At 41.2% G+C, this 122,808-nt stretch overlaps 9 protein-coding genes across 10 annotated transcripts in view; 3 read left to right on the forward strand and 6 right to left on the reverse strand.

Moving 5' to 3' along the window:
- LOC311497756 (uncharacterized protein) overlaps nt 1-418 on the reverse strand; it is a gene marked incomplete at its 3' end in the record, with an annotated part of 8,948 nt that extends 8,530 nt beyond the window's left edge. Inside the window, exons 1-2 of the mRNA XM_084558128.1 lie at nt 174-418; nt 1-56 (exon numbers count right to left, since the gene is read on the reverse strand). The exon at nt 1-56 is cut by the window's left edge and continues 114 nt beyond it. Coding sequence (XP_084414254.1) covers nt 1-56; nt 174-346 — 229 coding nt within the window. The 5' untranslated portion in view covers nt 347-418. The remainder of the gene's footprint in view (nt 57-173) is intronic.
- Nucleotides 419-1,536: 1,118 nt separating this feature from the next.
- Nucleotides 1,537-7,735, reverse strand: LOC311498041 (matrix metalloproteinase-20-like). Its single transcript, XM_084558475.1, has 10 exons — nt 7,384-7,735; nt 6,485-6,723; nt 4,519-4,667; nt 4,127-4,252; nt 3,879-4,037; nt 3,654-3,789; nt 3,429-3,562; nt 3,002-3,158; nt 2,357-2,460; nt 1,537-1,843 (listed from the first exon to the last, which is right to left on the reverse strand). The coding sequence occupies exons 1-10, from the start codon at nt 7,516-7,518 to the stop codon at nt 1,743-1,745; spliced, it is 1,440 nt and encodes a 479-aa protein (XP_084414601.1). The 5' UTR covers nt 7,519-7,735; the 3' UTR covers nt 1,537-1,742.
- Nucleotides 7,736-17,776: 10,041 nt separating this feature from the next.
- On the forward strand, nt 17,777-22,762 carry mmp13b (matrix metallopeptidase 13b). Its single transcript, XM_084559008.1, has 11 exons — nt 17,777-19,123; nt 19,255-19,365; nt 19,597-19,724; nt 19,813-19,961; nt 20,064-20,189; nt 20,341-20,496; nt 20,606-20,726; nt 21,314-21,447; nt 21,531-21,690; nt 21,778-21,881; nt 21,973-22,762. Exons 1-11 carry the CDS (start codon nt 18,929-18,931, stop codon nt 22,071-22,073), a joined length of 1,485 nt encoding a protein of 494 aa, XP_084415134.1. The 5' UTR covers nt 17,777-18,928; the 3' UTR covers nt 22,074-22,762.
- An 8,211-nt stretch (nt 22,763-30,973) lies between these two features.
- tsku (tsukushi small leucine rich proteoglycan homolog) lies at nt 30,974-39,043 on the reverse strand. The gene is made up of 3 exons (XM_084558771.1): nt 38,779-39,043; nt 34,225-34,536; nt 30,974-33,627 (listed from the first exon to the last, which is right to left on the reverse strand). The coding sequence occupies exons 1-3, from the start codon at nt 38,791-38,793 to the stop codon at nt 32,887-32,889; spliced, it is 1,068 nt and encodes a 355-aa protein (XP_084414897.1). The 5' UTR covers nt 38,794-39,043; the 3' UTR covers nt 30,974-32,886.
- Nucleotides 39,044-44,958: 5,915 nt separating this feature from the next.
- Nucleotides 44,959-53,419, forward strand: gucy2f (guanylate cyclase 2F, retinal; the record flags this gene model as incomplete). The annotated part of the gene is made up of 18 exons (XM_084559506.1): nt 44,959-46,001; nt 46,581-46,882; nt 47,452-47,806; nt 47,956-48,040; nt 48,666-48,762; nt 48,885-49,010; nt 49,386-49,466; nt 49,762-49,938; nt 50,073-50,229; nt 50,532-50,681; nt 50,865-51,013; nt 51,097-51,260; nt 51,345-51,537; nt 51,661-51,835; nt 52,194-52,292; nt 52,388-52,482; nt 52,565-52,650; nt 53,338-53,419. Exons 1-18 carry the CDS (start codon nt 45,260-45,262, stop codon nt 53,417-53,419), a joined length of 3,315 nt encoding a protein of 1,104 aa, XP_084415632.1. The 5' UTR covers nt 44,959-45,259.
- A 3,110-nt stretch (nt 53,420-56,529) lies between these two features.
- serpinh1b (serpin peptidase inhibitor, clade H (heat shock protein 47), member 1b) lies at nt 56,530-60,378 on the reverse strand. Its single transcript, XM_084558328.1, has 8 exons — nt 60,284-60,378; nt 59,594-59,625; nt 58,782-58,931; nt 58,497-58,689; nt 58,108-58,378; nt 57,903-58,001; nt 57,544-57,776; nt 56,530-57,448 (listed from the first exon to the last, which is right to left on the reverse strand). Exons 3-8 carry the CDS (start codon nt 58,898-58,900, stop codon nt 57,146-57,148), a joined length of 1,218 nt encoding a protein of 405 aa, XP_084414454.1. The 5' UTR covers nt 58,901-58,931; nt 59,594-59,625; nt 60,284-60,378; the 3' UTR covers nt 56,530-57,145.
- Nucleotides 60,379-67,263: 6,885 nt separating this feature from the next.
- On the forward strand, nt 67,264-107,658 carry gdpd5b (glycerophosphodiester phosphodiesterase domain containing 5b). 2 transcript variants are annotated; one of them, XR_014699418.1, is made up of 17 exons: nt 67,264-67,579; nt 80,702-80,875; nt 92,937-93,040; nt 95,265-95,358; nt 95,560-95,619; nt 96,004-96,102; nt 96,845-96,938; nt 98,091-98,236; nt 99,309-99,391; nt 100,768-100,918; nt 101,490-101,711; nt 101,847-102,004; nt 102,092-102,239; nt 103,609-103,691; nt 105,579-105,691; nt 105,948-106,230; nt 106,357-107,658. XR_014699418.1 is itself a non-coding variant. In XM_084559313.1 (16 exons), exons 2-16 carry the CDS (start codon nt 80,759-80,761, stop codon nt 106,440-106,442), a joined length of 1,758 nt encoding a protein of 585 aa, XP_084415439.1. In that variant the 5' UTR covers nt 67,264-67,579; nt 80,702-80,758; the 3' UTR covers nt 106,443-107,658. The 2 variants fall into 2 exon arrangements, 1 of the variants encoding a protein (XP_084415439.1); XM_084559313.1 differs by lacking the exon at nt 105,948-106,230.
- A 310-nt stretch (nt 107,659-107,968) lies between these two features.
- hspa13 (heat shock protein 70 family, member 13) lies at nt 107,969-113,309 on the reverse strand. The gene is made up of 5 exons (XM_084559230.1): nt 112,905-113,309; nt 112,472-112,812; nt 112,061-112,274; nt 111,739-111,906; nt 107,969-110,814 (listed from the first exon to the last, which is right to left on the reverse strand). Exons 1-5 carry the CDS (start codon nt 112,927-112,929, stop codon nt 110,231-110,233), a joined length of 1,332 nt encoding a protein of 443 aa, XP_084415356.1. The 5' UTR covers nt 112,930-113,309; the 3' UTR covers nt 107,969-110,230.
- Nucleotides 113,310-114,513: 1,204 nt separating this feature from the next.
- Nucleotides 114,514-120,970, reverse strand: samsn1a (SAM domain, SH3 domain and nuclear localisation signals 1a). The gene is made up of 8 exons (XM_084559535.1): nt 120,277-120,970; nt 119,201-119,281; nt 118,734-118,862; nt 118,114-118,225; nt 117,817-117,968; nt 117,449-117,661; nt 117,082-117,226; nt 114,514-115,291 (listed from the first exon to the last, which is right to left on the reverse strand). Exons 1-8 carry the CDS (start codon nt 120,331-120,333, stop codon nt 115,137-115,139), a joined length of 1,044 nt encoding a protein of 347 aa, XP_084415661.1. The 5' UTR covers nt 120,334-120,970; the 3' UTR covers nt 114,514-115,136.
- Between the last annotated feature and the right edge of the window lie 1,838 nt (nt 120,971-122,808).

Below are 122,808 nucleotides of genomic sequence, written 5' to 3' on the forward strand. Positions count from 1 at the left end.
CCACTCTATTCATGTCCGGAGTATATCTGGCTATCCTGCATGTCGGTGACCCACACATGAGGCGTCAGGATCAACAAATCTGCAGTTGGCTAAAGAATCCAGCAAAAAACTATCTACAGGAAAATAATCATTTCAGATTATTACAGTATTAACTGTATAAAATGAGGTCTCACGTGTATGTGATGGTGTAGTTGTTCCACTTAGGCTCATTAGGGTAGAAACTGAAGTTGTCCACATCTGGAACACCACACCTTGGCTCCCTCATCACGTCCAGAGTGTGAGAGTCCAGCTTTCCTGTTTCTCTCAGGCCAAAGAAGTTCTGCATTTCTCTGATTTTCTCCTCCATGGCTGGCACAGACCTGGTCCTTCTCGCTGGAGCTCTGTGGTTCAGACTGTAGAATCTCCTGAGGTAGTCCTGTTGGTATGAGGAGTTAAGGCTTTGAAGCTTGGGGCACAACAACTAGAATGTAACTAAAAGTTGTGTTTTTTGTTGTTTTTTCTAAAGTACTGAGGTATTGGAGTATAATGTGGTATTTGTTTAATGTAGGGTTAAAGCTGGATGGGCATTATTCATAGCAATCATTTATTGGTCATCATGCATTATCAGTCATTTATTAACATACACCAATGTGGCTATTTTTAGTTAAGTCCCTGAAGAACACAGACAGGGTCATCCCTGACAATCCTGCTCATTATTGTAATAGTATATAGTAGATTTACACCAGTGACAGTCTGATCAGAAAGACATTATGTTAGTATGTGTTCTGATTCCTGTTTTGGTGCTTGTAGCTCTAAAATATTAGACTTACACTTAAAAACATGAAAATATTGTGTGCAGGATTGCATTGTATCTATCCATGTTTATGCAATTTAAATCCACACAATGCTACTGTTTTAATTAAAGGCACCATTACATCTTGTAAAGTTTTTACATTCCATTTCCTGCACGAAAAAAACGTCACAAATACATTGGATAATTTGTATCAGCAACTGTCCTAATGGGCTATTTGGTTCTAATTTAGCCGGTTGTTATATAAACTCTACAAGACATTCATCCACCCACAAACCTCAGCCAGCTCCACATCCTCAGGCCGCAGCCGCTGATCCTCATCAATGGGTAGAGTCCACAAGATTTCCACTAACATCAGAGAGCCCAGAACACGCGTCCACATCCACAACAACTCCATGTTTTAAATGCACATTCCCACCAGGCTTCACATTTTTTATATGGGAGTATTCTTGAAGTTGTTGGGCAATCACATGGCCTGCAAGCGCTCAATCCTGGTAGTTACAGCCGGGCATATATGCCCCAATTTTCTGGAGGGTTTTGCGGTTAAAAACCTCCCCATGAAACGTCTACATATGTCTGGGCTTTCTGTCTGTAGCGCTGATAGTCATGTGCGTGTGCTGTGTTTCATAGTATGTACACATGTCAAAACCTGCTGCTGTTTGTGAGGTGAACTTAATTTACACAGCCTCATCTGTGTGTATCTGACTGCACCACATGCATATCTCATAAAATGATTTAAACAAAACAACCCACCGAAAGAAATGCTTTGAACTTTGCACAAAAACACAAACGTCTGGTTTTAGTTGTAATTCTTTATTTAGTTCAGATATGACTAGTGATAAATAAAAGTCCAGTCAAAGTCAAAACTGAGAAGTGCAATGCGTTTCCCTTCTTGGTGTTTAAGTGCAGGTTTTCAGGTAATGTCCTTGCTGTGTGCGGTTCCTACAGCATTTCAGCAGCCCAGCCAGGAATTTGCTTTCTCAACTCCGACAACATGTTTCTGGGTGTAGTTGTACTTGTAGACTTGTGGTCCCACAAAGAAGTAGATGAAATCTAAGATGAGGGAGGTGAAAACAAACAGAGCCAGGTCTTCATGAGACAAACGAAACGGTTCACATTCTTTTTTTTTCTCTCGGTTGATAATGATAATGATGATGATTGCAATGATGAGTATCTTTCTTTTAACTCAAACATTCACCTTTGCTTGCATTTGTTAAAATTACAGTATATCATACGAAGGATTTTAAGTGGTAAATTATACAGTTTGAATCCCAGAGGGGAACCACATGTTCTGTAAAACCTTTACACAACTGATGTTGCATGTAAATTAGCATTCCTGTGCTACTAATAACAATGTAGCGTGCAGAAGCCCCTTAAGCTACAGACAGAAATATACTACATTCTAAATCTAGACAAGATTATCACCCAGTTGGAGCCCTGTTGATATATATATGCTGCATATTTTGTGGTTTGTTGTGGAATATTTTTGTGTTTCAGATTCACAGATTTCAGTACAGTAGTAGCTTACACTGCAAACATACCACACTATGTGTAATATCTACTCACCGTCTTTATAAAAAGCTGCATTTATCATGGTGTTCACTCCAGGAAAGTCCTCGCTGATATACTTAGGGTAACCAAAATCCATGACCTTCCGGTTTTCATTGAAACTGAAAAGACACACCACCCTTTCATCAGAAGCCGTGACTCATGATCATCTGCTCGTCGTTCGAAGCTCAGACAAAACATTTTGTTTACTGCTGCAACTTTATGATCACGTCATCAAAAACCTCAGACACCAGGCTGAACCCTGTGCTCGCCGTGTGGGGTCCTAGTAAGATCTGAGTCAACTTGTTCGACACATGCTCTCGGATTTGGCTCTGCTCTGTCTTTATACTTGGGTTTCATACTGCACAAATTTTAAACGGCGCTTCAATTAGACTAAAATAAGAGGACAGGGTGAGTATAATGTGATTTAATACAATCTGCCGTCTTTGTAATGCCTCCACTTCCCAGAGCTCATAAATGAAAAAATATTGCCCAGAGCGAAATGTTTTAATCTGATGCAAAACTAGGGTGAACCGTTGGTTCAAATTAATTACTCAAAATCTGAAAATGTAAAATGCCTTGATGTGTGAACACATGTAGCTGCATTAGTATTACTATCAAACTGATTGTTACTGAGTACATGTTGTGTATTTGCCGCCTTACCTCCAGTAAACATCCTGCATAAAGAAGAGGGTGCGTCCTGTTTTCACAATGTGCACTGCAGCATCAACGTCCTGAACCCAGGCTGGAAATCCAAAGTGGCTGAGTGGCCTGGGCTTCCCCTTCACAACAGATCCTTTCACTGTCCAGAACATGGATTCTACAAAAGAAAAAATATCACATATTTTTCTAGTCTAACTGGACAGTACAACGTAAGAATGTGGATGAAAATTCATGTTCTCCAACAAGTAGCTATTGATAATTTAATTTAGTGAAGACACTTGTATTTTCTTATATTGTATTTAGTCCTCAAAATTATTATTATTATTTTTTTAGGAATAATGGAATAATTGCATAATTATGCACTGGAATATGACAATCATAATTATAAAAAGCAATATTTAAAGCCTGTAATGCAACCAATAGTTACCATGAATAAGGTAGGCTGTGGATCTGCGCGGTATCCAGAAGGCAGCATCGATACTGGTTTCAATCCTGGGCATGAAGTTGGCGATGGGGCCCTCTTTGATGTCATTCTGCTTATTATGTTTAATCCAGAGATATCTGGTGGGAGAAATAAATTAATTATTACATTCACTAATTTCCACTATTTAAGGAGTATATGCTTTTCTTTGTGAGCTTATTTTCCACTTGCCTTCCTTTAAAAAAGAAGGTGGCATCCCCAAGAGTGGACAGCGCGTCAAAGGTCAGGTCTGGAGCACATCTGTCATTCATGCGTCCAGGGAATAGTGATCCCCTCAAAACGTGATTGAGATTAACTCTGACAGGACCTAAAACACATCAGTACAAGTGTATCTATCAGGTTTACTTAAAGGTGGATATATAAAATAAAATGCGAAGATTAATCAAAACTGTTTACTGTAAAGTGCGTTAATATTGGCTACATCTTCCATGGATAATAAGTTTGCTGGGCGGGAGGATTTGTAGGTTGGATACATCAGTGACTCTGGGTTTCTGGAGTGCTTCAGGCCCAAGGCATGGCCAAACTCATGAGCAGCTACCACAAAGAGACTGAAACCTACAGAAATACAAAGAAAAGTATGTTTACACAAACGTTGTCTTTGTGTTTTTCTATCCTACACCCTCTATTGTGATTGGGTTCAGCACCTGTTCCTCCTGCCGTCCAGCGCTCGTCGTCATCAAAGTGCGTGTCTCCTCCGACGCCCAAACCGGGGCCAAAAGCATGAGCCAGTGTTCCTCTCGGTCCGTCAAAGGGATACAAGTCTCCGTGTGCTACATGATATAATTCAGGCCAAACATGAAATAGAAACCGCAGAGAAAACCATTTTCTCTCATGCCACAATGAAATTACAGGGTTCTGTTCACCTCATCTAAACGAGTCCGTCTAGATCAGCAGCCAGTGAATGATGACGCTACCTTGGTTACCAGTTAAATTGCTACTGAAGTTCCCCATGTGTATACACACGCACTGACAGATCTGCTTAGGACTCTTTTTTTTTATGTGTCAGAGTATTGTGTGAAACCAAAGACAAACTCACCATTGGTCACAAACTCCACTATGATGTCAGCGCTACCAGTGTGTGACCTGACGAATGTCAGACCGCTGGCTCTGGCCCAAACGCTGAAAGCTGAGTCAATCAGAGAGTCTACAGTGGAGCGGGGTAAATCTCTCGTGTACCTGCCAATGCTGCAACAGCAGCAAATTCATGTTGCTGATTAATATCATAGTCAACACAAAATACTATTTTGCATAACAAGAGAAACAAATCATTGACAGCACCTTATGTCAATGTTTGATCCTTTTTAAATCATGGGCCATATGCTGTATCTTATTATGCAACCATGTCTAAATTATATCAAAAATTAGCAAATTTAAAAAATCTATCTTTTGTTACACCGACTATGGGATTTAAAATACCTTTAAGAGGATGTTGGCTTGGTATTCTAAAATACAAGGGTTGATAAGGGTTCCCAAAGATGCAAGGGATAGTAAGTCATATCAGCTGTCTTGCTCTGCATGTTTTGTTTTGTTGCACTTACTTGACAATTTGCTGTGTTTGCACAGTTGTGCATTCACTAGTTTAACTTAGTCCATATCTACAGAGATTTAGCGTCTGCTTCACTCTACTTATGAGAAAACATCTCAGGGCCCTGACACGCCATACCAGTGGCCCTAGCCTTTGGAGAGTGTCCCACAGCGTTGGCGCTAGCCGTCCCCCTCTCTACAGCTTTTCAGCTGATTCAGCATGTTTTTTTGTATATATATTTTACATCTTCGTCTCATCTGAACGTTCAAATACAAAAATAATTTCATAAAGTCATGATCATCTAGAATGAATACACTATTGACCAACTCATCATGATGATTCAGGAGAGGCAAGCTCTCTATGACTGTAGCTCTTACAGGCTTTCCAGGTCCACAGATAACCCTATGTTTCCTTTTCCCTTGTTTAAATTATGCATACTGCCACCTGCTGGTTATGTCTTCTCACGTAGCTACAGAATCGATGCGCCAGTTGGCTGTTGGCTATTTTGTTTGTGGTGTGTTCAAGGACAACATTTTGGTCCAGACACGGGCAATGTGTCGTTGCCGCTAATTGCTTGAGGTTGCGTTGGTTTGTCTGGGCCTTGGGACTGACTCTGACTACATACTGCTAAACTGCGTTGAATGGGCAGATGAGTTTAGTAATTACATGTGTCTGTCATTGCTGTTTATGGCCTAGATTCAAATTAGGAAGGAACAGGAAGGTGAGCAGTTAGTAAACTAGAATTGTGTAAAGTTTCCCTCAGCTGAAACACACATAACACTAAACTGCTGTTGTGAAGAGGACAGTATCATTTCTGGTTTGTACTGAGGTAATGATTTTGTGATTTTTGTGCACTTGTTAGGATGTTCGCCACTTGCCCTTAGTGCCCAGAACAATTTAATGCATTATAATCCTGTAATTACCATGTGAGGCCAAAGTGGCCACTGTTGCAGTTTCTGAGCAAAAGTTACATATTTAACTTCAAGCTTCAACTCTCACATTTTAAAACAGTGACAATAACTGCCTTTCTTGGTTCCTCTTTAATTACACATCTTGTCTGTAAGTAATCCAGCAAGCATGCCTCAAACCGGGTTTGCATATAAATGGATAAGGACCAGACAGTGTTACATAAGTTGAAACATGCATGGTCAACTTGGCACACTAACAAACCCACAGTAACTCTCAAAGGCAAGATTTGCTAACCTCAAAATCTGTTAACTACGATGATTTGTGACAGCTGCTATTCCCTGTTTCTGCCAAAAGGTTTTATTGCTTGCTGGCAAAACTGTTTCTCACATAGTGGTGGGGTTTGCATAGTAGTCACAACCAGACAGTTTTATTTTTTGCAAGTTCATTCTAGGTCAGATATGCCAGATATCTTTTTTTCATTTACAAACTACAATTCTACAGATTTTTCAAAGTAAGAGGAGTGACTGCAGCTTGATCATTAAACACGGTTAAAGACGACAGTCAGTACCTGTAGGTGATGACATTCTTATTCCACCTCGTCCCTTGGATGTGACTGTACTCCTCCATGTCTGGAACGCCACAACGAGGGCTCCCCATCACCTCCAGGGTGTCCGAATTTAACTCGCCTGTTGCATTGAGCCCAAAGAAAATCTGCATGTCTTTCACTTTGGAGGTGAAGGAGGGCTCACTCCTTTTCATGCGTCCCAAGGGATCTATTTGCAGGTTGTAGTACTGCTGAAGGTAGTCCTGTGAGTAGATTTAAGATCCACATTAAATATTATTTTGCACTAAAAAGCCAGGTAAATCAATCAGCCCTTTACAACTTAGTTAAGACAGAGTTCATTCCTCTATCACAACATGCATTACAGATTATACACCACAATAAATCTCTGCAGAATCCATTTCATGAATAATATGATTTCTGTGAAACAAAAACGTCTGTATAAACGTCTTAATTTCCAGCACTCGAACGATCAGATTTGCAGCATTAACTATCAATTAAACAACTAAACTAAACAACTAAAATCTATTCACAACAATGAACTCGATAAAGACTTAGCAGGCAGCTGCTTCAAAGACAAGCAGGAATAGTTTTATGAAAGGAAATTGGCACGAGGAAAGAGAAAACGAGGATGCTGAAAGAATCTGGAAAAGCATGTAATATAGCAGCAACAAGGACACAGAGGGCAGTGCAGTTTCTGACCGCTGCCTCCCACACACACACAAAAACAAATGTAATAAAAAACATTTCTCAACCTAAATGTAGGCAATAACGGATAATTTGCAGTGCACTTAACCCCCGGGGCATAAACACTTACAAATTGGTCTAATTTTTGCATTGTACAAGAGATAAAGTCACATGCAGTCCAGTGTCAAACATTCGTAATGCTGCAATTATGCACTTACTGTGGCCAGCTTCAAGTCAACCTGTGGTTCTGGTGAAGGAGTGCTATCTTCCTCCGGAATAAATGTGGGTGCCGTAAAACATGGACCGGGCATAAGCAGGACCAGGAAACAGCAGGAGAGCAGCATGACATGCATTTCACAGACTAAACGCCACGTGAATTGTAATGGCCTAGGTTAAACACATAGAGATGGAAGATCTGGTTAATGAGAAAGCCTTTTAAATGGTTATTGTGACTCATGCCACATGCAAATCCTAGGGAAGCCTCAGACAGTACTATGGAATTAGGGAGGGGTTTGCAGAGAACCAAGGACAGCCGAAAAAAAAGAGACAGAAATGACATTTGAACAGTTTTTGTCATGTGACAAGTCTGCGCCAATGATGATTTAAATAGATGGAATATTCAGTGCCTGGTTCCAATTTCAAAATCTTATTTAAATTCAATGCAAATGGAAGACTGTAATCAGACTGAGACACAGCAATTTGTGGGAGATTTTAAGGTGCAACAAGCTTTACAGATAATCCTAAATTAGGGCTGAAACTACAACATTGGGCAACACAGAAAACAGGATATGCTCAGGACTGACACTGTGAATGAGGGTGGCACAAATGTGTTGACATTTTCATTTAAGAAGCTCTGATATTGAATAAATATCTTCCTCTACAGCTTCTGTTTGGCAATCTCAAGAAAACTGCCTCCAGGCAGATGCAACACAATGAGCTGGGTAACACTGCCGCTCAGTCCCACGCATTCTGCAAGGACTCCCAAAATAACGCCATCAAAGCTCGTTCTTGTCCCGTTTTAGCAAATGCATGTAAGACCTTCCAATGAGAGAGCTCACAGAAAGGGAGCCGAAATTGCAGGGGGGGAATTTAAGGCCTTCGCAAAATAAAAATGGCTGCCAGCCAGGACGCCTAAACTGGCAAGGGTGGTGCTGCGGTCAGTCCAGGCTACAATTACAGTTGATTGGTCATTGTGGAGCTTTGTGGGCCCAACGGCATTCCTCTGCAGGGTAAGTTGACTTTTCTGGCCTCTTTCATAGAAAGACCTGAGAATCTCTGTTGCTCGGGTTTTATGACAGGAGTGCAGACGGGGTAATGAAGTCATTTTAAGCAGGGGTGACGACTGCAAGGTTATAACCTGGAAGAAACCATTCTGACTACTGTGGTAATTAAACCCATAGAAACACCTCTGTTATGACCAAAACACACACTTTGACACTCACAAGGTGCCAGAGATATTACATATCAGATGTTTTTATTCTAGTCTTAAATAACAAGTATTTGGGTCGAGATTATATATACTACAATTCTGCAAACAATTAGACCAATAATCCATAATTAATAATTAATAATAGCTCAATTAGACCAAAAAGGCCTCATGTAACCACCTCAGATGGACAGACTGGGCCAATTGGAAGAAATGTTCAGTCAGATTGCGAGGTGCTAACAACCATGTGACATGTGATCCTACTGTATCTCTGTGGTTGAAATAAATCCTTTCTTTCTGCACATGTTTGCCACATGTTGGTGTCAACATTAGGTGGTGCGTGTTGTGGGAGGGAGATGGACATGGTATTAGAAGAACAACAAGTTGTTGTAAAAATACACATAAACATAGCCAGTGATTGCAAATTTCAATCAGTCATTCATTGTCAGTGTGATACCCACTTCACTCATTTCATCACTTTCCTTCACTTTGGAAAAGGTCAGGCCTGACTCATCAACTCAAATGCTCCAAACGTATTTTTATTTTTCAACTATTCAAATGGGGTTTTGACTCAAAATGGCATGACCACAATGTGCAGTAGACATTCCAACACACGATCAGTTAAACCGGATTAAAACAAATGCTTGCTTGTTTGAATTTAATGCACAACATGTTGAACTTGATGTGATCTTGATCTGACTTTGGTGCTACACATACGTAACGGATGGTATGAGATGAGTGGGGCACAGTGCTGTCCGGTTCGTTACTGGAGGGGGTCTCATTTTTCCGCAAGCATAAACACTGACATGATTATTTGTCTCAAAATAACAAAATGTACATTGTTATATTTTGGATATAAGAATGCACTTTTGTCAGTGACATCAGTGACGTCTGAATGATAATGTCTGGTTCCTCTGAGAGTTTCCACAGACTGTATATGGAAGACAGAGAGTCAAAGTTAGTATTATTGCACGTACTGTGCATGTACAGCTGAAAAAAAAATAAAATAAATCAAATCAGATTCTGCTGAATCACAAAAAAAGCCACAAAATGCACAAAATGGTGGTTAAACCAGAGACATTTACAGACTCTGAGTCCAATTCATTATGTACACTATATACACATGTGAAGGAATGCATTCTAATATAACAGTCCGGCACTAAATCTTCATGAAGGTTATGCTTTTCAGCGTTTGTTTCAAATAACTGCGAGAGCTGCGGGTTCAACTCTGTTTTCATTTTGTGGTTTGACATATTTGACAACCCTGTTTCATGCAGTGGACTAGATTAAATAACAGAAACACTTTTTAATTCAATCCAGTTTAACAACACCACAATCTCCAGCCTCCAAAATGATCTTACAGCTAAGTTACCACCTTTCTGACACTGTTTCAACATAAACTGAACATTATAACAGTCAAGAAGCTAAGATTTAGTGCAGGACTGTAACATTAGAATGCATTCATCAGAACTGACTGAAACTCCAAAACTCTTGCTTTGAGTCTCTGCTGCCCTCCTGTGGTGTCCGTTAAGAAAAATCTAATTTCAAAGATGCTGCTGAGTATGAGTGACCTGACACCACAGCTGCCACTGTGGTTTGAATTCCAGCATTTCCTCTGGATTTGCTGTTGCTCAGCAAGCCAAGACCTTGTTGGGTTGTTTATTTGTGGAACTGCGGTGTGCACAGATTGACTGACAGTTTATAATCATTTCTAAATGTTGCTGTCGTCCGTGTAATCTAAGCGGTCCCCTTACTGCAGGATGGAGCTGATTCAGACTGTGGCTTTGCTGAAAATGTCCATTATCGTTATATTAAATTACATTTAGTGGGGAGATGCTTTTGTCCGAAGAGACAATATGAGTTCCATAAATCTACTGTGGTTGATGAATCTTGTGGTACATTTTTTATGATTTTTTTTGTGGCCTATTTTATGATGCCTGTGTTATAAAGTACACAATAAACATATATTTTGCAGAGACAGCTTGCACAACAAAAGCATTTAATGTAATTTCGCACATTAAGGGTGATTCTTTGCATGGTTCAAAAGGGGAAAGGCTTAATTGCATTTAAAACTATAGCTCCTAACACGATCATTCTGATGAAACAATATCTGAATGCATGTGGTCAAACCATGGAAACCTCAATGTGAACCTTTACCTTCTGTAAAAAGGATTTTTTATTTGAACGCTGGTTCCATGTGCTACTGTTGGCACCCTGCTTCAGGTCCCCCATGCCCCAGCAGGGAAGTGGTTGATTTCATTCTGTCTCATATCATCCTTCTACAGTCTCGTTCCAAAAGGTAATGACCAACAGTGACAGAGCATGTTAAAATAAGTGCTGTACTGTGAAGGAGCAAACAGAGTTCACAGAAGGGAATAACCCAATAAGTAGCACAGTCATGCATCCACAGCCAGGCCAGGCCTCTCTGCTGTGGCAGAGAAAGTTTGACGAAAAATGATGATGAGGGAACTTCAATTTTTGCTTTTTAGCAGTTCTGTATATGTAGCAGGACTAGTAGCCTACCGATTAGTCGACTAGTTGACTTTACTGCTGTGCCATGACGCTTTAAGCAGGAAGTTGACTACAACAACACGGGCGCCTTCGAGAAGACAGGTCAAGATCCCAGTCGGTCATTCCAGCAAACTAGCAGCGGTTTATCAAGTGTGTGGAAATACTTCACTAAAGATGAAGCCCATTCTACCATGACATGTCAGTCCTGAAATACAACAAAGGTACCACTGCAATTTGCACACTCATCTGAAAAGGCATCCGCTAACGCTAGCAGAGGAACGGTCCAAATCCTCTCAACAGCAGTCAACAACGTCTTCAAACACCCTGCGGTAACAGAGAGGAGGGACTAATCTGTTTGCTTAATTTCATTGTCTAAAGTTATTAGACCTTCAAAAAATATACCGCTTATTTATTTATTTATTTTTTAATCTCGACTACATTATATTATAGCCTACAACACGCTGAAGTCTACTATTAATGCTATTGGCGGTGCTGATCTGCAGCGCACATTATTAATAAGCGTGTTTATGTTCAGTAGCCTACTGTTGTGTTCTATTGGTTGACATTGTTGCTGTGGTTGTAGAGCGTTTTTTTTTTTTTTTTTTTTTTTTTTTTGTGCTGAACGAGAGATGCATATTAGTGTCAGACAGTGTTTATGGTGTTGATGTGGGCTAAGGCATGTAGCCGGTGTCCACGTTTCAGTTAACTTGCAGAAAAGCCTCCATAGCTTCTTTTGTGTGAAAAGCTGCAATATGTATTCAGGTCAAGAATATAGATTTCATTGTTGCAAAGCGTAAATTGTGTTTTTATGTGTGACGCCATTGACTAGTCGACGTCGACTCGACTTTCACCCCATATTAGCCGACTTTAAAAAAAATCCGAAGTCGTTCAACCCAATATGTAGTGTGCATGGAGGAAGACTACAGTCCTAAGAAAGGTTCTATATAACATAATTAATGTCATGTGTCCCAGTGTAGCCAATATTAGTCTTAGGTGGGACGGCTGATTCATCAACTCCGACTGAGACAACACTACATCACAATATACTGGAAATGGACAGAGTGAAACTAGCAGTTGGAAAGTAGTGATAATTCTGTCTATAATGGTTTTTTTTGTGACGCATATTGCTTTTTATTGCTGATTTAAAATGAAACAATAACTGCCAAGCTGTCTTGGTTTTACACTGTTTTATTGTGTTCCATGGCCAAGCGTGGTAATTTAAAGATCATGAGGATTGTAATCCTAAAAACACAGCAAGTGCAGCTGAGAGTTTTTTATAATCTCACCTGATCTCAGTTCATCTGTGTAAGTGTGCAGCTCACTGACAAAAACAATCAGTTTGCAGTTCTGGTGGCAGACATTCAAGGGGTCTCTGGGATCAGTGACCCGACGATCAGTGCCTTAAAATACATAATATTCTGCTTTTGTCAAATATTTGACCACTATTATGGCTACAGATATAGATGCATTTTATTGTCTGTCAGACCGATTAGCTGTTTGATCTTTAAAATGTAAGAATATCGTGAAAAATGCAACCTGCGTCTACGTCTTTTTTGTCCTGTTGTGTATTAACAAAATGGACTAAATGAAAAAGAAATTCTTCACATTTAAGAAGCTGTAATGAGAGACTTTTGCATAAAGTGCACCAGTTAAAGATAATCTTCATAGTCAAGGTTTCATTTCAGAGCTAATGTGCTTATTATTATGTATTACAGTAACTGGACATTATTTTCTCTATTAAATATTGTCTGGTGTAAAATAGACTGTACAGTGGGACTTTGACTTCATGTTTTCCATGTCTAATCACTCACACTATCACACCGGCCCCTTTCACACTGTTCACCCGTCTCACGCTAGCAGTACCATAGCGCTTACTGCAGGGCTATTCAATTAATTGGGAATTGGGGCCAGCTCATGAAACTGAGGCAAACTAAGGGGCCAGAGAACAAAAGGAATCACGGTAACAAATAAAGGAATTACAACAACATACTGAAGGAGTCGGTGTATTCTATTTTGTAAATGCAGAACAACATATGCACAAAGGGTTGCCATCTCCCTGAAAAATAAATAAGGGACACCTCATTGGCAGGGCCAGCCGACCCGGTTGCCTTCACCCTTCCCGGCGTGGTAAATTTTTTTTCTAGCTTTTTTTGTGTGTGTGAAACGAGTTTTGAACTATTTGACTCGAACCTGAATTGAATTAGATTCATATTTTTGAGTGATATAAACACGTGCAAAACAAATTATTATTCAACAATTTATTTTTAATACAAAATAACACAATTAACAGAAACCTGTCCTGCTTAACTTAAAACTGTATAAATTAATATAAAACAACAGAAAGCAGAGCATTCCTCTTGTAAAAGTGCAATAAGAAAAGTTCAAACAGAAAGTGTGAGTAAAAGTTGTTGCTTTGTTGTCTTCCGGTATCTTCTTCGCAAACAACAGTACCTCGACCAATGAGATGAGCAGGGTTCCTGCTGTCAGCTCATTGGTCACAGAGCAGGAGACGGCCTGGGAATAAGTTTACCGTAAATTTTCACATAAAGCGCCCTGATGTTAATTCTTTCCATTGACATTGTATAGGAATATAGGTCCGACGTGTGTATATCATCTACTACTGCACGAGAGAATGTACAATTAGCCATAGCCAATGCGCTGTATTAGACTATCCATATGTAATAACTACACTACACTGTAAGGGCCGGTAAAAAAAAAAAAATCCTCAGGGGCCAGACCCGGCCCGGGGACCGCCAATTGAATAGCCCGGGCTTACTGTGTCATGTCATGTCATGCCATGCCATGTTAATATTAAGTGAAGCATCTTGTCAAGCAGATGTCTGGTAGCAGGTTTTGGTTGCTGTTTTTACTGTTTATTTGATTTGGATGGTCATTTTAGGAACACATGGAGGCACAGAACTTGTGTTTCCCACATGGCTTCCAATTATGAGGAAATTCATTTTGTTCTAGGGAACATTGTCCATGCATTTTACAAAAACAAAGCTGCATGGAAAAAAGGGGAAACAAGGGCATAGATCTGTTTTAAAGCACAAATCATTTTCTTTCCAGAGGAGTGAGCTTTAGAGACACCAGGGACTGTGACTGTGAATTTCTGTTTAATTCTTGCACCATCTTACATATGGATTAAATCAAGTCAGACTTTGTAGTGCACCAGCACAGTTGCAACCTCAGATAAAGGACATTATATAAAGTTGTGGCTGGTTGCAGTGCAATTACAATTATCCAGCATTTATCATCTAAAGAACATTGTTCATAAATTACAAACAGTATCACACGACCAAATATGATCCAAAATCTTCTTAATGATAAATTTCAATAGCCTCTATCCAGTTAAAAACTGATTACACCGATCAGCCACAACATTAAAACCACTGACAGGAGAAGTATATAACATTGATTATTTTGTGACAATTCAGTGTTCTTCTGGGAAACTTTTGGTCCTGGCATCCATGTGGATGTTACTCAGACATGTAGCAACCACCTAGACCAGACCAGCCACCCCCACCCCATAGCAATGACACTCCTTGATGGCAGCCATCCCCAGCAGGATGCAGCCTGACACAGACACACACACAAAAACAGTTTAGGAACAACTCATAAAACTCATCTTGGAATATGCCCGTACCATCAGGGAAGAGAAAATCCATTGATGGAATAACCTGGTCATTCAGTATATTCAGGTAGTCAGCTGACCTCATACTTTGGGCACATAATGTTGCTGAACCTAGACCTGACCAACTGCAGCAACTCCAGATCATAGCATTGCCCCCACAGGCTTGTACCGTAGGCACTAGGCATGATAGGTGCATCACTTCATCTGCCTCTCTTCTTACCCTGATGTGCTGGTTGCCCACTATCCTTCCAGTTTTTAATAATGCGTTTGACAGTTCTTAACCCAATTTTAGTAGTTTCTACAATCTCCTTAGATGTTTTCTCTGCTTGATGCATGCCAATGATTTGACCACGACCATTGGATGTGTCTTTCGACATGGTTGTTTAAGAAATGAGAAGTGAGTTAAATAATTTGTTGCCAGCTGAGAGATAATCGTCCATGTGGTAATTATCCAACAGGAGGCTCGTACCTATTTGTCAAGGTAGTGACCTTTTTTTTGGCCAGGCAGTGTAATTGACTATATTTATGTTTATTCTGCTAATAATTGGATTAACACCCCAATCAATCTCATGTATTTAGTGTTGTAGGTAAAGTTGGGGAGATGTAATTCTTCTGTCATTTTTTATTTATTTTTTTATTCAGCCTCCATACAAACATTTAAGTTGTAACTTCTGATCAGAATGGTTTCAGTTGGGCTGAATAAATGCTGTATGTGTAAACCGACAGGAGTAGGAGCGTACAAGTCAACATGGTACTACAGAACACAGCACTCTTTAAACACAAAAAGTGGGTCACAGCATAAATCAGTACTGTCTGTGTTTCCATATGTGTGGGTGTGTGTGTGTGTGTGTGTGTGTTTCTAAGTTTTAAAATAACAGCAAAATTCCCCCTAACTGCTAACTTCCCCTGGTATGAGTCAGGGCCACTCTGTCAACCACCACCTAAACAGTGATGCTACGCCCAAAATATTTGTTTCTGAAGGATGCTGAAGTGTGTGGTCAAGATGTTTGTTGTGCTGTACCTCAGACATGATATCCTTAATAGGATGCAGACGAGCTATTTATCTGTACAATTCTAAACATAGTGTATTGTGTACATGTGTAGGATTTGATCACTTTTAAATTTCAAATCCTACGCAAAGGAAATGTGTAGGACTTAAAAGTGATCATAAGGTAGCTGATGTTCCACAAACTAATTAGCAAACTACAGCAGCTATTGCTCATGTGAGTTTCAGGTGGGTATCACCCACGGAAAAAACCCCAACTCCAAGCTTTATTGAAGAAGTTACTCGCAAGTGGTGGGGGCATCTTCAAGAAACCCATCAATTGTCTTGGTTTCAGCTTTGTTGTTGTTGTTTTTTTGGATACATCATGACCTGGATGACTGAGAACCTCCACAGACATACAATACCAACTGGCTGCAAACTGAACTTCTTAAAACAGTGTGTGCAATTGTGTTTTCTCTGCCAGCCGAGCTGCTTGTCTGGGACATGTGCATACCTCGCAAAACATTATCATTACAAGACATTACAAGTATGCTGATAATGACTGGAATTGAGTCACTGTCAAATTATTTGGCAGCAGTTGTAACAGAAGATAATTTTTTGAATGTTTAACTCTAAAAAAAATAAGTTTTTATGATTCCAAATATGGATTCATCAAGACCATCATTTTAACGACTGGATTTAGGAGAGTAGTTTACAGTTTTACTGCTCGTTTACAACCCAAAGTCTTTCACAGCAGCTTAAGTCTACAACCTCTACATTGTTAAAGAATTCCATTGTTGCCCAGGGAGCAAATAATTACATGCCTTTGTAGTCTCTCACGGACACTAATGGAGTAGAATAGGTAGCAGACAGCATGTTTTTACTTGCCCTGAATGCTGACACTGACAGCTACTGTCTTCAGTTTCGTGTTCTATGGAACAATGCTCTCACCGTCTTTTACGGCCTAACATATAGTTTTTAAATTTCAACTCCAAAGCAGAAGAAGAGTGTGACTTTGCGTTGTCAGAACATTTATCTTTGACATTAACTCATTATTATAACATTTCAATCCAATTCAGGGTGTAATAGAGTAGCAAAATGCTAATATTAGCATGCTCACTGACCTGACTATGCTAGCTGACATGTTGACACCTCGCAAACAGTGCTGGCTAACCACAGGCTAACTTCATATTGTCCCATAGCTTTGAATAACAGCTTTTTACTGTTCAGTCTAAGGTAGCAATACTAACAGTGACCTCCATATTAGAACAGTACACAATGATTTCTGCTTAAGTGATAAAGTGAACAGTATTTGTGGACAGCTACATTCATCCATGACTCAATAATGAATAGACATTTCACACTGATGATCAACAGGTGGTTTACCATAAGTCCAGCAGCTTTGGATGTAAAGGCAACTCCTTTAAAACCCGTGTACTGTCTTCCTCTCAACCATGCAACGTTTGTCCTCCCAGGTCAAAACTGACCTGATCTGTTTGACTATTTACAACACCTAAAATAAAATGTATCACATATTTTTAGCCATCTTCTTTTCAACTAATTACTTGTGCACTTCTTTTCAGAATCCATGGGCAGTAGACCACATTTATATCAAATTATGTGATACAGAAATGTTCAGCGTCAAATTTGACCCAGAGGACAATAGGAAGGTTAATGAGAAAATTAATTATTTCCTCCACATGATCCGATTCATCACAATCATTTCATTTTAGGTGCAGTAGATCAAGATGAAGAACAGTGGCGCTGCAATTAAAAATCCATTGCATTTATTATACAAGAAGTGTAATCACATTACTAACAATTATGCTCTTAGTGAAATCTAGCTTGCTCCTGTCTTGTTCCCTCTCCATGGAAAGAATGGCTAGTGCATTCAGACGTTCCTGACACACTCTGGTTTGAACAAGGTAAGAAAAAATACCTTTCTTTCCTCCTTTAGCAGTGCATCTCCCAATCTGACCGTGTTAGGAATTGGTTGCCGTGTTCACCATCTTGGTTTTGCATGTCAGTATGTTAAATTAAACATTTGCTAATGAGCACTAAATACAGCACTTACTACATGGCAATTTAGGAAACTAATTAAAGAAACTGGAAAGGTCAGTATTAGTATTGAATAAATCCACTGCTCCACTGAAGTGACGCCAAAAATTTCAATGTGAAATGGGTTCAAATTTCATGACAGTTCATTAAGCCTCCAATAAACAAATATAAACTTCGCATTGACGTAAGTGAGGCAATTACCAAAATCATTCGGATTTAAGTTTCACAACATCACATTAAATGTCATGAAACGTATGTCGCTAAATGTTCTCTTTATGATCAAATAGGCCTGTCATTACCTTTTATTTCATGATTCTATGTGTACAAATTCTGTCTTGCAAGAAAATCTATCCTGCCTGAATATGTAAGTGTTTTTTTTTGGCATGTCAGCAAGGTTTCTACGCTGTGAGCAAACCTCCTGCAGACTACGGTTCCGCAAAACTGACTGTATCAGAGTCATTTACGTGATTTGTCAGTAACGGTTTGTGAAATCCTGGTAACTCTGAATCAGACAAAACACTAAATTGCAGCATAGGAAACGCGCACGTATGGCTGGTTTTGATTAACTCCAAACAAAACCGATACAGGATGTGCTTCTGCGTGAGAGTAAACACATTATATAGAATATGGTCAAAATGTGACATCCTAAGATCCAAGTAAATAACATTTTATGTTTAACTTTTACATTAACACCATGTCCTTTTGTATTTTGCCAGATATCTCTTAGTCACGCATCTTAAGACATGTTAGCTAAAAATAAGACTATCATGAGACCTGCAGCTAAGAAAGAACTGTCAAAAGTCCCCCTGTTTTTATAGCATGGCATTTACTTATCTTCCACTGGCAAAGGTGTATAGACAACAACTAATTATATGATAACCTCTTTAAAGTTTTTTTTTTTCTGCCAAACAGCGTTGTCCCTAAATCTTTAAGGTTCAGGAGAACTGAACCGGAAAACTGAAACATTTTGCCTCGCAGACATTTTCAGGGAATATATGTGCAATCCTGTTTAGTCATGGCAATTTGGGTAATATGACATGTTTTATCAAAGCACTTCAGCTGTGTACAAAGCAAACCACAGTGACTGTAGTTTTCAAGATACAAGCACATTCTTAACAAGCGAAGGAGGAAGTGGCTAGGTACTTTTGCATGAATCACCGGGATCCTTTAAAACTGTGCACTGAAAACAGTATAAATACCCCTCAGAGCATCTTGAGACCAATGACTGGTTGGGACAACACACAGACAACAACAATGATAGCTCTGCTGCTGCTGGCGCTGGTCGCTCACTCCTCGCCTATTCCTGTGCCGTCAGTGGACAAAGACAACTGGCTTTTAGCAGAGGTAAGGTATCTAATTAAGTGATTGTTTTGCCTTGTAGACTGGCTTCAGTTATCCCTTCTGTCACAGTCAGTGAAAAATATACATGGCACTGTGTGATTTAGTTAACAGGTTTTATGTTTTCTCTCGAATAGAAATATCTCAGACGCTTCTATGACCTTCCGGCTGGTCTTCAGGGTGCACAGAAGTCTTCAGGAGCCTTTGAGACTAAGATCAAGGAAATGCAGAGATTCTTCAATCTCGAGGTGAGATGGAAAATACTTGTCTTGGTTTTAAGGGAGATTCCGTTGATCGTTGCTGCATTTGATCCACAATGCTTTGAGTTTTAGGTTTCTATAGTCCTCCTCTTGTTCAAATACTGCTTCGAAAGGACAAAGTCTCAAGGGAGATTTGAGCTGCTAATAATTCGTCATATGAACCGTATTTACTGTACTTTGTATGTGACTTTTTTTTTGTTTACAATTCTGCTTGTGAAGGTGACAGGGAATTTGGATGACAACACTCTGGAGGTGATGAAGCAGTCAAGATGTGGTGTGCCAGACATTGGGGAGTACAACCACTTCCCTCGACACCTCAAATGGCCAACCTTCAATGTCACGTTCAGGTATGCATTAGGATGATGCTTGGGGATATAATGTTAATTGTGATAAAAACATTTGTTTGTGAGTGACCATTATTCCCTAATGTTTCAGGATAGTGAATTATACACCAGATCTGATGAAGTCCGATGTAGACAGAGCCGTACGCACTGCGCTGAACGTTTGGTCTCGCGTCACCCCTCTGACTTTTAAGAAGCTGTACCACGGCAATGCTGACATTATGATCAGCTTTGGATCAAGAGGTACGAAAAGTCAACAATAAAATCCCTTGATACCCTTGATATGTTCATAAAAGACAGCGACAGTGTATTTGGCTGTAGAGTAATCTGTCTTTCATTTTGAAGAGCATGGAGACTACAATCCGTTTGATGGGCCTGATGGGTTGCTGGCTCATGCCTACCCTCCTGGCCAAGGCATCGGAGGAGACACTCACTTTGATGAGGATGAACACTGGACCAAAGACTCATCGGGTAAGAATTATTCACAAAACACATGTCTGAACATTTGTTTGACTTCCACTAATAAACCATAATATTCATTCATTCATTCATCTTCTGTACCCGCTTATTCCTGTTAAGGGTTAAACCATAATATTTCTGATTCAATGTCATTTCCCTGCAGCTTACAACCTCTTCATAGTGGCAGCCCATGAGTTGGGCCACGCCCTTGGTATGTCCCATTCTACGGACCCCGGCGCCCTGATGTACCCCACCTACTCCTACTCTAAAGGCTTCCCTCTGTCTGAAGATGACATTGAAGGCATCCAAGCTCTCTATGGTATGGTGGGACGTGATAAAGTTAAAGCTGGTTATATGCCAAGCAACTTCAAGTCAAATCATAATTGACAACTGTTGATGTGTGCATTAATGACGCATGTCAATGACAGGTCCCAACCCGAACCATAAGAAGGTGAAGCCAAAACCTGACGCACCAAGCAAATGTGACCCCGAGTTGACTTTTGATGCAGTCACAGAGCTCAGAGGAGAAACCATCATCTTCAAAGACAGGTACATCCCATATACAGGAATACAATTCACTAAGAAAAACCACATCCCAGGTTGATGGCATGGATGAAAGGGGCTGAAGGGAAGGTGTAAGAGAGCTCAAAGGGAAGGGATGAGTGGGGCAGAATACATAGGCAGTGAGACTCATGGTGGGGGCACATCTCAGGAAGCTTCGGCTCCTTGTCCACCTGTTTTCTGTAATTAAAGATTGAAGTGGAAGAGAAGAAAAGAGAGGGATATCGAAGGTAGGGTAGAGAGCTGAGAAGAACAGAGAGGAAGAGGGTTAAGACGCACCTTTAAGTGCAGGAAATAAAATGACACAGCGCTGGTCTTGTTCCTGAACTTAAGTTACATCAAGTTCGCTAGTGTTGTGGCAGCACATGCAAAGATGCTTCTTTAGATATTGATCATCACAGACTGGTGTGAACCTATAATCTAATCACTAGTCACCAGGACAGGGTGTATGAATGAGAGCTGATTATCCTTGGACTACTTTCTCTGTAAATTCACCACATATTGTTATTGGCATTAAGTGAATTGTACACGAGTTTATATTCCATAGTTTGTTAACATGCATCATATTCTTGCAGCTTCTACTGGCGTATCCACCCCCAGATGGTTGAACCTGAGCTGATGCTGATCAAGTCCACATGGCCTTCCATCCCCAACAAAGTGGACGCAGCTTACGAGAACCCAGAGAAGGATTTAGTCATCATATTTAGTGGTGGGTTATGGGAACTTTCTGGTTACGTCTTAAATGCAAGGCACATTATGTACAGACCGACAATCTGTTCTGTCCTTCAACAGGGATCCGAATGTGGGCAATGAATGGATACGACGTTGTGGACGGTTACCCGAAGTACATACATAAGCTTGGACTTCCAAAGACTGTGAGGAAAATAGACGCAGCTGTGCACATCAAGGACACAGGGAAAACTCTTTTCTTCACTGACGAAGAGTATTGGAGGTATGTGCATGTTACATGTCTCACTTACAGTAACTTTTAAAGTGTATATACTATTGGATAGAAACATCTGTGATGTGTCATCCACAGCTATGATGAAGCTGCAGGCACCATGGACAGTGGCTACCCACGATCTATTGAGGAGGACTTTCCGGGAATGGATGACGAGGTCGACGCTGCTGCCTTTCACTATGGTACTATAAAACTATCACCGTTAATGCTTTCAAAAACAGTTTTCTTTTCTTCAGTATTCCCTAACAGTCTTCTCACTTTGTTCTCTTTCAGGGTACCTTTATTTCTTCCATGAACATCTCCGATATGAGTACAGTTACACCTCAAAGAAGGTCATTCGCATCCAAAGGACCAACTCTATTCTTAACTGCTAATGAGGTGGTAATCAGTGTAGAAATATGTCAAAATATAGCTGGCTATATGGCATACAACAAGACATGACTAACTTTACACACATATATATTTAAGAAAAGGACAACATGCAGTTCACTGTATGAGTGGATCAATGGACAGATGCAGGGAAAAGTTAATTTAAGAGAAATGTTTATTTTCACTAGTGCAGGACACGGAATTCTAGAAAATTCCTCATAAATGTGTTTGCTCATGTTACTGATATTTATTTTACACCTGTATATTTGTATGAAAAAAAGTATTTAGCGTGTCAGGTTTCTTGGCTTGACTAGTCTGCAAGTATTTGACTCGTAACTTATTTGTATTTCAAAGAAATCTTTTATATTTTGGCAAATTGAAATGAGGAAAAAAAAATTAACCTGCGTGAGCAGCCCAGTTAGTGCAAGAACAACAAAAGACTTTACTCAAAAATAAAAGAGCAATTTTACAAATGTCATGACAAAATAAAACAAAACAAATGTGAATCCAGGATAGTTTATTTCATTGTAATATTCTCAGTGTAGCTGTCCTCTAAAAGAAGAAATTCAACGTGTTTGAGCACTGGGGATATTTTGTGGTCTTTTTGTTTGTGTGTGTGTGTGTTTTTTTTTTGTCAGTATTTTCCTTTGGGAAATGATTTATGAAATAAATTTTTGAAAAAAAAAGAGGTCGTTCATTGTGGTCTTTGAGCAAGGAATTGTCTGGACGTAATTTAACATAATTTGCGACTTTGATTTAAGACCCTCTGACAGTTATTTGATTGTGCGGTTTGTCAGACAGGCCAAAAACATGAGAGCGACATTAAACACTCTGGCCATTCATAATAAAATGCCATGAGACAGAACTTGAGAAAAGATTTATTCATAACCCTCTTCAAGGCATTTGTAATATTCCCTGGAGCATTTATTCAAACTATAAGAAGATGCATCCAGGCAGGGCTTTACTGGATCTGGATCTTATAAAAACTACAAGCAAGACATTACGGACCTTCGTGGTGTAAAGCATTAAGGCAGGTATACAGAAAATATATTATTCATAACAATATAAATATTCAACTCTCTGAGTACACATAATATGTCTCTCGAAAAAAAGACTTCAATTATTGAATAAATGCCTAAGTATGACATATAAAGTGCCTCAGCAATAAACTAAACATGCGAACAACTACACTGGAAGCATTGCATACCATAGACATTTAATTAGGTTACTTGGGTTAACCGTAAACTGTGTATTATAAATTAGAGCCGTTGCTGCTGCAGCTTGTAGTTGCATACATTGTCCAGCAGAGGGCGCTCCTATCAATCGTTTGAATACCCCACAGACAGTGTTATTTAGGGACACGTCGAATAACTGTTTTGCAGAATTAATGCTACATGCCAATATTCCACTACTTAGGTTTCAGTTTCTAAACCGCAAAGTATCTTAATCCATGACTGGGTTTGGCAAAAATAAAAATACTGTGGAAGAGTGGTTGGGTTCGCACACTAGTGGTAAGAAAAGTGGACCTGGTACACTGGGGTCACTGGTTTCCGAACATCCATAGCCCTCGAACAAGGCACCTGATCCCTGAACACAGCTTCCCAGGCACTGCACAGGTGGCAGCCCACCGCTCCCAGTGTGCTCCCTTATTCTCCATTGTGGGATCAAATAATGGGATACAGTCAATGTATCAGTACAAATAAACCCTCGGTAAACTCTGACCATTAATCAGATCAGTGATAATATCTTTACCCTCCAGCAAACCACAAGCCCTTCCCCTGTGCATCTAAAACAGTTGTGACTCATCAGAGAATGGACATGGACCTTCTGAGGGTGGTGCCTGGCAACAGAATATTGTTAGTGGGTGCCTTTGGGTCCTATGGGTTGAGGGGAGGGGCCTCTGTGGATCATCCCACAGATACTTGATCAGTGTGGGACCTAGTAAATTTGGAGGCCAGGTCAACACCTTGTGCTGTTTTTCATGTTTTTTTGAGTTGTTCCTAAACTGTTTTTGTGTTTGTGCCTGTGTCAGGCTGCATCCTGCTGGGGATGTCCGCTGCCATCAAGAAGTGTCATTGCTATGGGGTGGGGGTGTCTGGTCTGGTCTAGGTGGGTGCTACATGTCTGAGTAACATCCACATGAATGCCAGGTCCAAAAGTTTCCCAGAAGAACATTGTATTGTCACAAGATGGTCTATGTTATTCACTTTTCCTTTCAGTGGTCATTATGTTGTGGCTGATCGGTGTATCATGACAACTGATTTCTTTCTTTGAGCCATCCAGTTTTGAAAAGATCAGTAAAGTGTATCTGTAAAGCTGAGGAAACAGCGTAGCCTGAGCCAGACAGCATAGTCCATGATCATGTGGATGTAATTACATTGCAGCGAAGCAGCCACCTCATTTTGCTCATTTCCGAGTTATTACGTGGTGTGGGCTGCGTCACCGGCTCCAAACACTGTGTGTTCAGTGCTTCATCACTGATGTTGACTTCAAGGGTCAAAAGCTCCAGGTCACAGACTATGTGTCTGTGACCTGTGCCACTTGTAAGTGAAGTGTCTTACATTATCTCACCATCTGTGTCAGATATGATACCTCCCTCTTTAGTTTGCCACTTATAAGTTTGTGTATTTTAAATTGAAACTGCGATGTCGCAACAAGCGATTCAAAATAAGGACAGAGACAGAGTAAAGAAAACATTTGCACAAGAGAGCTCATTGTCTCAGACAAACAGGGCAGGATGTGGGGTGCTCAGTATCCACTGGTACTGTTACAACTGAGTCCAGGCTTGTACTTAAAAAGGTCTGAAATCCTTCCTTTTCCTGCATGTATGAGCTCATGTTCAGAGATGGTCTTTTAAAAACCAATGCAGTTTAGCGGATAGAAGAAGCAGCCACTTTCTCCTCTTTACTAAGGTGCATTTTAACTCCGCGGGGAAACTGAACATGACTGTCTAAATGTTTACTGACATGTTCTTGCTCCTCTGTGGTTCGCACGAACTGAGCAACTTTTGGTGTTTACTTGACTTCAGCAGAGCGGCGCAGCCGAGGAGCATAAAAAATTCAGTCAGCTTTACCCCGTGTGGATTTAGAGGTCATGCAAGTTTCTCTCTATTTTATCTCATTCCAGTCACTGCCGGGCATACTCTCCCTGTTCCTGGCCCAGTCAAAAGCCATTACCCTGACCGACTCTTTCAACTCATCCAAAATGCAGAAGTGAGGATTTGAACCGGAGCCAAATAAGATCACAACCCCTTGAATTTTAACGTCTCTCCGGTGCTAAGGCCGTGAGGTGATGCTGGTTTTACAGATGTACGGCCTGTTCGGTGAGCGGAAGGTTTAAAGCGTTTTCTTTTCCAACTCTGTATTTTTCTTTTATTTGCCTCTTTGTCTTTAGTAAACACACACAGCCAGGATACAGTTGAAAGGGGTCAACGAGAGAAAGAGGTGGTATCCTCTTGGGGAAACCTCTATGGCCCATGTGATGCGAACCAGATGGAGGAGGTAGACTGGGCGGGCAGCAGTCTCAGGATGTATCTGTTTTCCTCTGGGAAACTCCCTCCATAGACCACCAGTATGAGAAAGGTAATGTAAGACTCCTGCTCCACTAAAGTGGTTGTTCTGAATATGAGCAAGCCACAGTGAGAGTTCTGGAAAACTCATGAAATGAGAAGAAAGACACGAGCACAGGTCAGGAAGGAGCACGGTGAGGACTTCTGGTCAGGCTGTTCTCACTAGTGCTGATGAATGTAGCTGTTAAAGTGATACAATACAAGCCTGCTGTGTGTGTGCGCTGTGCTTATTTACTTCTCAACCATTTGTGTATTTTCTGCCTTCTGTGTGCTGCCGGCCTTCTTGTCCTGCCTGCATGTCCTTCTTCCTCCTTTTCCATGAACAGAACATAAACAATGTGAAGTTTACAAAGCAGTGATTCACTGGAAAAGCACAGTCTCCGTGTTGCTTCCCCCCCTCCGGCTGCTGGAATGTGGACAATATCTGACCATAAAACTGATCTCTTCAGAGTGACAGGGTTTAGCACGCTGATGAAAGGCCACAACTTCGGGAGTTTGATCCCAAACTATTTGAAAACCACAGGCAGATATCATCCTTGATATCTGCCTCTTTTTAATGATTCAGACAAACATGGTGTAAGCAGAAGTGCCAGAGTAACATGATCCAGGGTTTGTTGCTTGGCAAGAGAAGTCATGCTTTTCTCTCACATACCTGTCACAGGCTGTAGATAAAGAATCTGATAACGGCTGAAACAGTTTCCAGACCTCCTTCAGGAAAACAGTGCACTTAGTGTTACATATGCTGATACAAGAACAATGCTATAGGAAGGCAAACAATGCTCCACCTTCATCTGTTACATAAAGCTGTTCCCTGAACTACTAACGATCAGACTAGTCACACAGTCTCTGATATTTAAAAGACGTGTAAAAGTAAAGATATTATTTCTAACTGGGTGGTTGAGTAGGATTCACACTGTCAGCTTTCATGACGTTTTTCAAGGTAATTGTAAATAAGCACTAAAGCATTTCTTCTCTGTTTGAGTCCAGAGTCTCTGTTTAAAGTCTGGGGCCTCTAATCATCTTGTGACCACTCAGGTTTATCATGAAACCCCATAGAAGGGTCCTGACCCCTGCATGTAGGCCAGGGGGATGTCTTTAACCAGAGGCCCTCAAATCATTTACAAGCTCGAGGAGTTGATCTTCAGTCGGCCAGGAACATTTACAAATGGGTCACAGATCCGTTCGCTTGCATTTTTTGGGGGATCATCTATGCTTTGGGAGTAACGGTGAAATTCCGTCGAACCCAGGTGATTGCACACCGAATCCCAGTCCATATCAAATGAAATATGCATCAAACCTGCTTCTGTCTACTCCTGTCTCCCATGAGGCCAGTCTGACAAGCCCAAGTGCACTGAGCAAGATAAAATTGTGCAAGTGCTCACTTTTTCACTGAAATAAATCTCTGTTGTGACTCAAAACCTTAACAGGTGATCTCATTCTTGTGGTGTGGGAAGTGCAGCACGGACAGATTGTGCTAGAATATTTTTCCCACACATAGCCCATAATGTTAATTGTTTCTTATTCAGGATTTTTTTATTTTTTTTTTAATCAGTCTTGGCCCTGAAGCCTTAAGAGCTACAATCTGTTTCCAGCACAGGGACCAGTATTCCGGAACCCACGCCTTAAACCGCGTATGGCGTAAGATATTACATATGTATATACAAATAGTCATGTGCATGGACTCTTGCAAATACAGATTACATAATTTAAAAAAAAACAAAAAACAGGACATAATAATGGCATGCAGTGGTACAAACTTCACACAGCTTTTGTGGCTTAGAAAAACAAGCAAATCTTTGTGGCCTGCGACAAGTTATGTTGATCTTTTGTTTGTCTGAAAAACAAAACCACTGTGCTGAGCTGCAGTTCGCTGACACAGAGCCTCGGTGTCCGTTGCCGCGGCAGCACAGCGAGCTAAAGGGCATTCAGAGCATCGATACATCAGTGTTACCGTCGTCTGCGAATAATGAATCTTAAAATTTATTCAAAAAGTTTAGAAACTTGCTTCTGAGACACATTTTTTGTGTTTCCCAGCCCCCCCGAAATGAAAAGTAAGACCTTGCAGTGTCGGCAGCAGCATGGGCTCATTGTTGAAGCAAAGTGAATTAGCTGCTTGGATAGCTTGATTCTCTCGAGGATCCATCCGGGAAGGTCAAATTACATTTGTTTGATAGTTGCTCAAGCAAGAACAGAGCATTTAATAGAGACACCCTGGTTCTGCTTGCCTGAATTAATTATACACAGTTCAAAGCTTCCCTCTGCTTTGAAGTAATTAAACCTCTGAGCCGGACCACTGCTGAGAAGCAAGTCATTACCTTCTGATTTCTTTACTCACATGTCCCACATGACTACCACGTAAACAACAAGCTTAAATAAGTTGTTTTCAAAAATAAAGATATATTATGTTGCTTAGATGTTTTTAGAATAATTAGGAAATCTACGTAATTCTTAATAGCCATATAGGTTACATACGGATATATTCACATTATTGTCTGTCTTCCGTGTTATTAAGATATTGCATGCTTGTGGTGACACATCGTCACGCTTCACAAACAAGATGAGGAGATAAAACGTGTTTGGATGTGTCCCTGTCTTTACTTTCATGGGAATCTTCTTTTTCTTTGGTGTCACGAAGTAGGCAACCGCATTTCATCGGCCTTCTGAAGAACTTTGCTTCAGTGTCAAACTGAAATAACAGTGTTTGTGCCACTCCTTTGCGAGTCAGCTCTGAGAGAAAGCACGTTCGCCTTCACTGGCTGGCAGTGGTTGGAGTGTGAAGTGTGAAAAAATGCGGTGCAAAATGTTACCACAAGTGAAAGTCATGCACTGAGTAAGTATGTAAAAGTATAATCAAGAGAATGCACTGAAATACTATCAGCAAAAGTAAAAGTCATTGCACGGTTACACTATTAACCTCAGCATTTCTTAGCACTGCTGCGGTGTTTCTTTCACCTAAAGGACCACGGACGCCGATCTGGACGATATGTCTCTGTAGCTCAAGAAATTGAGGAAATACTTGTTTGTCATTTCATTCGATGCAATAACTTTGGTCTTTGCTCTTAAGTGCAATACATATTTACTCATCATGTCCTTTCTGCACAATATTTGTCATCTTCAGCATGATAATAATTCCTATTGGAGTTTTCTTGTCCATATATTCATGATGTCCATAGAGTACATTCAGCGTCCACCACTTCAACCTTTATTAGTTACTTCCTGCATGCTTGCCCTTGTGCAATGTCTTGTCCTGCTGTTGTAACACTTATCTTATTATATACAGTTATTTATAGCAAAGGCCAGCGCAGGCTCTGCCTGCTAAGAACACTTAGGTCCTCAGGAGTGCAGGGAGCACAACCTTTTATGACTCTGTGGTGGCATCGGCCATCTTCTATGGTGTGGTCTGCAGGAGCAGCAGCAGCATCTCAGCGACAGAAGAGAAGTGGCTGAACAGACTGGTGAAGAAGGCCGGCTCTGCTCCTGGCTGCCCTCTTGAGCCTCTTGAGCCGCTCGAGATGGGTGATCGGAGGATGGAAGCAAAGCTGTCCTCCCTGGTGGAAAACCAATCCCACCCCCTCCATGGTGCTGTAACAACACTGGGCAGCGCCTTCAGGAGCCCACTGGATTATCTTATCTCATCTTATTTTATATAGAAGCGACTTCGCTGATTTTGAGGAGAGCTCTTTTTATTTCTTTGTTTTGTACTGCTGATCCTTCTTGTTTTTGCTGAAACTATGAGGAATGAAATACCAATTACGGAGTTGCAGTATAAGGTTGTTTTTTTTCTTGTTATTAATCAATTCATTGTTTTAGCTGCACAAATAAATAAAGTAACAATAAATAAGGATCAATTTATTTTATATTCTCCACATAGTAACTAAAATTGGAAAGTGACATGAAAAGTCTGAGTCTACCTGAAGCTTGTACTTAAATACAGTGCTTGAGTCAAGTGCTACCACTGCTAGTTGCTCTTACTAATGACGTGTAATTGCAGGTTTTCTCTGGTGTTAAGCACGCACACAGCATCCTCTTCATCGCCAGCTAGTTGGTGAGGCAACATGGAGATTACATTTGTGCTGCTTTTCAGCACATCTGTGCATGCCCCGCACTGAACAGAGGGGCATTGTTAGGAGCAAACGGGAATGCAAAAATAACCGCGCGACCTTATCTTCATTCAGCGCAGCCTTCTGATCAAGGTCTTGATGTTGAGATTTCCACGGAAACTTCAATGCTATCTCACATTCTTCAACACATTGTTTCTCAGACCTGACTTTATCCAACAATTGTGGAACCAAAGTGTCGGGGTAAAAATATCCCCCACTTCTGGTTTGTAACTTGATTTGTTTTCGCGATTTCACAGTGTTGCAGCAAACATCTAACCCTCTGCTAGTGATGGATGGCGGGTTTCTTCAGTCAAAACATTCCCCTTATGAGATGGACAAAAAACATCTGGAAGTGATTTCAGCAATGGGGTCAATCCGCTGAGGGTTCTGGGGCAGCCTTCCACTCACTCGTAGTGAACAGTCACTTTCACACACACACAGACAACTCTAGGCAGCTGGAGGAATTTTGCCCAAAAGACTCACAAAGATCCTCTATACTCTCAAGCTCAGTTTTCAGGATGTACAGTCAACCTCTGATGCAATCCCTGAAAAACCACTGGTTTAGTCACTTTACTTTTTTGGCTGTTTCCTGGAGTCCAAGAGATGTATCACAGAAAACAGGGCATGATGTGAAGGTTTTCTCTGTCTCTCGCACACACACTCGTTGCCAAACACACACAGGATAGCCGTGAGCTGCCGTGCATGATACCCACTTCTCTCGCCTTCTTTCTCCTTTTCTTTGCTTGTCTCCTTTCCAGTCAGCTCCTTGGCAGGTTACCAGCCCAGTGTAGCATGGTAACCTGCCAAACCCTTGTGTGGCTGCCCACTTTTTTTAAGGACCATTCAAGACCAGAAGTGTCTGTGTATCCAGACACTTGCAATTAAATAAAGCAAAAAAAGGCTTTATACACAAGGTTTTACTGAGTTGTAACACGTGAAAAAAAACAACTGCTGTGAGGGTAAACCGCTGTGATCTAAGCCTTCCTCGTGTCCTGCAGAGACACACCCTGCTGAGTCAGTGTTGTGCATGGACACAAACTACACACACCGATTTAAAAAAAAACTGGATCTCCAGTTAAAAGTTAAATGTGCTGCAGACACTAACACGATGTTTCCCCCCGTATGTGGTTTATGCTTTTAACGTTTGTTTGTTTCCCCGTCGCTGACACGCCTAACAATTGTTGCCATTTTTTCGTCAAACACAAAAAGTGAGCAACGGCAGACGCTGACACCACAATGTGAGAATAGTCCATTTATTACGCTTGTCATTCACATATATATAAAGTTATATACAATATAGTTACATACATACAAATATAAACTTCTGAAACTAAGACTGGGCTAATCTGATTTTCAGTTAACCAATAGAAAAGATGGATTTCGGTTAAAAAGCTCCAAACCAAAATACTTAAGACTCTTAACAGATTGCTCACAGTCACAAATCCTACCATGCAGTCTTGAGGCCGATGGTCCTCTAAATACCACAGTAACGCAAGGTCACACGTGACGGCGCAGTGCAGCGTGGTGTTTAATCATCAACACACACCAGCATCACTTCATATCCAAACATGTGATCACTTTGTCGGTCAAATTAGTTGTGTTGTTGAGACAGCCTATTCAACCGGAGACTGCAGGTCAGAGCAGACTTCTCCTCAACATGGTCACGGCTCATTTACTCCTGTTGAGCAATGTCGTCGAATCAAACACAACACAGGTCAATGCGTGTTGTGTCAAAGGCTGCTTGTAGTTCATTTTCAAAGGCTGTTACACCAAACTTGTAGCGTTGTCGTGAAGAGAAATTGTGCAGTGGACGAGACTGCGCTCAAAAGAAAGAGAATTCAAGTAATGAAATTGTTATTTTGAGGATAAACATTAAAGTATGTGTAACAAGACTACACTGTAAGTATCAAACCCAAATAAAAGACATTTATTTGGGTTTGATACTTAAAGCCAGTAAAGCCAGCAGCCTGTTAGCTTAGCTTACAGCACTGAGACTGGTAATAGGGGATAAAAAGATAACTTGGTTATGAAGGTAACAGAACCACCTTGTAAATAGGTTATATTTTTATCTTTTTTGCAACCAAATTTTTGAAGGTTGAATTAAATTAACTTGAAAAAAATTTGTTAACTTGTGAGATTTAGAGCCATGACACACCAAGCCACCGGTTGACTGTAGGCCACTGTGAAGCTGTCAGGGATTATTTTTGTGAAGACCCATTGCTCCACAGGATTTACATTGAATCAGCAATGGAACCTGCAAATATTTTCATAATGACATGGCCATCCGGGATGAAGGAAGCTCCTTGATGGTCCAAACTGTTCCAGTTTTGTCATATAAATGTCAAATACAGACTACTGCCACTTTCAGGTCTGGAGAGTTATTTCCTCTTGCGTGGGTGCAGAACATGTGCACATGCTAGTTGTCTGTAGTCTTTGCAGTGTGTTTGGCCGAGACACAGTCCACTGCCGTTGCTGTTAGTTCTTTGATGTCGGTTTGGTGTATCCAAGGTTCCTCAAACAGGATAACATTTTTCCCCAGCTTCCAATCTTTATGCAAAGCTGGGCTAATAAGCTTCCGGCTGTGGTTTCATACTGAACAAACAAACATGAGAGTGGTATCAATTTTCTCAAGGAACTCTCCACAAGCCTTTGTCCTTTTCTATTAAGCATCACATTCAAAGTCGAATGAAAAATCTTAGTGGTTAACAGTTGTTCAATATCCCTCCATTTGGATATTATGGGCAATATGTAGAAGGCAAGTTTAAGTGCATTACTTAAAAAAAAACAACTGGAATAAGTGCAAATAACTCTTAGTATGGTCCCACGTTGAATCTAACTTTAAGTAATCTACAAACATAACTTTACAAAACGTATATGAATCATGAAAGGCTGTTAGATGTAAAAGTAATTGTTCTGAGCTATGTAAAAATGCAGCTTCACTGTGCTTTGAAAAGGTACAGCACGGATGATATTGTGTTAAGAGTTTGTGAAGGCTACTTTAAACCTTTAAGACATTCCACGGTATCACCTTCAGTTAGATGTAACTGAGTTAGACAACACAAAAAAAGAAGTGTTTTGCATATCAAAGCAGGTAAGGCACAGCTCTGGCGTCAGGATTGGAAGGAGTGGTCCATGTCCACAGGCACAGTCTCACAACACAACGCCCTCCACGTTACAGTTCAGAACCTCATTACGCTGGACTTGCCCCATCTGCCTGTGGAACTGCCCCTGCTTCTGGGTCCTCCAGCAGTGGATGTTTCGCCCAAGGGTGATACTCTTTATGCTGGGCAGGTGGGTCAGTATGTTCGTTGGCAAGGACGACACACCAGAAGCAGACAAATTCAGCTCTTGCAGAGAGTCTAGTCCGCTGAACATTGCAGGGTCCAGACTCTGAAGTTTGGGGTTGTTTGAGAGATCCAGGACTTGAAGGCTCTGCAGGCCCTTGAAGCTGTGAGGATCAATCTGCTGAAGCTCATGGAGACCACTAATGGACAAATAAACCAGATCTTTCAGCTGAGCGAAGGCTCCCTCCTTGATTTGCGTGATGGGATTACCATCCAAATTGAGGTACCTCAGCGGAAGTCCTGCCATGCTCGGCACACTAGACAGTTGGTTTGCTGATAGGTTTAGGCTCTGAATGTGTATAACTCTTCCATGCAAAGTGGCAGAGACTGACACAAGCTTGTTATGAGACAAATCTACGGTGACAGGTTCGCCGTTAACTTTGGCAGCGAAGACGTCCATGTCAAACTCCCGGAAGCTGTTGTGGCTGAGGTCGACTTCAGACAGAGGGAGCCCAGAGAAACAGCTTGACGAGAGGCTCTCCAGGTTGTTGTAGCTCAGATCCAGAGTCTCCAGGTAGCGCAGCTTGGACAGCGCACTGGGGCTAACCTGAAAGTGGGAAGACCAGGAACAAGTTAACAAAAACAACAAAAACGGACAGAGTTCAGAGTTGCAAGTCAAAACTGCTGAAACTAAAAATATCAAAATGGGTCTCATTTTATCTCAGTATGTTGGTCCATGGTCCACATTAAATAGACCATGTTAAAAACATGGTTTGTCCACTTTTTTATTTTAATGTAAAACTGTTTTACTACTTATCCTTCCTCTATAGGTGTATACACAAATTAAAAGTGACCAGTAAATGTAAAATGCTGAAACGTACAACAAATAATATCCTTGCAAATTTACACATCCATTAGCCACAAACCAACATTAGCTGTCACGCGGAGTCATGTTTGCGTCTACCTAATGAATATCAACACAGTAGTCCCTCTGCTTTTAAGTCTGCTTTCATCTGCACCACCTCCTTAGGGAAATTGCTGGCTGTTTACTGCTACAATCAAAAGGGCTCAGAGAGGAGATGGCTGGTACCTTAATATATTTGGCAAGTGTTGCAAATTCCCTTTCTATCTAAACTTAGCAAAGAGTGGCAAAGATTAGCCATAAGTCGTATCCAAATACAAAACACCAAAGAGTGTAACTGACCTTTGTGATATGGTTGCTGCTGAGGTCCAAGCTGACGAGGGTGGTGTAGCCTGGGCCAGCTAACATGGTGTCGCTGAGCGGGCCCATGGTGTTGGAGGACAAGTCCAGGTGGGCAGTGTCCAGCGGGATGGGGATGGGCATGGAGACACTGGGCCCCAGCCCTCGGCAGTCCACCCTGGTCAGGCTGAAGCTGTCGAACAGGCCGAAGCTTTCCACCTCACAGTGGCAACCGGGGTGGCAGTTCTTGACAGCGCTGGACTGGACGGCCGCCAGCAGCGACAGGCCAAACCACAGGAGAAGTGCCATTGTTCTCTGGAGAGAGAACGAATTCATTATTAACATTTGAGACCTGCTAAACCGCAGCACTCCTGCACAGGCTGCAAAGGTTATCATGATACAAAAAGGAACAGCCTTGATCAGCAGATCAGATCAGAACGCCTCGTACAAGACTCCTCACAGAACACCTGCCCTGTGATATTAGAAATTCAAGGAGCTGCTCCCTGCTCAAATGCCATCTTCAAGGCTTTTGTTAAGCTTTGTGAAAAGACTTTAAAGCCTTCATTTGTGCAACTTGAGTAGCCCCAATTTCCCTCGCTCTTGGCCTCCCAACGGGTGTGACCTAATTTCTTTGATCAATGAGTTCATTTGCACTTTCTTACAATGAGTTAGGTTGTAAAAATGAGAATCTGAGGGTAATGTAAATCTCCGCTCCGTCCTGAAATCAGGTAACAACGAGAAGTGCCCATATCTTGAGCATGTCAGTGCAGTTCAGATTTAGAGATAATGTATCACTATAAAATTATTAAAGAATAATGTAATAGTAATTATAAAATATAATAACGGAAACTAAATAAACAACATATAAATCAATCATTTTAAATTTTGAAATAAACATTTGAAAAAAACACATTATCGACATAAATGCACCTTAAAATAACAGAATATTATATAAATATATATCAGATTTGTTAAATACTGCACCGACTGTGATAAAACCAGAGAAGAGAACCCATCGTACCTCTCTGCAGCTCTTGCTCGGTCGCTATGTGTTTATCTGTGTAAGGTTGCAGTTCAACTAAAGCAACGTGTGCGCACATACACAAATGTTCAAATAAGTGTTGTGCAACAGGCAGAAATGAACAGTCACGGTCAACTCGCCCGGGCACGACACAGCAGAAAGTTTGCGTGTTAAAGGTGCAGTCCGCACTTTATAGCGCAGACATGTCATACAGCCTCAGTTTATGTTGCAATAACAAACTGCGGACCAGATTCTGACTGTATGGGATAAGCAATAATGGCATACTAAGTGGCTCCTATTAGAGCTTTTATCAGGAATATCTAACAAGGGTTAAGGTTATTTATCTTACCTTATGTAACAGGATGAGTTCACATCGCTGCATACTTGCTGTGGGTCAGCATATGCAGACTGATTACCACGGCTCAAAGTCTAATTAGTAAAACCTGTTCACCTCTGTGCAGTGTTCTTTTTTGTGTTGACCCCTGAACCTCTAGCTACCACTGGCTGAAATGGGAGTGTGCGTGCGCGCCAGGTCAGAGTCCCTCTAGCCGACTAGATGGGACTGGCCAAGCTTTTAAGACTGTCAAGTTAAGTACAGAAACCTTTCACCCGCTGAACAAAATTTAACAGGACTTTTTCCAGCTGAGCTCTTCCCAAGCTACATAGTCCAACCATGGAACGAACCACATCAAGGATGTGGGAGGGGAAAAGTTGGCAAATGATTTTTAAACTAACATCTACAGCAAATGCTGTTTTTCCATTATAAAATTTACAGTAAGTTTCTTCTCAGCCGTCTGCGCGGTAACAAGTTTGTTTCCCTTGAAACTCCAGGCCTCAAAGAGAACTGCCTCGTCTTAAAACCACACAGAAGGCATACTCCGGCTAAACGTGGGAAACTGCCAGTAAAACCACTCTTTTCCACCATCCACCAATCTGGTCTTCAGCAGCTCGTCACCTCTGCGTGGTTTTTTGCGACCGCCTGTCCCTCAACCCTCTCTCCATCTGTTGCTTGAGCGAGGATTGTGAACTTTCTGCGCCAGGTGTTCCTCTCGACCTCTCGCCAATAAATCTCGGCGAGCAGCAAACTGCTGCCGGCGCTGCCCTCAAATCAGACACATTCTAACTACTGCAATTACCCGACGGCAACAGCAGTCCGAGCTGTGAACCCTCTGAATGGGCAATTGGCAGGGGCTTGTGAAATCACGCCCCCCACCCCCACCAACACCTTCTCACTTTCAGGGGTCTTTTTATCCTGAGAAATCGGTACGACAGCCAATAGCTATTTATTTAGAGACCCACCTACAGCTGACACACACACCACTAATTGCTCTTTGTTGCATAGACTCTGCTGAACTACAACTTCTCACCTAATGACAAAGTTCTGATAAACTTCATGGCTGTGATAATTTAATTCTGGAAGTGTGTTATCAGCTTAAGTGTGTCAAAAGTCATTGTAAAAGCTTTTATTGCCTACAGGTCAAATCCTTATCTAAAGCCAAATGAAAGCTTGTCTACCAGCTGCCAGCCGTTCCTCATCTGCATACGATTGTGTTGTGACATAAGAAACTTTAGTCAGGGCAGCAGACAGAGCAAACATCACTTGTAATCTATTCATCTGTACTATTTAACACCTCACCCAGTTCTTCTTTTTGTTCGGCGCTCTGATGTATTCTACGTGTCGCAGAGACCGCTCTGTCCCAATTTAATCCACGAGCTGAAAGCGCAAAACTGTGTAATTAGGAGATGGGTGCCACACTAATCCGTTTAAGACATATTAATACACGACACCGAGGGGAAGGAGGGGAGTTTCAACTGAATTGACTTAAGTGTTTTAAAACAATTAGGGGGCGATGGAAAGCCTACGGATATGGCGAATAAATGAATTCAGCAGCGAGGAGACTCGTCATGTTCATCTCAGTGCATTGTTCCACAAAGCCAGAGGAAACAGACTCAGAGTGGCATGTAAATACACTCACTTTCCAGTTCATTAAGCACCCTAGTGAAAACTAATACAGTCTAATAAAAACAGAATGCACTTAATCTCCATGAGGGTTTCTGGTATTCAGGATTTGTTTAAAATAACTGAGAGGGCTGTTGATTCAACTGTGTTTTTATCTTGAAATTTTGCAGGCTGTGCTTTTTCTTTTTTTTTTTGATGACTCCGTTTTAGTCAGAGGGCTAGGCTAAATAACAGCTTTTATGTTTGATTCAATCCGGTTTAACAGCACCACAAACTCCATCCTACAAAAAAAACATGGAATTGCGACATATCTGACGCTGTTTCAGCGTAAAGTGAACATTAGAACAGTGTGCATGTGACAAATAAAACCTATCTTATTTCTTATCTTATGAAGCGTATTTGATGCAGGACTGTTACATTAGAATGGATTCCTTATCACCAGTGACTCAACCTTTTGGCCACCAAGCGTACTAATGCTTCATTAATACTGAATAAACGTCAATAAACAGTACAGTTCAACAGGTTAACTTCACTTTAGGCTATAATAATAATGATAAATGATAGGCACACTGCCCTTTCATTTAACAGAAAAAAAGTTATTACCAAAAACCTTCCAGTCTAAAGGTGAAATTAAATTCAAGTTCAGCATTTAAGGATTGCATTACATTCTGGTTGAACTGCTTTATACTTCTGTTACAGTAACTTTAAAACTGAGATCTACTTTTCACTCTGCTACATCTATTGAACATCTTCCGGTTTTAAAAAGGGGAACTACCCACCAGCCACAACATAAAACTGCTGATTACACAGATATGCAACAATAACACAAGTCTAAAGTGAAATGCCATAACATAGAATAATGTTGGAACGCAGTCATTTTACTTAAATAACTTTTAACAACTACTACATCCTTTACTGACACTTCTCTGTTATCCAAACCACAGACCTGGTGATGGCTGATTCCTTCTTGATTTGCATATCACTCCTCACATCTCGTCTCCTCAACTTTGTCTCAGCTCTCTCGTGCAATGCCTCAACGTGAACCAGCGTGCCATGCCAGGCCGGGAAGTGAACAGGAGACAAGGAGAGGCGGGTGTTCGCTCGCAGCACGGGCACCTCTGCAGATCAAATTTCTTGCAGCCGTACGTGGCAAACACTGCTGCGATCTGTCTTTCCTGATAAAACACCTAAAAACAGCCATCCTCATCTGCACTAAAGTAACTTTTACTGCCAACCCCGCCCCCTTTTTAGTGGCTGTCAGCACAGCGCCACATGTCACCTCTGCGCGCATCTTTCACTTTACGCACCGCAAACTTTCTTTCTCTGTCTGGATCGTTTGTGGTAACGACACACAAGAGCCTGGTCAGTGCAGACGGGACACCAGGGGCGGTTTCTTCAACAGAGGCAAACGTGAAATCTGATCTGACCAGAGGTCCCAAATGGTCTGCTGCGTTCCTGCGTCCAAAAAAAAAAACTACGCCGCGGGTCGACGATGATTTAACGGGCGTTTAGCTGGACACAGAGGAAACACGACCCCCACTTTGATCGCTTTACTCGTCAGCCCGTGTTAACTTACTTTGGAGCCTTTCATCCAAACAGTCCGCGTTTCACTTCACCGCTCCCATTTTCCAGCCCCTCGCAGCGCTCCTGCGTCCCGGTGCTTCGTCTGTCTGCTGGTCTTCATGGGCTCTGCAGATCTCTCCCCGTGTGTGTGCGTGTCTGTTCCGCCGCAATAAAGTGCCAAGAGCTGGCAGCTCTGCCCCGACACTCGTCTGTTCCCATCCCATAAAGTCCTGTCTGGGCTTCGGCTCGTTTTACCACCGTAAAGCAAGCAAGCATGCAAAATAAGAGCACTTCCTGTTGGGGATCTCCAAAACAAAGCGCTTCAACTTCAACTTTAGCAGGGGTTCACTTCTAGTTTAGGCTAAAACACTAGAGCAAAACATAGGTCGTCACTGATAATGTCAGTTGGGTCTTTAAATGTGTTTCCTAGGCTACTGGTGCCATGGCGCTTGTGTTGGTCAGAATGTGGAATTAATCATTTAAGCTATAAACATCGCTACCGTGAATTAATCTAATTAAATACAGCTGTTTTATTTTTTTAGAACTACAGAGAATAAATGTACGGTTGCAATTCAAATAGTCTCTTAAAAGCAAAGTATGGCATTGAAAAAAAACTTCCATTTCTCCCTCGACAAATTCTTACGGCTTTACTTTGAAAGGACAGCGCATGTAACTTCCGGGTTCGGTTCGTCACAGTCTATGGTCTCAGGTGGTTTTGACGCTGCTCGCCAGTGCGCACTCTAGCGTTAGAGGCGCAAATAACGAGACCACATGAAAAAAGACGGGCTGAAACACATTGTTGCGCAACGAAGGCGGCGGTTTGTTTCATTTGGCCCCGAGTTTACACTTTGATAAAACTGATAAAAAATAATGAGAACGGAAACGCAGGCTCTTCCTGTTGCTGCGTACACAGACAGAACGAGCCCCTAGTGTAGCAGACTGCTAGCGGGGCCACATTCTGCAGGCTTAAGTAAAGTAATTCAGTAAAATGTTACATATATTCACATGCACTTATGAGTTATGAGGCAAAAATGTTAGGCTAAAGTACTAAAATGGTGATTATTACTTACAACAGGCCTACTTTTTTGCAGGCCATAGTAAACTGACACATTATGCTACACCCACGTGTGATAAAACTGTAACAAGTCCTCATAATGGAGGGCCAGAAACTCACAGGTCAAGTGTGATGAATTACAGTGAACATCTGCTGCTGCTCACACAATGCTGAGCCCCCTCCCCTCATCTGCGCTGTCAGCCATTGTTTTCCTCTCAAGAGCATGACAGCATTGCAGCACACACCCCTACAGTGCACGCACTCTCAGGGGTCTGCACAAGCTAAGGCCACCATTAGCCAGCCAGCCAGTCAGCTACAAATGCATGGAAGGAGCGATGAAAGAGGAAGTATGTTCTGTTGTTTTGTTGCTACACCGCCCACCAGCCTCTTGCACGAGGTTGGGACATGTTGAGGCTGTGAAGCGTGCTTTCAGTTTGTAAAATGAACTGAACAAACCTGGTAGAAGAAAAAGAATATTTTCAAACTTATCACATGCTATCCCAGTCTTTGTGTGAATTATTAATGTGAAATTTTGACTGTAAGGGAAATCATCTATGTTAATTAAAGCTCTGTTAAAACTTGTGAATATTTGGGCCCAGTAGCATAGCTTCTGTAATAATAATACCTTGTACCTTACCTTGTCTATTAAACACTGGAAATTATGGAATGAAGAAAAAGTATTTTTTATTTATATTGTTCAGTGGAAGAAGTAGTTTTGCAAGCAATTAGCTTCTGTCTTCTTTACGTATTGTTGATATTTTCTAAGAAGCAGCTTATAAATCGGTAGCCTTTCACACAGGACATCTCAACTGTTTTTAATGCTCCACTGTTGCACCCTTAAGGGTGTTGTGGAAGATGTGCCATTATTAATTATTTAGTTTGAAAGCAAAGTGTTTAACCTTAAAACTTGAAGGATCACTTAAAGTTAAGTAAAGTTCTGTTGACAAAGATTTAGAAATTCCCCTCCGGTCAAAAATAAGTATGTCCACTAGATGGCGACAGAGCTCAGTACATTCTCAATGAAGCGCCAATAAAATCATAAATAAAAACAAAGCTTGCAGGCTGCAGGAGATGTCTTATTCAGAATGGCTGCCTTGTTACAAATACCAGTCAATAATTCCCAACTTGTGCCTCACAGTTATGACTACGTAGTGAGTTACTATTTATATTTTTAAAATCCTCCATCTAAACTACACGCAACATGGACCTACAGCTGGTATTTATTCTCTATGAATCATGCATAGTTTGTGTATCTGTATCTCCATTCTAAGGATAAACTGCAATCTGCAACTCCCGAGGTACGAACTGTACTGGGATAGACAGCTCTTAGGTTTTCTGCTCCTGCTGTCTAATCTCCAACTTCCAAATTTAGCATCCCTGAATGAGTCGATAAGGATGGTGATATCTGTTGAGTGCTGTTTGTCATGTTCTACCTGGGCATTCCTATGTTATGTTTTTAATGTTAGGCCTCCATTGTAAAATAGATCTCTGTTCTCAATAGGACAAACCTGGTTAAATAAAGGCTAGGTAAAAAACAAAACAACAACAAAAAAAAAGCGAGCGCAAAAGTAATTAACATCTTTAGGCGATCTATCTAAATGGAGTTTTATTCACAAAGTTGCTTTAAAATTATTTAATATAGGCATACTCTCCCTATTTAAAAAAGGGAGGACATTCATAGAGGAGCAGGATTTCATAGAGCTCACAATAACCTTTGTTATTCTAGCGTAAGCAACATTCAAGGATCTTTGGCCTGTTAAGTGGACATTCTGCCCACTTCACCTTTAATATGTCCGCTTTGAAATATTCTGTTCCCTGGTGTCTCCATTCAGCTTTGACTGGTGTAATATTTCCATCCTATTTTACCAATCCAAGGACGCGTTCAATCATTCACCTCCTCCTTGCCTACACTGCGTTTTACGTTTCCCTGCATGCTGCATACTGGACAGTGATAGAAAGGTGACTTGTCTATTAAGATTCTGATACATTTTGAATGCTCTTACTACCTCCTCCTGTCTGCTTCTTGAATTTTTTAAAATGATTTTATTATACATTTGATTTGCTCGTAGACGCCTGTCTGTGTCCAGCACAGCACAGAGCTTGTCTCGGGAGCAGCATCACGTTGTGTGCTGTGCTTACCGCTCGCTGGGTGGACATTTCGCCGTGTCATCATTTCTGTCCTCTATTCCTGGACGCAGGACAGCGTCGTCAAGGTGATGCGTTTAAGAGGCTCTTCAGCTTATGTGGGATATGGGTCAACAAAGGTGGAATCACTTTGCAGCTCCATGTGCACTTAAGATGATGGTATATTTTTTTTTTATCATGTTTCCTTACGGCATTGTCTTAAGAAGTCTGTTGTCAGGTGAGAGTTTAAAGGGACAAGGTTTTACAGGTAATGTGACACATCCAGACAGAGAGAGTTCGACAAGGAGACAGGCAGACAGAAAAGGTGGCTCTTTCTCTGCCTCTCTATCTCATCTGTTTCTCTCTATCACAAACACACACACACATATTAATACAACCTTAAACATCCCCATTTAATTCCAAAACCAGACCAAAGTCTGATTCTACAGACATTTGAATGGATGGGAAAGGTGAGGGCCGACTAAGATGTCCCCACTTACACACCGTTGTGACTTCACGTCTGTTGAACTATTCATTTCAGCTAGTCCCATGAAACACACTCCCCTCCACAAGTACTGGAACAGTGAGGCAAATTCATTTATTTTTGCTGTAGACAGAAAACATTCGGGTTTGACATCAAAAGAAGAATACGAGACAAAGGATCAACATTTCAGCTTTTACATCTGGATCTGATCCACAACTTAGGAGATATCATTATTTGTAACGGAACACCAAATTTTTAGGTGAGTATTGGAACAGATAGACTTAAAATAAATTAAACTGAATGAGATATTCAGTTGCACAAATATTTAGTTGCATATCCTTTGCATGCAATAACAGCATCAAGCCTGTGACCCACTGACATCACCAAACTTTTGCATTCTTCTTTTGTGATGCTTTTCCAAGCTTGCAATGCAGCCTCTTTCAGTTGTTGTTTATTTTGGGGGGTAAGGGTCTGGAGACTGACTTGGCCAGTCTAAAACTGTCCACTTTGTGCTCCTGATGAACTCCTTTGCTGTTTTGGCAGTGTGTTTTGGGTCATTATCTTGCTGCATGATGAGGGATCTGCTGCCATCACAGGTTACATCCTCAGTGGAGATTAATGAGCCTGTCCCAGAAGGAGCCATATAAGCCCAAACCATGGCATTACCGCCACCGTGTTTCACAGATCTTGTATGTTTGGGATCATGAGCAGATCCTTTCGTTCTCCACACTTTAGCCTTTCCGTCACTTTGGTAAAGGTTAATCTTTGTCTCATCAGTCCATAAAAATTGTCCCAGAATGTTTGAGGCTTGTCTCTGTACTTTTTGGCAAAATCCAGCCTGGCCTTCCTATTCTTCTTGCTAATGAGTGGTTTGCATCTTCTGGTGTCGCCTCTGTACCTTCTGCTTGTAGTAGATTGTGATAAATTCACTCCTGCCATCTGGAGGTTGCTGCTGACGTCACTAACAGTTGTTTTAGGGTCTTTCCTTACAGCGCTCACAATGTTTCTGTCGTCAGCTGCTGTTGTTTTCCTTGGTCTCCCTGTTCCACTTAGTACACCAGTGGTTTCTTTCTTCTTCATGACATTCCACATGGTTGTACTGGCCATTGCTTATGTTTGTGCCATGGCTCTGGTTGTTTTTCCCTCTTCTCTCAGTTTCACAATTCTTGATTTTCACCCATAGACAGCTCTCTGGTTTTCGTGTTAGTTACACCTTTAATTATAAATGCAGTCTGCACAGGCAAAACCCAAATCTGAAAGTGAGCGCAGACATTCAGCGCTATTTAGTGTTTGAGTAATTAATGTAATAGGTGTGTTCTTTTGATGTCAAAAGAACCTCTTTCTATCCAGTTAGATTGGTGTTACTCTGCATGGGCAATTGCAATTGATTCCAAACCACATGAATGAACAAAATGCTGATATTTACACATGCTTCACAAGCTGTCATTTCGCATTTCCTAAGACACTCTTCTTTTTAATACAAGCTACCACTGTACGATCTGACATGGTTAAGTCATCCATCCAGCCTGTAGTTTGTCCTCAACGCCGCTGTGATGTTGTGGCAACCAGCTGCTCTCGCCGGGCAGGCTGCTTCACCGGTGGAGTCTTTTCAAGAAGACCTAAAATGACTGACGCAGGCAAGACGCAGCAGAACTCGTGAGACCCGCAGGGAAAGCCCTTCGTTATCTCTAATTACTCCCACCCCACCAGGGTTCAAATTCATTACATCTGAGGGACCTGCTGTACTTGTGAGGCATATTAGGCCAATTAAAGTTCAGGTGTCGATGTGCAATGTGGCTGAGGTGTCTCCATGGCGAGCCAAATGACCCCACTTCTGCGAAACAGAAAATGTTGGTTCACTGAATATTTGCCAAGGCAGTTCGAGCGGTTTGAATATGAGGCAGAGAACCATGTATTAAATCATCCTGTTAAAATTCAGTGAAGAAAACTGTGGCTATGGATCCAGAAAGAAGGGCCTGCGCAGCCTGCATGACAGCAAGGCTTTTAGAGTACACTAAGGCCTGCTGTCAATCCTCTTATATTGTGCCTCACTGAAAATGGATTAGTGAGTAACACCTACGTTTTGGCCCAGGTCACTTTGAAGGGATTTCATTGAATGGGCCTGTAGCTGAAACTGCCCTCCTATAGCTTATTGATTAATAGAATAAAAACGTTTTCTTTTTTGTACATATATTCAACAATTATTTGGAGGAAGATTGCTCGGTTTTTGACAGGATTTTTAACTTGATTTGGAACCACTGGGATCTTTTTCCCCCAAAAAGAAACATGACAAACGACATACTTTTAAAAGTAACGCCCAGAGATGGATTTTTGTTCTTTTTGAGACATGTTGCCTGAGAATAGAGGTGTTTGTGGAAACGCACGGGAGCCTTCAGAGACGCTGACTGCGGGGCGTAAGTAGCTCTCCAGGGTGCTGAAGTTGTTTCCAAACGCTCCAGACGCAGCGCCCCGAGCTCTTCGCGTCACTTTGAGCCAGCGGATCCGTGCGCGATGCCAGGGGCCGTGTCTTCACCAGAGCCACACCGGGGTGAATAGGTGAGGTCTCGGGGATGATTAGCTGACGATTTATGCGGAGAGAGAACGAAGCTGATCCGACAGGGCACCTGTGCGATTGTCTCCTCGGACCCCTGAAGCCGCCCTGATGACATTAAAAAGATGGTAAGAGGTTGTTTTTGTTTAAATTCAGCCATTTGCGACTCATAAAGTTTAAAATCACCGAGACTATTCTGTGTCTGATTTGCAGGTGGTGTCACTGATATGTAACCAATAGTGAACACAAAGATTCACTACCTTGGACACCTTGGAAGGACAATGCAACATATTCCTCTAAATTTCAGAGGCTCGCTGTGGGAGTCCAGCCATCCATGTGTGCCCATCATTAAAAGCAGACCTACTCTACCGACACTGCCCTTTTACAACTTTCTGTTATGGGTCCTTCTGGGAGTGTTGACGTTCCCTTGTTGTGTCCGCTGTTTGATTTTCAAAGTTGGGGTCTTGGGCCCTTGGAACTGCGACCCTATCTACTACAGGGCCCTGCCGTCAGCGGCCGCCAGGCTGGCAGTCAGCAGGATAAACGGAGACCTCAGTCTGGACCTGGGCCTGAAAATGGACTTCATTATTCTGCAGGAGCCGTGCGAAACCTCCAAAGCGCTCACTGCGTATATTTACTACGAGGACACGGCGGACGCGTTCGTTGGCCCCACTAACCCGGGATACTGCATCGCAGCTTCTCTGCTGGCCAAGACCTGGGACAAGGCCCTCTTCTCCTACGGCTGCGTCGCCTACGAGCTGGACCGAGCCATGGGATATCCGACGTTTTCGAGGACAGTGCCGTTTCCCACTGACGTGCTGTTCACTGTGCTGAAACACTTCAGGTGGGCCGGCGTGGTGGTGGTCTCATCCAACGAAGATATCTGGATAGATACAGCTGGGAGAGTGGCATCTGCTCTGAGGAGTAAGGGGCTGCCAGTTCCCTTCGTTACATCCATTGGTATGAATGAGACAGAGGTGGAGAGCACTCTGAGGAAGATCCAGAACGCAGGGGAAATCAAGGGTGAGTCTGTGAGGGAAAACTTTAAACTCTCTCTTAGATGACTATAAATAACTTACTTAAAGTAAAGATACCATGAGCAGATGTTACATCACAGGTGGACAACTTTCAAAATGTCAAACAGTCAACTGTCCTGATTTGCCCCAGCAGGATGTTCTCGCATCCCAGCAGCCATCTTTAATAGGTTTATCACTCCAGCACCCGACCAGGAAGCCATTTTGATCATTCAGAATTCACCTTGTGGCTAAGGTGAACAGGGACACCAACCAGTAACTGATATGCACTTACTTTCTTGTAATATTTTTAAACTAGCTCTCTGGACATTTGGTTACATGAAACATCTATTCTCGATTTATTTTATTTTTTTGCATACTTCAATGAATCCCTGTATTTGTATCCTGTATCATGTTAAACATCATTTGGTTTCCAGTTTCCTGTCATCATAGTCTACAATGCTTTAACACTTCTCATTTCACCTCATACATGGTGTACAGTCATATCATTGCCCTCGACTGATGAATAACCAAATATTTTATACTGGTGTTGTGTTTTTTATTTTATTTTTTTATTTGTCTGTTTCAGTCATCATCATGTGCATGCACTCTATCCTGGTTGGAGGTGAGCAGCAGGCTACTTTCCTTGTCAAGGCACAGACGATGGGTCTGACCTCGGGGAAGTATGTGTTTGTGCCCTACGACACTCTCCTCTACAGCGTGCCCTACGCCAACATCTCCTACTTCCCCCTGAAAAACAACAGCAGGCTGAGAGAGGCCTACGACGCCGTGCTCACTATCACCGTGGCCTCCGAGCCCCTGTCCTTCAACGAGGCGTTCGCTGCGGCCAAGAGGAGCGAGGAAGTGACGCTGGCGGTGCAGGCAGAGCAGGTGGGAAGTTGTTGTTGTATGTTGCCCCGGGTAATTATTAGGGTTCATTCTGTTCGTACTCTCTGAAGAAGTTACTGTCTGTAATGATCACAACTTGCATTAGAAAAATCTCTGTGAAAATGTGTGAAAAACGGAGGACCAGCCGTGTTCTAATTTCGATGGAATACAACTCAAACGGGTCCCGACAAAGATAGTATATAGTCATACAAACACACATCTACTCTCACATATGCAGTAGTTGTGACCTCATACTGTCCACAATACAGTCCATAATGATCACAACTCACATCAGAATATTATTTGCATAACTGAATGCATATCAGTTCATGATGATTTAAAGGATAATATCAGGAGTGAGTTGGGTTCCAGTTGCCTTTCATCATCCCTCATGTTCCTACATAGCATTAACACAGATACCTTACATCTCAACACACAGAAGACATCCTATACTTAATACATCACTATGTATTGATTCCCATATCCATTACTTTGTTGTATTTTTGTCCTGTTATCAGATTACAATTGTTCAATAAGATACATATCATGTCTTCTTTTGTTGTAACCTGCAGGTTAACCCACTGTTTGGAACCATCTATAACAGCATTTATCTGCTGGCAAAGTCCATCCACAATGCCAGGAAGGCAGGCATGCGGCTGTCAGGCTCCAACCTGGCCTACTACACAAAGAACATAACCTTCAATGGCTTCAACCAGAAGGTCCAGGTGGACACTAGTGGGAAAGTCACGACCAACTACATCATTCTGGATTCTGACAACAGAGGGAGTCAGCTGTATCAGACCTACCTGGTGGACCTAAAGTCAGGAGTTCTTCGCTTCGCAGGGAGGTCCATCAATTTTCCGGGAGGATCGCCTCCGCCATCCGATTCCAGCTGCTGGTTTGATAAGAAGGCCATCTGCTCGGGAGGTATGAAGCTATGAGGACTTGGTGTTTGTGCGAATGTGGCTGTGCGTTCACTCAACTGAGTTTGTAGAAAGATGCGTGCTCATGTTCTTTCCACATTCATCCTTCTCCCTCATTCCCCCCACCGTCAAGTTATGTGTTATCATCCCCAGGTGTGGAGGTCACCTACATCATAGTGGTGTTAGCTGTCATCCTCTTTCTGGCTGTAGGAGGGATCACTATAAGTCTTTATATCAGGTAAACATACGCAAAATTAAGTGTTTCCGCTTCAAAATGAACATTCACCCATTTTAAGTGGAGACATGAGCCCTCTGTGCTTTTATGTTGACAATGATACCTTTCAGGTGGAAAGCTTGAGAATGAGAAATGTATTTTCTCATTTGCTGAAGGACCAATGTGTATGATATATTGGCTGAAAGGATCAGAAATATTGTGTTCTTAGATAAGAATGAACTTTTCATTTATACATAGGAGGTGGGTACAGCTCCATGGAGTTAAACAGGGCATTTCTTGTTATAGCATCATAGCAACAAAGGTTTCAACTATTAGAAAGATGAGGGGGTATTAAGTTGTTTGTATCTGCAGCCTCACCACTAGATGGCACTAATTCTTACACAATGGTCCTTTAAGTCGTACCTAAGAGTTTTACTAAAATAAAGTGAAAAAAGTAAACATCAGACACATTTTCTTCTCATTTCCAACTTTGGATCTAGATAACTTAGCATATATAGTAGATAGCGGTAGCCAGAAATGATTATAATTAATCTCAGCAATGGAGTTCAAACCACAGTATTGATGAGTCTCATGATTGAAGATTGCTGATTTCTCCTCCTTCCTCATCTTTTCTAAATCTCTTTGGCAGGAGGAGGCTTCAACAAATCCAGCTGGTCAAAGGTCCCAATCGGATCGTCCTGAACTTAGAGGATCTCACATTTATCAATCCCCAGCTTAGTAAAAAGGCAAGCAGCATCCCTGTCACCCAGCCATCAAAATGTTTAAAATGAAACTTAATCTGTCTTCTGCTGATTTATGTGTGAAAACGTCCCAGTTTTTTATATCTGTGATATTTGACTTCCTGCAGAAAATCACATTAGAAGATCTGAGTGAATCCAAGAGTGCTCTGGATGAGAAATCTGCCGACCGCTCGCACTCTGTCAACAGCATGCAGACGACTACTCACGAGACTACCAATGTTGCTGTGTACGAGGTAGGTCACATTGAAAGTCATGACACAAGCTGCATTACCTCCAGATGGTTTATACCCAAAATAATCAAAACACCTCAAAGGGTCGATTGTAATTTCATCAAATAAAAGCTTCTGGCTGTTTTATTTGCAATTAAATACACTGTAATTACTTTTAACCAGTACCTCTAGTACAGATGCATATCAAATATAAATGTATTATGGGCTGACAGCATACAAGTAGTAGTCAGTATTCTAACACAACTCATACTGACAAATAAAAAGTCATGAGCGCTAGACTTTTTTTGGTGAGTGAATCAGTGAGTTTTCCTCCTTTCTTTTACTACTAAAAAGAAATATTTAATTTCACAATAACAATAATTATACCTTCTCTTTTAGGGTGACTGGGTGTGGCTGAAGAAGTTTGAGGAGGGCCACTTCAGGGAAGTCAGACAAAGCACCACCAAGATTTTCACAAAGGTAGAGTAACATCTCAGTCATTCAGTTTCATCATGGTCATTGTAGGAGCCATAATACAGATATGTATATGAATGCATGCTTTGTCTAACTGAGGAATGTGGCACATGAAACTATGAATCAATCTTTGGGTCAGGTGTTCCACCAGGAACAGTGTGTTTAGCAGTAAAGATTGTCTTTGTGTCTTATGTGTCATGGTAATCAACACATCAATTAAAGTTGGTGAGCTAAGCATGGGCCTAGGCTTAGCCTCTATAACGTTCACCTTACATCTGTAACTTCTGTTCTACATTCTCAGATGAAGGACCTGAGAAACGAGAACGTAAATCCTTTCCTGGGCTTCTTTTCGGACTGCTCCATGTTTGCAGTGGTGACAGAGCACTGCTCGCGAGGCAGTCTGCAGGACCTGCTGAGGAACGAGGATGTTAAGCTAGACTGGATGTTCAAGTCCTCGCTTCTGCTTGATCTCATCAAGGTAACACTTCATACGAAAACTTAGGACTGTGACCACACGTGACACAGGTCATCATAGCAGTTTTATTGACATTTACAATGATAATTTCTGTGATATTTCCTTTACAATAATCAAAACTGTTGAATGCGTTCCAGGGTATGAAATATCTTCACCACAGGGACTTCCCCCATGGAAGACTAAAATCTCGGAACTGTGTGGTAGATGGGCGCTTTGTCCTCAAGATTACAGACTATGGCTTCAATGAGCTGCTGGAGTCCCAAAAAGCTCCTATAGAAGAGCCGCCACCTGAAGGTAACCCCTACTCATTACTATTAATGAAAGATTGAAGGTTGCTTTTTGGAACCGGTGATACAGTCAGTAAGGTCTGGGCTGTCAACTCCACCACTGGATCAGGCTGTATCCTCTACCTCCCCTTATGCCACTATTTCCATTAAGGAAGATAGGAGAGGAGAGAGATAGGTTGATAAGACAAGATTGTGGTCAGCACCGCACACATGCACAAATGTATGTTATATATATATATATATATAGACAGTATATAGTATATTACAGTGACTGTACTACGTCATGACTTCTGAATGTTTCCCTTCCAGATCTATTTTGGACAGCTCCAGAGTTTTTAAGGGACCTTGCAAGCTCTCGTAAAGGGACGTACAAGGGAGACGTGTACAGTTTTTCTATCATCCTTCAAGAGGTGGTGGTGAGAGGGACACCGTACTGCATGCTGGGTCTGACACCTGAAGGTGTGTATCCAACCCAGAGAGGGAGAAGCAGACATACTAGAAGACAGATGTAGATTTCCAGATCACTAGTATTTGCAACATCTTTACCAAGCAACACAGTAGAACAGTATAACAGAATTTGTGGTACATAAATCAAGTTTGAACGTTGATTAATGTGTCCCATCTCCTCAATTTCATCCTCAGAGATCATCCGTAAGGTGAAGAAGCCTCCCCCAATGTGTCGCCCTAACGTGGCCCCGGACCAGGCTCCCCTTGAATGTATCCAGCTGATGAAGCAGTGCTGGAGCGAACTGCCCGACCGCAGACCAAACTTTGATGAGATCTTTGACCGGGTACGTTTCAGAGTTTATGTCAAATAATCCAATCTAAAGAGTTCCATACTCGTTTGTTTGACATATTGTCATTTCCGCAATAGTTCAAGATAATCAACAAGGGCAAGAAGACCAATATCATCGACTCCATGCTGAGGATGCTGGAGCAGTACAGCTCTAACCTGGAGGATCTTATCCGAGAGAGGACAGAGGAGCTGGAGGTGGAAAAGCAGAGAACAGAGAAGCTGCTGTCTGAGATGCTCCCACCGTGAGTTAACACAAACACACAGACGCGCAAATATGAGTCAATCGACTCTATAGCTGCGACTTTACTTCCCTGGTTTCTGTCCAGTTCTGTGGCTGAGGCCCTGAAGACCGGTGCCACAGTGGAGCCAGAGTACTTCGACCAGGTGACCATCTACTTCAGTGACATTGTGGGTTTCACCACCATCTCCTCGCTCAGCGATCCCATCGAGGTGGTCGATCTTCTCAACGACCTGTACACGCTGTTTGACGCCGTGCTCAGCAACCATGACGTCTACAAGGTCAGGGAACGCACGAAACACCCAGTTTTTACGATGCATTTTGTGCGATCAATATTCACAAACACGCACAGCAGCCAGAAGACACATTTGATGATCCTACAACTGAACACTCACTTTGTCCAGGTGGAGACTATCGGCGACGCTTACATGGTAGCGTCAGGTCTGCCTAAGAGAAATGGCAACAAGCACGCTGCTGAGATCGCCAACATGTCACTGAACATCCTCAGCTCAGTGGGAACCTTCCACATGCGACACATGCCAGACGTGCCCGTCAGGATACGAATAGGAATCCACTCAGGTGGGCTGGTAGAGTTGCTATCACCTGGAACACCAGCATTAAACTTGTGTTCTTTGTGCACAGGAGGAAGAATGAAGAAGAAACTCTATTGTTGAAAAGTCCACGTGAGGCTGAGTGAGGGAGAATTCGGAACAGAAACTATTTACAGCATATTCTCATTGTTGAATCCAACTTTTAACAAATCCTGGTTTCTTGGCTTGACTTGTTTAGATGGTTTTGCCTACCGTACTTGTGCTCACCTACTACTATTTGAATAGGTTTAGAGCTGATGTTGAAGCCTGTGAAAATGACCACCTTTTCGCTGTTTAATAAAATTTTTCACAGAATGATTTCATAGTTCATTGATGTGCTTTCGCAGGGCCGTGTGTTGCTGGCGTGGTGGGTCTAACTATGCCTCGGTACTGCCTTTTTGGAGACACGGTCAACACTGCCTCCCGTATGGAATCCACTGGGCTGCGTAAGTGTCCCTAACGCGCCATCCACATTTTGTCGACTTGTGCCATGTGTGGTTTTGCTGCTGCAGCGTCTTCATATTCGCTCTTCTCTCCTCAGCTTATAGAATCCACGTAAACATGAGCACTGTGAACATCCTCAATTCTCTTAATGAGGGTTACAAAATAGACGTCAGAGGCAAGACAGAGCTGAAGGTAACAGTCTGAAATCCACACTTGGATTATTTGCATTATGTTGCGATCTGAATGTCATTAACTGCATGCTCTTTTCTTGCAGGGTAAAGGTATCGAAGAAACGTACTGGCTTGTGGGGAAAACCAGCTTTACAAAGCCTTTGCCAAAACCACCAGAGATTAAACCAGGGTAAGAGTTTAAATCTAGTATTACTCCTAGCACAGCTAATATGAATTAATACTGAAGTGCAAGTTTCACAATTTACACTGACTAAAAAATAGAAAAGGAACCTCCCATGTGATCTAAAGGGACACTAGTTCCAATGCCGTGCTGTTTAACTCGCCTGATTTGGCAGTTATGTGATAGTCATTGGTTAAATCAACATGTGACTACTGTCTGCCCCTGATAAACTGTGGACTTCCACTGTCCACGTGTTACTTCAGGGAAGACAATCATGGGCTGAACCCGGAGGATATAGCTGCATACAAGAAAAAGAAAGCTGAGAAAAAGGCTTGACCTTCTTTGTCCAAACGCAGGAGGTATAGATCTGCATGCCAGCTGGTGTTGTGTTGTAGAAGTGTTACTGTTACCTGGGCACCCTCTGAGCTTGCACCCGCCCCCCATTTCCTGTCATTGATTTGTGAATCTTACTGATTACTTGTGACCTACTAGTCTCATTAATCTCTCGATCTTATCACCTCTGCATCTTCTTAAGCAGATTGGGGAAATCCCTCTTTGTTCACTTTTGTTGCTGCTGGCATTTTCATATCTCTCTTTTATTTCGCTGGTTGTGGCGGTGTTTATTGTGCTTTTTTTTAAATCCCGGAACTCCGCTTAAACGACAGCGCTTTTAACACTTTGCTCTGTGTTGACTAGGGACAACTGGCAAGAGATGGTGACAGAGGAGATCAAGACTCTTTTCCGCAAGGCCAACAGGCAGGTGGACAAAAAGATGTGAATGACAGAAGGAAACATATGAAAGAAGCAAAGCTAGAGGAGAGGAAGGAGCATCAGGAAGAGGACGCACCCAGAGAAAGAAAGAGACAAAGAGCTGGGAGAGCCAGGCAGAGGGCCGAGACACCGTCCAGCCTCTCCCTCTGGCTTAATACAGACTTCTTTAAGAGGATTGTCCATCGACTGGCTAATCTGCCTGCAGCCAGCTCGGCAGAATGCAACGGTGCTAATGTAATGAGAGTTGTCACTACCTGCCTACGTACCTGCTGCCAGAATCACAGGGAAAGTGCCCCTGCTCCTTAATGAAGGATGCACTCATTCACTCCTCTCAGCACTCACTGGCCACTGAGTGGCCACCTATTTCTGGGCAACCAGAGGTTCGCCCATCAAACCCATCGACGCCCCAAACGCCTATTTCAAAATGAAATGTTATTATTCTGGTGTCTGTTTCTAGTTTGTCATAAACGCTCCTGGTAGAGATGCAGAGCCGAGGCTGTTTCTTAGCTATGGCTGAATGTTAGTCGGAGGCAAAAGCTGCTATTGTATATAACAATCAAAAAGACAAAAAGAACACGTTGCCACTTTTATTTCTGCTGCCGTAGAGCAGAAGATCAAGTACAACTGAGTCCATTACGGCACTTTTATTATTGAGCTGTCACCCTTTTTGTGGCAGCTGTCAACAGAAGTGATGGAAAATATTTTTCTTTTCTAATATAGGCTAGTCATTGAAATCTTAAGGGCCTTTTGTGAACCATGTCACTAGTTCCAAAGTGCTCGGTGACAATTTTCCATTGACATGTTATTGTCAGCACTTGGACTGGTTTGGATTCTTCTCAAAGATTTCTGAATGAGATGACGCTCCTGCTGGTCATGTTTACCATCAATAATACAACATTTTAAATAATGTGAGGGAAGGTGATTTATGATGGATATATTTGATTTAACACAGCTTTTTAATGACTTAAACTCTCAGAAGTTTTAAGCCTCTATTTAATGCATTAAATCTAGATTTCTTTACAATTCAAAGAAAATTTCCTATAAATTTCAATGTCAGAATAATGTTTTTACACAAATCCATAAAATATGTTACAACTGGTTTCTCTTATGATGCTAATTTTGCATTATATTAATATTATAAATACACCTATCAGCCATAATATTATGACCACCTTCCTAATATTGGGTCTCCCTTGTACCTCCAAAACACTTGTGACTCATCAGATAATGGACATAGACCTTCTGAGGGTGTCCTGTGGTGTCTGGCAACAGAATGTTGTTAGTGGGGGGCCTTTGGGTCCTATGGGTTGAGGGGAGGGGCCTCTGTGGATCATGCCACAGATACTCGATCAGTTTGGGATCTAGTGAATTTGGAGGCCAGGTCAACACCTTGTGCTGTTCTTCATGTTTTTTTTTTAGTTGTTCCTAAACCATCGAGGAGTGTCATTGCTATGGGGTGGGGGTGTCTGGTCTGGTCTAGGTGGGTGCTACATGTCTAAGTAACATCCACATGAATGCCAGGTCCAAAAGTTTCCCAGCAGAACATTGAATGGTCACAAGATGGTCAACGTTATTTACTTCTCCTGTCAGTGGTTTTATGTTGTGGCTGATCGGTGTATATGGCTCATTTAAAATCTCTGGATTTCAAAACAAGGAGCTGTCAACGAGCACTATCTTTTGTTCAAATTACAAGGATATCAAGCATATGAGAATAACTATTAAAAAGAAATTAAAGCAATAATGCAAATAAACGTGTTATTTAGTAGAAGTGTAAGAATCTTTAAATGTATGTTTTTGACCTAAGCCCTGATCATAAAACAAACCTTAGCCTTTTTTAATTTGGAAACAATCTCTTAAATTCCATCATACACTGCCTGGCCAAAAAAAAAAGTCTCCACTAAAAAAAAAAAAAAAGGTCCCAGATCATAGCACTGCCCCCACAGGCTTGTACAGTAGACACTAGGCATGATGGGTGCATCACTTCATCTGCCTCTCTTCTTACCCTGATGCCCCCATCACTCTGGAACAGGGTAAATCTGGACTCATCAGACCACATGACCTTCATCCATTGCTCCAGAGTCCAATCTTTATGCTCCCTAGCAAATCTTTCGACATGGTTGTTTAAGAAATGAGAAGCTACTCATTGCATCTGTTGGGGTTAAATAACTTGTTGACAGCTGAAAGATAATCGTCCATGCAGTAATTATCCAACAGGAGGCTCATACCTATTTGCTTAGTTAAATCCAGGAGGTGACTTCTTTTTTTTTTTTGGCCAGACAGTGTATATTAATGTTGATCATAGGTGAAGCTTCATTGATGCTTGGTGTAAAAAAACAACCATAAAGTCGGTCAGAAACATGTACATCGTGTAATTGATATGTTGTTAGTTGTCTTATATATTACATGTATTGCTGCAAGTACAAGGTCTATGTAAATACAACTATATAAAGTAAGTAAACCACTCATTTGTTACGCCTATAATGTTTGGTTTTCCCAGTCCTCTTACAGCCACAGGGTGGTGCTGTGGTTCTCCCAGGAAATCCATCTGAGGAATCAGTTTTACACAAAGAGTGTGCACCGTTTGGTTGCGTTCTGCGACTTATTTCTTTGACCCTGCATTAAAACAAAGGGCCTTATGATAATGATTACACCGTATGAAAGGCACATGTGAAATGACGCATTCTTTTGTCAGCATACGGTTGTATTGCAGCTACATCTTTTTACTTGCTGAGCTGGAGATTCCCTCTCACCGTGAAAACCCCACACTCCAGTTTTTGCTGTGCAGCGCCTGCCCACTTTTCATCCATCTGGGACGTCCCAGCCAGTATCCCTCTGATTTTAGCTTTTAAGTTAGTAGTGGTTGACGAAATGACCCACAACATTCTCTAGGTAGTTATCTACGGGAGACTGGTCATATCTCATTCCAATCTCTGCATTCCAGAGCTGGGAGGATTGTTTTACCTCCACTCGGCTGGAAAGATTGTTATCCTTTGCCATGGATGTGTTAGCACTAGCGTGCTCATATTCCTCTGTTTAACACTCCTGTGCAGACTGTGTAAACTTTGTGTCTGGATGGTATTCAGGCAGGCTTTTCAGAAACAGAACGGCACACACAAATATCTTTTTCTTATTTTTATTGAAAAAAAAAGAATGAACACATTATTAATAATCACACGTCCAACAGCTTCTTTGTGGAAAACACCTACAGCAACAAACAACACAGAATGGTTGGCAAGTGAGCATAAATTAAGCACCTTTCAGCTCAAGCAGAGAGACAGTTCAGTGCAGACTGGAGGGGAAATAAGGGAGGGGAATGAGACTGTCAAACAAGCTTGTGCAAAGATCTTTTTTGCTCTTTAAACATTAAAGATAATGCAAGAAGACACACGTGGATTGTTCTCAAACCAACCGGATGTGAAGAAAAAGAGATCATACTTAATATAAGCATGCTGTGCCGACTGCTGTATGTGTGTGGAGATTTTAAAAACAAGGCACATTTTTTTTTGTTTGTTTGTTTTACTGGGAAGATGAAGAATCCAAGTGGTCTTCAGGGTGAAGCATTTGTGAAGCATTGTTCCCTGGGAAGGTTTAGTGTGTTGCTCGGATATTCAGTCCACAGATCAGATGCCTATTGGAATGTGCTCTTGAGGTAACAGTCATACAAAAACACACGCACGGTCTCCTGCCAGTTTCAATAACAAAGCTACCCAACACCATTCACAGAACATTAACATTATAGCTCATCGCGCATCTTTTCCCCTTTAGGTCTAACCACTCTGCCTATGTACAGGATGGAGTTGGTCTTGTTGTCCTTCACCAGGAAGATGAAGGGGTGATCCACGTAGAAAAGCTTGGGGTTCCTCAGCTTCTCGGTGCCGAAGATGCTAGTGTCGTACGGGTTTCCTTCAATGTCCAGCTCAAGGGCTGACGCATGGAAGACGTTGGAAAGATAGAGGTCCTTCTTTCCAGAAATGTTGGACAGGTCGGCCTTGGCTTTGTCCACAGCCTCGGTGAGGCCGAGCTCAGCCAGATGTTTCTGGAAAACACAGGGAAAAGAAACAGAACTGCTCAACGAACTGGGCTGAGGGCTGATTTTTAAATGTCTTTAATGATTAAGTTGCCGCCATTTACCTGCAGGTTGTGGGTGACTTCCAAAGAGATTTTGGGGAGAGAGATGGCTACAGCCCTGTTCTCCATCTTGCTGAGCCAAGTGTCTACCTGCTTCCTGGTCAGGAGCTTCTCCAGGCGTTCCAGGGGCTCCAGGTGGTAGGGCATGATAAGGATCATGGAGGCCTGTTTCTGGCCCAGAGGCATGTTCAGCACAAAGATGCGGTTCTCCGTGTCCTCGTAGAAGTCATAAAGACCTGAGAGGAGCAGACAATCAGATATCTTATCGTGCTTGCATTCTTCTCAGCAGAATAATTTATCAGTCCCAAAGATCATCAGACATCAGACATAACATCTGAAGAAAAACTGTTGGAAAAACTCACCTGTTCGGTGCATCATGGGCACTCCGATGGTGAATGAGCGGGTAACCAGGAAACCACGGGTGTCGACCATCTTTTCATGGAATTTCTCATTCCAGTGAGCTGTAGGGAAGAAAATCATCAGTTACACACTCGCAGGCTTCTGACAGCGTTTCATTTATGAACTCAAACGAAAAACTGACGAGGCAGTGACACTATTTCTACTCACGCTTGAAGAACATGGCGTTGACAATCATGGCTCCGTCTGGGTTTTGCACGTCCTTGGTGATCTCAGGCAGCTTGCCGTCTGTTGACTTGGCCGCCCACTCGTTAATGGAGTTCACTGCACTCCTCTTGTCCCTGAAGTTTATTTTGGAATGGTCGTAGTTGTAGTGCTTCTTGCTGTTCTTTACGAAGTCGTCGGCGAAGGACACAGAGCTGGGGCCGTAGAGGCGGTTGTTGATCTTCCAGGTAGTGTTGCGTGTCTTGGCATTGCTCACCTGGGCAGGAACAATACGTAAATGAAGACACATTTGCAATGGACAGAAATTTAAAAGGATCTAGTTTAAGATGAAGTCCTCTTGTGATGCTAATAGTGAAACACTTATAAATACTTACCTCAGAGATGAGCTCTGAGAGGCCTGCGTGCAGATGCTCATCCTTAAGTTTGTCGGCACTGAGGACGGTCTTGACCTGAGAGGCAGTGGAGGCCTTGCCGCCGAGAGCCACCATCCCCAGAGAGGAAGCCACCACCAGAGGAGAGATGGCGATGTTCTCCATGTCTTTCTCCTTTGCCATGTTGTGGTAGAGGCTGAATCAAAAACGCAAAAAAAATGTTTTTACAAAACATGGAAATCCCAGAGATTTAAACTGTGTGTACATAAAACATAGATAACAACAAACCTGAAGGCAAGGTTGGCGCTGTTGTCAGCCAGCGTGGTAGCATGGCTGCTCAGCTTCTTGTCCTCTGCAGAGGCCACGAAGGCCAGCAGACAAAGAGCTACAATGTTAGTCATCCACATCCTGTCTGTCTCCAAAAGCAGCTGTAGCAGCCTGTGAACAAGGAACAAAAGGAAACACCAAGCCCAGCATTACTAAACCAGACTGAGTTTGTGGAACAAATACATAATCAGAAATATATTCATATGGTACAATTATATCTCAGAAGAAAAAAATGCCAGAGCAATGCCAGAGACTATACTTGGGATGGGAAGCTGTAGAGGCAGAGCAGAGTTGGCTCGGCCCACCAAGAGGGATGGGAATGCTTCCAGTTTGAGGCAGACATGTTCATCGCCACGTCAGCAGCAGCTAAAGGCTGAACTGTACCGCTGGAGCTAAAGCAGTTTCCTGACTCAAAGTTGAAATATGATGCCTCTCGCCTTCCTACATTAATATCGATTGATGCAAACTGTTGCAAATCCTTAATAATGTTTCCTCAGGGCTAAATATTAGAAATCTCTGCAGTTTTTGAGACTTTTACATAATCTCTCTAGGAGCCCTGTGGGCCACCTTTTACCTTTTAAGCCAGAACAAGGCGTGTGCCTGCAGGCTACGTCTAACTCATGCCATCACTTGTTCAAACAAAGGGCCAAGTGCAGAGCCTCAGGCTGTATGTAACTGCACTGGCCTGCTGTTTTTCTTGCAGAGATACAGCCTCCGCTTCTCTGCATTTTCATTTTCGTGATACAGCAGAAATGACTTTCATGTCTGGATACCTTGAGATGTTTTGATGTCTGCGATTTTCATTCTGAAAGACAAGAGGTGTATGCAGTAATCTCGACAGAGCATTCAGTGAAAATATAATCGGGCTCTGACGGAGGCAAACTCTTCACACAAAGTATTTCCTGTATAAATTTGTCATCCTATTTCCAAGTTTTCAACCTTCAGAATTTAAACAGGTTACTATTATATTATAGTTGCTATACTGGTCACTCATTGGTCATTCAAAATCAGACACGTGATATTATTTCAGTGGCTGTGTCTGAACCAGAAAAAAACAACTCTGAGCCAATCAGATGTGCCACGGTGGAGCAACAGTAACTTCTAGAGGAAAGTTTTGGGCCTCATCCAAAATTAGTGGATTGAAGTTACGCATAAAACTAAAAAGATTCCTGTGCACTAACTTCCTGTAAGTAGTTTGAGTAAACTGAAATAGTTGGCAAAGCTGCAGTGACATGCAAGAAGCACAAAGCTAATATTTTTATGCTTTATTTGATGCTTTTCCCTGCAAAGTATTATAAAAAATGTTATCTGAAGATATACAGGTCAGCCAAGCAGACAAAAGCAGCAGATTTCAATCTGGTCAAAATGCTGCAACTGTAGCTTTAAACCATGGAAACAAAGCTGTCCATTCACTCCTCTACATTCCTTCCTGCAAACAAAGACAGTCGTGTGCTAATCCTTACCTGGCACAGATTCGCAGGGTCTCTCGTCTCGGTTGTGTCCTGTGGAATGTGTTTCTGAGACACACTCCTGTCCTGCTCTTTATATCCTGAGATAGAATCTTCTAGAAGTGGGAATGGGATATTTAAATGAGGGTGTCTGTGTTTCCTCAGGAAGCTGGGAGCTGCTGGGACGTCCCCCTTGAAATCACAGGGTGGACTGAAAAGCTGGACTGGGGTCAGATTTGAAAGTTTCCCACAAGCGACTACAGACAGAAACTCAGAGAGGATCTGATTCTTGGTCAGGTTGAGATGCACAGAAATATTCCTCAATCGCTGGGTCCTAATGCTGACTCAATCTTAAACCCTGATTTCATCACATGTAAGATAAAGATAAAGATAAAGAAAGATAAAGATGAATTTTACTACAAATTCAATTATTCTTACATATACATATATGTTGTATAGCAAAGCTGTTTTGCAGGAGTTGCAGATCTGAGTGTTATGAGTTCTCAAATCTGAGTCTCTGGGACACTTCTTTCCTTTTGCAATCTCAACAGACACGATACTACAATACTGAATGGACACATTGTTTTCAGAAAGTTGTACTTTAATGACACAGTTACTCTGTTTTCCAATGGAAATGTCCAGAACTTTAAAAGCTTCATTCAGTAGTGCTCATGCTTCACAAAATCTGTAAGATCTCCAGCCCTGCCCCCACCCCGCCACCACAGTGCCACGTCAGTCCAACTCAGCTGCTGCCTGCAGGGTGTCTGATAGATGGGGGTGCAATGGAGGACCACTGTCGTAAAAACTTGCCCAAGAGCTCCTTTCTTAACATTTTGTTTTGTTTTGTTTTTAGCAAAATAAAGTACAACAATAATGGCATGAGTCTGTTAAGCTTTTATTTTAACATTAGATGTGTAACAATATGTGCATTTTGATGTCACAGTTGAACAATGCCAGTCATAAAATTATCTTTGTCGTGTGTAATCTTTGGAAAGAGACTAACACGTTTCTTTTACATCTTATCTAGAGGGAAAGGACGGAGGAAAACACTGGACAAGTTGCATATGTAGAGAATAAAATGTCCTCCAAACAGAGGAATTCCATAAATCCCTTAATCCTCAGAGCTCTCTGCAAATTGTCCTGACATACCAACCGAAGAGTGGCTTGAACTTTTCATTGACTTGTCAGGGGATGCTTTCAGAACATTCCACTGTTTAAGGAACTGTAGCTCCTCAAGGCCACAGTGCAGTGGCAGCACGGTTTTTATTAAGCTCAAAATGCTGATGTTTCATCTATCCATCACTATTCCATCACATAAATAATCACAAGGAAAACATAATATATACAATTATGTGCGCTTCACAGAAAATGCCTGTGATTGTATATCCATAAAACAGCGAAAAACAGCAAATGTGTGTGTTTTAAAAGAGTGTGTTTTTAGTTCTAAATGGATGGCAGAGTGCAGGTTTCCATTTTGTTTCAATGTTCTAAACAAAAACCTAAACCCACCACTAGTTATTTAGTTTATAACTAAAGGATCACTCTGAATGAGTGGCAAAATGTCTTCAGGAAGACGTTAACACATCCAGATTTTTTATTTATTTTTTTTTTTTTGGATGCTTCACAGAAAAGGCTCCTGTTACATGCAAAGAATGTTTTTGGTAAGAACCGAACAGCGTGTTAATTATTTGTTCCTTCAAAGGGGTACCAGTGATCCAGAGGGGTTATCCCAGACCAATTACTGCTTTATGCTGCCTAAACACCATTTATACCATTTCATCACGTGTGCCTACATGTCTCTGTGCACATAAAGAAGCTTCCAGAGCTTTTCTGAACCACCAGCCAAACACATATAACAGAAACACTGAAGTGCATTTCACTTTCGGGGAAATCGCAGAGCAATGGTATATGAAAAACATTTAATGATGCAACATTTCACCAAGTGAAAATCGGAGAAAGTATAGTAAGTAAATGTAGGCACGTGTCAGTCTCATTTTCTCTGATATAAGCGTAGGGATAGAACACGTCTGAGGGTGGAGCAACTGTTATGTAACTACTGCTAAGAAAAGCTGTTCGAGGACAGGAGCCCATGCAACATCTGGACGTCATTACACTAACCTCAGCACCACCAGCTTTTTCTGCTTCTGGCTTTTCTTCAGTAGAAGTTCACATTTAGTCTGTGCGGTCTGATTTATATGATAGATTGTGCGTATGGTTGAGAGTATAGTATAGTATTTTACACGCAGGATTATGGGTGTTTTTGAGGCATTGACTGGGCAATGTGAGGTAACAGTTGTTCATTCTGTGAAGCAGTGAGTTACATTTCGAGAGGAATGAACCAACATTCAAACTGTTGTTCATGCTGTGTGGGTGCTGTAGATGTGCACGGGGGATGTGAACAAACAGAGGAGTTCACTGACTACCATCTGTGTTAGTTCTTCAAAAAACACCAACAGCAGCTGTTGAGAGGTTTCCAAACACCTTTCTTCCTAACGTGTCAGTGTTTGGCTTCCTCCAATATACTTTCCAGTTGTTTACTGATTCCATTATAGACTCAAATCAAGTAGTCCAGAGACAGTTTGAACCATTCTCACAGGTTTTAAACCATTTTAAACATAATGTATAATAATGATGTATGCTATATGTGGTACATAAATCTATATCGAAGTCTACATCAGTGCTGGTTTGTTACTAAGTCCCAAACTGCTAATAGCACGACCCCACTCTTCAAAAAGTGCTGAGCACAGCTGCCAAGAAGATCATGACGCAAGAGCAAAGAAATGTTTCAGCTCAGCTGCGTGATGTAACTTTCTGAAGATGTGTGGGTCTGCGTGGGTTCTCTCCGGGTACTCCTGTTTCCTCCCATCGTCCAAAGACATGCTCCTTAGGTTAATTGGTGATTCTCTGTGTTACCCTGTGATAGACCGGTGACCTGTCCAGGGTGTACCCTCAAGAGGACAAGCGGTTATAGAACGAAATGAATGAACGAATGGTCTGTAACAGACTCACGTAGACTATAATGAGTTGGTGACATAATCCTATTGCAGGGCAAACGTTTAAGACTTCATGGTTTAATTAGCTTTGAATTCACTAGAGAGTTATGTAAAGTTTTAATTTTAAATAACCACAATAGAGATTAAAACTAAACTTGACCAAATTTCAGCAGATTTCGTACAAAGAGTTTTGACCATAAAATCATTTTCTGCGTAATGTCACTTAACAATCTCATTTAACAACTTTAAAAATAATTTAATTATTATTATTATTATTATTTTTAAATGTGGCCACCTCAATGAATTTGCAACAATAGACTGCTTGGCAGTTGTTTTATTGTGCATATTTTTTGAATATTCTTGAATTGAACAAAACTACCCATATTGCATACATATTTTTGGCACCCTTTATAGATCATTTTTGTAACTTTACAGAATCACTAAAAGTCTATTTTGGTACCTATAAGTTGTGAACAGTAGCTATGGTGAAATGATAAGGCAGGTCAAGCCAGGTGACTCTTTTTACCATGGCATGAACACGCCCCCTGGTGGGAAAAGTGTGAAAGCTTCCACAAACGGCACTCACGTTTTCTTCCCTGCAATTACAGTTTCAACTGAGGGTGAGATTCAAGTTTGTATTCTTTCTGCAGAAATGGGTTTGAATTTATTTACTGGCTTCCTCTTAAAATCCAGATGTTGCATTGTTTACTTTCCACTGCAAATACGCATGAGGGGAAAATGCAAACAAAAAATAAAATAAATCTTTAAAAAATATGCACAAAGGCATCCACTGTCAGTTGTGTCAGTCTTTGATGTAAACAAGTGAATGTTTACAATAGTAGAAGAAGCAGTGGCATCATAAATCTCACCACAGACGTTGCAGTGTATTGTGGACTAACAACCACTAGAGGGCGCAAAATGCAACCAAATAAATGACGCCAATCTTTTGCCAGCGTCCTCAAAATAAAGTGACAAACATTTTTTATTTGTGAGTATGGACATAGAAAGACCACACTTAAAAGATATGTTCGTGATCAGAAACATAATGTTCTTTTAGAAAACAAATCCATTCTGTTAATAGTCATAGAGTGGCAGTCCAGACACAATAGCTACTATCTATATTAATATTTATACTGTTTTCTGGTTTACTGTTTTTCTGTGGCAAAACAAAAAACTCCAAATCTTTTTTAACATATAAGATTTCATTTAAGAGTTTGTGTAAGAACCTGACATTTTGCATTTGCTGGTTGACTTCTACCTGTGTGATAGTGGTCACATATACACCACACACATTGAATAAACTGATTCAGATTCAAGTAACTGGTTTGTAATAAATTCCATACACACATCTGTGATTATTGTACTAAGTCACTGCTATTTTAGTCCCTCTCCAGTGTTGCTGTGAGGCCTCAGATCATATCATACCCTGCTGTGAAATTCCAGCAGACCTTCAAAGTCAGAACAAGCTGTAAAACTGCGATTTGGACAACACAGTCTGTCTGTGCTGGTGTTCTCACAAATTCTTCCGTGTCCATCTTGTCCGTGCTTTGTCAAATTTCGGCCACGCGCTCTTTCACTTGGGTTTTATTACGTAACATCACCTGCAGAGGAGACCCCTGCCAGTCCATCCCACCCTTCCTGCCAGTGGAGGCTGGGTGGCATTTAAAAATGGGTGGAGTTCAAAACAAAGCTCAGCAGCTGGAGCCACTGACTAATGCCAGCCTGTGGCGAGAAGGGCAGGGAAGCCTGGGGTCATCCACTTCAAACATGGATATGTCATGGGGAAACATCCTGAGAGGAACATTTGCCTTGCTTCCCCACATGTAGATGCACACTGAGAGACAAGGCGGTCGCCTGTATGAGTGGCTGAATGAAATGTGAGGCAGGAAATATAATCTCAGCAATTAATTATATTTGTGCCAGATAGCTGAAACACTTTTTGCTCTGAACACCAACATTTAATAAAGTGGACAAGTGCAGGAAATAAATGAACTAAACTAAAAGGAAGGCCAACAGAAAAAAAGATGTTGCTTGTTGTAACAGGACTTAGTGTGTGACACAGAAACAACAAACGGACACTCTTAAAGCAGACACCTTTCTGTCACCTGCCACTATACAATAATGTTTATTATCTCTCAGCATCTACAGAGTGCTTTGCTTCACCGTGTCGTGCAAGATGTCTTAAGACACACATGCACCGTGTGCACGCTCATGCAGCTCTCATCTTCATCTCCATCTCCATCAGATGCTAATGTTTCTGGCAACATCAGTGCACTGACTGTTTCCTTGGTGATGAATCGGAACAGTTACTCCTTTTAACCACTTGAATGCCCTGAGTTCAAGCTGAGCAATTAAATGCAACTGATCTGAAAATGGCTGAAGACTTCAAACACTATATCTATGTCTGCGGGTGAGTCATTCCACACACCAGGGACCTGTCATTGTCTAAGACGATCATCCCAGTCTGAAGAAGCGCCATTGTGTCCTCGGGCACAATAAATGCTGGGACTTATCCATTAGTCCAGACCAGCAGGAAGCAACGTATCCTACACTATACTCAACACACTGAAGACAAAGGGAAAATAAGATATAAAATAAACAGCAAACTAAGCATATCATCTTATATAATGTATGTTATAAATGCATTTTCACATTTGGAACAAATGGCTGGATGAAAAACAGTGAGGTGTGTAAAACTCTGATATTGTGGTGTCCATCAAATGCAACTAGACTAACTGCAATATATATTTTTTTTTATATAAAAAAGCTTGACAGCTGCCACTTTTGGACAGCACAGCAATGCTCGGATTTCCAATTAAGTGAGGGATTAAATTTTTATCTGTGCTGTCAGTACAATGTGTTTCTTGCTGTCTTCAGTGTATTAAATTATGGTTAAATGTTACTTCGCATTCATAATACCGACAAAAACAAATATTTAAATGCGGGTGAAACGTGTTTTAGTCCATTCATTCGCTGTGTTGCCTTCCCCGACGTGTAGCCAACTTTCTGACATCATCCCACAGCACTGCGGTGCAAACAGGACAAATAAGACCAACGCCAAATGTTTCACAGTGTGTCCACTGGTCGACTATGAGGGTCTGCTGACATTACATGCCTGTCTCTGATTATGACTGCAGATGGTGTTCTTGAGACAGAAATCAATAAATCAGATTGGTTTAATGAGTCATCTGGTACGTGTCAATGGAAGACGACAAAGTCTTAACTTGGAAAACACTTACTGCACAAAAGGCCTTTGGTGATTTGACAGTTTATTTGTGCGGGGATTTAAAGAGATTTGTATTTGAAAGGAAATTCATTTAATCTGATGCAGTAGTTTCCGATGGTGCAGGAAGGCAAGATTTAACCTCTCCAAGTGGACTACAATCATAGAACATAGGGACATTAAAATAGGCAATTCAAATACATAAGTAACGTGACTAAAGAGAAAAAGCATTTAATCAGAGGTGGTGCAAAGAATGCAGATTGGTTGACTGAAATACAGTATACTATACGTGGCTGTTTATGATTTTTTTTACTCTGTAATATTTCCCTGTCATTGTCAACCAATCAAGGCCAAATTACGTTATGTCTCAGTATCAGATGTGAATCAGGGATGCTGTTTACATAACGAAGCGATAAAATGCCCTTTGGTTTAAATGATTTGCCTTTTGTTGCGTTCAAGTCGCATCGGATTTTCTGTTTACAAATGCCAACTGGGGGAATCCAATGAAAGCAGGCAGGCCATCGTTCTAGTAGCATAATTGAAAAGAAATGATTACCATTAATTTTGAAGATATGCTTAAATGTATCCAAGGAATTTGACTTTATTTTGGGTTCAAACAACAGTTTCAACTGCATAGCGGTCTGGTTAACGGGGTTATCCGACGCGACATGAACGCGCAGACCGGGAGTAAAGTCAGCCTGGTGACGCCTTCACTGTACAGGAGGGCTGGAGATAAAAAGACCGACACTCACTCCTCCCACCATTCAGTACATTGAGATACTCTACCGGCGTATGCATCCCGGAGAGGTAGAAGATCAAAGAAAGACCCCGCACAGGACGGAGTGACTGAAAACGGGAGACAGGACTTTTTCTTTTTAGCTACGGGTGAAAGTACCGTCCGCTCTGCGTCGGCTCTTTCCCCCTCCTTTGTTTTCGTTGTAAAACTTCGGCTCAGTCAGCGTTTACCGGTGAGCCTACCTTTCACACGGGTCGTCCCCGTTTCACTCTCGAGGGGCATTTTACCGGAAAAGTCTCAACTTTTACTGCGGACCTGCAAGCTAACTGTAAAAAAAAGTGGTGGCAGTCCTAAAACAGGTGAGTCTCAGATATTTTTATTTTTTTTACATTTACCGGTAAAGTAGAAATATTTTACACACCTCATCAGAATCAACGGTGTTTTTATTTTTTTTAGCCTTTGGAAACAACCGTTAAACTAGCTAGCGTTCCTCTAACGTGCCGACAGTTGAGTACAAGCTAGGCTACTCTCAGGTCATCAGGCTTGTTATGAATAATCACAGGTTATTATTCATGTCATGGGTTTTTACCTATCACTGCTTATTTGTGGGGGACATGGGACACGCCCATGATGTTATATCCCAGTTGATTCATGCAGCTGAGTTGCTACCACTTTTTATATCTGTCATAAATCATAAATGAAGCAATAAAGTTGATAATGCAGGTAAAGCTAAGGAGACGGAATTATGGCCTCACCCACCCATATGTCCTATGGGAGTTCATGTTTGCTGTGTATAGCACTCTTGGCACTTGCATAATTAATGACATGACTGATTTCTCTTTGGAAGATAATGAATGCCATTTGGATATTCCAGGTGCATTAGCAAGAAATATTACGTTGGATGCCAACATTTCTTATTGTTGTGCTCATGTTACCTATTAGCACTGCACCAGAGGAAGTTTAATCACCCTTAAAACATTGTGAGCGGGATCCATTTGGTGCAGTCACAACCTTTTTGGTTGCTTTAACACTTCCCCATCTGTCATTATAACACCTTGAGTAAAAACAACTATGACTAGGTTGTTTTTGTTCAGAGCTCCAGTTGACTGATGACATTTATTTACATCCGATGTAAACAGGGACTCTTCAGTGGTTAGGGTCGTGTTTAGTCAGAGTTTCAGTTGGTGACTCGGGGTGAGTCAAGACTTTAAAAGTGACTATGCAAAGCTGTTCCCTCTTTATTGCTTTTTACGACATTTATAAATGGATTAAATTATTTTGGAGTGGAGTTTGCTAAATACGGTGTTTCTGAACTTCTGTTTATGCTTCTGCACAGTAAGGGGGGCTCCTGTCCTGCGGGCAGCCGGCACTGTGATAATGTTTTTGCCCCGTGACATAGAGACTCCTATTGTATGCCACGTGAGGAAAATCAACATTATTTTTGACATTCAGATCGCTCCAGTTTCATCCCAGGGATTTTGAGAAAATGATATAAATGTTGCCGTTTTTAGGTTTGGATGAAAAAATTGTGACAGAACGTATACATTTGATGTTCTGAGCATTTGCTTGAGTATTTATGGGTGACTTGTATTTTTACAAAAAGTGCTTTAAAGATCACGCTTGATTTAGAACTATTATTTTCGAATAATAAATGAAGAACAGTAGGATATTTACATTAACAGCTCACAACAGGGATGAATGCAGTTCACTGTGTCCACAGCAGTAATCCACTTACTGTTTACCTTTGCTTTTTACACACACAGTTTTTTGCAGAGATACGGTTCTCCACTGAATTTATGTACTGTTGTAGACGGGTTTTACTTAATTGGAAAGGAGTTGTGGTGCTGATTAGACATTTGGAGATGTTGTGTGTAGCTGGGCATATTGTCCATTTGGGTCAAGTATTGATTTTGTGTCCCAGCCTCTCTTTCCTGCTTGTGTAACTGCCACTGTGTACTCCTCTTTATGTACTATAACTTTAAATAGTTTCCCCTTAGTGGACAAGAGATAGAGATTCTTTTAAAATATTTTCATCTATGGAAGAAACACATCTGGATGATCTGTCAAAGCAGCACTGAATTATCCAGGAAGAGTGTGAGTCTAGTTGTTTTAAAAAAATAAAGAAGAAGCCCTGAAGCTGTGAGGTCAAGTTCAGCTCTCTCACTGACAAACACAAACATGCAGTGTTTTTTTTGTGCCCATCCCCTAAGGGTAATGGGCACAAAATACATCCATCTTTAATGGGCATAGAGAGCTGGCATGAGTCTAAACGTTTCTGAAATGTGTAGCACTCACATGAATCAATCTGATTACCATGTTTTTCCACTCACTGAAGCTATGGCTGCAGTCAGCCAAAGAAAAAACCTAGCTGACTGAAAGTGCACCTAGCCGTTAACCTATCAATAGGTTGTGCCGAAACAAAATCTTTGTTGTATCTCTTGATTAATATACAAAGCCTTGATTGTTAAACATGAAAGTTGACACACGAAATGTAGATCTTCAGTGCCTTTTTCATCCCTTGTTTTAACAGAACGTAACCATACGTAATCATTTCTTTGACATGGATTCAATTAGTTTGGATCTGGTAGTAAATTAATTTATCCCGGAAAGCAATTAATGTAGTACTTTCCCCATAAGAATATAATAGAATATGGCGATTGTCAGACCAGTGACTGTTTGGTCGGATGAAACCAGTCGACCAGTGAACTGGGAGTCACCAGGCTCAACTGAAATTGTGTCAACTTATTATTAAAGAGAGGCGAACAAGAGCTGGTTTATCAATACCACAGTGAAAGAGTACTGAAATCATTTTCGATATCGTCACTCATTTTTTCAAGTTTTTCAGGAAACACAAAAAACTTCACCAAAAGTGTCACACACTTCACATAGGCCATTATCTTAAACGGGTAAAATCACATGATCTGATCAACTGAGGATGTAGGCGATTTTACCATAGGTGACTGGAGTCATGAGGAGATGATTTAGACAAAAAAAAAAAACTATTTTGACAAAAAATGACTTAGGCGATTATTTTAACAGTGTGACGATATTCAGAATGGGTATGGATCAAAGAAATCTATATTTCTGCTCAAAAATGCAACATAGTGGAACATTATTTCTTCACCATGTCTGCTTTATAGCAGACAAGCTGAATAATTGCCTACCATGGCAAAAAATCACATCATCTTCAATACCAAAACACAAGCCAGACCTTTTCTGCATTTGATAACACACACACACTTCAGTGTCTTTCTGTGTTACAGTCGGCTGTGGGGACTGAGCTTGCACCATTCGTATCTCTGTAAATATTGTGTGTTAGGTATGCAAGTGACAGTTTTATGAAGTGTACAGCACTTCCTAGAAAGAGTTTACGTACCGTACTACAGTTATCAGCTTGAACAAATAAGGGTTCTGTCTCATTTACAGGCACAACTTGTTTGTGCCGGCTCCTGATAGTCAAACAGAATATTTGGCAGAAATTCCAATGAGTTGTTGTCAAGTGGAATCCCACTGTAAAGGCCAGTAATAAACCTTTTTTTACACTGGTTAAATTTACAAAGCAACTTGCAGATAATTTAACTCTCAGAGGAACACTGCAGTCCTTGGCTTGCTGGTCTTTGCTAGTTTGCAACTTGAGCTCTGTTCAAAGACCCGCACTCAGATAAACTGGGTGGTGCAGAGTTCTGAGGTTCCCCTTTGAAAAGAGGCAACAATACTTCCTTGACCGAATAATGTGACTGCTTGTTTTCTTTTCATCCTTTGCAATTTTCCTACCTTCTGACTTGTGTAGCTGGGAAAATGTAAATTAATGTAAAATGAGATTGGGGCTTTCATTTGTCATGCCACAGCTCTTGCAGCAAACCCTTAAGTAACCAGTGATTATAGTTGTTATCAAATCCTCTTTATTGGCAGTAAGTTGAATTATTTAGTGATGTGCTTTTATTTAAGACATATGAAGTATTTCCCATTTATTGCTTGTGGGAAAATAAGTTTGTTGCCTTTTAGTAATCATCCCAGAAATAGAATTTAATAGTGCTACAACAATCATTGTGACTCAACACACTTATGATGAAGTTACCTACATAAAGACATCGATTTGAAGAGTTGTTGCAGATGTAGGATTAAGTAGGCCAAAGTTTGCTTAAGGATAAGGCTTTGTTTCTGGCTCAGAAATCCAAGTTCATCATGGTGGCACCTGCTCGTCTGGCCCAGCCTCCCAGTGTAGATGGCAGTCACATTAAAGGACACAGATTGTTGCGATATCAACATGCAGATGGTAGTGAAAGGTGCTTGTGCAGGCATACAGATGGCACCTTGATAAAATATACTAGTCCAACCACTTTTTTTTCTTTTCCTCCTTGCCTGAGGGGAATAAAAGCAGTCTGACTTAAGAGGCTTGAGCAAACTTGGCCAGTCTTCAAATTTGCCACATGGCAAAACAATGGTTCCTACCATGTCTCTGCATGCCACGGATGTCTTTGTCAGCTGTTTGCATTTCAGGTCACAGTAGCAGCGCTAGGTAGTCAGTGAGGTGTTTAGATATACACCGATCAGACATAACATTATGACAGTTGAAGACACCGATTATCGCACAAATTCCCCACATCTTGATTCAATCAAGCATCTGTGGGATGTGGTGGACAAACAAGTCCAATCTATGGAGGCCACACCTCGCAAAAGATCTGCTTAAAAGATCTGCTGCTAACATCTTGGTGACATATACTGCAGCACACCTTCAGGGGTCTAGTGGATCATCAAAAAATATATTTTCAATTTTACAATCACTGTCAACTGTAGCATCTGAAGTAAAAAGAAATGGTGACATTTGTTGGATAAAACACTGAAGGTTCAACTGCATGGGATATTGTGAAAAGGTAATTGGAGCTGCGGTTGAAAAACTGTTTAAAGTAGCCTGGAAAGTGGTTTTAACTGTTACCTTAACCCCCCTTCAGATGAAATACATTATGTAGATACATAAAACGGGCTGTATCAAGAGTCATTAGAAGACAAGTGCACAAAAATATCTGCCCACATTTTTCTGTTTCATTACCAGTCTCATGGTCCATTTCATGAACAGTTTGGTGAATTAGCGTTTATATGCCTGGATAGCTAGAACAGGCTGATAATGGAAGCTGCTGATATGCAAGGCGAGTCGAGTACAGAAGCTTAAAGCTCTGCTTCATTATCAAAGCCTTAATAAAAGCTAGAAGGAACATCAAATCCAGATGAAGGTGAGGCTGGAAAGCTGTTTATAAAAAATACTTGAAAGAAATGCTTGAACTTAGGATCCAAATGTTGTACACCTGGAGCTGCTTATAACGCCACCCCTAGAAGACTTATTCCTTTGTTCTTCCCCAAATATTCTTTATCACCCTGCTCTCTTCGAAATTTCGGTGACTTTTCGGCAAAAATTTTACCGAAAATACTTCATTCAGCCCACCTCTGCTCTACCTATGTTTTTCATGAATGCTATGGGTGAAATTACAGGTTCTTCAATCTTTATATACAGTTAATGCTAAAAACCTCATCGTTATCAGAAGAACGATTTTACCATGCAAGTCAAAAATATTAGCTGTAATTTGGGGATTTTAGTCTTTCCATAAAGGTCCTAGGAGCTCTCCACAGCTATTCCTGTGCTCACCTTCTTGTCAACTCCAGACATCCAAAATCACATGCTGTACTGGATGTGATGAGAAAGCATGGTGCAGATATACAATAAACAGACAAGAGTCTTTAAGGTGATAATTATTCAAACCCACACACCGTGTGTTGCCTGAACAGTGGCATGGCGGATGATAATTTACCACTGTCATCTCATAGCTGGAAGGCCCGTTGTGTTTTTTTTGTTGTGTCTTCCATTCTACTTTTGCTCCAAAACACTGTGTGGTTCCCTTACTTCATATCCCAAAACACATGCATGCTTAGCATTCAGAATACATCCATCTTTGACTTTTGACAAGGCATTTGCTGTACTTAAATACAGAAGTTAATAATGACCAACCCTCCATCCACAAGACTCCAAATGGGTTGGGATATGGCCTCTGCTTATTGTTCACTGTCTTCAAATAGTTTAATCAAATTCTGGGCCTGCGGCATCAAGCCAGATCATTCTTCATGCGTCAGACTAAATTTATTCCGCTATCAGATCACCTTTACTCAAGTACCTTTCCACACACAGATGGATGCTTTAGACCAGAAACTGAAGCCCACTCCTTACAGATTCCTCTTAGTGCTTAGTAAGAAATGAGAGTGATATTGCCACATTACTTGACCCTGTTAAACCTTTGTTGTTCTGTCTGCACTAAAATTAGTGGGTGGATTTTCTCCCCCTTTTGTTCCCCCTTGTTTAACTCTACTAATGGAAATGAATTAAAAAGAATGCCACCTCCTCTTCCTGCTGATTAATCTTTCCTCGGATTATTGTTGACCCAATTTTTTTTTTCCCGATTGATGAAGTGTCACATTGTTGGGATGTTCTTGTATGATACCCCTCCCCCAACTCTACTGATTCCGTTATTTGCTGCTGTACGCCAGCTGGAAATGTGTCCGTCCTCACAATAATTTTCTTCTCTGGCAAGCTTTAAGATCCAGCAGTGCCCTTAATTAGCTGGCATGGTATAGCCCCGGAATTGGTCTATTAAATCTTAGTTTTAATGTATAAATATTGTAATGACCGCTCCTGCTCAGCTCAGTTGGACACAAGTGGCCACCAATTATTCCGAGAGTGAGCTATTGTTTTTGCTCTATCAGGCTTTCTTGTCTGTGTTAAATGGTGATACTAACATGGTGCATTTTCTTAGGCCTTCTTAATTTCATAGTGAGTGTAGTTACTCAAGGTTATTGGTGTAATATGTTCTGTCAGTTTCAGAATCAATAATCATTAACTGGGAAACGATGACATGTTCAATGTCATAACAAGGAAAGACATTAACACCCAAGCGCTCTTATGTAAGTGTTTTGCAATATTCATCTATTCTCATTTGTCAAACCAGAAACTTCTGGCACCAGCAGCTCTCAACAAGTATGTGTTGAATAAGCAGTTATTTTTTTCATCTTGATGTCATAAGCCTTAGAGAGCGAGAAAAGCTTGTACATTGAAGCATGTTACGGAATACCCATTATGCCTCAGGTCTCGGGTATGAATGCCTTAAAGGTAAAACTGAATTGATTCTGGTGAACATGTCAAATAATATTCTGAAGTGCACCAAGCTAACTTTAAAGGCAACCTATTGTCCTCATTTCAGGCTCTATTCTAGGATTCCACTATAGTTGCTTTGTATGAGTCACAGCAAAGGAAAATAACAACACCCTACTTACTGTATCTCAAACTGCCTGTTCTTCCACTCCCTGGTTCCCTGGTTGCTAATACTGGCCCTTCTGGTTCATCTTCTGTTGACAGGCTTTGTGGAAGGTAATTTTCATTAAGTAATGTAATTTCTTGATTGAACATAGCGAATTATAAAAACCTTTCATTCCTTTATTTTTTTTTTATTTTTTTAAGCCCAAATCTAATCTGTAATATGGGAGTGGACGTCACTGTCATCCACATCAATTGAAGTACTCTGTTTGGTTAACATAGCCATCATTACCTGATTATTGTGTGACATACTAGTGGTTGTTTGTATGTTTGTAGTTTGCGGCAAGCTGATATCAGCTTGGCTCAGAAATATAGAAAATCTAGTGTTCAGAGATGTTGGCTCAGAGGGATTAATTTCACATAGGTTTAATCCACTATTTGAGACTTGGCCTTGTTTAACATGGAAACATGGAACGTGGAGATTACCAGTAGATATGTTGAAGATGCTGCAACCGCATTCGTTTGTTTTCAGTTTACCTGCTTGTTTAGGTAAATACATAAGACTTTTCCACTTAAAACACCAATTTAACATTCATCTGGGTAAGCATTTGCTGCAGATAATGGAAAAACATACAGAGAAAAATGTTGAGTAAAGTACTTGAGAATGATTTTCCTGACATCAGCCCATCCTGACATCAGAGCCAACTTCTTGTTAGGGAGGATGCACTTAATTCTGCCCTGTCAGTAACATTTTTCCTGGTTAGATACAGTCAGCTAATCAGTATTCGTCTTTCAATATTCTGTACAAAGGCTGCTAATTATAACGTGCTCCTGTTTGTAGGTGCAAAGTTGAATCAATGGCTATAGATTTTTTTATTTTTATTTTTATTTTTTTTGACTGCTTAATTTTCACACCAGATTCCTCTGGATGAAAACATAAATAGAAAGTACTATACTTAGCTGGAAAACTTTATGCACATTATGAGTTACTGATACCATCTGGACTTACTGTATGTATGAAAGACTTGAAGTAGCGATGTTTTCTGCAGTCTTCACTTTCCCTCTACAAGTGTGGTAACTGTCACTTACTGGCATATATGGTGAGAGGTTTGTGGTGGCACTTAATTTCAGGCTCAGGATGAGCAGGAGGTTATAGACTGTGGCCATTACTTCTCTGCCACATACCACACTGACTCATGGGAGAGATGCACATGAGGGTTTGGTCCATATTATGTTGATAGCAGTGTATATTAAACTGATATTTGTGAATACATTTGAGGCGCTCTTCTTGTCATAACTCTAATAAGGAAAGCTCAGTTTTTGTTACACTGCTTGCATTACTCGGCATACATTGTAAGTAGTCAACATTATGGATGAGCCGGCTCAAAAAGTAAAATTAAGGCAATATTAAAGTTGTTATGCGTAAATGAACAAAGCTGAAAAACTCAAGGTTGTGGTTTTTCCTGCTGGGGGACAGCCTGACTTAGTGTCTTAATGCTTAAACATTCAACAGAATCTGTTAGTGACTGCTGTTTTTTGCTTCATCTGAGCAGTTGAAGCAGTTTTATTTTGTTCACACTCATGTACATGCAACACACATTACAGCAGGCCAGTTACAACACATCTCAAGATTTTTGGTTTCCCAGGAAACTCCTCAGGGTTTGTTTCACGGCAAGAGGAATTAAAGAAATGTATACTTGATGTGTGAAGTATTCATAGCCCTTTAGGATGTGATCAGTTAGAAATCAGAACGATGACAAATTAGACGTTTTACACTTTTGATTATCAGATATTTGCTGCAGTGTTTAACAAATTCTTCTTCTACCTCCAATTCCTTTTCCCCATTATTAATCTTTAAGAATTTTGTTTTCAATGCACGAACATACAGAATTGAAATAACTGATGGCTAAACACAGGAGTTGTGTGCTGCAGTTCTGTCATACAGTCCACAGGAAGTGATTGAGTTTACTAGATAATAAGCAGCAACAATGGTTCATTTATATTAAACACAAGAGGAGGTGGGTATCATGGAGGTTACAGTGCCAAGGATACTGTTTGGCGGGCAATTTATCTTTCATGAATTTTAAAATATACAGCAAGACTTCTTGACTGAGATATCTCTGCTGAGCCAGCTTTAACAGCGCTGACGTAATGACCCTCTCTCTTTGCTTCTTATAATAGGCCTTATCACCCATGTGTCACTAATCACTCCCCTCACAGGCATCTTCTGATGCCACATGGTTGAGTCGAGTCTCCATGGTGCTCAGTGTCCATTGCACTTCACATTAGGCATGTCAGATAATTCAGACATGTCAAGGATTAGAATTAGATTTAATGCAGACCCTTTTGGGGAGGCCACGATCCCTTAGTTTACTGCAGGTACACATTTCTGTTTATGTGAAACTTTACTTTGTTGTTTTTTGGACACATCTGGGTCACACACACGGAATAATTCCGTGTGTGTGACCCAGATGTTAGTTTCTACCCATTTGCTTGTGGAATTCTACACCAGATCATGCAAGAATGGCATTTAAGCTGATTAGTATCACAGTGTCATATAAAAGTGTGCTTTTTCAAATGTGTATTGCTACTTTGCAAGACACTAGCATGCTCTACTAAACTGAATTCAGTCTGAACTCAATTTTATTTTACTCTTTTTGGAGACAAAGAAGTACTAATCATACAGTTCTGTAATTTGTTAGAAGGCTAAACTGGAGCTTCGCTGTTTTGCTAGTTTCGTTTTCTTCAGTTGACGGTTCAGCTGAAACTCGTGATATGTGAACAAGAACACAACTATAATTTAATACAGTATCTGAACAATACACAGTGAAGCTTTGAATAGGTGAATAGAGTTGGGGGAACGTAATGCTGAACAACTTGTTTTGAAAAAGCAAATAATTCAACATTTCCAGCTTCACTTTATTTGTAATTTTTGCCCATTATATTACATGGAACAGGTATTACTGTCATTTCCTACGCACACTCTGTACACTGCAAAAGTGTTTTGAATGGATTATTTCTTTTACTTTAGAAGCTTTTCATTTGTGGTTTGGCCTTGGGTCTCACAGTTCTCTGCTGCTTGGCCTCTTCCTCAGACATGGTTTTCAGCAGGGAAACTGCTGAAGCATTTCCTCCCCAGCAGACTGTTTTTTCTCACAATGCTTTTGATTGGAGGAAATGAGGCAGCAGAAAAGACGATGACAAAGGCGATTTATGGATTTTTTTGTTTTTATATACACCCGACATATCTTCTCCTCATGTTCACCACCTTGTGACAGACAGAAATGTTATACTGGGTAAAAACAACTCTACTTATTCTAAGCTAAGTTACAGATTTTGTGGCTCAGTTGTTGTGTCTGTGACACAGAGAGTCATAGGGACAGTGCGACCCACGCTGCTTATGGTGGTCACATTTTTACTGTAGTCAGAGGTGTCGCATCCATGTTGGCAAAATATGACAGTGGAACTGCAGAGACTTGGATGAATATAAATTCTTTGATTTAGGACGTTACTACTCATGCTGTCTTTAGCTGAGCTTTGCCAATTCACAGTTTTATTCGAGCTTCTCCACTGAGTCGTATTTGGCTGATGGGTATCTGAAGGGATTAATTGCCAGGCTTTTCCTTCTGTCTTTATGGGGGCATGATAACTAAAAAATAGATGAACCTCCTTTTCAAGGCGACAAATCTGTAGCCTCAGTGCTCCTCTGCCTAATTATGATAATAACCAACATCAAATAGGTAGACCTAAAGGGCTGTTTGATGTTCAGCTCAACCGAATTAACCTTGATGTGTGTGATATTTGTGACTTTGAGGATACAAGTGGCTGTAACACAGGCATGAATTGAGGCTTTGGGAGGTAAACAAGTAGCAACACAACAATCACATAGTGCAGCACATTTGTTTTTATGGTTTATGGGCTTGGCTGACATGCCCAGACATAAGTCTTTATATGTCTCTCATTTATTATGTTGGGAGAGAGATCATTATTAAAGTTGAGGAATGGAATATCATCGCCAAGGAATGCAATCCAACTGAAATGCTATTTGGCATTTGTGTATTCATGGCAGAATTAAAATTGTTCATTCATCGTCTCATTATAGTTTTTCAGTTGAGTTTCAACTGAACCCAATTTGTGACAAAAGCAGTAGAATATCAGCCATTTTATCACACACAGGTCTCTTATTCCCGTTGACGACACATTGTGTACATGTTATAATCTGCAGAGGATTTCAGGTGAATTCTTGTCATGAACAAGGACATTAAACCAGTGGAAATGTGTACCATTTTGTGGCAAGATATAATAATTTATGTGTAATTAGTCTTTTTTTTCCATATTAGCCAAGGCCTTTGAACAGCCTCAAGATCCTGTGATCTCTATCAACCAGACATACATTATTTATACAGAAGAAACATCAGACAGTTGTAATGGCAGTAGTCAAGCAGTGCTCAGTCTGATCAAGGTCTACATCCCACAGACTGCTATGTTGCTTCTCAGACAGGGCGGGTGCTTGATGTTTGGCAAAATATTAGTGCAAGGTAATGTGATTAATGAACACAACCTGGTTTTGTTGGTCAGGGTTAGTCTTTTATTAGTCATTGGTCAAAGCACAGCATTGACTATGCCTGTGTCAGGGGTTTGATTTCCATTACCGTCATGCAGTACAAATGGCATATTTGCACTTTATGATGGTTTTCTGTGTAAAAACAGGAGCACATTTGTGGTTCATTTGTGTTTCGATATTTTAGCTTATTTCTAAATTTGTCCTGTTCTTCTCCAAAACATTAGACGTGTTACTATCAAATTGTTATCCTTTGCTACCTCTCTGTTATACAAAGTACAAAACAACTGCATGTGCAGCAGCTAAATGTGAAAGTATAACATTTAACACTTTTCATTTTAACCCATGGAGCTGCACTACACACTGACTGTCAAGAGCTTCGTGGTCCTGCTGGGGTGAGCCAGACTCATTATAGCCTCGGGTCAGGCCCACCCTCTTCAGAGCAGTTTTACTAATAGCAGGAAACATGGCCACTGCTGCAGATGCTAATGAGCATCTGTCCAGAGCCTGAGACAGCCTGATTACAGCAGGAAGAGTGTAGTTAAATGCAGAATTGCTCTGAGACATCAGATGCAACTAATGTTGACTATTCTTTGAAAACTTCAAGGAATATCACCAGTCAAATTGCTCCAGGGAAACACGATTGTGCCTGGGTACACTTTTAATGATGTTTGTTGGAGTCTCATCAGGAGACTTTGTTCATTCTGCCATTAATTACGCACCTTTTATGCTTTGATAACGCCAAGAAGTATTTACAACACCCGATACAACTGATGACTGGTGTGTTGTGTAGCTGCAGCTGCAGCACAACAGGCTCTATCATGTCCCTGGAGAGTGAGGTAAACTTGTGATAACAGTCCGCACTGCTGTAATGTTATTATTGTTATTATAGCTGATTACAGGGTCTCAGTGCTGAATCAGCTGCAGCTCAGTGGAAGGACTAAGTTATAACTCTGATTATTCACACAACATAGCCTGGTATTTCCTGCCATGTTCACTAACACAGTATGATGATACACTCTTGCTCTATTACAGGGGCAAGAAGAGCTGGTACAGTCACCAGGGTTGATTGCCTTCCTAACAAATTGTTGGAAAAACAGTTTTGGAGCAGTCCCAAGAAGAGAGAAGAAGTTGTATTGATAGATTTTTATAGAGAAGGCTGAAAGGTTGCTTTTGTATTATATCATTGCTTCTCTTGATGGCCTTATCTTTCATGGCCTTTTCTGGTCTCCCACACAGGGAAGAGACGGGGCCTATATGTTACCTTTTAGTCCATATATGTAGAGATATATTCATGATCATTGTAATTTGTGTGATGTGACGTTCAGTAGATGATTGCTTCACAAAGCCCTTTTCAATTTCATTTTCTTTTTTCTCCGTTGATTATATTGTTGAAAGCTACTCTCAGTTGTCATTGGAAACATGGGCTGAGATACAAGCTCTTAATTTGAGGCTGAGCTTTGTGTCGGAACATCGTGGTGCTTTTCAAGACAGCATGTGTTTTCTACCAATGTGCCAGACATGTTACTCCACTTACTATTTGTTCCAGGTGTTGTCCAATGTAGTTGACAATTTGTATCTATGTTGTTTTTCTTCAACATTATTCTGTTTTTTTTCTTACAGGGTACTTAGTAGCCAGTGGGATGTTAGAGCCCTGGAAGCAGGACTGACTGAAGGAGCATGGTGAAACACCAACCCCTGCAGGTCTATGAGCGGCAGCTGTGTTTGTCATGTATCACTGGGATCTACGGTTGCCGATGGAAACGGTATCAGCGTTCCCATGATGACACCACCAAGGTGAGAGCGCGCTGGAACCCCTTTTGTAGGTTTACTACGCCATTTGGAAGAGCTGTACATCGTGCTGTCAGTGACTAAATCCCTTTATCTGCTGACTTACAGAACACTAATGTCTCACACTGGGTAGCACTGTCAGAGAGGGCAAGATTCTGTACATGTTCTTTACTGTGCAAAGACACTGTACAGAACACTAACTCTGCAGCATGGAGTCACTAAAGACAACACGACTGAGTCAGTGTGGTATAACATTTAAAAAGACAGAAACACCAGAGAGAACTCTTGTCCTCATAAGAACTGTGAAGTTCTCAAAGAGTCTTGGAAGTACTTTGAAAAGTCAAGTATACATAAGAAAGGGTTGCAGAGTACTCTCTAGACTATAACTAATTTTCATGTCTTCAGCATGTTTTTATTCACATGAAAAAAATTTAATTTGACTGATCTTGAATTATATTGTTGAAATGTTAATTTTTCATCTTAGTATATATCAAACCTAGCCTGAAAGCCAGCCTGAAGTTAACCTTTCCTTTAAAATTGTAGTGTCGCATCGGAGCACTATGGAGTTGATGTTGTTTACATCTAAATAGCCCTGAATGGTTGTACGATGATCCAGTTGGTTAGGTGTTTTTTTCCCTTTGTATCAGTTGAAACATGCCCCATGATGAAATCCAAATGGCGTGTTACCAGAATAATATTCTGGTAAGAATTGATTCTGACTAAGTCATACTGTATCAGCCCTTCTCCTTGCAAAGACAATACTTTCGACAATACTTATATTTGGCATTGTTCAAGAGACAGTAGTTAAGTTTGTGCACATGTTCTCACAGCAGGTTGGCATTGAATGAGATCATATCATTCTGTGTGTAATTCATCTTGCTCACTTTCAAGGATAACTGCACAACCATCCTGAGAAAAATCAATATAGAATAATATTTTTAGATTTTTAATACCACCAAACATTATTTTCTGTGATTTTTTAAAAAAAAAGATGATGGCATTTGCCCTCTTGAATTTTGCATGCTGAGGTTAAAAAATTCTTATAACTGTTATGTTAACATGAGTTTTTTTTCACAGCTCTGAATAACAAGATGGCTGTGTAGGAGGTGGGCATTTTTTTTAAGTATGCTGTTACTGAAGGTGCTACTGAGGAAAACATATAAATATAATATAAATCCAATAGAAGCTGTTTTAGGTAACCATAGCAGTGTTCTTTATGATGGTCTTGCTACATTTATCTACAAAGAACAATTGTTTTTGACCAAATATGTCCTTGCTGGCTTATTCCCAATTCAGTGACCTTGAGCAGTCTGCAGAGAGGTTCATTTGACATTACAATACTCCACTGTTTCCACTTATCACTCATCTTCTACATTCAGCACATATTAATTAGTTTTGTCAGATTTGGTAAAGAATAATAGTTCTTATTTTTTCTATGTAAATGGGTTTAGGAGACAGCTCAAGGTTTAACAAGTGTTAAGTGCAGGAAATACGACAAATGTCACATTTATAATGTTCTAGAAACACTTTTGGACTTGGATCTAACGCAAGTTGTGAGAATGTGACATCAGAAATCATTTGTAGGCATGTAAAGCAAATGTCGTCTTGTAGATGATAATGTACCTGAATGTATTTATTTATTTTTTAACGAAGGTTGGATTCATATTAATGCATTTCAGTCTTTGGCTCTTCGGAATATTACATTACTTCTTTGGGGTTTTTTTCTAGTTTGAGCTACATGCCAAGATAAGTATTACAGCCTACACAAGATGATCCATTTGTCCTGACCTTTCCCTTTCTCTCTGGTATTTAGCAAGGACACCCAGGCTATGTTGCTGCAACAAACTCAAACACGCACTCAGACCTTGGGTTGAATGATTTATTTATGCCCACATACCATACTGCGGACCAGCAGAAACCTGGGACACAGACAATGGTTTTGTCACTTGGCACACAAAATTAAACATACATGAAGTGTGAATATAACTTGATGCAATAGATAACATTGGCTATTTTTACCAGTGTTTCATATAACAAGTATGGAACTCAATATATATATATTTTGATTGATTTATTATTTTTTTTTCCCCTCCCTCCTCTTAGCAGGATACTAGACACCGTGTAGCCCTGTTTCCTGTTGCATGTGGTTTGCTTTCAGGCCAACTGATAGAATAGTGCAGATTCAGCATTCTTTGTTCATGGTGCTCATCCTTTGTTTTGACCGCGTGGTGTTGGGCTGCACTTGTCTTGACTCCAGTATAAGAAGCACAGACCTATTGAGCTAAAGCAACTTGTCAGTAATTAAAGACTTTAATCATATAGACTGAAATATATCTGAAAGTACAGTTGAGAAACAATCATGTTCTTCTGTGCTTCTCCGCCTGGCCTGAGGTGATGTCATGTAAGACTGCATCTTTAAGCATGCCAGTAAACAAACTGACCAATCAAGGACGGGTATCATGTGCATGTAACTGGATCCGAGCGAATCACAGAGGCGTGAGAACTCAGAATCTCATGTTGAAACAACTATAGACTCATTCATAATCCACAAGTGTGTCATGCAATTTCTCCTCTTTGTCATCTTTGTCTACTGTAATGAGTCACTCGGGCTGACTGGCTCTGTCAATGAAGCTGCTTCGGTCTGTGTTCAAGGTGCTTTGTAGGAAGACAGCTCACGTCAGGCAGTGCAAGCCGATCTGGTCTCTCAGTAATAATTGAAAGTATTTCCATTTAGCCAGTCTTTACCATTCAGTCACACAAAGGCTTCAAAAATAGAAGCAAAGCCGCTCTGCCTTTATTTGTCAGTGATCTTGCAGTTACATTTGGCCATGAAATCTTGGACAAGAAGATGAAACAGTGGTTACTTAATTAGTCGCAGGAGTGATAGTGACTCTATAAAACTTCATGCGGTTGTTTCATTTATTCTGTGTAGCAACAGTTAAGTGGCAAGATGTTAGAGCAGACTTTGAATCGGATTATGATAGTTCTTTTAGTTTCTGTCTGGACTTTTTTTATCTTCTGAAATGGTATACCTGGGGGGGATACAACACCTAATGGTTGCTAATCACAGAGATATTGGCCATCTACTTTATAAAATGCTAAGATAAATAAGTCAGTCTTTATAACATGAACGCTTCATCCAGATATTTGCAATGTTAGAGAAGTATCCCTAAACTATGCATCAACTCGAGGCAAACCTGGTGAAACAACATTGTTGTCAAATGAGTCCTTCTGCAATCTGACCAAATGTACAGTATCTCAGAAAAATGAGTACACCCCTCACATTTTTTCCCTGGTGTCATGTGACTCATTGTGTTACAAGGTCTCAGGTGTGAATTGGGAGCAGGTGTGTTAAATTTGGTGTTTTGCTCTTGAACTCTCTCACACTGGCCACTGGAAGTTCAACATGGCACCTCATGGCAAAGAGCTCTCTGAGGATCTGAAAAAAATAATTGTTGCTCTATATAAGGATAGGATAGGCCTAGGCTATAAGAAGATTGCCAACACTCTGAAACTGAGCTGCAGCACGGTGGCCAAGACCATACAGCGGTTTAACAGGACAGGTTGCACTCAAAACAGGCCTGACCATGATCACCAAAGAAGTTGAGTGCATGTGCTCAGCGTCATATCAAGAGGTTGTCTTTTGAAGATAGACGTATCCGTGCAGCATTGCTGCAGAGGTTGAAGGGGTCTGGGGTCAGCCTGTCAGTGCTCAAACCATATGCCGCACACTGCATCAAATTGGTAAATATATAATAAAATATTTACAAAAATGTGAGGGGTGTACTCACTTTTGTGAGATTCTGTATATATCTGGAGAAGATTTTGTTCTGTGGTTGCTTTCTAGTATGGACCGAGCTAAGATGCTCAGTAAGGTAGAAAAGAAGCCCAGAGTAAAAGCTTCAAGGTTTCAAGGAGTCACTGGAGCTGGCTAACATCTCTCTGAGCTTATCACACCCAAATCACTGAACAGGTCAAGCCAAATTTTAAACAAAACAAGAGATTTGAAGACATAAGTTTTAGCTCTAGCAAAGTATGATCATGGTTTTATAATATTCTTTTAACTTATCACAGAACAATCAAAACAGCTGCTGTTAAGGGACTAAAGGAAAGTGCTGAAAGTGTGAATCTGAAAAATCCCCATCTGTCAGTACGTTTACTTTATCTGCTCTAAATAAGAAAAATCCCCGAGATCCTTTCCGTGTGTGGCTGTTTCTTGTGATAAACAGCAGTTTATGACTGGTGCCATGTTGTCTAGTTTGTGGTCTGCCTTAAAAAGGTAATATTGAACATTCAGTTCAATATTACTTGAACTGGACAAATATACACATTATGAAAGGTATGGAACAATAATTAAATGACATTAAGTGGAAATATTTGTATTGACTAAGCAATGCAGGGTGAGCTGGCCATATTAAATGCTGTTATCCAGCATAGTTTCCTGATAAAACTTAAAAGATAAAAGATCTATACATTCATTTATTAGACTACTACAACTTCTTTGTGTAAAATACTTCAACAGTATTCTATCTACATTTGTTCATTTTAGTGCAGTTGGGCGTATATCTAAAACGTGACAGAAAAGGGTGCTGTTCAGTTCTGTGACATACCAGGGACTTATCTGGATATGCTCAGGAATGTGACAAGTGACTGAAGATAGGAGCGAAAAGAAAGAGGTTGGGCCTTGGATGAAGAGGAGCAGCAAATGACAGCTAGAGCACCTTGTGTCGTGTAGTTACTTTCTGTGTCTGCCTGTGTTCATCGTTGACAGCAAATTGAAACTGAGGAGCATCCCACAGTGTTGGCATGTTAGTTGGCAGCATAGTGAGTCAAGCTGCTGTACCTAATTGAATACTAGTTTGAGATCTGCACTGAAAGGATCTTTCCAGAAAAAAATGTCCCATCATTATCTGTCTCTTATTATCTACAGTGCATCCATTATGTTACAGACCTATTCCAAAATGGATTAAAAATTTATTTTTGCAAATTTCTTAAAAATAAAAAAACTAAAAAAACACATGTACATAAGTATTCACAGCCTTTGCTCAATACTTTGTTGATGCACCTTTGGCAGCAATTACAGCCTCAAGTCTCTCTGAATATGATGCCACAAGCTTGGCACACCTATCTTTGGGCAGTTTTGCCCATTCCTTTTTGCAGCACCCCTCAAGCTCCTTCAGGTTGGATAGGAAACTTCAGTGCACAGCCATTTTCAGATCTCTCCAGAGATGTTCAATCCGATTCAAGTCTGGGCTCTGGCTGGGCCACTCAAGGACATTCAGAGAGTTGTCCTGAAGCCACTCCTTTGATATCTTTGGCTGTGTGCTTAGGGTCGTTGTCCTGCTGAAAGATGGACTGTCACCCCAGTCTGAGGTCAAGAGCGCTCTGGAGTAGGTTTTCATCTAGGATATAATTAATCTTTCCCTCTACTCTGACTAGATGCTCCCACCACCATGCTTCACTGTAGGGATGGTATTGGCCTTGTGATGAGCGGTGTCTGGTTTCCTCTGAACATGAGTTAAACAAAGAGTTCAATCTTTGCCTCATAAGGCCGGAGACTTTTGTTTCGCATGGCCTGAGAGTCCTTCAGGTGCCTTTTTGGCAAACGTTTACCAAGGAGTGGCTTCCGTCTGGGCACTCTACCATACAGGCCTGATTGGTGGATTGGTGGATTGCTGCAGAGATTGTTGTCCTTCTGGAAGGTTCTCCTCTCTCCACAGAGGAAAGATGGAGCTCTGAGAGAGTGACCATCAGGTTCTTGGTCACCTCCCTGACCAGGGGAAGTGACCATTTAGACGCTCAGTTTAGACGGCCGGCCAGCTCTCGGAAGTCCTGGAGTCCTGGTGGTTCCGAACTTCTTCCATTTACGGATGATGGAGGTCACTGTGCTCATTGGGAGCTTTAGAGCAGCAGAAGTCTTTCTGTACCCTTCCTCAGATTTGTGCCCCAAGACAATCCTGTCTCGGATGTCTACATACAATTCCTTTGACTTAATGCTTGGTTTGTGGAACCTTATATAGACAGGTGTGTGCCTTTCCAAATCATGTCCAATCGACTGAATTTACCACAGGTGCACTCCAATTAAGCTGTAGAAACATCTCAAAGATGATGAGGAAACAGGATACACCTGAGCTTTTTGAGCTTCATGGCAAAGGCTGTGAATACTTATGTACATGTGATTTCTTAGTTTTTTATTTTAAATGAATTTGCAAAATGCTCAAAAAGATTTAATCCATTTTGCAATAAGCCTGTAACCTAACAAAATGTGGAAAAAGTGAAACGCCGTGAATACTTTCTGGATGCACGGTACATCCATCCTGATTGTAGTACTTTAGCATGTGGATGCTAAATGTTTATTTTGTTCAGTTTTGCTTACCAAAATAGCTAAACACGAGTTACATACACAAGGATATTCCACATATATAGATATTCAGTTGAAGTCACATACACCTTAGCCAAATGCCTGTTTTCACAATTCCTGACATTTAGTCTTAATAAACATTCCCTGTCTTAGGTCACTTAAGATCGCTACTTGTAATGTTTTATTTACACTTCAACAAGCTTCTTACAGGCAGTTGCAGGAATGAACACCCAGTACTCCTGACAGAACTGGTGTCAGGTTTGCAGGCTCTTTTTCAATTCTGCCCACAGATTTTCTATTGGACTGAGGACAGGTCTTTGCGATGACCAGTCCAATACCTCAACATTGTTGTATCTAGCTACATCTTTGGAAGTCATTGTGGTCATTATCCATTGTCCATTTGGAAGACCTGTTTGTGACCAAACTTTAACCTTCTAGCTAATGTCTTGAGATGTTGCTTCAGTATATGCACATTCCTTTCAGCTTCCTTCCTCATGATGCCATCTATTTTCTCAAGTGGATCAGACCCTCCCACAGCAAAGCACTCCCACACCATGATTCTGCCTCCCCTGGGCCTTATGATTGGGATTGGTGTTCTTCGGCTTGAATGCCTCCAACATTTTTACTCCCAACACCAAACGGTTAATTTTATGTTTCATCAGACCAAACGACATTTCTCCAAAATGTAAAATCCACAGTTTTAATGACTTCATTCTAAGTATATGTAAACGTCTGACTTCAGCTGTACAGAAATAATGAACTTCCTAATAATCTTTACATATTATGTACTGTAACCCACATAAACTGAGTTTGCACATCTAGATCAAAACACGATCAGTTGAGCACAAAGGTTACCCTGTCCTATTGGTGTGGAGGAGTACTGATAACTTGCACTGTGTCACTGTACATGGTGACACACTTTGCTTGATATGAGGACAGTGTCTCCATGTAGTTTGCCCATATGAAATAGCCAGTACAGATTCATGCATTATTGAGTTGTTCATAATTTATACTCTGCAAGGGATGTTCTGGTAGAAATGTGTGCTGTTGTTATTATGCTAGTGGATTATATAGTTGTCTTTGTGATTTGTGGGCATGCTGAGCTGTGTTTATTTCTCTGTGTGCTGCTGAAGGAGTGAAGCTCAAAGGACCATCTTGCTAGTTGCTCTGTTGTAGGACTAACAGATTAAGTAAATAATGTCCAACTTGACTTGTTTATCAGTCTACACAATGACAAGATTGGGTGTGTGAATGGTATCACATCTCAAGATCCTAGTTCCATATTCAGTCCAAGCTTGACTTACAAATTAGACTCTAATTAACATAGATACCATTGCCTGGTCTAAATAATCATACAGCCCATGTGCTCTTATGTTAATCTGAGTCTTTGCACTTGTTCATGCAAGCATGTACTGTGTTGGAGAGCAGCCTCAACTGAGCATAAATAACCATCAGATATATAAACCTTATGTCATTATGTTGTAGCCTAGTTCCTAGTTTGACATACTGAAGCATTCTTGGAGACAGGAGAGCACACATATTCAGTCACGCTGGCAGTTAGCTGGGAAATAAATGGGTGCAAATAAAAATCAGGAGATCTCTGTAACTATTACAGGCATAACGGATAGATGGCTTAATGCCACTGTCAGTATATCATACATCTCTGTCCACAAATCTATACTAAATTGAATGGAATTCCTTCCAGCTGACACAAATAACTTCTACTGTTATTTTACTATTTTACTAAAACCAAGAACCTGGGCTAATTAAAAACCAAAACACCATGCCTATAAACAGAAATGACCTCAAATATGCTCCATGTTATTTTCGAGATGACATTTTGAGTAGTTCTTCATCCCTGAACTTCATAAGAGAATTGCTGCAGACAGACGGGAACAATCCAATAAGCCTCTTTATTAAATATATTATTGTCTGCTTCTGTTGTAATCCATTGTACAGGACCTGCTCTGAGTTATTAAAGACAAATATAAAATTTGGACAGAAAGCCACAAAGGGAAGTGGAAAAGGCAAATTCATAAAGGCTGTTATTGAAAAGCTATTTTGACCTGTACTGTGGGGGCTCATAGTCCCTTTAATGTGTCTCTTTGTGTGCACCTTTCCACTGCAGTGTTTTTCACTGTCTTTGAAAAAGGGACAAAGTTGTCTTTTCTAAATCTCTCCTCACCTGCGTATAGCAGATGTTATATCACTGGCCCAGTTTCTTCTGATGCAATGCTGAGTCAGCAGCACTGTATTAGTTTTGTGCAATGTGCTTTAGCTTTTAGTTGTTTTCTTAACCAATCTCGCTCCAGAATTTTTATGGTTAAGGCTACTTTTATAATGCACAATTAAAACACATTTAAGCACAAGCATTGCAACTGTATTTTGTAAATTACTCAGAGTAACCACCTCAGTTGAGATGGTTTTCAAGGGTCAAACTACATAATACTAGTAAGAAACATTATCTGAATGAAACAGGGATGACTGTAGAGCATGCACTGATTCCCCTGTGTGGGGTTCTGATGGATTTCTCTTGCTGCACTGTCAATCTGTGCCACGTGGTCTGGTGCCTGGGTAAAATGCCAGCCATGCAAAATGGTAATGTTATGTCACCAGGGCAGGCTAAATCATGTTGGGCTGGAAAAGCTCTGCTACAGAGTGAGCTGAGAAACGAGAAGAGAGAATATTAGAGCTTTATCTACAAAAACTGATAAATCTAAGGTATACCACAGAATCTGTTTTTGACACAATAATGTACTACCCAACCTAGGAAAATCTATTTACGTGCTCAGACGTGTGTTGAAAATGGAATATATATATGAAGATTCTGGCTTTCAGAATCTTCTTGAGCAGATTAAATGAAACTTTATATTTTATATGTGGGCGGCCTTGTGCCTGTGTGGTTTCTCTCCAGGTACTCCAGCTTCCTCCCACTGTCCAAAGACATGCTCGGTAGGTTCGTTCGTGATTCTAAATTGGCCGTAGGTGTGCATGTGAGTGTGAATGGTTGTCTGTCTCTCTGTGTTAGCCCTGCAATAGACTGGTGACCTGTCCAGGGTGTACCCCGCCTCTCGCCCAGTGACAGCTGGGATAGGCTCCAGCCCCCCCACAGCCCTTCACAGGACAAGCGGTTACCGAAGATGAATGAATAAATGTTATATGTTCTCCTAAGGACTATAACACTTGTATGTGCTATATTGTGGATGAGGTCCTGTTTAAATTGGTCAGAGCATGGAACGCTATTAATCAAGTAAACAGTTCCTTAGGCGCCATATCTAGAACAATATGGAGGGAAGTAGTTAATAATATAGAGCTCAGTGTGGGAGGCTCTGTCAGGTCACATCTATCATAAGCCAGAGGAAAGGAAGAGATGGGGGATTGTCAAAGACGGAGAAAGTGAGGGGGATGGGGTCAGATCTCCCAGGTGTTTCCAGGTACTCATTAAGGACCATGGGAACCAGGGTTGGTGTGTTTTCATCGAGGAGCAGAAGTGCCTGTACACACATACAGCTCTGCCTCCCACAGAGATCACGGTAACCTTTTTGTCAGAGGGATTTACTCTTCTCCTTGTCATAAGACATGCCCGAATGTTATAAAATGTATGTGTAGACTGTTTCTTGTCTGCGCCTCTAAAAATAGCAGAAAGTCTTCTCTTAGAAAGACATTTATTTTTTTCCATAAAAGGTTTATATTTTCCTTGTGTATAGTACCCATGTTATCTGATGTAAGAGGATCTTCTTACAAAATAAAGATATTATATTTTTTTTGCGATCATACTTTAGTATCCACAAGCAACTATAATAAGGGATTGAACCAGCATTCCTCAGACTCATTTTCCTTTTTTGTCCAACTGATCTCTGTCATGCCACAAAACCAAGCCCAGATATTGAAGAACATGTCGTTATTCCATCATGATTTCCAAGTTAAGTCTGACCCCGGCCTGACCGTAGTAATGTGGGAAAGTTTTCAAAGCTATCTTGGGGTCAAAACATGACCTTCAAATGTTGATCTGTCTTTAAATCATTTCAGTCTGATTTTATTTATGATTCATTACTCTCAGTGTGGAGATTTGTCAAAAAGAAAAAACAAAACTTGAGTATGGGAGCAGATAAAAGCAGGTCAGGCAGACTGTCTTACCTGGGTGTCACATCAGCTGGTCGAGGTGATAATGATCTGATCCTCTGCACTCAGTATTGGCGCATACAAGCTGATATGCTTAGGTTGCTCAACCAAGTGACTTTGTCGTGACACTACAGTCTACATAGTGCTCATGAAAATGTGTTTTTTAAGAATGTCTGAGCAGCGATAAATTAGTATTTGGCTATTGTTTTTGTTGTTTTAATTATTATGTAAAATCACTGGGTTTTGCGAGGTGTAAGTTGCACCTTCAGATGACTTGTTTCGCTGTTTTGACTATTACCCTGGATACTAAGTTAGCAATGATAGACAACAGAAAAGGGGGTAAATCCCTAGCCCGGCATTGCCTGTTTAACTACTTATCAGAATGTGAGTCTGGTAACACAGCTTTTGGATTTCATTATGGGGCATACCTCTGCAACCAACTCTTCCCCAGAAGAAAATTGTGGGCAGGCAAAGTTTGGGTTGGCTTTCAGTCTTCAAATCACCACAATTGAGAAACACTCAATGTTTGGCATTTTGCTTTAATTTCTCAACTAATAAATTGTTTACCAGTTAATGAAATAACTACTGATTACTGTTTTTGCAGTAAAAGCAGATCAGTGTAATGTATGTACTTGTAAATGTGTGCATACATCTTAGATTTCCTGAAGACATTACTACAATTACAATCGACCTTTTGATGTGATGTTCCTTTTTTCCAGAAGCAGGTCCATCAATGTGATTTCCTGTGGAAATGTGCATTGTGCAATTTGTCCATATTACACAGCATTGAGGTCACTGAGACACATTTTTGTGTGATCAGTATATGTGTTGTTTGGCCTGCTCCTTACACTTCATGTGTCAGAAGATTGAAGTCCTTTTAGGCTTTATTCAGTGTGCATTATATGGGTTATCTAAGCATTTTCAATGTTTTTGAAGTCAGCCAACACAGAGTTTTCTTTCAACAATCTTCTCTGCTTTGAGAAAAAGTCACAAGGGTCTTGTCAAACTCACAGCAAAGTTGTAGATGTATTTAAAGTACACTGTGAAAAATGGAAACAAGCATGTATGTGCGTATCCTCCTGTGTATGGCCTGGGGGTGTGTTTCTGTCTGTTCATATCTAAAAATGTAGCCCATTTAATATTTGCCACGGTACAAAGGTGTGTAAGAGACGGGGTCTGTAATTAGTCAGCTTGTATGTGAAGTTATTAAAAATCATTCTTTGATAATGAGCAAAGTGTCTCAGGGAATACTCTCTGCAGAGGTCAGCAGCCAGGTTGGCACCATGTGCTTAGCTGAGGTAACTTCGTAAAAACTTAATGAACTCTGGAACGTTTGTCTCTGGAGAAGTTTTAGTAAAGTTAAAGTTGTGCTTGTCAGTCAAATAAATTATATTGAATGCCTGAGATGGGATTTTGTGTCAACAGCAGTAGAATAAGTAGATTATATGTACTGTATTCACAAAGTTTTGTCAGTATTCAAAGCTGTTCTGCTTTTGCCGCTATCAGATGGACTTACTGATGTTTATTTAGTTAATTCAAATTAATGGAATAACTATTTACGTTCGTATATGTATTTATGTGCAGTGGGAGCTGCTGTGGTCCCTCATCCTCCTCTTTACCTTCAGTCTGCTGCTCATCTGGTTCTACTTTTGGTGGGAGGCACACAACGACTACAATGAATTCAACTGGTGAGTGCACAGTCAACCTGAGTGCTTCTGTGTTTGTCAGGCAAAACAAGAACCATGTGTCTGCCAGCATATAGCATTGGCTGTAAATACATGTCTCCCATACTTATAGGCTTGTCGATTTCCTAAATTATCACTCTAATCTGTGAGACCACCCACTCCTCCAACGATTACACCCTTACATACCAGAGATAGGCTCACACAATATTTCCTGTACTGTTCATTGCTCAGCCCTACACTTAGATGTTTATGTGACAACATTTGACAGCCATTATTATAACGATTTGATGTGTTTTGATTCATGAATAATCTCCACATCATACATGCACACACACATGCACGGACTCTTATGCACCATCATAAGTCAATAACATGTCTCACACACAGCCCGTGTCTGTTTGTTACATTAACACACTTTGCTAACGTGCAATCTGTACAGTTCCTTTTCTACTTAAAACAGGTCCTTTATTCAAATCCAGACTTTTTACATATTCTTTGTATACTTTATATATTTTATTTTAATCTTAATTCTTTTATAGACTTATGTTTATGTTTATTGCACCAGTCACTAAGACTAATTCCTTACATTTGTGAGCATCCTCCGTACAGGCATAACATTAGGACCTTCCTAATATAGTGTAGGTCTCCTTGCACCTTCAAAACAGTTCTGACTCATAGAGAATGGACATGGGCCTTCTGAGGGTGTCCTGTGGTGATTTGCAACAGAATATTTCAGCCTAGATTAGGCAAACTGTTTTAAAATCTCGCCACCTTGTTGAGATGTTCTGTCCCCCCAAGACTTTGTGAAAAATGGTACATTCACATAAAATAAAAAATGGTAACAACAAAATCTTAACAACGATATTATATAACATGTTCTTGAAGATGATGTAGGGCAAATTGGTTACTACTGTGTCCGGTTTCATCACAGCCCAGATCTCCAAATCTCTTTCCCATCCCCCCTTCTGCTCGACTCTCAGGGACCTCTGCAATGTCACCTTTTCAACGTATTATAGTCCTTTGCCTCTATTACCTCTTCTCACATTCCTTTTCCACTGTGGTGTTTCAGTGATGTCCCAGTCTCTTTTTCCTCTCCCATTTTTAAGTTTTGCTTTGCCTTTAACAGCCGTATTCTTTATATCTTTTTCTCTGTGTATATTTGTCATTTTCTTTTGAGTTCCTGCTCCGTCAGTTTTATCAGCTGTCTCACTGTGTGTGTTTTTATATCAGTTTATGTCGTTTTTGGTGGATAGACATTTTCCATTCCTTTTTAATTGCACGTTTCCTGCTTTTCTTCCTGCCTTTTGTGGAGGTTCCACAGATAATCACAGTGATGACACCTATGCTCTTATGTATTTTAATGATTTAGCAGCAGGGGGCTTTACAATTCATCTTCAGTATAAATGTATTCACAAGAGGCTAGGAGCATCTAAGTGACCCTGCTGTGACTCTGTGCCACTGGAATCACTGATAAGCCTTTGAGGGTAATTAATGCTTCAGGCCTTAGCTGTCATGTTAACACACACACACACACACACACACACAGTTTGTCTTTTCTCTGCAACTGTAGACCTGTTAATGCACCCTGTATCACTCTTTTGAACATTACAGATCAGTGTTTTTAGAAGAGTGTGTCTGTGTGGCTATGTCTGGCTGCAACCCTGATAAATGCAGGCTAATGTTTGTTGTGGCCTTAACTTCCTGTTTCCCATACTGAAGCATCACATACGACAGAAACCAGTCGTCAATAATTTACCAGCCATCCATTAATAACAACAATCGGTCTCTTTCATCGGAATTCTCCCTGTGGCCTGACAGTAGTGTCTGTGGTCACTTTCCAGTATTTGTGTTTGTGTTATTGCAACAATAAGGCATAAAGCTTGAGAGCACTTGATCCGTGAGAACCCATAAGTCAAAGACCTTTTAAATCAACTGCAGTTGGCAGCTTAACTTTTCCGTTTGATCTTTTGCAACCTGGTATTGCTGCAGACTGCTGAACTCAAATACTAACGCTTTCTATTTGCTCAAGATGTCTTTTTATTGTCATTGTCTGTGTACCATAATGTTAGTCTTGATATATAGTCATGAGAGGAACATGCCATATAATCCTTTTAAGATAAAACACGTAAATATGCAGAGACTGTAATGTCTTCATACCGTGCAGTAATAATGAAATATGGTTGAGTACTCATGACAAGAATCATTATTATCTCTCTTGTTTCTGCAGGTTTCTGTACAACCGCTCTGGGGAGTGGAGTGATGGCACTGTTCCCATCCTGGCCACCACTGCTGCTGGCTTCACCTACATTGCATTTTTAATGGTTAGCAAATTCTCACTGAGGAGGTGCTTAACCTGCTTTGCTCATCATAAGGCTTTGTTGAAGCAGGTTTTGAATTGTTTGATTGTGTTGCCAGACATCATAAACACCGCTTTCATGGTGATGCAGAGCAAGTTGTGATATGTGTGGCACCAGACTTGTTTTTCTGAAAGTTGTGTGTCTTGTGTTTTACTCTCTTCACAGGTTTTAGCACTTTGCCACATTGCACTCGGGCAACAGTTGAATTTGCACTGGCTCCATAAGGTAATGTGGTGAACATGTGGATTAGCAGCTGTGTTTTTGGTGAAAACTGTGAAGTAGACGTGGGTGGCTGACTATGACTTACATAGTTTTCTGTTTGTTTGTTTTTTTATTCCTTTGCTTGGTGTTTGCTGAATCAGTTCTGATCAGCTGAACTTGTCATGACCTTACAGTTTGGACTGAGTTGTCTCAGGGGAGTTGGGAAATGCCAGTAAATGACTTGCTCAGGAATGCTATCAGCAAGCTAAATAGAGTTACCAAACACTGTTTGGGTGTGAAAGGACTGGAAGCTATTCAGGGTTATTCTGCAATGTGTGTATGTGTGTGTGTATGAATCCAAAGTAACACCATCTCTGATTTTCCTTGTCTCACACTCTGTCCATACAGATTGGAGTGACAGCTGCTTTGCTCACCACCATTGTTGGGGTCATATCTGTCAATCAAACATGGGGGCAAGAGTGGGATGTCATCCCCATCTCCCTGCAGGTCAGCAGACTGAACAGAGGAAAGCCCTAAAGCCAGTTTCGATCTCTAGACATCCCAGCTGATGTTTCAGTACTCAAGCTGGAGGCCATGTGTTATTTTCTCTTAAAAACCAAAACTATGACCATAGACTTGAGCACACTTAAATCTGATACTTCCTTACCTATATCTGTATTAATATGCAAATATATTTCTCTTTTTTGGATCTCCCATTGTGAAATCCATGTAAGCATCTTGTACTTGTTTTTCATTTCCATATTTAATATTTCTATATATAACATTTTGCTATTTGGAACAAAGTGTAATGATGAACACTGTGTATATACTGCACTGAGGTGATAAGACACTCAATCCACATTTATTCTTGTAACATTTAACAGCTTAACGATATCCAAGGAGTTGTGAGAGGCTTATAATTAGTGTGTCCATGTGAGACTATTGCAGCCGGGGGAATGTGTGATTGAAGTGGTCGAACAGTTTAACTTAAACTGAGGCCATTAACATTGACTGTCTGTACAAATTACAGCTATTATCTCTGAATAGTGTTGCTAGTGTCTTAGCCCTAGATAATATCTGTAATTCCATGCCTCTTTATCGTCTTTATCTTTGTTTCCCTTCTCCTGTGCTCTTCATTCAACCCAATATATAAATTTTTTTCCTTTGTATTAATTTCTCAGCATGCTCCTTTTTTTCTTTTTTTTTTTGTGCCCTGTTTTAATCAACTCTGTCTCGCATATCTGTCCAGGCTACAGGTCCCTTTCTTCACATCGGGGCTCTTGTTGCGGTCACAGCACTGTCTTGGATTGTGGCTGGACAGGTTGCCCGTGCAGAAAAAACAAGTATGTTTTACGCCTGCTACACAGAATACAAGTTATTCTCACCTGATCAAACCATCTGCCACATAACACACACAAACACATACACAGACACGCACAGGAGGAGTGGTGAATGATTAACGCTATGTAGACAGAAGCCAGGACCTCCACCCAGGGTGTCTGAGATAACGAACATTCCTATGGTCTCATGTGATGTTTTCCAGCCAGGACAGCTCAAATGATTTTGTCCTTGAGTCCAGGACTTTTTCTGGGGATTAGCAGCTGTGAGTGTGTACTTGCACATTGCTGTCTATAGAACAGAATGAGTCTAAATCAAAACAATGTCAGTGTCATTTACATTGTAGCCACATAGCAGTGTTATCTACTGTTGGTACTCCCTGCTATGTGAATCATAGTATTTCTTCAGAAGTAACAATTTTAGTAATACTGTAACTGTGACCATTTGTACTTTTTGTAGATAAAAGAAAACTGTTAAAAATTATGTTTAGCTTTTAATCTTAGCTTGTGATTTTGATATTTGATGAGTGGTATAGGTCTTGGCCAGATGACTTTAGCGTATATGTGATGCAGAGCTGCATCTGAATATCGAAGAGGATGTGAGAGGATGTGAGAGGATGTGAGAGGATGTGAGAGGGAGAGAGAGGGAGAGAGAGAGAGAGGGTGGATGGAGGCTGCGAATCTCCTGTCTGTAACAAGAGTTGGCTACTCGACCCCACCCTGCACCTGACCTTGAAACAAATACATTGCTCACACTCACAGCCGTCATCACTCACTTACACAGAGGTGGACCCTGTGGATGTTATCTCCATGGCCTCCGATGGTCGTGTTGTCAGCAACTCTATGTAGCTAAGGACACACACTCAAACACCCCATAATGTTATACCTTTTTTTTCTGCACGTTAAGTAAACTCGATGCTGTATAATATGCTAATTAGTGAGCTCTGCAGGTGCTGAATTGCTGTTTTTTACCCTCAGATAGTGCTAGGCTAGCACTTTACTCCTTGTCCAGTTGCTATGCTAAGCTAATAGGCGTGAGTGTGATTTGTCATCACAAAGAAAAATACTCAATAAAACAAATCTAAAAAACTATTTGTAATTATATAATGGATAAGAGCAGTGACTATATTATTTATATTGTTTTCTGTCTCCGCACAGTGTTCCAGGTGGTGGTGCTGCTGCTGTATTTCAGTGTGTTACTTGGACTCTACGTGGTGCCCCTGTATATCACCTCCCCCTGCATCATGGAGCCTGAGACCCTCAAACCACGGCCTGATGTTATTGGCCACCAGGGAGCCCCCATGGTGAGCCAGCTAACGTTTATCACACATTCTGATGTAGGAATATGAAACAAACCTCCTTAGTTAAATTGATTTGAATATGTTTCACACATCCATACACCTTTAGCTACCTAATATTGTCTATAGAGTAAGCCACTCAGAGTGCAAATGTCCATTAAATATTGATTTGGAGAGAACAAATGAAAAGCTGCGTTTCTTCTTCTTCTTTCTTCTTCTTGTTTTTTGATTCATTTTCGAATCGAAATCGAAATTGAAATCGACAGTAGGTCTAAAATGTATCCCAGTGAGAGCCTGGAGTTCTTGCTGCCTGATGTATGGAAGCTATATATTCTTCCTGTCAAAGATAAAACCTTGACTGTAGGTTTCTTACAATTGGAGAGTCTCTTACGATACTTAAATCATCAAAATTAATGAGAAATTATTTATGCACCCAAAAGCATATTTTTGCATTTTAGGTTTGATTTATGGTCCGACCTGCTGAAGGATTCATGCACTTGGCACAAAATCCTGGTGAGAATTATGCAACCCTTGGAAGGGAAAAGAAGGCGGTTATTCAAAACAGTTACTCACATGATCAAAAGCACACCCTACTTTCCGTGATATTTTTGCAAAGCAATCGATCCTCGCTCTGGAATCTAAAATTAGGAGTGGCTCTGCAAGGCTGTGAGAAACTCCCACTGGGGGAAAAAAATCACATCACTGGACTCAGTTTCCCAGAAACACTTTGTATTGATTATATCATCATTCCCATGCTGTTGTTACCAGTCGGTAGCTTTACTCACAGGGTCTCATAGGAAAATACTATTATAGTAAGTGATGTTTAACCCTATTGGCTTGGTATTGATCATAGCTTTGACTTAGCGAGTTAAAGATTAATCCACTGCACTGGGTTTTTTCAGTTTACACATTCCTTTGTGTACGTGTAAGGAGGACTCTTTTTTTTTCCCACATTCATCTGCAAAACATCTGGTTTATTTTTTTAAACAAAATTCACAATATAATAAATATTAGATTGTTGTTACAAGGCTACATTGAGCTATTCTGTCATTTTGTTCCTATCTGTGTGTGTTTGTAGCTTGCTCCAGAGAACACACTGCGGTCATTCCAACGAGCTCTGCAGATGAACGTCACTGGGCTGGAAGCTGACGTCGCTATCAGGTACACACACACACAAACAAACATGCACAAAATCAATGCAGCAGAATGGTGAAGGCAAAGCAATAAAGGGTCACTTATTCTCTTTCTGGATTCTTTCTCCCCTCTGTTGACAAACTGATTGTATCAGTCCTAGGATGAGCTCCCACTGGACTACATGTTCCAATCAGGACATAACGTGTGCTTTAGGTGTTAGAAATGAAATACCACCACTTTTATAAATAATCAGACACTGTGTGAGGTCTGTCAAGCAAAGAGCAAAACTATTGTGTTTATCATTGTTAAGTATTTAATTTAAAATCAAGGAGACAACAACATACGCACGCAAAGCTGCAGCCCTTGAATTAAGCTTTGCACACTAAAGTGATGTGACCACAGATCAACATTCCAAGATCAGTAGATGGTCACATGATATCACCATCATAATAGAAGATGACAGGCTGAGCTCAGAGAGTCACACTTGGAGGAAACGAGGAAATGGAGTGGATGGACACTGTGGAGCCCGTGCTATATGATGACTAGTGGGTGTACATGTCTATTCATGCATGTGCAGTGATTGAAGATGAGGGATTGTGTGGAGGTGGGGAGTGTTGCTTTCTGGTGCAGAGTGTGCAGAGACCTTTTTTTTCTTCTAATAGCAACCACCATGGTACAGTTTGTTTTCCATACAAGAGTGTGTGTGTGTGTTGGTGTGCTTGCTGTACAGTCCTCAGAGAGGTGAATGGGTGTGTGTTCGCTGCAGGCTGCTGACAGGTGTGCTCCTGACAGTCCTGAGTAATTAGACTTGATGACAACCAGAGAGACAGACAGACTCCACTCCTACAGGAGACCAGACACACACATGCAGCCACACGCGTACAATATAGATTTTATTCTTCTCATAAATAGATAGCTGATACATTTAGCATTTGGTAGTACACAGGATTAGATGTTACAATCCCTTGTGCCAAGATCCCAGGCAAAACACAACAAGTTGACACAATATTTGTTATTCAAATTTTTTGCTTTCTTTTTCAGCTAAAAATTTGAATAACAAATATGAATAAAAAAATAATAATAAAAGAAACTAAAGGCCTTCCTTTGTCTTGGTTATGTGTATTCTTACTGGATATCATGATAATGTGAACTCAAAAGGGGAAGCCTTTTGGTAGTCGGAGCAGCAGCATTTTTGACATGATTTCAACTCCTGTCACTCCTGCTCTTATCCAGTGTCACTTTTAGAGCTGTTATTCTTATACTACATTTGAGCTGCAAATAACATAAAAATGAGTGTTCTTTTTTGAGTGTAACTGTTCAACCCCTCTTGTGTATTTGATGTCAGTGGGCTTAGAGGAGTCGATGTAGGTTAACATATCTGTTTAACCTCCTCTGATCACTAGTTTGGACGGTGTGCCTTTCCTGATGCACGACCGTACCCTGCAGAGGACCACAGACGTAGAGAAGGTTTTTCCAGACCGCCAGACGGATGACGCCTCCCATTTTAACTGGACAGATCTGCAGCAGCTCAACGCTGGACAGTGGTTCCTCAAGGTACTTCTTAGTTGCACATGAGCACAAAAAATGTAGAGATTACGTTTTTTTTAAAGCTTTTCCAGCTTTAGCAAATGAGTGGCTCGATGCAGTGATGTGTGATAAAGGCCATTAGCCCACTGAGTCACAAATACTCTTTGTGTCCTTGCTCACTGATGATTTTAGTCAGAATAGTAAGATCTGCTTTAGTAATGCTCTCCTGCATGCACAGTGGTTCGGGGTCGAACAGTGTTTCAAAGTACTTGTTTGTTTCAACCTTCTTCGATAAAGCACATCATGGAAGACCTCATTAAAAAGCATCTGATGTTTTTCTCCATGGAGCAAGGGAGCAGTGAGGCAAGAAATGTGTAAAGGAAATGAGGAAAAGGGTTTTTCTATTTTTATGTCCTGTAGGCATTATCCAAAACCACTGTAGAACAAATGGATAGATGTTTAAAGAAACTGTTAGGATTGTGAATCTAATATTTTTATTACATGCCTTGAGAAAAACACTTGTAACAAAGGTAGACCCGTCAAACCAGAATGCAAAGCCCTTGTTACATGCAAACTGTGAGATCTGCTCTTGTTTCAGGATGACCCCTTTTGGACAGTGCACACTCTGTCCAAGCGAGAACAGGACCTGATCGCTAACCAGAGTGTGTGCAGCCTGGAGCAGCTCCTAAAGCTGGCCTCATATCACAATAGCACAGTGGTTTTCAGACTGCAGAGACCTCCTCCAGAGCACCCCTGCTTCCAAAGTTGGATCAATGATACACTGCAAACTGTGCAGCGGTCCGGGGTTCCTCCGAGCCTGGTAATTATTAAAGAATGAAGTACTTATAGACACAATCTGCATCATGGCTGGCCATAGCTGCATAGACATGCGTATTCCTATTCATTTTGACACTTTGTTAATGTCAGTGACTCCTGTTTACTGTGCTGTGTCTAGGTGATGTGGACTCCCGATGAGCACAGAGATGAGGTGAGGCAGCTAGCACCTGGTCTGATCCAGACCTCAATGGAGAAACAGACCGCTCAAAGCCTTCATCAAGACGGCATCAGCAGGCTGCTGCTCAGATACAACCAACCCAGCACGTTGGAAATCAGGTATGAATACACACAAATCTGATATGTGATGAGGTTGACTGCTTAGCGTATTCAAAGAAGTGCCTTCATGTGTTTTACTGTTTTCAGAAACTTCTCTGGGAACCACATCAACCTCACCCTCTACACCGTCAACGAGCCCTGGCTGTACTCCTTACTCTGGTGCAGCGGGGTTTCTTCAGTTTCCTCAGAGGCCCCACATATTCTCAGAAAGGTGCCTTACCCCATCTGGCTCATGGTAAGGACTCATCACATGTGGTATTGCTTTTCTCAGCATGGAGCTTCTGATTTGACTTTTTGTAACCAAGGTAATTGTTTGTTAGATGGGTACAGGGATCCATCTGTAGTTGCCCCTAGCTTGCTAACAGGAGTAGGAAAAACTAAAGCCAGGGGATTTCTGTGTTTCTTCTTAACTGCCAGGTTGAACTAGTATAAATGATCTGATCAGATTACAGTAAAGATTTCCAAAACACAAAATGTTTCTCCTTTTCTGTACCTGACCACTTTTCAATAATAATCATTTGGAAATAAAGAGCAAATGTATCGAAATCATTGGACCGAAGTAGGGATGCTGACACTGAGAAGGAAGTTATTTTGACAGTGTGGGAAAGAAGACGAGACGAACAGAGTGACATAAATAGCCCAAGCTGACCGTAGAGGAATAAAGACAGCGTGTGAACAGATCTTCATTACTAAGCTTCCGCCTTAGTTTGACTTCAAAGTGGCAGATTATGGTTGTTTTTTTTGTTTTTTTGTTCAAATGAGAAGTTCATTATGATGCATGTATTTTACATCTTTGCACTGCTTTGATTCTCATTACAACAGCTTTATCTAGTCTTCCCCTCTCAGCTGCAGCTGCTCTGTATGACTAAATTGGATTTTACACTTTGACATCAACAAGGGATCCTAGTTTTCAACTCAGCTCATCTACTGTGTTTATTCCCTTCACTGAGCATGATAGCCTATTATTTTTCAAGTCCCAGCACAGTAGGAAGACATGCTTCAGAGTTGTAGTGTGTGTGAGTCACGGTTTTCTAGTGGAGCCGTCTCCTGAAACTTCTCAACATGGGTAGCACCCACACTGAGCCTCCCTGGTATCGCTTCACCCGCCTCGTATGTGCAGAGCGCCAGACTGGTCGTCCCATCTGTGCCACCATACGGGAACTCTGCATGACAACATGTGGGCATGAACCCTGGCCCTGTGCTTTGGTTCAGAAAGAGTTTAGGCTGCTATAGCATCTGCAGTGCTGTCTGTTAATTTGAACTGTGAATCGTGTCATGCTAGATCTGCCATTGGGAGTTTTGCTAAAACTGATGGAAGGCTATACTTAATCTTGAGGAAGTCAGAAGGCTAGGTTTTCCTCTTGCATTACTCTGCGTGATAATATTGATGCCCATTGACAAGAATGCACTTTTTAATTCCCTTTAATCTGTTTTCATGTGTTTGTTTTATTCAAATAAGACCATTGTATATGTATTTTCCTGACAGTTTGGATGAGTCATTTAAGAGATGGTTTTCTTGGCTTATAGCGCCACCCAGTGGTGGATTCTGTCTTAAACGTGTTGAGGTCAAAATTGTGATCTGTCGTGACTTTGTGTGTTTCCAGAGACCGAATGAATACTGCCTGATGTGGGTGTCTGCAGACCTCCTCTCTTTTGCAGTAGTCATAGGAGTGTTCATTTTCCAGAAGTAAGTACAGACACTTGGTGATATAACTCAAATCATTATAGTGAGCGCTAACACGAGTCTCTACATTTTTCATGGTGTTTTTATTATTTCACTCTCAGATACTCTCATTGTTGCTAATTAACGAATACCCTTCACAATAAATCAGATTCAATGTGTCACATTGACTCAGTAGACATATACATCAGACAGTTCATACATAGTTACGCATGTCCTGTGCTTTTTTTTCAAGGTTTTTGTTGCAAGAAAAGACCAAAATGACTAATTCTATAAAGGACATTTTGTTTTGTGGTTTTCTAAGCTGTTGATGAGTACTCCTGCTGTCCTCTTCTCTTGTTCCTCTGTTTCATCACAAACCAGCGGTCATAGAGGAGGTGTACATTATACGCACATGTTTCCTCTAGACTTAACCTTCACACTCCTCCAGTATTTCTGTTCCTCTGCCGGAAAGTGTGTTTGTTTCTGTGGCGACTCCAGAGACAGATGGCCTGCCCTCCTGTCGTCTCTGAGACCGAGGGCCTTGATTTTTATTTTTTCCATTTTCTTGCAAAAGCCTGGCGGGAGTTTGCTCTGCTTAGCCGAGCTCTTCAGTAGCTTCTGCTGCTGGCTTTTAAACTGACCTCTCTTTTCTCCTGCCTTCTTTTGTCCTCTTTTGTCTTTCCGTCTCTTCCTCTCTCCTCTGCCTGATGTGCATGCTCTTCTCCTCCTCTGCTGCATTCTGGCATCTTCTCTCAGCTATCACATGATCAGGTAACTGGGTCACCTCTTCTGACCCAAAGTCTTCTCTCCTTTCACCCTCTTTCTGTCTTTCTCCATCTTCATCCATCATCCTTTCATTTGGTGCAATTCTCCTTTTTCCATTTGTTTTCTATTTTTTGCTGCTGTTGTTATTTTCCTCATCCATCTCATTGAGAGTTTTCTCTCCCCCTTATTTTCACCATCTTTCTATATTTATTCTCACCTCTCTCACTTCTCTCTATCTCACCTGAATCGTAGTACTGCGCTGCTGCCACTTTCCTCTAGAGGGAAGAGCTCTGACCTTCATCCCTGTGGGCCAAATAAAGTGAATGCTTTCCACCCACACAGCACAAAATATAAAAATCCCCAATGAGATTTCAAAATGTTCATCTTGCTTATTAACTCAAATGACTAAATGTCCTAAGTAAACCACAAATCTGGCTTTAGATGTGCCTCTGCATTGATTTGTATTAAGGCTGATGAACTAAATCCTGGCTTATTTGCATTTCTGTTCCTAAAAGCTCCCGTACATTAGTCACAGTTCATTGTGACTAATGCTCTTGAGTTAATTTAATTGAAATCAAGGCTGTCATTAAAGCAGGGATGCGTTTTTACACGCAGGAAATGAAATCCTCCGACTTGGCTGTAGTGAACGATTATTATAATTAAAAATACAGCAAATATATTCTTTCCACGTGATTCATTTAGAGGGTGTTTTCCATTAGCATATTCAGATGCAGGAAAAGACTTTAATTAAACATTAGTTGTGTAATTAGGTGCCATTTTGTGAAGGACTTTTAAGTGGTGACTAATTAACTAGGTTATGAAAAATCCCTTTGAACGTTAGAAACACAAATAGGGCTACACTGGATCAGAACTTATTTAATGGATGCTTATATTAATGGATTACTTTCTGATGAAATCAAAGCTAAACACTGGAGCTTTCATAAACCAACAAAGTGTTCTTATTAAACACCTACAACAGGTAATAAATGAGTTATTAAACATTATTAAAGCCATTACACCTTATCCAAAAAATAACATTTACCCCCATAAAACACTAAACCCTGAATGTTGTTAGCAGAAGCCGCAGCATTTAGTTATGTCCCAACGTTTTCTGGTGATTTCTAAACAACCATGTGACCCCCACAGGTATCGGATGAGCGGCATGCGCAGCTACAACCCTGAGCAAATCATGCTGAGCGCTGCGGTCGGGAGGTCCAATCGAGACATCAACGTCATGAAGGAGAAACTGATCTTCTCTGGTACGTAGATGACTTTTATCAGATGTTTTGTGGTGTGTTTTTGCTGTTGTTTTGTTGAGCTCCTGAACGCTGAAACTAAGTCCTGTATTCTTGTATTCATCTTTGATTTGCAAAACAAATTTTCACGCTTCAAGTTCAGGAATGAGGCAGTTTCAGTTTCAGGAGCCCAACTAGCATTTCACTGCATCCCAGCATGCGTCTGTGTGAGTGTTTGTGAACGTTGTCGCTCCTGCTCTTCCTCTCTTCCATGTTGAAGGTCAACCCCAGTAACCGCCTCCATCCTTTGTCTGATGTGCAGCACCTCCTGTCCATCCCACCACACCTCCACCTTCAAGCAGTGGCTTCTTCTTTTATTCCGTACATCCACTGCATCCTACATTGCCTTCCACCTCTCTGCCTTCTTTGCCCTTTTCCTCCCCAATCCATCCATCCATCCATCCCTTCACACACTCGCCCTTTCCCACAATCCTCCCAGTGGAAACAGCGTTGTGTAGTGATGCTCATTCTAGTCTAGACAGCCTCTAGTGCTGGGGTCAAAGGTGAGTCCTATCAACACCAGCTGTTTGTGGTTCTCCATCATTTTCTCATGCCTTTCGCTCATTTTATATTGGAAACGTGTTGGCTGAGGTCTATACTGTTTTTCCTTTTCCTTTGGCGCCCTCTAGAGGTGGGGAACGGAGTTAGCAGTGCTGAGGAGCTGTACGGTGACAATGGTTACGACTACTACACCAACCAGGGCATCAACCAGTGACTGAAACTGAATCTGCTTCTAGCCAGACGGAACAAGGACCCTCAGTGTTCACATCATTCCTGTGTATCAGTTTAAAGTCTTCTCTCCCCCTCTGCTCTACTGATTAGCCGACAGTCTGCTGTACCTGGCAGAAACGCCTCCTGCCCAGTTGCTTTGTGTACATTCTGTAAATATAGTTTTTTCTTGTCACAGGACTACAAGCACTTTTTATTGATGGAATTCGCCAAGTCTGTGGCCTCTTTCTCTCATATCCAGATGTCCGAGAGGCCCCCCTGAGTTACCAATGCCTGCTACTGCTTCTAGAGTCTTTATCTTAAGCTAATTTTCCAAAGCAGTCCGTTTTATGCGCTGTAAATGATATTCTTCTCTTAGCAGATGGATTTCTTTTTAATAAGGCTTTATTGATTGCAGCATGCTCATCATGCTCCTTTCGTCACTCCACAGTGCTGTAGTTCAGAGCAGTACTCCTATTAATATTTATATTTAAAGAGAAAAGTTTAAAAAAACAACAAAAAAAGAACAACACAAACAAGCTGTTTACAGAAGTCCTGCCTTCTCCTCCAGGTGAAATATTCACATGGTGTATGTAAGATAATTATTCGTCATACTTTTGACCAGTGCATGTGACTGTAAGGATCAACCGACTCGTGTGCTCCCAGAGGAACTGGTGAAAATGGTTCAAGGGATGAAGATGTGCGCTGTCTTTTTATGGTGAATGTGTACTGATTATTGTTTTCTTTTTTTTAAACATGTGTACAGTGTATTGTGTGTCTTCTGGCTGGGTATGTATTTTTACCTTGTGTGCAGTGCTACGTTGAATTATTGTGTATAAAAAGTGAACCAGTGTGTGTGAGACGCTCCAGCCAATAAGAACGATATTTCAAACTATGGGGACAGTTTAATAACTACAATAGCAATAGTCTGGTCATGATGGATTTAAAATTCCCACAATGCCTTTGAATTGCAGTCAGATCTGTGGTATTTTAGTCATGACGAATTAAGTGTTAGTTGCTGGTGTAATGCTGAGTGCTGTGAGGTAAATGAAGTGGGTGCTAAATGTGAAAATAAAGCTACTCTAAGCTAACTGAAGGGATGCTACAGGTATCACAACAGGCAGCACAGGTCAAGAAATGGATTGCCTTTGTGTTTCTTTTCTTTCATTTGGGTATTACTGTGCCTCAGAACTAAACATTAAAAACAGATGTTTTCTAGTTGACTCTGCTTGTTGAGATTCGTTTCTTATAAATGGAAGATATCGAAATGATTTTTAAGCATTTTTCACTTCAGCAAATTTCTTGTGTCAGGTAATGTTTCACTTTCTCTTTCTGGCTCATGACTCATTCTGAGTCCGTGAAAGGAATCGTGTTTGGCTCAATAAAAGCTTTACTAAGAGGGTGTATCACTTCTCCAGAAGGTGAAACTATATGACATGCAAGTCATATACAGATGGTTTTGCATCCGCCGCATGTAATTGTTTTGCTCAAGTGCAGTTGCAGTCGGACTTCAACCAAATACATTTAAACTCGGTGTTTCACAATTCCTGACATTCATTTTAACGTTTTTCATATTTGCTAGCTTTGGTGAAATGTTTCAGGTTGCCTTCAACAAGCTTTTCAAAGTCATTTGCAGGAAGCCCCGCCCATTTCTCCACTGGTGTAACTGAGTCAGGTTTGCAGGCTCTTCTTTAGTTCTGCCCACAAATCTGTTTTTCTGTTGGGTTGGGGTCAGGTCTTTGTGATGGCCACTCCAAACCTCCTACCTTGCTGTTTTTAAGCCATTTTGAAAGCATGCTCATGGTCGTTGTCTATTTGGAAGACCTGTTTGTGACCTTTAACCTCCTATCTGGTGTCTTGAGATGTTGCTTCAACATATCCACCTAATCTTCCCTCCTCATGAGGCCATCTATTTCCTGGAGTGGATCAGTCCCTCTTGTGGGACCCCCCAACAGCATGATGCTGCCACCGCCATCCTTGCTCCCAAGGAGGAACCAAACCTTTTTGAGGTCTCAGCTGATTCCTTTAGATTTTGCAATGCTGTAGTTAAACATGTGGTTGAAAATGTTAACTTCAACTGTGGCTCAGGCAACTCGTACAGTTTATCATTTATGATGCAGGTACTAATGGAACCTAGTATATATGTTCAATATTTGAACTCTGATAAACTAGAGCCCTCAGATCAAATTCTACAACATGTGATGAGTATGTGAAGCAGTCTGTGCGGGAATATGTGAACTTCAAACTCTACCTACTCCACCTGCAGCAGTTTGACCTTTCAAAAAAAAATACCAAAAAAATTACAAAGTTGAGAAATGGATTTTTAATAGGTTGAAAAGCAGATCACAACAGTTTCACTTCCTTATCATTATAAGATGACAATACTTGGAGTACAAAAATAGATCCCGGTAATATATTTTTTCCTCCTCCAATAGGGATTGAGACAAGTCAGTATTTCCACTGAAGCCTCTCTTACATAAATATTCCAGTTTCAACATGTGAAATACAAACACAGTGGGTGTAAATACACCTAGTCATGATTATATTTGCCGAAAAATAGGTTGTGATGCTTTTTAAAGGAATGTGAGAAGCTCACTGGACAACCAGAGGTACCAACATCTGGGGTTTATATTCAAAACATGAAACATTTTAGAACAGAAATGTGCAGTGACCAGCCTGCCGTCTAATACATTAGCTCTCTCTGCTTTAGTTCCTCACAAACGTTAACACATTTCTCAATATCAGCTACACAAGGCACCAATAAGGGTTGCTTTGGTCCTTCTGTGGGACTGCCAGGGTTGACCTTCTCTACCAACAACAGCCAGAGCACTGATCTCTGAGATGTAGCACAAATATTTGTTGCAAGTCATTTCCATTTCACTACATCATCCACTATTGCACAAAGAAAGTAAAGTTAGCCAACACGTGTGAGTCCTCCATGTGCAACATAGAGCACGTCACCTCCATCTCTTCCGCAATTAATTCAGTCTGCTTCCTTATGATGTGAATGATTTACAGTACCATAAATACACTAAGGCTGTCTCCAACATGCCCCTTCACAGGTTGGCTGTCACCAGAGCATTATACTTATTTAGTTAATAGTCTATGCGCAGTCGAGTTGTTTTAAATTAATTGTGCATATCTGAACATTTAAACCAGGCCTCCGAGTGAACCGCAGTTCACCTCTAACAATATAGCAGCTTTCTGAAAAGGCACAAGCACACTGCAGACCAGCCTTTAATGGAAAGATGGAAATACACGTTAAAGGCCCGTCACGCACTCTCTCGCATACACTCATCATGTAGGCACACACTCTCCGAGCCATCACAGTCACAGAAATAAATAAATAAATAGCTGACGATTTACTGGCTAGTCTGAAACGAGTGCTTGTTCCCTGAATTGGACTCCTTTTTAGTATTTACCACGACTAAGCATCACGGCTGAAGCTGAACAGAGCAGCAGACACATGACGGAGGCGCTTCTCAGTCACACGCTATCTTACTGCTATTTCTGCAGCGGCCACTTTAAAGACTTAAACCAGGACGACTGCAGATGGTATCAGTGACACGCAGAGGAATGTCGTGTCACTGCATCAGCGCTTTTTGTTCTTTATCGCCACAGTTCACTGTCAAAGAGGAAGCCCGTATGATGGAGGCGGCCTGTCTTGCTAGTTAACATTTAGGTGCTCAGCGGTAGTTGTTAAATAAAGCAGCACATTAGAGAACAATGAATCCAAAATCAGTGGCAAGCCTCTGTGGCGTTCCTTCTTTCCTAATAAATATCTGTGCTTATCGATTAGCTGAAGTTCGTCTTGCGCAGGTGTCTGTTGGGTATTTCTATAGCGCTCACTTGTAAAGGCCAGGAGCCGCCCATGATGCCGGCCTGAATGGCCACGCCTGTGACCACAGCCAGATCAGGGTCTACTGATGTGTTGGGCTCCTTCCCAAAGTACTCGCTGATCAGCCTCCTGATCCGCGGTATCCTGGTGGACCCTCCGACCAGAACGATCTCATCCACGTCCCCTTTCTCCAGGTGGCCCTCGGTCAGCACCGTCTCAACGGGGGCCAGGATCTTCTGGAAGAGGTCCTCGTTGAGCTCCTCAAACAGCTCGCGAGTGATCACGGTCTGGAAGAGAACCGGAGCAGGAGCGGAGCCTTCGGGCGACTCTGTCGAGCTGTCGTGGGTGTGAAGGCGCAGGGGCACCCTGACTGTGACGCTGGGTTGGAGAGTGAGGTTGAGCTTGGCGGCTTCCACAGCCTGTCGGAGGCGGTGGATGTCTTCCTTCAGGGTGGGAGCGACGCCAAACTCCTGCAGGACTCGCTCTGTGGTGTACTGGAGCAACCTCTGGCTGAAGTCTTGACCTCCCAGTTTGTTATTTCCTGCAAAAAATAGGGCCCACTTATTATTAGTACACAGTTTCTCTCAGTGATAACAATTCCCTTTAAGGCAAATGCTGCTCTGACTCAGATAATGAACAGAAACTGGCTGCTGCACATTGCTGCTGCTGCTGCTGCTCTCTCTCAAAAGATTCTCACAAGATGGCCTACTTACTGTGGTCAAACCTCAGATGTTCTACCAAACAAAAATGAGGAACTACTTGCAGTTGTGGACGGGGAGAAACTGCTCATAAATGTACATTTGCGTTATGTGTGCAAATTTTCCTTTCAAAGACGGCAAGAGTCGCCCACTGACCTGCTTACCTACAAGTTACCTACATGTGCAAAAGGCTATGTGTACATGGACAGCATTACACTAATAATAAGACTTCAGTCAAAACAGTTCAGCCAAAACAACAATGCCTCATGTAACCACCTCAATCACCACAGACTGGCCTGACAGCCCTGGGCAGAAGAAGCCACTAAAAACCACCTCGAGAAACCTCAAACAAGAGTCTGAAAATATAATATTTGTTTACTACCAGTCAAAAGTTTGGACACACCCTCTCATTTAATGGTTTTTCTTTATTTCCATGACTATTTTCAGTGCAGATTCTCACTGAAGGCAACAAAACTATGAATTAACACATATGGAATTGTAAACAAAAAAAGCAGTAAACAAAAAAAAGTGTGAAATAATAGTGCTGCAAACCCTTGGACTTATCTCAGTGAGGTTCATGATGTGGTCAAATGTTTTTCACAGGTGTGACTGCTGGAAAACCATTTCAGGTGACTACCTCATGAAGCTCATCGAGAGAATGCCGAGAGTGTGCAATGTGTGTCGACTCACAGCTTTGATGCCTTCAGTGAGAATCTACGATGAAAGCACCTCTTATGTTTTATTGCTGAAGCTGTGGAACTCATTACCTGCCATTGCCCTGGTGAGGAACATGCCTCCCTGTTTGTTGAGCAGAGAAACATCCAGTGTCCCTCCTCCGAGGTCCACCACCAGCACGTTGAACACGTCCACCTTGTGCAGACCGTAGGCCATGGCTGCAGCCGTGGGCTCGTTGATGACACGCAGGATCTCCAAGCCTGCAAGACAGTCCCCAGGGAGTTAGCATGTAAATTACACCAGTCATGTTACTAATGTAGTGAACAAAGCCTGTATCCTAATTTTGTTTTATAGGAGACTGAGACACATTCATCAAGACTTCAATGCCAGTTTCAAATCATGAGCCACACTGACCAGCCAGGTTAGCGGCCCTGACGGTGTAGTTCCTCTGCCTCTCATCAAATTCCGCGGGGACCGAGATGACGGCCTTCTGGATGGTGACGCCCAGCTGTTGCTCTGCCATCTTCCTCATCTTCAGCAGCAGCCGGGAGCCGATGAACTCTGGGCTTACAGTGAAGGTATGGTTGGTGTGGATGACAAACTCTGCACTCCCGTTGTTGTTGATCACCTAGAGGAGACGCAAAGAACTTGAATATTCAAAGTTTCCACAGTTAACTGAATTATCTAAAGGTTTGAGGTTGAAACTAAAATGTTGCATCTGCTTGATGGTTGATGAAGCTGATGGTAAACCTGGCTGCGTTATTGACTCCTGGCTCCATCAGAAACCCCATTCACCCCACAACAACCAACCCCAGCGTGACCCACCTTAAAGGGGTACCTAGCACTCTCCTGCTCCAGGATCTCTGGCTCAAATATCTTCCCGATGAACCTCTTAGCATCGTAGATGGTGTTTTGCGGGTTGCTGTCGGCCAGGTCCACGGCTTCGTGTCCAGCCAGCACCGCTGTGGTGGTGAAGGAGACGGCGCTAGGGATGCTCTTCCTCCCTTCTTCATCCGCTATCACCTCCACATCCCCGCTGCCCGGGTGGAAGACGCCCACAGAGCAGAACGTGGTGCCCAAGTCCAGGCCGATCACTTTGGGTTTTGGAGGAGGCAGGTACTGCTGGCCCAGGTAGCCAGCCAGGAACAAGGCCAGGATCACCGAACCTGTGGCACGGTAACATCACGCTTAGAACAGGTGGACCAGAAGCCGGTTAGCTCATGTGCTAGCATCCAGTAATAACCGTAACTCAACTTACCAATCATAGACATTTCTCCAGCCATCGTCACACACTTTTGCGAAGTCGCCTGCCGCTTACAATTCACAAAATGTCGACAAAATTGTCCAAAGTAAGGCAAAAACAATGTCCGGCTCTGTTAACCGGATGACGCGAAACAAAATTTTCAGTGTACCAACGAAAATACACGTCAACGCTGCATGGGTCCCTGTGAATGCTGGGGAATGTAGTTTAACCGCATATAGCACAGACGCCGCTGTAGCGCCGGAGATGTTTGGTTTGTACTACAGTTCCCATCAGCGCTAGCGAAACGAAACGTATGACTAAAGTATTTTGACGTGTACAAGTCCTCCGCCAATTAGTAGGAGCCTAAACAGAGTGGCAGCGGTAACGGAAACAGGACGTGTCGACATTAAAAACACAGTATTAGAACGTTTTCAGATCGGTACATTAACGGCCAATTAGCGTCATTTGCTCAGCAACAATTCCAGTCTTCCTAATTCTCACTTTTTTCACGCTACCTACAAGTCAGACACTAATGTCAAGCAGAATTGGCCACATTTCGATTCTACCTACATCACCCATCCTTTCCTTGAGACCCTCCTGCTGCCTCCAGACTCCAGTTAATATCAAAATTTGTGGGTTTTTTTACTAATTCAGTTTCCTCTGATTTTATTAGGGAAGCTTGGGCCATACACTTGAGCTCTGAAATATTCTGAAATATCAGAAGAGGCACTGTCTCAGGTCCGTTGTTGCTCTACTAACTCAGGTTCATTCAGTACAATGTGCTACACAGATTGCATTACTCAAAAACAAAGCTAAATAATTGTATTTTCTCATCTGTGTCCTCTGTTTGTGATAAGTGTCGTACTGCTGAGGGTTCACTGAGGGTTCATCCTTTCTGGTTCTCTCCTAAATTGCACAATTTTTGGTCAGCTATATTTGAGCAGAGTCATCCAACCTAACCATGACCCAGACATGCTCGGATGCTCTGCCGAGACTCTGACCTTCCGCAGGACACGCAGGTCGCTCTGCACCTAAGGATGGTGGTGGCTAAGAAACTTATTCTCCTAACCTGGAGGTCTACCACTACACCCACCTTTGCTCATCGGCTCAGGCAGATGTTAATGTCCATTCAAATGGAAAGACTGCGCCTGCACAAACCTAACGAACAGAACAGATTTAAGAGAATGTGGAGACCCTTCCTGGCACAGTGTCAGGTGTGATGCCTGACTCAGCTTTTCACATGGTATTGCTTTTCTTTAACTACTGCAACTATGGTTTTTCTGTAAGTCTGTTTATGTAATTTTACAACTGTGTGGCAGCCACCTTTTTCTTTTTCCTGTTTCCTTTTAGGTTTGACTGTTTCTCTGTTGTGGCAGGTTTTGTACAATTTTGTAAAGTTAAAAACTGTAAATAAAGTATTGAAAAATACAGTCTATGATTGGTGTGCTTAATGTGCACTGACTGATGTGCTAAAATTAAAATATTATTAATAATACTATTAAAATATGTCATTATATATGTTAATAAAAATATCAAACTAAAAGTGACTTTTTATTTGTTAATCTATTTTGGCATGCTTTCTATGAGCTGGAGAACTGGAGAAACCAGTGACACAAAATCACATTCTTTGATTTTATTTACAAAACCTCATGAAAACAGAAGACGTACACGAGCATTCACGAAGGCTCTCTCACACCCGTTCACATTCACATCAAAAGAGCGCACGAGCATATCTGTACAGCATACGTTATAGGCAGGAATTTGCAGTGTTCAAATCGAGACAAACTCAAAAAGATTCCTTCACTAACACACTTCATTCATAAGGAAAGACATTGAGGTCGATTTGTGATTGGATGTGGCAAAGGTGAAAATGATGCAGCTGTGATAAATAAAGGCTTTATATGCAAAACAAACAAACAAACATTGAATAATTGAGAATGCAATAAATACCACTGACACTGAATGGATCAAGTGTCACTTAAAATAAGATACACTCAAAAAAACTGAAACTATTGATAAAGTGACAAAAGGATAAAATGACATTTAGAATACTGGTTGTCTGTTTTCTTCACATACATATCACACTGTTAAAAGCTTTTACATTAGGCAAGCCGGAACAAGGGATATAAACATGACATTTTGAGAAAACCGAGGGATAAATATTTAAACCATATCCATCAAAGTCGTGAGAAAAAAGTGCAACTTTGAATTCCAAATGTCAAAGTATCAATCTGGCAGATGAGCACTTTACGAGTCTACCGCATCCACCACCTGCTCTGTGTCCTCCTTGCTGTCCGAACATTCAGACGGGATGAAGCAGCCCGAGTCTCTGGGACAGTCACTGTCTTCTTCCTGCGGACTGTGGGAGGATTTGTGCTCCTCCGCATCCCTGACGTCATCACCTGCAGTCACAAAAAAAACCGAATGGAATTAAATCAAATGTCATAATATCACGAGTTTCTGCTCCAAACCACATTAGAGAAGCTGAAATCTCTGGCACGTGATTCATTCAGTGGAAATGAAGATATTTTTAGATGGGTGATACCCTTTGACATTTAATTTGACTTAAAAAAAAAAAGAAAACAGAAAGAGTACAGTTCATTATTTTAAATATTAAATGTTACGCTTAAATTGATGTCAGATAAGATTATGTGTTTCTTATTAAATGAGTGGGAAGATGACACAAATGCAAAATTTTAATGGGTGCGCCCCCTCAGAAAACTCCTGCACAAATCTGGTTTTAAATTGAGTTATTTTTACTCTTATTTTCCTCTGTTATTGACAATGCTATTCTTCTATTATTTCATTTTTCAGCCTCGCTGACGGAAGCTACTAATCCTCACGGCCAAAGCACTATCCTAATGGAGTTCAGCTTGATTAAATTACTGGCGTCTCATGTGAGTCAACAAGCTTGGCAGGCTCAGGCCGAAGCCGTTGCCATCTGTTCAGTCACGCTGTCGCCCTGACTGAGAAATTACAACGACCTTTAGTTTACCTTCCACGCATATGCTTAAGTTACATTCATTAAAACAAGCATAAACAGTCGGAGAAATCTCGGCCGTGGATGTTGTTCCCTTTTCAAACTGGAAAGTAGTTTTGTTTTCATTTATGCAGGGCTCTGTGATGATCAGCCTTCTGGTTTCAGACTTGAGCTTACAGGAACACCTTCTGCTCTGCTAAGCACTTTCTATCTGAGTAACAGGAAATCACTGATAAGCCTCTCCCTCTGTGCAGGATGTGTTTCTTGTCAGGATGGCACAAATGTCTCAGCTTTTACCTGCTTCCTTTTACATTTTAAATGACAAAAACTCCCGTTTGATTCTAGATATGGTGGAAGAAGTACTCAGATACACTTAAAGGTAACGACACCAAAAAGTTCTACTGTCCAGAATTTACTACATAAAAGTATAACATTTTTATCATCAAAATGGGGTGTCAGTGAATCATATTTACTCATGAATTAACTTGCAAGCAGCATAAAATAATAAAAATATAACTAATGTTACTAACTTTATGTGCTGCTAGTGAACTTAAATTTACTGTTTAACAATTTATTGTATTTTATGTCATTCATTATGCCACGATAGTAAAGTATCAGTCAGATAAATGTAATAGAATAAAAAGTATAGTATGTATCCATTGTGGAGTTGACGTAGAAAGTAGCATGACAGTAGCATGAAAGTACTTGAGTAAATCTACTCAGTTACTTTACACCACTGCTGTTATTACAGTGTTTTGTCAAATGCTTGTTTCTGATTGGCAGATGAGCAACTTCAGGGCCAGGTGTGACACATTTAATGGTAATCAGACTAATGAGCTCCACATGCTGCTTTAAGGACATTACTCCACAAACACACTGCATCCAGACAGCCAAACGAACTGACTTGATTCATTCAGAGATTGTTATGAGCGCTGGTTATAAGCTGGGAGGCATTAACACCACAATGTTTTGGCTCAAGAGCTGGCTTATAAATATCTGAGACAACTGGAGAACCTCAGGTGTGAAACCATAACTCCCCATGGAGCTAAACAGTGAGTCAGCCATTCGTGCAAAGCGGGTTACCCAACGATAACAGGAACCCTTTATGTGAGATTCTCTAAGTTTATTTTCCGATAGTGATCAGCCTACTGTGCTGAGCCGTGTTGCATCGAGTGTCGTTGCTGTGAAGTGATTGCACGGCGCGCTGCTCACCTGTGTAACGTAATTCAGCAGCAGTGAGTAGCTTGTGTCTGTCCTCGGGGTCTTTGATGTTCAGCTCTATCAGGTGTTTCTCCTGCAGGTGCATCAGGTCCTCCACTGTCTCGTAACCGTTCAGCATCAAGGCAGAGGCGTACTCCTGAGACGACAACAACAGTTTTTAGTAAAAGCCTCAGTCATAGCCTGTTTACAAGGGATTCAATCAATCATCAGCTTATCAATTTGAGATGCTGCGTTATCGTATCCTACTAGCAGACATGTACTGAACTCTAAAATATGTTAGATCCGCACTGGAGGAATGCATCACTGATAATTCTCTGAAAACCTTGTGACCCAGCAGATGAGTGGATCCTGTCCTCACCTCCAGGTTCAGTCGCTCCAGTAACTCCAGCAGTGTTTTGGGTCGAGGTCTCTTGCTCAGCTTCTGTTGTCTGATCTTGGGCGCTTCCTCTTCTTCCTCTTCCTCCACCATAATGTCAACATAGATGAACTTGAAGTTGCCCACTTTGTTGTTGAGCATGCCCGTCCAGATGCCCATCGGAGGCTTGCTGATGATGTTGATAATGTCGCCGACCTAGGGAAAAAAATTAATAAATCAGTTCACAATTCACTGTTCACAGTTCAACACAGATCCTCAGTTTTTCTCTAAAGTATCAGTACTGATGAAGAATTTCTACAATAGTTCATAGTCGAGGCAGACTATCCCCATACGTAGTCATTTTGAGTTACCTTGAGTTTGAGGGAGTCTGTGTCATAAGGGCTCGGAACGAAATCTGTGTGGACCCGAGCCCTGCCGCAGAACTGTCCCTGATAGGAGCCGTCCTCCTCCAGCCTCACGCTGTCTCTCTTACTGGAACCATTGGACTCACTGGTGACACCGCCTGAACCAACAAACACAACACAATATGACTGCACCGTTCTGGTTATCCAATATTTTTCCAACATTTAATCGCCAGGTTTCGCTAAAAGTAACCCAGTCCTCTTTGCTTCTACTTGTGTATGCATGACGAATGCGCAGACACTTACTGGAGGAGCTCTGTCCACTGTAGAGACTCTCCAATGAGTTGCTTGTCTTTGCAGAGTTTTTCTCCGCTGGAGGGGCGCCTTCTGTCTCTGCCTCTTTGTCTGTGTCGTCACCCTGAAAGTAAAGACATTGCATCTTATATAATACACGCGAGCCATACAACCACCAATCAGTCATGGGTTAAATGTACACAAGTGTGCAAGCCGCCGACTGATTACCTAAGTCCATGTGAAAGTAAAAGACAAGAGGAAAAGTAAAACAGAGAGTGTCAGGGAGATGTAGGTTGTGAAAGTTACAAAGAAAGCTTTCATGTTATCTCTGTATCTGTGTTACAGTAAACCAAAAAAAAAATGCAAGAAGACACTTTTCTGTGTAGGTCAGGGTAGTTTACACTTCACCGGCGACAGCGTCACATCTGAGGATGTGGCTTCATCGGAAATGACAGTGATAAGAGTGCTGAGAAAAACAGCACAGGTTTTGGCAGTAAGGCCTGGACCGGAGGGGGTTTTTGATCAGCTGCACGAACTGCTTGTTGATCGGGTGAACATAAAATAAGTCGAATTTATGCGTCTTCCTTGTTAGCAAGATAAGCTGCATGCATGTGTGTTTTTCTGTGACTCACTGTCTCCTCAGAGAAGGACTTGGCGTGCTTTTTGCCCATTTTTCGCCGCATAGTCAGTGAGATGGCTTTCATCTTCTTCCCCAGTCCGGCAGATTTGTTTTGGTCTGAGCTTTCGCATTCTTCTGTGACCTGTGTACAGAATATCAGTTTAGCACAGACAGAACTGCGTGTTTAAGGCAATACATTTAGAACTTGGCTCATCATGATGTCCGCTAATTATAACTAGATCACATGTCGTGTAAAATGTACAGAATACTGCATCACAGCGTAGGGTTTTTTTTGTATATTTTTATTAAATATTACTTTGTAGTGCAGCAACCAATATTTGCATAAGTGCAAAGATTTGGCACTGTAACACATCCTTAACTTATACTATTTTGCATGGTTTTAATCACCATTCTTGTTGCAGTATGAGGACTTTACCACTTTTATGCACATAGAAATGGAAAACAAGCTCCTCTACCTACCGTAGCTGTACCATTCTCCTCTGGTTTGGCCGGTGATGACGGATGCCTCAGACCCTCAAACCTGCCAAAGCTCGTGGAGCGCTGTTGGGGCAAATTTAAAAGGCAAAAGATGTCATAACATGAAAACTGGCACAGCACTGCAGGGTTCGTTTGCCGTGATGCGTGATGATGAACGCCAATGCAAAACTTCTTTTCTTACGCATCTCAAGACAAAGTGGGCTTCAACACTTTCTATATTTCACATCGTCGCATATAAATGGAAGCCCGGAAGTCTTTACTAGAAATGATCTTTACGTCAAAATCAAACTTGCTATGTAGGCGCGTTCAGTAAATATTCCGTTTAATGTGTTTTGAAATGAGAGGTTGCAAAATGCGTGGAACATTTCCATTGCAGCAGAGGACATCATTTGTACAGGTGCAATTGTGTAATGAAGTAATACATGGATAAAACTGTCCTCTCAACATCAGCTCAACAACCAATCACAGATGCTTCACTGTTGGGACTCAGTTTTAATTCTTTAATTCTTCTGCCCTTTTTTTCCCTCCCCAATTTTTCATAAAAATGAACGCATTATAATCTCTTCCAAAACCCCCCATCATCTCCCCAGCAAAATAATTATATAAATGAGTAATCCCTGGAAATCCTGGTTAAACATGAGCTCCGTCCTCCTAGACAGCCCGTCTGCAGATAGATTTAATACAGCGGCGACTTCTGTGACTGACGGGTGGGCACATTTTATTTCCCAAAACCAGAATTCAACAGTTTCATTTTTAAAGCCAGATTTCTGTTGGATTCTTACAGCGGCTTGCTTCTTTAACGCTGTGAAAATGACTTTAGAAAACGCATACAAGTAGTCTTTGGACTTTAGAAAACACATACAAGTAGTCTTTGGATCTTCTGATTTTTACATTTGCACAGTAAGACTTAATCAAAAGGATGCACTTGAATGTATATACATGTCTTGTCTTTTTTAAGTGACTCTGTCCGAGGTATCATTTAGGCACCTCAGCTTCCTTCATCTCTTGGCTCACTGACATCTATTTCACCCACATATATAGTTCAGATTTTCACCTACCTTTGGTTTGTTGCTCCTTGCCTTGTCTGACACATTGGATGCCGCCCTGTGTAACATTTTCCCCAGTTTAAAAGTTATTGTCAGATCTCAGTCCTTGCTCTTTTCTTTACCCCCACTCTCCAAACAGTCAAGTGTTAACTAACTCTGAGGCTGGATGTCTGATAGGTTGACTGGCTGGCCCACTTCCTTACAGCGCACAGGATGTGAGGCAACTGTGTGTCTCGTTGAAGTATCGCTTCGAAAAGGGGAAAAATGCAAACGCTTATGTGTGCATTTTGCGGCTCGCTCAACAAAACACAATGAGAATCACTTCCAGGAACGGCTGCGTTTTGGTTTTATAACTGTGGTGTTTATGTTTGATGAGAAGTGATAGAAACCTGGTGAGGAGGAGCTTATATCACATATGCTACTGGTGTTTCTGCTGTGGTTGATCCGCACAGAGTTGGGCTGTAATGTCACTAAGTATAACTCAATCACATAACCACTGCATGTGGTCATGTAACAGATTATAATGTAATTACTCTAAGACCATTAACTCAAATAGTACGAGCTGTTTGAGTCCCTTCAGGGATGGAAAGGGTGCAAATGTGTATTTTTTGCAACCTCTGATTCGAATCACAATATCCCTCGATTTTTTTCCTGTTTCAGGCAATAGGGGAAGTGGGTTATGGTAAATGAGTAATGGAGTAAATTTTCATTTCATAATGTGGGGTGAAAACTTTTGAGGAAGTGCTGATGCATGACAGAGGAACAGCTGGAACTGGCAACTTTTCCGTGTCGAAACGCTTTCCGGTGTCTCTCCTCTTAGAATGGAGGTGAATATAGTTCAGTTTCTGTCTTGGAAAGGCTTTTACTTAAGAGCTTTCTTGATGATTGAAGTAAAGAAATCATAAAAAAAATATATATATATATATCACGAAACGATGGCTTTCATTGTGAATCAGAGTGCTTGGTAATTTTATTTTCTCTCTGTAGGATCCTGCGTTGCTGTCAGTAATCATTCTGAGTGACGTTGCCATGTGGGGATTTACGGCTGTGTTTACGTTGCGGGGTTGTTTCATCCGGTGTATTATGGAAAAGGGAATTCTACAGACAAAACCACTGCCACCTAATCCCTCTGCTCGCAATCAACCGTAAACTCCTGTCAATCCAGATTATGGTTTTCCAGTCAGTCTATTACTTCAGGGGCTCCTGACTCCCTCCACAGAGAGCTGTTTATCTGAAGTAAAGTCACCTTATCTTTGTTCAAATGTTTTTCAAAACCATTTTGGTGGGACCACTGTCTAATTTGTTATAAACATTTTTAAACAGGAAAAATACTCAAGATGTTCTTTATGGAGAAACTGTTAACAGTTAAATGTGTTCGTGTCATAATGTATTTTGCTGTGGAATACAGTTGCTATGATCACAAGATGTCAAAAAATGAAATATATTATGTCAAAGAGGAACCAAACCAACTTACAAGAGTGCTTCTTCTTTCATCATATCCTCAAAGGAAGAAGCTGTATGAAGTGAGTGTTAACCTTTACACCCTATCTGGCTATAGTCTTTAGAGGCTTTATGTCATGTCGTTAAGAACTAGTGACACTATAGATCCATGAGGATTTTGTAATCTCTATACCGGATAATTCTTCTCCTCTTATACAATTTTTTCCCAAGTCATGTTAAGCTTCAGCTGTGACTGTGTGTAGCACAAGCTGAACACTGCACGTGCTCACTGATACATCTGTGAGTCTGCGCTGTTGTGCGGTATTAGCAGAGAGCAGCCTTTGAATATGAGCAAGGCCTCATCCTGTGCAAAAGGGCCAACAACAAAATAGTAAATCCTGGCTAGTATAGAGAGAAGGAAGAATTACAGCATCCAAAACCTCTTTATATGAACACATAGGAATGAAAATATTGTTTTAATACATGTAAAAATGTGTACGTACCTTTCTTTTAACCTCTCTGTAGTCTAAGGAGATACTTTCGAGCAAATTGTAACATAATGTAGGGCACAGGTTGTTCAACATGAATCACTAAGTTGAAAAAGTGCGTTCAAGTGTGAAACACCACATTAGATGATCTACATACTAACCAGGAAAACCGCATTTGCGCTAAGCACATCTGAAATGTGCACAGTCCAACAAAAGATAGCAAGAACTGCTAAGCACTTTCTCCAGAGACGTGAAGCACTGTTCAAAGCTCTGGTCAGTTTCACACGTTCCTATTTTTATCATCACACAATTAGAGAGGAGTCTGATTTGTCCCTCATCCACTCATTTAACAACCCCAAATATACAGCTAGAACTTAAAGAACTAGTTTCATTCTTGACAAAGAACAACAAAGAGTCTTGAAATATTAGACCTCTAGCACTCTGATCACAGCATCATCCAGTCAGTCTGGGGTGACAGGTTTTTAAAAGCTTCCTTCAAGGACATGATATGAAAAATGAAACACTCAAGCAAGTTTGTTGAGCTCTGTTCTCCTAAGACATTTTTTAAATATTTTGGCACCATGTGATCATATAGCCAGCCACTTTGCTGTAAACA

The sequence above is a fragment of the Chelon labrosus genome, assembly GCF_963514085.1.
Source record: "Chelon labrosus genome assembly, chromosome: 13".
NCBI lineage: Eukaryota > Metazoa > Chordata > Actinopteri > Mugiliformes > Mugilidae > Chelon > Chelon labrosus.

Bases quoted from the DNA above. Each gene is read 5' to 3' on its own strand.
- gdpd5b (XM_084559313.1), top strand. From the start codon at position 80,759: ATGGTGAAACACCAACCCCTGCAGGTCTATGAGCGGCAGCTGTGTTTG. The intron at 100,919-101,489 runs GTACTTCTTAGT...CTCTTGTTTCAG, and splicing joins CTGGACAGTGGTTCCTCAAG to GATGACCCCTTTTGGACAGT. The intron at 102,240-103,608 runs GTAAGGACTCAT...GTGTGTTTCCAG, and splicing joins CTTACCCCATCTGGCTCATG to AGACCGAATGAATACTGCCT.
- mmp13b (XM_084559008.1), top strand. From the start codon at position 18,929: ATGAATCACCGGGATCCTTTAAAACTGTGCACTGAAAACAGTATAAAT. The intron at 20,190-20,340 runs GTAAGAATTATT...ATTTCCCTGCAG, and splicing joins CTGGACCAAAGACTCATCGG to CTTACAACCTCTTCATAGTG. The intron at 21,691-21,777 runs GTATGTGCATGT...TGTCATCCACAG, and splicing joins ACTGACGAAGAGTATTGGAG to CTATGATGAAGCTGCAGGCA.
- tsku (XM_084558771.1), bottom strand. The intron at 33,628-34,224 runs GTCAGTTACACT...TCCCACTTTCAG, and splicing joins GCAGCAACCATATCACAAAG to GTTAGCCCCAGTGCGCTGTC.
- serpinh1b (XM_084558328.1), bottom strand. From the start codon at position 58,900: ATGTGGATGACTAACATTGTAGCTCTTTGTCTGCTGGCCTTCGTGGCC. The intron at 58,379-58,496 runs GTAAGTATTTAT...GTTCCTGCCCAG, and splicing joins TCTCAGAGCTCATCTCTGAG to GTGAGCAATGCCAAGACACG. The intron at 57,449-57,543 runs GTAAATGGCGGC...TGTGTTTTCCAG, and splicing joins AAGTCACCCACAACCTGCAG to AAACATCTGGCTGAGCTCGG.
- samsn1a (XM_084559535.1), bottom strand. From the start codon at position 120,333: ATGTTACACAGGGCGGCATCCAATGTGTCAGACAAGGCAAGGAGCAAC. The intron at 118,863-119,200 runs GTAGGTAGAGGA...TTCTGTACACAG, and splicing joins AGGAGAATGGTACAGCTACG to GTCACAGAAGAATGCGAAAG. The intron at 117,662-117,816 runs GTAACTCAAAAT...TTTTTTCCCTAG, and splicing joins CAGACTCCCTCAAACTCAAG to GTCGGCGACATTATCAACAT.
- LOC311498041 (XM_084558475.1), bottom strand. From the start codon at position 7,518: ATGCATGTCATGCTGCTCTCCTGCTGTTTCCTGGTCCTGCTTATGCCC. The intron at 4,253-4,518 runs GTGAGTTTGTCT...TATATCATGTAG, and splicing joins AGTGGAGTTTGTGACCAATG to CACACGGAGACTTGTATCCC. The intron at 3,159-3,428 runs GTAACTATTGGT...TTTCTTTTGTAG, and splicing joins CACAGCCTACCTTATTCATG to AATCCATGTTCTGGACAGTG.
- hspa13 (XM_084559230.1), bottom strand. From the start codon at position 112,929: ATGGCTGGAGAAATGTCTATGATTG. The intron at 112,813-112,904 runs GTAAGTTGAGTT...ACCGTGCCACAG, and splicing joins TGGAGAAATGTCTATGATTG to GTTCGGTGATCCTGGCCTTG. The intron at 110,815-111,738 runs GTAATGAGTTCC...TATTTTTTGCAG, and splicing joins CCTCACCAGGGCAATGGCAG to GAAATAACAAACTGGGAGGT.